This window comes from Equus asinus, chromosome 10 (genome assembly GCF_041296235.1).
Source record: "Equus asinus isolate D_3611 breed Donkey chromosome 10, EquAss-T2T_v2, whole genome shotgun sequence".
NCBI classification, from domain to species: domain Eukaryota; kingdom Metazoa; phylum Chordata; class Mammalia; order Perissodactyla; family Equidae; genus Equus; species Equus asinus.
In genome coordinates this window covers 53,729,492-53,845,031 of record NC_091799.1, presented here as the reverse complement: position 1 = coordinate 53,845,031, position 115,540 = coordinate 53,729,492, and the positions used below count along the sequence as shown (strand labels likewise).

The 115,540-nt window shown below is 56.9% G+C and overlaps 3 protein-coding genes across 21 annotated transcripts; 1 reads left to right on the top strand and 2 right to left on the bottom strand.

The window, feature by feature from the left end:
- The first annotated feature begins 4,539 nt into the window (after nucleotides 1-4,539).
- UNC13A (unc-13 homolog A) lies at nucleotides 4,540-66,549 on the top strand. 9 transcript variants are annotated; one of them, XM_070519414.1, is made up of 42 exons: nucleotides 4,542-4,730; nucleotides 13,878-13,907; nucleotides 14,480-14,579; nucleotides 16,527-16,644; nucleotides 18,328-18,451; nucleotides 19,060-19,133; nucleotides 19,931-19,985; nucleotides 21,822-21,857; nucleotides 24,523-24,730; nucleotides 27,743-28,270; nucleotides 28,760-28,868; nucleotides 30,747-30,793; nucleotides 32,508-32,586; nucleotides 33,232-33,303; nucleotides 33,594-33,813; nucleotides 34,558-34,785; nucleotides 35,457-35,598; nucleotides 35,724-35,893; nucleotides 36,877-36,992; nucleotides 38,271-38,434; nucleotides 38,838-38,988; nucleotides 39,301-39,369; nucleotides 39,678-39,767; nucleotides 39,981-40,115; nucleotides 41,690-41,823; nucleotides 42,848-42,933; nucleotides 43,124-43,250; nucleotides 44,017-44,113; nucleotides 44,489-44,632; nucleotides 45,563-45,643; nucleotides 46,160-46,237; nucleotides 46,749-46,837; nucleotides 47,295-47,447; nucleotides 48,693-48,816; nucleotides 51,330-51,368; nucleotides 52,499-52,528; nucleotides 53,866-53,922; nucleotides 54,308-54,388; nucleotides 55,232-55,379; nucleotides 59,311-59,403; nucleotides 60,132-60,291; nucleotides 61,751-66,549. In XM_070519414.1, the coding sequence occupies exons 1-42, from the start codon at nucleotides 4,709-4,711 to the stop codon at nucleotides 62,049-62,051; spliced, it is 5,109 nt and encodes a 1,702-aa protein (XP_070375515.1). In that variant the 5' UTR covers nucleotides 4,542-4,708; the 3' UTR covers nucleotides 62,052-66,549. The 9 variants fall into 9 exon arrangements, with proteins under 9 accessions (XP_070375511.1, XP_070375512.1, XP_070375510.1 ...); XM_070519413.1 differs by having other exon boundaries at nucleotides 4,543-4,730; nucleotides 45,563-45,646; XM_070519410.1 differs by lacking the exons at nucleotides 51,330-51,368; nucleotides 52,499-52,528 and adding an exon at nucleotides 56,456-56,512 and having other exon boundaries at nucleotides 4,540-4,730.
- Nucleotides 66,550-78,843: 12,294 nt separating this feature from the next.
- On the bottom strand, nucleotides 78,844-97,290 carry COLGALT1 (collagen beta(1-O)galactosyltransferase 1). Its single transcript, XM_070519398.1, has 12 exons — nucleotides 96,946-97,290; nucleotides 95,698-95,808; nucleotides 94,914-95,031; nucleotides 90,868-91,002; nucleotides 89,501-89,705; nucleotides 88,379-88,498; nucleotides 83,703-83,779; nucleotides 83,526-83,632; nucleotides 83,134-83,266; nucleotides 81,757-81,884; nucleotides 80,594-80,800; nucleotides 78,844-80,428 (listed from the first exon to the last, which is right to left on the bottom strand). The coding sequence occupies exons 1-12, from the start codon at nucleotides 97,206-97,208 to the stop codon at nucleotides 80,161-80,163; spliced, it is 1,872 nt and encodes a 623-aa protein (XP_070375499.1). The 5' UTR covers nucleotides 97,209-97,290; the 3' UTR covers nucleotides 78,844-80,160.
- Nucleotides 97,291-97,970: 680 nt separating this feature from the next.
- On the bottom strand, nucleotides 97,971-112,051 carry NIBAN3 (niban apoptosis regulator 3). Of its 11 annotated transcripts, XM_070519404.1 has the most exons (16): nucleotides 111,823-111,898; nucleotides 110,446-110,576; nucleotides 109,083-109,208; nucleotides 108,384-108,498; nucleotides 106,685-106,852; nucleotides 105,961-106,076; nucleotides 105,776-105,880; nucleotides 105,427-105,589; nucleotides 104,639-104,829; nucleotides 103,625-103,783; nucleotides 102,435-102,551; nucleotides 102,255-102,362; nucleotides 101,497-101,608; nucleotides 100,037-100,120; nucleotides 99,648-99,653; nucleotides 97,971-98,333 (listed from the first exon to the last, which is right to left on the bottom strand). In XM_070519404.1, exons 1-16 carry the CDS (start codon nucleotides 111,878-111,880, stop codon nucleotides 98,077-98,079), a joined length of 2,016 nt encoding a protein of 671 aa, XP_070375505.1. In that variant the 5' UTR covers nucleotides 111,881-111,898; the 3' UTR covers nucleotides 97,971-98,076. The 11 variants fall into 11 exon arrangements, 7 of the variants coding, with proteins under 7 accessions (XP_070375505.1, XP_044629854.2, XP_070375502.1 ...); XR_011506401.1 differs by lacking the exons at nucleotides 97,971-98,333; nucleotides 99,648-99,653 and adding an exon at nucleotides 98,530-98,946 and having other exon boundaries at nucleotides 101,918-102,362; nucleotides 111,823-112,012; XM_044773919.2 differs by lacking the exons at nucleotides 97,971-98,333; nucleotides 99,648-99,653 and adding an exon at nucleotides 98,530-98,946 and having other exon boundaries at nucleotides 111,823-112,051.
- Between the last annotated feature and the right edge of the window lie 3,489 nt (nucleotides 112,052-115,540).

Here is a 115,540-nt window from a genome sequence, read left to right as displayed (position 1 = left end):
TGCATTTGCTAAAATTCACCACCCATGTGTGATAAAAGAAAAAAATCTCAGCAAAATAGAGATAGAAATAGACCTCTTCAACTTGATTTTCTATTAAAAACCTCCAGCAGATATCATATTTAATGGCGAAAATTGAAATATTCTCTTTAGGATGGGGAACAGGCAAGGATGCCTGTTATTATGGTGTCTGAGATTGTACTGGGGCCCTGGCCTGTGCAATAAGATGGGAAAAAGAAACGAAAGGTCCAAGGACTGGAAAGGAAGAAATGAAAGTATCTTTATTTACAGGTAATGTCATTATATACAACAAAAACCCCAAAGAATCTGCAGATATAATTATTGGATTTATAAAGGGTGAGTAAAGCTCATTATATGTTAGGACCAATTGCATTCTATGCTCCTACAACTAACAAGTAAAAAAATGGAATCTTAAAAAAGGCCATTTATGTGTAGCATCAAATATACAAAGCATCTAGAAACAAATCTAAAAAAGAAAGATGTGCCACGTTTTTATGGAGAATGTTGTAAACTTTATTGAAAGATAAATAAATGGAAAGATTCATTGTAGTCACACTTTGGAAGAGTCAATGTCACAAAAAGTGCTGATTCTCCCTGTTTGGTTTATAAATTCAACGAAATTCCAATCAAAGTCCCAACCAGGTTTCTCCATGGAACCCAACAAGCTGAGAAAAAGGCGAAGAATAACGCAGATGTTCCTGAAGAAAGTGAACAAGATGGGTGACTGGCATAATGCACAAATCAAGGATTGAATAACGCTTCGGAACAGGGACAAATAGCCCTGGGGCAGGAGAGGGAGCCAGAACAGACCCCCAGGAGGGGCAGACGTCCTGCAGCACTGTGTACATTCTGGTTGGCGTGTGCCCACCGTTAAGTCCATACGTGCACAAAAACTTGCTTTCTAACAATTTCATTAAAGGGTATTGGGACAATTGATTGTCCACACGGAAAAATATGCAATTGGACCGTATCTCACTCCACACTCCCAAGTGAGTTCCAAGAGAGGCCGAGATTTGATTGTAAATGACAAAATTCTAAAACTGTAGCAGATGCTGTGAGAATATCTTTATGATGCTGAGACAGGAAGGAATTCCTTACACAAGACACAGTCTGTGTTCATCACAAGGAAAAAAAATTCTGTAACTATGTGTGATGACAGATGTTACCTAGACTCATGTGGTGATCATTTTGCAATATATACAAATATCAAATCATATGTTGTACACCTGAAACTCATATAATGTATGTCAATTATATCTCAATTTAAAAAAAAGACAGTGTGCATACTGTAAAGGAAAAGATTGGTCAAGGTGAAGAATTTAAAATTAAATCCATAGAGACAGAAAGCAGATTAGTTGTGGCCAAGGGCTGGAGGAGGAGGGATGGGGAGTGACTGCTAACAGGTACCAGCTCTCCTTTTGGAGCGATGGGAATGTTCTGGAACTAGATAGCGGTAGTGGTTGCACAACTTGCAAATGTACTAAATGCCACTGAATTGTCCTTTTTAAATGGTTAAAAAAAGAAAAGAAAAGAAAGAAAATGAATTTAAAATTAAGAGCTTCCTAGACCCTCCCTCCACAGGAGGTGGAGCATAATTCCCTGCCCTTGAAGGTGGGTTGGACTTAGTGATTTGCTTACAAAGAACACAGTAGGGAAAGAGAAAAATAATAATTGACAGTGGATAAACTTGGCAGACAGAGCCAGCCCTAGCAGTTAAGTTCGGCATGCTCCGCTTCAGCAGCCCAGGTCCAGTTCCCGGTCTCGGAACCACACCACTCATCTGTCAGTAGCCAACTAGAATACACAACTATGTACTGGGGCTCCGCGAGGGAAAAGTAAGAAAAAGGAGGAAGATTGGCAACAGATGTTAGCGATATTAGCTTAGGATGAATCTTCCCCTGCAAAAAACAAAAACAAAACAAAACAAAAAACTTGGCAGACAGCACCTTAGCCAGGTGATCAAAGTTAACATCTCTGTGATGTCATGTGGGCATCAGGACCTCTGGTATGATGTGACAAGGAGGGAACCCCATCTCTGTGATCTTCTCCCCCAAACTCTATAACCCCAGTCTAGCAATGAGAAAACATTAAATAAACCAAAATCAAGGGACTTTGTACAAAATACCTGACCAGTACTCTTCAAAAGTTTCAAGGTCACGAAAAATAAGGAAAGACTTTACTCACAGATAAGAGGAAACCAAGGAGATGAGATGACTAAATGCAATGTAGGATCCTGAATTAGATTCTGGACTAGAAAGAGAACATTAGTGGAAAAACTAGTGAAATGTAAAGTCTGCAATTTCACTAATAATGTGTCAGTGTTCATGTTTTCCTACGGACATGTGACCACATGTAAGATGCTATCATTAGGGAAGCTGGGTGAGAGCATACAGGAATGCTCTGTTCCTTTTACAGCTCAGCACCTCTGCAACTTTTCTGTATGTCTAAAATTTTCCCAAAATAAAAAGGTTATATTAAAAAAAAAGCCTCCATTAAGAAAAGGACACCATAAATAGAATGAGAACAAGCCACAAAATTGGAGATTTTTACAACACATGAAACCAACAAAGGATTCATATCTAATATGGACAAAGAAGTACAAATCAAGAGGAAAAGACAGTCAAATTTAAAAAAATGAATAAAAGACTTGAACAGGCATTTCACCCTAAGAAGAAATCAATAATCGCATAACAAGTTCCACCTCATGAACAATCAGAGGGCAAATCAAAACCAAAATGAGGCACCACTTCACCCCCTCCACCTCAGCACAAGTCAAAAAACGTGGACACCTGGACAATCCAAAGCGTTGGCAAGGACGTGGAACAACTGAGTTCTTACGTGATGCTGGTACAATGTAAATTGCTGGAGCCACATGGAAAAACAATTTGATGTTGTCTTGTGCAGCTGAGCGTGTGGCTGTCCTATGATCCAGCTGTCCTGACCTGTGTGCGCCTGCCTACATTTCTGAGAATGGTCATAAAAGCTTTATTTGTAATAAACTCCAAGTGTAAACGATCTTAAGGTCCACCAACTGGAGAATAGATAAATAATCAATGGTGTACGCATCCAGAGGAATACTATATGGCAGTGAAAAATGCTTGCATTACAGCCACCCACAGAAACTCAGATGAGTATCAGCAGGATCCTGTTCAGCAAACAAAACAGGTTAGTAAAGCACGTGAACATTTTATTTTAGTTACATAAAGTTCAAAAATATGCAAAACTAAACCATGTATTGTTTGCTGACAAATAATACGTGGTAAAACTGTAAGGAAAATTAAGGGAATAAAAAACAAAATCTGGGATAGTTCTTCTTTCTGAGGGGAGAGACTAAGAAATAGGGGAGAAGCCCGTGGGTCTTCCGCTGTGATGGCTGTGCTCTTTCCTCGAGCCTGTGGTTGCTGCTCCTTATTCTTTGCACATAGCTAATGGGTATGTAAGAAACATTTAAAAAGCCTGAGAGTTACAGTGATGGCTAACATGCATTACGATTCCAAGGGATTTCAGGTGTCAACTTACATAATATCTCTGCAACTCTGTGAGGCAAGTCCTTTTATCTTCCTCACTCTACACAGAGGGGAAGGGAGGCACAGTGGTCACATGACTTGCCCAAAGGCATGCTGGTGCCTAGCAACAGAGTTGGGTTCTGAACACAGGCCTCACTTGCAACTATTCCATGTGCACTCCCCGTTTATGAACTCCTTCCTGTGTGCTGCGCCCAGGGGGCTCTGTGGGGCTCAGCCTCTGGCGCTGTTCTAGGCACTGGAGATACACAGTCAACAGGTTTGCAGGGCTCTGTGCCACATGGAACTGCCCAGCTGGATACGTGGGGAATGCTGGGGAGCGGAGATGTAGGGGGTCAGGGCCAGACCAGAGGAAGAGTTTGGGAGCTGGGGGAGTCCAGACGGTAGAGCAAAGGCTCAGTATGAGAGAGTCAGGGAACGCTTCCTGGAGCAGAGAATGTTCAAACTGGGCATTGATGAGTGAATAGGAGTTTGCCAGTTACACAAGGGAGTGAAGGACGGGATCCAGTCTGAGTGTGTGCAAAGATCCACAGGCTGAGTGGCTTGGAGAGAGTGAAACAGAGACACAGAGAGCGACCTAGACAGGACGTGGCAGAGACACAGAGAGACTGGGCAGAGAGAGGCTCAGAGGGAGACACATGACCGCGATATGGGGAGACAAAGAGTCAAAGGAACAGAGACACCCAGGGAGAGAAAGACATAGAGAAAGAGAGGCAAAGAGACAGATGCAGACGTAGAGACACAGGAACAGAGATACTCAGGGAGAGCAGAGAGATAGCAAAGGACTGGAGAGCCGGAGGACCCACAGAGAGACTCAAGGAGAGACGAGAACACGCAGAACCGGAAGGGAACCTGCGTAGAGGCTGCTCTCAGTCCCCGCACTCGGGGAGCTCTGGGGGCAGGGAACCCCCGCTCGGCTCAGGCCCTTTAAAGCTCCCCCAGCCTGCGGCGCCCCCGCCCCATCAGGCGTCCCGGGCTCCGCCCACCCGCCGCGCGTCAGCGCCGCGTCAGGAGCTGTCCGCACCCCCGGTGCTGAACCAAGATGGCCGGCGGCGGAGGCCGGGCCCCGGCGTGAGCCGAGCGCGTGCTGCAGCTCCGGCCACGACCCAGCCCAGTGCCCACTGAGCCCGACCCGACAAAGCCGGCCCGCCGGCGACTCCGGAGACATGTCTCTACTTTGCGTTGGAGGTAGGAGGCGAGGTTGCGGGGCGGGGAACCCGTGTGGATCCGGACTGGGCTCGGGGTCCGTGTGTATGCGGCTGGGCTCCTGAGGGGGTGACCCGAGCACACGCGGCTGGACATTTGAGGAGGTAGACCTTGTAGACGCGTCAGAGCGCCTGAGGGGGTGATCCGTGTAGTCGCAGCTGGGCTTTCAGGGGGTCCCGGTGGCCGGTGCTGGGGGTCGTGTGGACATGGCAGAACGCGGAGGCCCATGTGCACGCCAGGAGGCATTTGGGGCTCTATCTGGAAACGATCTAGACTGGGACATATGTGTAGACCGAGTTATTAGGGGGTCCGTGTGGAAGCGGCTGGTCTGGGTAGTTCGAATGAATCCTACAAGGTACTTGGAAGGAGTCCTGTGCTGTGGCTGGGCTGCGGGTCCCCTCGGACGCGGACTGGGCGTAGAATTCAAGGAGGAGTGCAGGCGGAGGGGTCTCCAAACCCCGAGCGTGTCAGATTTGGGTAAGGGGGCCTGGCCATCTGCACAGCGCGAGCTCTGGGAATCCCCCAGACCTGGGCGTGGAGATGACTGCGAAGGGGCTGAGGAGACCCTCCCTACGTCCTGAGCGGGCTGCGACTGGGGGTTTGGGGGCGAACCTCCTGTTAACTCTTTGACTTCCCCAGTGGGGACCGGGGGACCCGCCTGTGGGCCTCCCCCTCCCCTCCCCCTCCAGCGCTCCAGAACGCGATTCCGGCCTTCTCCGCGGGGAGCCGACCCCTTGGCCGTGCAGTGCCCCCCTGCACTCTCCCGGGCCATCCTCACCTCACCCACTTTGCGCTGAAGGGAGGGAGGAAGAGGTGGGGTGGAGCTATTTTGGGGCCAGAACGCCATCTGCACCGAGGCCCACGCCCAGGCCCACGCTCTGCGTTGGGGTTGGAGGAGGGAGAGAGACTCTGGAGGGGCATGACCATTCCTCCCCAACCTCTGAGGCGGGGATGGGTGAGAAGCCAGCGCACCAGGACCCGGGCGTCCCGGGCACTCCTGCCGAGAACGCGGGCGCCGGGAGGCCTTGGGCGGCAGGGGTGGTGGCGAAAAGATATTCAAGGCTTGTAATCATCTCAGCCTTGGGTTTTAAGGACTGAGGTCCGCTCCTCGCACTCCTGCTCCCTCCAAGAAGGCTGGGGTGGGGGAACAGGTGTGTCGGCCAAGCCTGAGATTTCAGGCTTCCGGACGCCTTAGCCAACGGGCAGCGTACTGTGGGTGTGTGGGTGCGTATGAGTGTGTGTGTGAGAGAAAGCTGAACCCCGGCCTCCGCCTGGACCCGGGTGGGCAGGCCCAGCAGCCGGGCACCGCCCCCGCCGCCCCTCCTCCTCCTTCCCCTCCCCCTCTGCCGCTCCATTCACAAACCCAGCCCCGCCCGCCGGCTCCCCGCCGCCGCGGCTTCCCCTGGGCGGATCGCGCCTGGCTGGGCCGGCGTGGACGCGGGTGTTCTTAAAGGGATAGGGGCCTCCTTTCCCTGAGCTCATTCCCCACGGGTGGGGAGAAGGGCCGGAAAAATCAAAAGTCAGTTCATTCAGTCCCTGGCCTCTGGAGTTAGGGGAGGTGGAGGGGCCTCCCATGCTACCCCCACAGACTAGGCCTAAGGGGAGGGGGAGGTGAACGTCCAAGCCCCCTCTTGGCTTCTCCCTCTCCTCTACGCTGCCCAGCACCCTGGGCGGGGGCATGGAACAGGGGGCCAGCGGGGGTGTTCCTGGCTGACAGCTCCACCCCACCCCGCCTCACTCTGCCTCACACCCTCTGAGTTGGGTTCCTCGGGAAGGTTTGCCCAGTGGTGGGGAGGGGGGGAATCTCACCCTTAACTCTGACGCATCAGGAGGCTGGGCTGGGGGGGGTGTGGTGTGAAGGGAGGGCAGGAAGAAGGGTGAGGCTTCCAGAAACAGGCCTAGGGGAAGAATTGTTTTGGATGATTCTGTGGAACTTACAGGCAGGGAGTCCCCAGCAGAGTGGAGGGGTCGCTGGGAGGGGCGAAGCTGAGGGTGAGGGAGAGAGGTACAGGGCTGGGAGAGGCTGAGGGGGAAGCGCTGGGAGGGATGGGGATGATGCCCAGAGTGGAGAACTGGAGGGGAGAGGGGGCAGAGCAGCAGTGGAGCTAGGCTGAGAGGGCTTTCCATGGATCTGAGCCCATCCTTGGGGTTGAAGAAATACCTGCTGCCCCAACTGGGGGCCCACCCACGTTTGCCTGTCCCTGCACACATGTGGGCTGGCACGTTCATACCCAGACTCACCCTCTGTGGACAGAAATGCTTAGGATCCACCGAGGTCTATGAAGACCAGGTGCCTGTGACTGCACACACATGGACACATGTGCACTTTCCCATGCCTGTGGGAACGCACACACATACATGTATACAGGACACAGTCTGCTGCCACAGACATGGCTCCTGCCATACAAGCGTGCCTGTCTGCACGTGCACACACACAGATGTAACCACATGTGTTTGATGTGTGTTCACAATATCCGTGTCACATAAAGATCTGCTCATGCCCTAACTTGCAGGCATGTACCCATATATGCCTGTTAGGACTCCAAATCCCAATAAATACACATGTGTACACATAAGTGCATGCCAAGCCATGTGTATGCACTTGACAACACTTGCCTGGACATTCAAAGTAGCCCCTAACAGGGGCTAGTAACGGGCGAATGATGTTGCATACAGCCACATGTTAATGGATATAGTTTCACATGAGTGTTACATGTATGCAAGTAAACAAATACACATGCTGTACAACTGCAAAACACACACGCACACACACACATCCCAATATGTGTTTCTACTTAACACATCACCTGCAAGCCCACACATACCTAAGCTCACACATGCCAGCATTTGCCACCTACAGTCACAGCCCACTCCCCAGCACACACATGCAGAGCCTCCTCGCACTCAGATGCTACTCATGAGCACATGTCCCTCCACACATGTACACACACACCCATGCACACACCCACGCACACACCCACGCACACACCCCTGCCTGCCCTGGTAAGAGGGACAAATACACATGCAAGCACACACAAATGCAAGCTCTTGCAGGCATGGCCTGCACCAAGACATAGGAGACCACCCTGTACAGGCCTTCTCTCTTCCCCCTCTCATTTCTTCATATCTGTGGAGTCCCATTGCTCCCCCTATCCACTTGCTAGGTCTTGGCAGAGTTCTGAGGCTGCACATGCCAAGCACCACCTGGTTCCTTCATGAATTCAATCATATATTTACTCAGTAAGTATTCATTGAGCATCAACTATGTGCCAGGTTCTGTTCTTGTCTCTGGGAACCCAGCCCCAATCCTGGGCTCATGCTGGTGGGGACAGAGCCAGAGAGACAGGGAAAGGCTGAGGGAGCCAGGGATGGGGGCTTGCAGGCTCTCCTTCTCTGGGAAGCCAGCCCTGTCCTCACCCCTACTTGTCTGAGTCTCAGAAAGTGAGGGGAGCTAAGCAGAAGGGAGATGGTTGTCCAGGTAGAGAGAACAGTATGTGCAAAATCGCGGTGGTGCGGATTCAGTTCTAGACCTTTCTATGTGCCTCACAGCATTTTGCCAGGTCACTCAATGTTTTAAAGGTCCCATAAATATTTGATACATGAATATTGCATACAACTTAGCGAATGCTTGTGAGGGTGAGTTTCTCTCACAACTAATAATAATATCAACAATAAGCCCCATTTATCTATCATTCTACAGGCAGTGTTGAGAACTTTTATGCTCATTGCTCTCTTTAATTCTCACAGCAACCCATTTTACAAATGGAAAAACTGAGGCTCAGAGAGGTTCAACAACTTTCCTGGTGCTGCAGAGCCAGAGATGTAGCAGTCTGACTCCACAACCTACTGGGAGTGGGGAGGGGGAGTGAAAGTTCAACCACCTCTCAGCCTCCAGGACCTGGGAGACACCAAAGTCCCTTCCAGGGGATGAGAATCTGTCCTAGGATCACCTTCCTTTATCCACTCAGTAAACAAACATGTCATGATCTTTCCATTCATCGTGGCTGTTCCCCTGTCCTGACCGCCCCACTCTGATACCGCCCAGTCAGTGGGCTGTACATCCAGGTCTTTGCTCTCACCATCCTCGTAGGATGCCCTCCAGGGTTGGCTATGATTCATTTCAGGGCTGCAATCTTAGCTGCTTCCATAGCATAGATCCCACTTTCCTCCCGCATACAGTGGAGTTCTTCTGTGAGGTGCCAACTGGGACATCCTGAGTCCAGCAGATCTGGATTTGAACCCCTAATTCCACCACTTCCGGGCAAGTCCCATACTCTTCATTCCTCGATGTGCCCATCTGTAGAATGGGCATACTAATAGCGCTCACTGCCTAGGTTTACTGGAACACTCCAGTGAGGTGAGGCACACAGAGCTGTTGGCACAATGCCTGTTCTGTGGAAAAGTTCAATAACTGTGAGCCGAAGACAGGAAAAATCAATGATGATGTTTTTATTAATGGGGACTAAAAGCTTTCTGGAAGGAGGTCCGTGGGTGTAGGACATTTCCTGAGAGCTCACAGCGTTCTCAAGTCTGAGGAGGGCTCGGTAGTACACCGGGGAAGGAGGGGCGGAGGGGGAGCGCAAAAGAGGTGCCAAGTTCGTTGGAGGTACCCAGGCAGGGATGGCGAGTTCAGCACCGCGGAGAGAGCAGGGAGACGGCGAGTTCAGCACCATGGACAGTGCCTTCACCTCGGGGCCGCGTCTCAGGGCAGGGCTGATGCAGGAGGACATGACGTCATTCCTTCATTGAACACTGTTTAATGAGCACTTACTATGAGCTAGGCCTAGTTCTAAGTAGTACTTGGTAAACAACAGAGACAGAAATCCCTGTCAAGATTCTTGATGTGTTTGTTTTTTTCACCAAAGGCTTCAGTCGGGGTCTGGCTCATTCTGTCCATGGATGGTGAGAGTCCTCTCTCAGATGCAAAGCCAGCGGGGCCAATGTCCTTATCACAAACCGCATGTCCACCATCGGCATCACATATGAAACTACCAAACATCCTAGAATCTATGTCTGAATTCCCCATGCTTCCCTTCCCCGCTCCCCCTTCTAGTGTCTTCTGACACCCGGTAAGCATGTCCTGCAGGGGGCTTTCCGACTGCTTCCCTTGTTGTCTGGAATCCTCTACTGCCCCATCGCCCCCCACCCCAGGCCCGGCAGGTCATGGACCAGGTGCTCCCAGACTGGAGCCAACCTCAATTAGAATCCAGGCCCGCCAGGCCAGGGGCACACTTAAAACCCACCAAATAATTAAAATAGTCGTGATACTAGTCGTGTTAATAGTAATAAAAATTGTAGTAATGATAGTATAATAATAGAAGATACTAATAATGAGAAGAAGAAGGGGGAGAGGGAGGAAGAGAAAGGAAGAAGAGGGGAGGAGGAGAAGGAAGTGAGACCGGCCAGCCCCACCTGGCCCCATTGCTCAGATGCAGAAACTGAGGCCCAGAGCTTGGCAGCGCCTGAGTCTCTGCTCCCGCCTCCGCCGGTTCTGCCCTTGCCAGCATCTGCATCTGCCTGTGCAACCCCATTAATCAGTCAGCGCTGACCGGGGGCGGGGGTGGGGGTGCGGGTGGGGGCTGGGGACCGCGGAGGCCGTGCAGGCGGCTGACCGGGCGTGACGCGGCGTCTCCTGTAGCCCGTCAGAGGAGCCGGCGGTGAGCACCTCCTCCCGCCGCCACTCCCCGCTGTCGCGTCGCCCACGCCCTCCGCGCCCGCTTTATAAATAGTCTCGTTATAAATAGCCTCGTGCGTGTGACCAGGAGCTCGCCGGGAGGGGTGGCGCTTCCGCCCCGGTGACCCCGATACTGCAACCGCCGTGAGCAGGGGAAGGTGGCGGGGAGGAGATGTGATGACGAAGGCAGTGAAGGGACAATGACAAGGGTTCCATTTACTGGCGAGGAAGAGGCGGGGAGACTATGTTCCTTCTCTGAGTTCTTTCCCACTGGCCCCTCTCTGACCCCCCTCCTTCCTCCAAGCCCTTCCCTCCCCTGAGCCCACCCGCCTGATGGGGCGCATGACTGGGCGCCTGACTGTGCGTGGCTCCCTTCTTGAGTCCCCCTCTGCCCCGCCCCTGCCCCTGCAGCCCCCTCCACTCTCAGAGCGCCCTTCTCTTAGCCTCACCCCTCCTCTCCGATGCCCATACCCCACGATGAGCCCCCTACCCTTGAGACCTCCTCCCCACTCTGAGCCCCTTTCCCTGATTCCCCACTCCCCTCTGAGCCCTCCTCCCTCTGAGGCCCTGATAATGAACATGCCTTGTTGTCCTCAGCCTGGGCTCCCTGAAGGGGCCTGGGGGCCTGAGCCTGGCCTCAGCTGTCAGAGCTGCTGCCCTCCAGCGATCTCCCACTGCCGGTCGGCCCCAACTGAGCCCATTACCTTCTGTCCCACAGAGGCTTGGAGAGAAGGAAAGGGGGTAGACCGAGGGAGTGGGGACCAGAGAGGCAGAGACAGAGGGAGAAGGAGAGGAGGAGAAGCAGAAAGACAATGACAGAGGAAGAGAGAAAGAACTGCAGGAGGGAGACAGGGAGAGATCCTCCCCCCAGAGGAGAGGATGGAGAACAGACCTTGGTCAACTGGCCTCCCCTCTGAGCCCTGTCCCTTGTCTGTAAAAAGGGGGCACAAAGCAGGAGCTGCAGGGTGGGGCCCACTCCTCGGATCCCCCCTGGGCCTGGCACTCCCTCCCCACTCCCCGGGCTGGTCCCCTAACTGTTCTCTCTCCATTCTGCCTCTCCTCTCCACGGCATCACCCCTGCCTGGCCTCCCTACTGGAATCTATGTGTCTCTCTCCTCTGTCTCTGTGTCTTTGACTTTCATGTCTTGTTATCCACGCCCCTCTTCCTCCCTGCTTTCCTTTCTCCCCACGTTGGTCCCTCTGTGTGTGTGCCTTTCGGCTACTGTCTGTGTCTCTCCCCAGGAGGGAGGCCTGGAGCTCCTGCTGGGCACAGTCCTAAGTGCTCTGAGTCTCCCTCAGGGGTGAGGGGCCGGCGGGTGAGCTCCCTGTGCACTGGGTGGGGCTGAGGGTATGAGAAGAGGCCAGTGGGATGGGGGCTGAGCATCCATCAAGAGAGGGGCTTTTGCACAGGTGGTCATGTACCTGGAGTGGGAAGGTGAAGAAGGTAGCACATGGTGACAGATTTTGGGTGTAGGGGAAAGAAACAGAAGGAGGGGGAGAGAGAGAGAAGGCCAGATCAAGAAAAATGGGGAGAGAGAAGAGACAGACATGGAGTAAAACAGAGATGGAAGCCCAGAGAGGGCGTTTCACTGGCCCAGGGTCACACAGCACAGTAAGCTGAACCCAGCTCCACCTGACTCCATGTTGAACCCGTGCTCACCTCCCCAGTGCCCAGCCAAGGGGTCCATCTGCGATCTACTTCCCAAATCCAAACCCAGGTGTGATGGGTGCGATGCTCAATCAACTCACATTTAAAGCCCGAGTCTTTTTTGTGGGGAGGTTGGTGTTGGCATCAGAAGGTGCTTGTTCCATCTCCCGCTCTGCAACTGTGGGGAGCTCACTCAGTGCTTCTGGGCGTCAACCCCCCAAACACACACACACCCACACACCACCTGTCTGTGCTGGGAACAAACAGTGTTTACTGACAAGTGTTTAGAGTCACTCCACTCCCCTGCCCGTGATGGGAATTCTCTTCATCAGCTCCATTCAGGCAATTTGCAAGACAGGAAGTCTCGAGTGATGGAGACAGGGATACCTAATGAGATGGGAGGCCACAGCATTTGCCCAGAAAAAGGCTAAACTTGACTCTCAAAAGAGAAGAAAGAACAGAAATACAATTCTGTTCCTCGGAATTTATCCTTAAATTTACTGGCACACACTGTGTGAGACGTACTGAGAAACAAATGTTCTACGGAGGGTTCAGGATGCTTCCATTTGTGTAGGAAATGAAACCGTGCACCGCGCACAGGCCTGCCAAGGCGCACTCTGCAGGGCCCCGGGGAGCGGGCCGTGGGGGCTGCCCTGGGGTGGGGGGGTGGGGGAGACTGGGCTCTGGGGTGGAAAGAGCCTCTTCTCATGCATGGTATCATCTTTTGGCTGCTTTGGGTTTTGTAAAATGTGCGTTTATTGCCTTTGCAAATGTAAATATTCTTTTGAAAAGGAAAAAGGGAAAGAAATTCAGAGAGCAGGAGAGAGAGTTGTGTGGGGAGCAGGTTTTGGGGGGCGGAGAGAGAATGGTGGAGACAGATGTTGCGGGCAGCTGCCGGGTGCCAGGGGCGTTGACAGTGAAGGTTGAATGTCCTGTGGGAAGAGCCGGAGGGGAATTTCTTTGACTCACTTGGGACTGTGGGGTCCTGTCAAATCTGAAGAGCCTGGACCGCACGAGGCCCTGACATATGTTCCAGTTGCCCTTCTCACAGGCGCCTGGGCTGGACAAGCTCCAACCACCCCTGGCCGGTTCTGGGATGTCTCTAGGTGTGTTGTGGAGCCAGCTCTGTGGGTTGTTCTGTTCCACCTCACCCAGTCTCCTTTAAATATTGGACCCCAACTCTGGGAGCATTTATTAGGACAGAATGAGCTAGACAGTTCGAGAATTCTCACTGGCTTGACAAGGGAGAAGGACAGTTCTCTTCTCTGCTTTCCTCTCCTCCTCCCCAACTCCCCTCCTCCCTCTGCGCAATCCCGGAGGCCTTCCTGTGAGAGGCCTCTCCTGCCACCTGCCCAGCTCCTTCTTTTGAATCTCGGTCAGTTGCAAGTAAAGGCACAGCTGGGGGTGGGTGGGGGAGCCTGGAGGGGTGTATGGTGGAGAAGGGGGAGGGGCAGGGACTGCTCCCAGGGTCCAAGTTCCCTCCTGCCTCTACGTCTGCCTGCGCTCTGATGCTCCTCTCTCTCCCTCTCACCCCTGCCTCCTTCCTCCTTCCTCTCCTTGTCTCTGTGTCTCTGTGTCTGATTTTCTTGTCTTTCTCTTGCTTTTTTTCCCGTTTGGTCTCTGTCTATCTCTTTTGCTCTCTGTCTTTGCCTCTCTTCTCTCTGCCTCTTTCTTTCTGTGTCTCTCTCCTCTCTGTCTCTCCCATTATGTCTCTTTTTCGGTGCATCTCTCTGTGTCTCTGTCTTTCTCCTCCCTGCCTCTCCCCCCCCCCCCCGTCTCCCTTCCCTGTCCCTGTCTCTCTCCACAGTCAAAAAAGCCAAGTTTGATGGTGCCCAAGGTAAGTGATCTCTATTCCTGCCCTGTCCTGCTGTCTGTCTGTCCGTCTCTTGGAGAGACCGGGGAGGGGCCCTGAGCCAGAGAAGTGGCTCTACACCTGCTGACATCGCAGAGCGTGTCAGACTCGGCCTGGGGTCCCAGCGGAGGTGGGCTCACCCTGAGCCAGTGGCCCTTCCTGGGACCCTGAGGGACAAGGTGGAGACCCTTAGATGAGGCTGTAGGTGGGAAAGCTGAGGCTCAGGGAGATGAAGAGAGGTTCTTATACCCAATTTTGTTCCCCTGTCTGGGGCCTCGCTCTTCCCAGTTGAAAACTAAGGCTACTGGACATGGTCATTTTTAAGCAGCAGGATCAGGCACCCCAAGTTCCAGACCCCTGGCGCCCAGGCCCCTCCCTTGTGCTCTGGGGCGGGGGTGGGGTGTGCGCTGGGGGCTGGCCTGCGGGGGGGCACAGACGCAGCACCGTATGTTGGGCCTGGGGCGGCCCCTAGGGGATCCTAGCGGGTTGTCCAGAGCTCGGGAATGTGCACGGGGGTCCCTGAGCTCCTGTGCTGACCTCTGCTCTCACCACCGCAGAGAAATTCAACACGTATGTGACGCTGAAGGTGCAGAATGTCAAGAGCACGACCATCGCCGTGCGGGGCAGCCAGCCCAGCTGGGAGCAAGACTTCATGTTGTGAGTCTGCAGTGACCACCGGCACAGCCCCGCCCCTGCTGGTCCACAGAGCACAGCCCGACACCCAGTGTCGTCTGGGACTCCCCTCCCTCCTCCCTTGGCCCCATGTCCAGCCATTAGCTTTGCCTCCAAAGCACTTCTCGAGTCCAGCCACTTCCCTTTATCTCAAGGCCACCAGCCAAGCCCCTGCTGCCCGTCAGCCTCCGCCCTGGCCTCCTGCTGCCACCTGCCTCCCACAATCTGTCCTCCTTCAGGCAGCCAGGGGGATATTTTTAAAACTGCAAATCACATCCTGTCACTCTCCAAACTTGCCCATGGCTCGTGGCTTGTCGGCCTCAGAACAAAACCCACACTCCTCCCGCAGCCACCCCTCCCCAGGCCCAGCCTGTGACTTCCCGCCAGCATCTCCCTCCATCTCCCCAGTTCACCTGCCCCAGCCACACCCCGTCTGCACCAGTCCTCCCACAGGTCCAGCTGATTCCTGCCCCAGGGCCTTTGTACTTGTTCCTCTCTCTCCCTCCTTACCCCTCCCAGCTGACTTTTTTTCTACTTTTTTTTTTTGAGGAAGATTAGCCCTGAGCTAACATCTGCCATCAATCCTCCTCTTTTTGCTGAGGAAGATTGTCCAGCTGGCTTGTTTTTGTCCTTCGGGTCTCAGCTGTGTCACCTCCTCAGGAGAGCTCTCCCTGACCAGCCCCTGCAAACTGCAATTGAAGAGTAATTTCAGACCTTGCCACCAACTGTTATTTTAGTCACTTGTGTGATTTTTTGACGCATTTCTGGCTCCTGCCCCCCAGACTGTGAGCTTCAGGAGGGTAGGGCCCAGTTGGTCTCTGTCCCCACTGTGACCTCTATGCCAAGCACGCGGCCTGGCACACAGTCGGTGCTCAATAAATATTTGCCTAATTACTCAATGAATTCATGACCTGGACCCTCCCTTCAACCTGGAGCCACCCCGGGCCTCATGCTCTGTCCCACCTGCTCTGCTGACGGTCACCAGCACGTGCCACACCCTCTTCTGAGGCCAAGATTAAACTGATTTTGCCCGTAGCCCCAGCAGGAGGGAGCTATCGTAACCCTCATCTTACAGATGAGGACGCAGCCAGAGAGGCACAGCCACTGCTCACTGCCACACAGCCTGCATCTGGCAGAGCTAGGGTTTGGACCCAGCCAGCCCTCAGCCCCTATGCAGAGCGTGGCTGGGCACTGTCAGTGGTAGAGGCCATGAGAGGGCCCAGAGTTGGGGTCCTGGAGCAGAGGGGCATTGGGGCAAGGATGGAAGGTGTGGCCCTCTGACTCCAGGGGAGACGTGAAGGGGGAGGCGTCGGGTGGTCCCCAATTCCCTGAGAGCCAGTTCCTGAATGGCCAGGTCACAGTCAACAGATATATTCAGGGAGAACAGTCCTTAAGGTAAATCTTTGGTAAATTGGTGAATTCAGTGAATTGGACATTCACCGAGGTTTTCCCCCAAATCTGCATATTTCTGGGTGGGGCCGCAGGGACAGTGCTTAGAGGTGAGATCGTTCCCATGCTCAGGGGTGTCCCCACGTGATTGGAGAGGGGTGACATGCAAGTGCTCTTGTCCTGCCATCACAGGGGGCCATGGCAGCTGCGGGCGCCGCCTTGCTCAGCCAGCATTCTCGGGTCTGAGGGCTCGAGGAAGGGCCAGGAGAGTCGGGATGCGGGAGATGTGTGCTATCTGTCTCCCTTCTTCCCTCCCAGCTTGGAATCCTGCCTCTGCTGTGATGCCTGAGCATGTAACTTAGTCCTCTGGCCTCAGTTTCCCCTTTGTGAAACAAGAGCCTCTGTATTTCCAGTCTGGGACTCAGCCAGCCCTGGGTTTGATTCCCGTTGGCCGTGTGTCCTCATGTGAGTGAACCGATTTCCTGAGTCTTCCTTCCCTCACTGCTGCCCCTTCGTGCCCGTGCCCGTCCCCTCTCTCCACAGCGAGATCAACCGCCTAGATTTGGGACTGACGGTGGAAGTGTGGAACAAGGGTCTCATCTGGGACACGATGGTGGGCACCGTGTGGATCCCCTTGCGGACGATCCGCCAGTCCAATGAAGTGAGTGGTGGACTGCAGACTGGGGAGGAGTGCCTGGGAGGGGCCCAGAGGCCAGTGCCCTAAACAAGATAGACACTTATCTGCATCCCCTGACAATGTTTGGGTAGATATCTGGGGCTGTGGTGGCGGCTCCAGAGTCAGCAGAGTCTACACACCTTCCATCTTGTTGCTCTGCCTTTCTCTCCTTGTGGCATTCACCTCATGGCCCAGGATGGTTGCTGGGGATCACCACTACATCTGCATTCCCATCAGGGGAGGGAAAGGTGGCAAGGGAGGGGTTTCACCCTCCCAGTTAAGGGCCCAACCTGGAAGCTGCTCATGGTACGTCATTCACATCCCATTGGCCAGAACTTAGTCATGTGGCCCCACCTAGCTGCAAGGGAATGTGGGAAATGTAGTCTTAAGCTGCACAGCCCTGGGCCCAGCTAAAAATGTATTCCTATGAAAGAGAAGGGAGGTTGTGGGCAGTTAGCACTGTGTGTGGGCAGAAGGCTGCCCCGCCCCGAGGGTCCCAGACAGTAACCTCGGCCTCCTCCCTGGCCTCCTTCTCACCTGCTCTGTGCTGATTCCAGCAGGGTCTGACTACCCCAGGGCCCTTTCCTGCCCTCCCTGCCCATCTCCCTTGGGAGGCCTTCTTGATGGCACCTGCCCACGTTGCCAGCCTTATCCCCACCCACACCCACCCTCAACCTCCATCCCTTACAGGCCCCAAAGATGACCTCTGACCCTTCGCATGTGCTGTCCTCTGGGCTACAGGTGTCCCTTTCATCACCCTCTAAGCCAGGTTCCCCTGCCCTCCCCTCCTTCCTCCAGGAAGCCCTTCCTCACCTCCCACTGGCTTCCTCAGCCCCTCTCCCTCCCTCTGGCCATGCCCTGACCCCTCGGGGCTGGGGGTGTCTGTGTCAGGCTCTGTCTCAGGGTCTTGGAGGTCCTGACATTGCCCAGCAGGGACCAGGCAGAGAGGATTTATCCTTGAATGAATGAATGAATGAATGGAGAGGGAGGAAATGGGGGCAATAGTCCAGGCAAGTGAATCCAAAAGGAGGCTTTGAGGATGACCCAGAAGTTCCTTAGTGGCTCCTCCAAGTGGGAGGGAGGCTGAGTCACCCGGGGCAGCAGTGACCCATGCAGGGGACCCTGGACTACTACCCTCACCCCTGCTGGCCTCTCTCTGGGGCCGCAGAAAGCAGATGCTGCAGAACATCATTCTCATCTGAGAGATGAAGAAACTGAGGTTCAGAGTGAGCCCCATCTGCTCAAGGGCTCATATCCCTGAATCAAGGGGGACTGGTCCATTCACTTGGGGGGTTTCCTCCCTGGGTAGTGAGAGCATCAGGGTTTTAGCTGAAGCTAGGGCCACTTAACACCTCATCAGGGATGAGAGTGGCTGTGTAAGGCTGTGACCGCCCCTGCCTGACCCCGCGGGACCCTTTCTCTGGGTCCCTGCCTCTGAGTTCCCTGGACCCACCACGTCGCCCTGGACTGGGGCCTTCCCTCTGAGTCTCAGTTTCCTCATCTGTAAAGTGGGGACGTGGCCCTTGCTCTTGGGGTGGGGGTGAGATGGGGTGAGGGAGGCACCTCGTGTGAGAGTAGGGGGCCTGCTGGCTGGCATGCAGCAGATCCCTGGTCCAGCTCGCCTCACCTAGGACCTGCCCCTGTCACCCCACCCCACACTCACCCCAGGAGGGCCCTGGAGAGTGGCTGACGCTGGACTCTCAGGTCATCATGGCGGACAGTGAGATCTGCGGCACCAAGGACCCCACCTTCCACCGCATCCTCCTTGACACCCGCTTCGAGCTCCCCTTAGGTAAGGGGGGGCGCAGGACGCCCTCCAAGTCCCAGGAGAGTGGCTAGGCTTGAGTGGGTCCAGATGACGCTCCCTGCCCAGGATGAGGTGTCCTCTCCCCAGAGGAGTTTCCAGGAGGCAGCGAGTCAGCAGACACGCGCCTGCCATATGCAGAGCACGCCCGGCTCCTGCGGTGCCAACGGGCAGCAGATGCCGCTCGGCAGGCAGGGCTCAGGTCTGAGCTGTCCTGGCTGGTCCTCGGTGAGGTCTTAGGCTGCGGGGGTGAGCTGGGGACAGGAGGAGAGACAGAGAGACAGAGACAGGCAGAGAAGCCGAGAGAGCCCTGTAGAGACAACAGAGGAGGAGACACGGGAGGCCTCCCTTCCTTCCCGGAAGCAGCTCGCTTCTCTCCACGTCAGCCTTCTGACAACTCATGGCTCCCCGGCCTTGGGACGCCAGGATGCATGCACTTGCCCGTCCTCTGCCGTCCCCAAGGCGGCTCTGGAGTGGGGGCAGTTGGGGCGCCCCTGGTCCTGCCCTGTCCCCCACCACGGCGCCCAGCCTGTGGGCCTGCGGGATGCACTGGGTGGAGGCAGAGGGCAGGCTCCCAGCCGGGGCTGTGCTTCCAGACATTCCTGAGGAGGAGGCGCGCTACTGGGCCAAGAAGTTGGAGCAGCTGAACGCCCTGCGGGACCAGGACGAGGTGGGCGTGGGGGACTTTGCTCCTGTGTCTGTCTCTCCGTGTCTCCCCGTGTCCTCTGCTCTGCTTTTCTCTCTGCCTGTCTTCCCTTCTGTCTGTGTCTCTAACTCTTTGTAACCTGACTACATCAGCAACCCATGTGGTCCAGTCTCAAACCACGATGTCACCAAGGAACAGACAGTCCCTCAACGATGTAATGATTTCAGTCGACTCAAGTCCTGCGTTTGCCAAAATCCCCTCCAGGGGAGGCAGGGCCTGGGCAGGCCTCACACCCCTCCACTCCTCGAGTCACACCTTCAGACCTTTGGGAGAGCTCTCCTCCCCCAGCAGCTCGAGCCCCTCACCTCTGCTTTTGGCTGCCTCCCCCTTCTTCTCGGGTTGGGCTGACACAGTGCAAAGGCCCCGTGTGGCCCAGCAGGCTGTCTGCAGGGGGCCGGGAGGAAACAGCAGGCTAGCCGAGGCGGCTCTGGGGGCAGCACCCACACGATGATGACTGCTGGCCGACCTCACCCGCCATCGTCTTCTCCCTTCAGCCCCCTGCCCTCAGCTGCCTCTCTCCTCTCTGCTTCTTTCCCTCATCTGTGCCTCTTTTTCCTTTTTCTGTCTCTGTTTCTCACTGTTTGCATGTCTGTGTCTCCCTCTGTCTTCCTCTTTCTCTGGGGACGCCTGCATCCTTCTTCTCCAGAGGGAGGGGATTGGGGAGGAGGAGGGACTCAGGAGGGGGCAGAGCAGAGGACCGTGCTGGTCCCCTGGCGTCTGGCCTCCCCTGAGAGGAGCCTCCCTCCCTCCCTCCTCCTCAGTATTCGTTCCAAGACGAACAAGACAAGCCTCTCCCCGTGCCCAGCAACCAGTGCTGTAAGTACCGCTCAATCCTGCCCTGGGCATCGGCTGACCCGCTCCCTTCCCCGACACCATGCCTGTCCTGTCCCACAGGTCACTGCCCTCCAGGCACATGGGGCCCACGAGTGCACAGCATCTGCTCACGGTGGGGTGGAAAGAAGAAGAGATGGGGGACTTGGGGTTGAGTCCTGCCGTGCTGTGTGGCCCCAGGCATGCGGGGGCCCTCTCGGATGCTTAGAGCCCCTCTCTTTGGAATGGGGCGGCTGACAGCCCCTGCTCTCAGGGGCCCGGGCCGTCTGGAGGCTGGGAAAACACTTCACAGAGTCCTCAGCTCCTGTAAGAGGGCCTGCAGGAGACACACTTTCCTGGGGCCGACACAGACCCCCAAGCAGCCCAGAGGCCGATGGCACAGATGACACCGGCAGGCAGTGCCACCGGCTCCCGGGCCATAGGCGCCCGCGCGATGGACGAAGGCTGTTCAGTCCACCGGCTTTCTTAGATGAAGAAACTGAGGCCCAAGAGGAGAAGCGGCTTGCCCAAGGCCACACCCCGGGCAGGAGGCAGAGCCAAGATTTGCACGCAGGTCTGAGGGACTCCGAGCTGGTTTCTCTCCCCACTGCACCACCTCTAGTAATGGCGATGGTGACCATGTTCCTCCGCCTGCCACCCCACCACCCAGCCTGCAGTTTCCCAGAGCACTTCTCCTTGGCCCTGTGGACGCCCAGACGCACCCAGGCCAGGGGAGGCGTCTCTCTTAAAAGCGCCCTCGAGTCCCGCAGAGTGGGGAGGACGTGGCAGGTCACACAGCTCAGGGCCGGACCCCCGCTCAGGACGTGTCGCCCCACCCCAGCCCTTCAGCTCTTTCTCCTCTCCCAGCTGCTGCCCCCTCCTCCTTTCCTCCTCTCGCAGCCTCCCCTGTGCCCGCTGCCCTCCTGCCACATGCCCAGGCCGGTGATGATGGAGCCTGGGTGCAAGCTGGGGGCCGCACTCGGGGACTCAGTTCCTGCACCAACTTGCGATGTGACACTGAGGCAGCCCCCGGCTGCCCCGCCAGGCGAGGGGCCGTCGCTGCCCGGCAGGAGTCACGAGCCCTCCGCAGGGAATGGGGCCGTTGCAGGGCTGCAGTGGGGCAGGGCCAGGCATGTGGGCCAGGAGTGGAAGGCGGAGGACCCGGGCTGGTGGGCTCAGGGCGGGCTGCTCTGATTCGGGAGTGGAGACCCGCCAGCCAGCATTTACCCCAAGTCCTCTAGGGAGATTTCTTCACCCCCCTTTCAAGGAAGAGGCAGCCAAGGGTCAGAGGCATCAGGCTTCTAGTCCACGGTGTTTTTCCAAGATGCCAGTGCTGGGAATGAGAGGCGAAGATGTGGTTCTCTGATGCTCAGAGGCTGTGTGACTTTAGGCTGCTCACTCCACCTCTCTGAGCCCTGTTTCCTCACCTGTAAAATGAACAGAATGATAAAACCCCACCCAACAGGGGTTTCAAAATTTAGAATTTCTGGTTCAGTGTTTCTTTCCTTATCCACGGGTGGGGGAGGGAAGGCGTGGGTAATGCTGACCCCACACTTCAGAACTGGAAAACCCTGCACCTAAATGTCCCATTGTTACTTCCTGGCTGGGCCTGTGGCCTCATGCAAAACAACAGGGCCATTTTGCCTTCCTCCCAAGGTGGCGAAGGCAGACATGACAAATGTCAGCAGTACAGTGACGCCCTGAGAACATGCTCTGGGCACGAGGGGCTTGGGGTCGTGGGGTGGGAGGAGGAGCTGGGGAGAATGAGGGGGATGGGGGAGCCCCCTAGGGTCCCCCCCACTGCCTGCTCTCTTTTATTGTCTCTGCCCCTTCTCTTTTTAGGCAACTGGAATTATTTTGGCTGGGGTGAGCAGCAGAGTAAGTACCCACCCGATGTTCTGGGAGGCCATGGGGAAGTGGGTGCCGTGGTGACCCTGAGGCCCCGCCCCGCCGTGCAGGGGAGCAGGGAGCCTGCGGCTGGCACATGCTGCCCAGAGGACTGGCAGGACCCCTGTCGTGCCTTCCTGCCCCCGGCCACTCACATCCGTCCTGGGGGTTCCGCTCTGTCTGGTGGGGGGTGGGTACCACCACTGGGGGGGGGTCAGCTGGGAGGAGTGGGCACTGAGACAGCCCAGCCTCCTCCGCCGGGCTGGTGACCCCCCCCATGTGTAACCTCATCACCTCTCCTAGGGCTCCGTCCTCTTTTGTCTTCCCACCTTCCTCCTCCCCCTGGAAACGGGCCCCAGTGTCACTCAGAGGTGATAGGGCAAGGGTCTCAGAGCAGCTGGGGAGGGACCCCAGGCAGACGTCATTCCTGAGACCTCAGGCCCCCTCACACACGCCCCTTCCTCCAATCTGCCCCCAGGGGACGGGGACAAGCCGGCCCCCATGTTGGATGCCCCTTTTTCTCTCTAAAGAATAGCTCCCTTTCCCGGATGTCCTGCCCCTTCTGGAGAAATCCAGTCCTCTGGTCTGAGCAGGAATCGGCCCCTCCCCTCCCCTCCTCCACCAGCTGGGGCTCCTCCTGCTCACCGGCTCATGGACCAGCTCCCGCTGCCCTCCCTCCAGGACCGGGGAAACTGCTGACAAATACATTCATTGACCCAAAACCGTTTGTCAAAAACAAGTCAGACAGAAACCGCTTGGGCCTGAATAGGTGTTCGGCAGACAAGAAGACTCGCTAACAACCGGTTTGCCACAAACAAACAATACGGTCAGAAACAAAGAGGCTTTTGGTTAAAACCAATTTGGCAAAAGCTGATAATTGGGTCAAGAAGAGCAAAGACGAGTGGGTCCAAAGCAGACCATTCTGTCAACACGACTGGCTGAGAACGACTTCGCCGGGAGCAGCAGTTTGGTCAAAAATTATCTGATAACAAGTAGAGTCTGGAAAAAAGCAAAAAGAATCCAATAGAAAGCAGTTTGTCCCCAAAACAGACAATGTGTCAGAAAATCATGAATTTGGTGAAGGCGCACACAGCCCCGTGCGATTTCATTGGCGACATCGTAGCCCAGTTGAGGGCAGTTTGGTAGAAAGAAGGCCGATTTGGCTAAAGACGATAAAAAGACCGCCACGTGGAAAACGAGTCAGTCAGAGACGCAGTTTGGTGACATTGACCAATAGTCGCGAGTTTCGTGGGGGACGGCCCAGGTGTCAGAGCCGCCGCTTCAGGCCTTCACAGCACCGCAGTGTCGCCCGTTGCCACAAATCTGAGTCGTGGAAATTCGCATCTGCCTGTGACGCCAGCGCCGCCGAGGCGCCCAGGGTATCAGACTGCCGTCGTGCGGGGCAGGGGCCGGCAAAGCTTGTGGTCACAGTGGCCCAAGTCAAACGAGGTGGCGGGAAGCCAGGGCGCCTGGCGGGGCCAGCGCTGCAGGTTGGAGTGAGTCGAACATTGTCCTGAAGGCAAGATGACTGAAGAAATGCATCAAATAGCTTTCTACGTGAAGTGTGAAATTAATTTTTAACAGTTTACCACATTAGAAAAATTTGGACTTATTTTTTGAATAGATAGAAACAGACTCTATTAGCTGAAAAAGGAGAAGGTTAAAACAGTAGAGCAAAAAGAATATGCAAACACCAGAGAAATGAGCAAACATACTTTAAAGGCATAAAAAGGTATAAGCCACCCCCTTGAGGTTTAAAATCACAGCAAGTTAAGCCCGCGGCCGGGCACACCAGGGGCCGGGCACACCAGGGGCCGCCCAACCAGCAGTTAATTTTGTTTAGTTTTGTTTGCAGCCCAAGTGTTGCTTTCTAGATAAAGGGCGTCTCTCCCGTCCCACCACATTAGCATCCTTCAACGCTGTTCTCTTTTTATTAAGAAGGGAAACCTGTTTTCTATTTACTAAGGAAACCAAACCAAGCTAAAACATCTTCTAATTCTTAGTAAACGTTTGGAATTCGGCAAGCCCACTCCATTCCATTTAGCAATAGATTCTGGGTGTGTGGTGGCCTCGTCAGTCTTAGAATCTAATCCTTTGTGAGGGAGATGGCCCCTTGTCACAGCCCCTTCTTCATTCCTGCACTTTGAGTTCAGTTCCGGGGTCTCCATCCTTGGACGTAAGAAATCTCTGAGGGCCAAAGGGTGTTTATACTCCAACTTGTCCTCCCGATCTCCCTCCAGCTTCCCCCAGAGTGTTTGCCTGACTTCTGTTATGGGAAGTTCACTGCCTGATGGAAAAACTCATTTTGTTTTCAGAGAGCCTGAAATTTAGCAAAGTCTGTTGTCACAGTTGAGCTGAAGGACACCCTCCAATTTGTCCCTGTCCACCTCACATTGTAGGACCTACCCTGGACTCCAGACTCTAGATCTAATATGACCCACATGAGGCAAAGCCGGATTATCACCTCCCCTATTCTAAAGCCTATACCTCTCTTAACATGACCCAAGATCCTTCATTCATTCTGGTAAAGATTCCTCTTCTTGGGTTAGCAGCCAGTGAAGACCCCCTAAGTCTGAGAGACTGCATTGGCCTTCATTGTGTGCTCTCTCTCTCTCTTCCCTCCTCATTGTCTCCCCTCACCTCCTCTCTCTTCCAGATGATGACCCTGACAGTGCTGTGGATGATCGGGACAGTGACTACCGCAGCGAGACAAGCAACAGCATCCCGCCACCCTATTACACGACATCCCAGCCCAATGCCTCGGTCCACCAGTATTCTGTCCGCCCACCGCCCCTGGGGTCCCGGGAATCCTACAGTGACTCCATGCACAGTTACGAGGAGTTCTCTGAGCCGCGGGCCCTCAGGTAGCCACCACAGGGCGAGGGATGCTTGTGTGTGCGTGTGCGCGCGTGTGTGTGCCCGTGTCCTGCTCTGGCTCCTGGAGTGAGGGAGGGGGAGTGGAGGGAAGTGGGGCTCAGAAGGCAGCGCCTACGCTTCTTGTAGAAACAGGGCCCTGTCTTTACCCAAATCTTGTGTGAGGACGCCATGAGCTTGACACAAGGGGGTCCGCTTTGGCTGAAGAAAGAGGGGAGTCTGGAGGCCCCTGAGAGGTTCCCCTGAAGTACGGGGGCACCTTGCATTCCCTTTAAGAGCCGCTGGTCCCTGTGTCCTCTCCAATGGGGGCGGGGTGGGGGGGGTGGAGATGAGCGTCAGTGGGGGCTGGGTGTGGGAAGAAAGACTGCCAGCGAGGATGGCCGGCGGTCCCAGGGCGGTCCTGCGCAGCCCTCCTGGTGGCCCTGCCCCTGAGTCCTGACCACAGGCATGGGCTCCATGACTGGGGAGCTGCCCCGCTCGGTCCAGCCACTGTCACCACTCCTCTGAAAGTGGGCCGTCCCTAGACCTGCCCGGGAGCGGGGCCCCTGGCTGGCGTGGGCCATGGCCCTGCCCCGTGCAGCGTGCTGGTCCCTGAGCCCGTGAGGCTGAAACTTGCACCTGCCACCCATCCTCACTGCCTGGACCTCCCCAGTCCTGGTTTCTAAACAGAACAGTGACAAACACGGCACTAAACCGGGTGGGGATTTGTAAAGCGCTTTGAGTGGGGCCTGGAGAGGCCACGTAGTGACTGTTAGGCCAACAGCACAGGTAACAGGACTCAAGCTAACTGGGTGTCCGGCACTGGTCCAGCCCCTTCCCTTCATCATCTCACTTCATCCTCTGGGTGGGAAGGTTAGTGGACCCATTTGACAGATGGGGAATCAAAGCACAGACAGGGCAAGTCACTTGCCTGCTGTCACCCACCTGGTAAATCATTGTAAAGACTGGTGTTTATGGTGAACCAACTGGGTACCGACGAGTGGCTTGGTGATTTTTGTCATCGGTCTTCTTCCAAAATGTTTGTTCCCCAAAGAATACATTTCCTCCATTAAGCGGTGGGGAGGGGCAGGAAGGCTTCCGGGAGGCATGTGCCTGGGGGTGGCCCTTGAAGGATTAGTGTGGCAGCTGGCGGAGCAGGGGGAGTTCAGGCAGAGGAAACAGCTCAGCTAAAGCCTGGAGGGGGGCACCGACCGCGCAGGAGGGCCCTGGCGGCTGCCTTGAGGGCACGGTGACCAGGGGCAGCGTCTGAGCTGGACCCCAAATGTCAGAGCCAGCGTGGGAGGAGTCTCATGACCGCCAGGTCCACCCCGCGCGGCCCTGGGCAATTCACGTGGCACCTGAGGACACGGGGCGGGGCGTGTCCAGGCCTGCGTGGGGTCTCGGTCCTGGGTTCCCCTCGCTCCCGAGGCCCCGGAATGTGCTGGGGTGGACGTCAGGGTATTTGCCCGCGGACGGAGCTTGGAGTCCTTTACAGCCAAATAGCACCTGCTGCCGCCCCACCGCTGCTCTCTGTGAGGGTCAGGGCCGGCCCTACAAGCCATTAGCCATGTGCAAACTAGCAAACAGGACTAGAGGGAGGAGCCCCCACTGTGATTCCTGTGGCATCGCTGGGGCCAGCCAGGGAAGAGAGTCTCAGTCCCTGAGAGTGGAGGAAGTATGTAAGACAAGGAATGCTGTTTGTTGACTGACTAAATGATTAGAAGGGAGATGAGTGGTGGCCCATGGGTCATGCTGCCTGCCCTCCTTCCTCGAGGGGATTTGGCAAACGCAGAACTTGGGTGGAATGAAATCATTATGTCGTTGGTGGACCGTATGCTCCTTGGTGCCATCATGGCTTCGAGACTGCACCACACGGGTCTCTGACTGGGTCGGATCGCAAAGCATTAGAGATACAGAGGGAAAACGGCGGGCAGAAAGAGAAACTGAGCCATCTTTCTTCCTGGTCATGTCGGGTGTGATCCAGGGCACATATAAGGAGCAGATAACAGGGAGGGAGAGGGCTTGACCTGGCCGGACAGTGGAGGAGAGCCCTTCAAAGAAGTGACGTTTCAATGGGCACTGAAGGATTTTGCTGGATGAAGCAGATGAGGAAGGGTGTTCCTGGCCAAGGGCACTGCAAGTGCAAAGGCCCAGAGGCGGTGGGTAGGTGGGCACAGGTGTAGGTGTTGGAGGAACAGCAAGGAGGCCGAGGTGGCTGGAGCAGGGGGACAGGAGTCGGGGGTGGGGTTGGAGGGTTTGGGCCACACTGGGGAGCAGGGCACGCCTCCGGTTTTGTTCCAAGGGCTCTGGGAGCCATGGTAGAGCTTGAAACGGGAGGAATATGATTGGGTTTACGATTCAAAGAAGCCCCTCTGCTGCTTCCACAGGAAACAGGGCCTGTCCGGGACGGGGGCGGACATGGACAGCATCTAGTGCAGATGGAGGCCTGGACTCGGGTGGGACCCAGGGTGCAAGGAAGTGGGTGCGTTTTGCATCTGTCTGTGAGGTGGAGCCAAGGGCGCCCCCCACAGCTGGGCTGTGAATGAGGCTGAGGTGAGGAGTGGAGGCGAGGAGGCTCGGCTCCCTGGTGAAGGCGGGACTCAGCAGTGGGAGGAGCAGGTCCATGTGGGGGGACATCAAGAGCCAGGCGCAGCTATGTTCAAGTTTCAGGAGCACTAGGTCTCCAAGGGGGCCATGGCAAGGACACTGATTCGAGTTCCCCGTCATGTGGGCGGAGCCTCCACAGTGCCTGGACAGGAGTGGCACACAGTAGGTCATCGATGATCACTAATGTCATCCATCTAGTTTTACTGCCTGCCCTCTCAGGGTAAATGCCACGAGGGCGGGGATTTTTGTCTCTTTTGTTCATGGCTGTGTTTCCCTGGTGCCTAGAGCGGGAGCTGGTGCACAGTAGTGCTCAACCAGTGCTGAGCGAATGGCTGGGTGATGGAACCTGTGTGGCAGGGGCTCGGGTGGGCAGCATCTCTGAACCCTGGCCCCTGAGGCCTGACCTGTCCTCACAGCCCCACGGGCAGCAGCCACTACGCCTCCTCCGGGGAGCTGAGCCAGGGCAGCTCGCAGCTGAGCGAGGACTTCGAGCCGGATGAGCAGAGCCTGCAGGGCTCCGAGCTGGAGGACGAGCGGGACCGCGACTCCTACCACTCCTGCCACAGCTCGGTCAGCTACCACAAGGACTCGCCGCGCTGGGACCAGGACGAGGAGGAGCTGGAGGAGGAGCTGGAGGAGGAGCTGGAGGACTTCCTGGAGGAGGAGGAGGAGCTGCCTGAGGATGAGGAGGAGCTGGAGGAGGAGGAGGAGGTGCCCGACGACATCGGTGGCTATGCCCAGCGTGAGGAGGTGGCTGTGGCTGAGCCCAAAGACTTCAAGCGTGTCAGCCTCCCACCGGCCGCCCCCAAGAAGGAGGACAAGGCCCTGGCTGTTCCTGCTGAGGGCCCTGACATGGCCAAGGCAGCCCCTGAGTCAGCTGTGTCCAAGGAGGGGCCCACAGCTGAGCGGGCGCCAGAACCTGAGCCCCCCAAGGCTGAGGAGAGGTAACGGGAGGGGCTGAGGGCTGTCATAAGGTCATGGAGTCACTGGGGTGGCAACAGGGCCAGCGTGGGCCTGGGGGGTGGGGGAGGCTGTCCCAGGGTCACGGGTTTATTGAAAGGATCAGAGGTGTTGGGAAGGTGGGAAAAGTCAAAAGGGGTTCAGTGGGGTCCGAGGGGCTCAGGTGGGGTCATGAAGGGATCTTAGGGGTGTGAGGAGCCGAGGCCACAAGAGCATGGGAAAGACCCTGGGCAAATAGGATTATAAAGGGACAGAGGGGCCAGGAGGGTGGAAAGGGGAGCCGGGGACCCAAAGGTGTCACAGAGGTGATGGGCACGTGGGAAGGGGGCAGTGGCACCAAGGCCACTCAGAGCGGGCACAGGCGGGGCATCCTGACTCTGAAGGGACAGGGAGCCCACGGAGGGCCAGGCATCGCTCGCAGGGTGCTCCTCAAGGAGAGCCTGCCCTGGAGCCTCATGAAACCCTTGCCTCAGTTTCAGGCCACGAGAGGATGAGGAAGGCCAGGAAGGTCAGGACTCCATGTCCAGGGCCAAGGCCAACTGGCTGCGAGCCTTCAACAAAGTGCGGCTGCAGCTGCAGGAGGTGAGCGAAAGCAGCGCCAGCCCACCCCACCCTGGCTGTGCCCAATGCCCCACCACGCCCACGGCAGCCGAGCCACGCCCACGACAGCCGGGCCACGCCCACCGCAGCCTGGCCACGCCCACAGCAGCCGGGCCACGCCCACCTCTCCTTTCCGCCCACGCCCCACCTACTCTGGCTTTTCACTAGCCTCGCCCATGCCAGCCTGACCATGCCCACTTCCCCACCCTACCCATCTTGCCTATGCCCCCATACATTTGGTCCTTCCTTGGCGCCCCCCACACCAGCCTCCCTACACACCCCCGGCCTGGCCCTTCCTTAGCCCCAACCATGCCTGCCCTGGTCGCCTGCCCTACCATTCCTGGCCCAGCCCCTGTCCCATCTGACCCCTCCTTGGCCCCACCAGCACCCTGACCCCACCGTGCCCAAAGAAGCCCTTCCTCGGCCTCTCTCGTGCCTGCTTGCTCTACCCGCAACTAGCTGGCCCACCAAGGCCCCGCCCAACCTCCCCTGCCCAGCCTGGGGTTTCTTCCTGGGGAAGGAGGAGAGGTGAGCTGGAACCTGGAGTGGAAGTCAAGCTGAGGTCATGGCTATACCCATGTCAGGGGTCAAGTTCATGAACAGAGATAGAGATTAGGGATAGGGATGTAGGTCAGGGTCAGGGCAGCAGTCAGAGATCAGAGGTCAGGGTTAAAACTGGTGTTGGGGAAGAGGTCAGTGCTTGGGGTCGCAGTGTGGTCAGCGTCAGGGCTGAGAAGGGTCTGAGGTCTGGTCAGTATCGGAAAAGGAATTAGGTGAAAGAGAGACTTGGCCTCAGGGTCAGAGTGACTGTCCAGATGGGCAGTAGGAGTGAGGCCGTTCACTTCTTCCTCCATTCAGCCTGCTCTGAGCTGGGGACAAAGCCGTGTCACCATCCAGGATGACCTTCCAAACTGGGGTGAGGCCAGCAGGAGGAGATCCTAAACAGACGCCCAGAGTCTTAGGCCATCAACCATCAGAGCCACAGAGTTTTCCAATCAAATTTCTTCTTAGTTGTAAAATAGCATTTTTTTGACTAAGCAATACAATCTCGTGGTTCTCAATTTGAAAGGCAGAAAAGGGTGTACAGCAGAGTCAACTGAATAACTCTCAGTGTCAGCAAATTAAATGAAAAAATAGGAGCTACCCTTGTAATGCAACCAGTGACACGACAAGAAAAAGAAACATGAGCAGGAGCTCTGGGTTTCACAGAAGGGGCATAAAACTGTTCCAAGCAATCAGGAAAACTTCCTGGAGGAGGTGACACTTAAGGAGAAGGGATATCCAACATACTTTAACAATATTTCAGAAGCGAGTCCTGGCCCTCCTCACCCCACCCCCACCATGCCGCCCTTTAGCTGCAAGGGAGGTGGGGGGTGTTGACCCTGGGTCTACACTGAGACCTGAATGATAAGTGGAGGCTGGTCAGGTGCAGGTTGGAGGGCATACAAACAGGTGGCACAGCTCTGTCAAAGGCCCTGGGGCACAAGATCAGATGAGCCAGGGAAGCTGAAGGGAGTTTAGAGAATGACGGAATCGTGAGAGTGTTTGACCAGCTCTGGAGAATCCTAGGGCTGTGGAGCATGAGCTGCTGTGGGAGATGACACTAACGAATCCCCAGGTGTGACAGACAGGAGGCCAAGCCCGCTGAGGTTGGTGGCAGAGAGCATCTCCTCTCTCCCCATCTTACAGATGGACAGATGGAGGCCCAGAGAAAGCCAGTGAGCTCCCTAAGGACACACAGTGAGGACTAGGCCCTGGGCCTTCTGACTCCCAGGCCAAGGGGAGACAGAAGTGGGTTTGGTGCCTGCCCCACCCTGGGAAGGGGCCGCCACACTGACCATGTCTGTGTGTGTCCTGCAGGCCCGGGGAGAAGGAGAGATGTCCAAATCGCTGTGGTTCAAGGGCGGGTGAGTAACAGAGCTGCGGGGCGGGAGGAAGGTGTGAACCCAGAGCCCGGTGGCGGGTGCGCACAGAGCCTCAGGCCGGGGAGGGCTGGGAGAGGCTCCATTTAGACAGGGCCCGGGCTGACAGCATGGGTGACATCAGGTGGGCGCCGTCACAGGGCACTCAGGCGGGGCAGGAGCCCGAGATAGTAACATGTAGGATGCTCCCACAAACTCTTAGGGTCACTGCCCCTAGTTTACAGATCGGGAAACTGAGTCCGGAGAGGTCCTTGCCTTTTCCCAGTCACTCACGTGTTTCAAAGCCACTTCCCCCTGGAAATCAGTGTGAGCTAGAGGAGAAACCCATTCCTGCATGCGCACCTGTGTCCCTGGAGGGCGCTTCCTCCTTCCATGCTGCTCGTAACTCTCGGATTGTCGCCAGGTTGCTGCCTCTTTCATTGACACCAGTCCTTTGGTCTTAAATGGGGCGTTTTGTCTTATCTAACTTCTTTAGTTACTCATTTTCAGGTTTGTTTTTTTTTTCAGAATTTGGGTGGTGAGTTTAGAAGATGCAAAAGATATTTTTCAGTGACACTACTGTTTTAAAATAGCAGCAGAAGAGTGACCTCTTTCTGTTGTTCGTCCTCTGCAAACGGGCAGGGAGATGGAGCCCTGACCCCGGAGGAGCAGGGGTCCTGGGAGGGGAGCCTTGAGGCGAGGCCGCCCTGGGCCTTCCTGTGACACGCTTTCTGGAGGAGGCGCTCAGGCATCCCTTCCAGCATCCCTTGCTGCCAGGCATCTCTCTCTCTCCCTCTCCCCCTCTCTCTCCCTCCCTCTCTCCCCTTCCCCCTCCCCCCCCCCCTCAGTGGCCAGTGGAGCCTTCTGGTGAGGAGGCACACCAGAAGACTCTGGATGAGTGCAGCTCTCAGGAAAGGGGGCTTGGACAGGCCCCCGTGGCATCGCCCCGGTGCTCATTTTCACATTCACCAGTTACGGCAAAGCTGCCAAGTGGCGGCAGCAGAAACGATTTCCAGTTATCTCCTTCCCACGGGCTCTGAAGTCGCTCCTTCCAGAATAGATTTTAAACACACACATGTATTTGCAATCTTGAGCATAAAAAAAGCTTTCATTGATATGTTAGGACATTATTTAGATTTGCCTTAACTCAAATTTTCATTAAACGTGAGCAACGGCATCATCTCCCATTTCCCAGATGAGGAAGTTGAGGCCCAGGGTCTTGGTTTCCTAGGGCTCCTGTCACAAACTACCACAAACAGGGGGCTTCAAACGACAGGAACTTCTCTCACTGTTCTGGGGGCCAGAAGTCCAAAGCCCGGCGTGGGCGGCGCCGCCTCTGACGCCTGAGGGCGAATCCTTCCTTGCCTTCCTAGCCTCCGGGAGTTGCCTGCGACCCTGGGTACTCCTTGGCTTGTAGACGCGGCACTCCAGTCCCTGCCCTGTCACATGCCCGTCTTTCTTCTATAAAGGCACCAGTCCTGTTGGATTGGGCCCATCCCACTAGGACCTCATCTTAGCTAATTACATCTGCAACCCTCCGATTTTCAAACAAGGTTGCTTTCTGAGGTAATGAGGGTTAGGACTTCAGTGTATCTTTTTGGGGGACACAACTCAACTCTTAACACCCTGGGAGATCAATTGTCCTGCCCAGGCCTCAGATGGTGTCTGTTGGAGGAAGGGGACTTTCCTGGGCCCTTGATGCCCTGTGTGTGTCTTGCAGCCCTGGCGGTGGTCTCATCATCATTGACAGCATGCCAGACATCCGCAAGAGGAAGCCCATCCCCCTCGTGAGTGATCTGGTGAGTGCCTGTGCCCTCCTCTCCCCCAGCAGAGCAGGCCTGCCACAAGCAGTGCTCAACCTGTACAACTGCCCATGGCGGACCTTGGGCTGGGGGCTGGCAAGGCATTCTCTGGGACTAACGTAATCTAATTTCTACCCTGCGTGCTGCATGGACACTTCAGGCCATGGTGAGTGATGGTGACCTGGCCCCAGAGCCTCCTCCCCAGACTCCTGCACTGAGCTCTTCCAACTGGCCCCAACCCATGGGTTCTCGGGAGTGAACCTTTCCACATCCTACAGTTCATGGGTGGGGAAGAGAGCAGGTGACTCCCCACTTTGGTTTATGGTGTGGCTGGTGGTTCTGCTCTGTAGCTGGTGACCGCAGCCAAGCGTGGCTCCAGAGTCTGGTCCATGATGGTGGGGGAGGGGTGAGTCAGGGGTGTGGGGCTGCTCACACCTTCCAGGGTCCCTTCTAACCTGGAGCCTCTGTCACTTCCCAATTCTTCACTGGTTCTCCCGCTGCTGTGACTTGTTTCCTATTCGTGGCTGTGGCTTGATTCTGTGGCTGGTGGCCCCAAACCCTGGCTGTGGATTCTGCTCTCGGTGACAACCCCATGGCTGTCAATCAACTTCTGTGACTCCCTCGGTGACTCGCCTGCCCTAGTCCCTGGTCCAGTCCAGAAAAGCAGGCATCACCTCCGCCTTGGCCTCCAGCACTTTGAACAACGAGGAGCTGGTGCGTCGGGCCCTCCTCCTCCCCCCGTTGGGGGGTGGGCTGGGGGCTGGGGGCTCCTGGAGGAAGAGGAGGAGGGTATGGCAGAGACAGGTATTCCTGGCTCTCCACAATTGGATGACGCAGCACCCAGCAAGCACAGACCGTGCGCAGAACCCAGGGATTCCGACAGACAGCGTGGGGCTGGGGAAGGACTGGGCCTTTACTGTACTCAGACCTGGGTGAGGGTCGGCAGGACAGTGTCCGCGGGTTAGGGCCCCGCGCCCCATGCCGCACGCCCTCCCTCCCCGCAGAAAAACCACGTTTACAAGAAGACCCTGCAAGCCTTAATCTACCCCATCTCGTGCACGACGCCGCACAACTTCGAGGTGTGGACGGCCACCACGCCCACCTACTGCTACGAGTGTGAGGGGCTGCTGTGGGGCATCGCGCGGCAGGGCATGCGCTGCACCGAGTGCGGCGTCAAGTGCCACGAGAAGTGCCAGGACCTGCTCAACGCAGACTGCTTGCAGCGTGAGCAAGCGCGGGGCGCGGGGAGCGGGACTGGAGCCTGCTGGGTGTGGGTAGGGGGCGGGGCATCGGAGATAGGCGAGGCTTTGTGGAGTGGGCGGGGCTGGACGTGGGTGAGGGGCGGGGCCCCGCGGAGACGGGGCGGAGGGGCGGGGCATCGGAAATAGGCGAGGCTTTGTGGAATGGGCGGGGCGGAGGGCGGGGAGGGGAGGGGCAAGCAAAGGGGTGGGGCTACGGGGCGAGACTCGGTGGGGCGAGGATTAGGGGGCCAGAGGAGGGGAAAGGAGACGTGAGACGGTCAGAGACGGGTGGGGAGGGGCTCAGAGACGAGCTACACTGTGCAAAGGGCGGGGTTAATGAGAGGCAGCAAAATGGGTTAGGGTTAGCTCAAAGAAAGGAGGGGGCTCAGAATGGGAAAGGGCTCAGTGTGGGGGAGAGGCGTCAGAGAAGGGAAGGGGTCTTGGAGGGAGGTGGGTGGGGGGACTCACGAGGACGGGTGGACTGGAGGATAGGGAATGAGGGGCTCAGGGAGGGGACGGGGATTGAAGGGTGAAAGGCCTGGTGGGAGGGGGATTGAGAGAGCAAGTAGGAAGCTGTCGCAGCTGTAGCTTTTGCGGGTGATTCACCTGAACCCCCACGGCTTAAAGTGCCCGTGGCCGCAGCCGAGGAAGCTGTGGAGTGGGAGCGGGAGTTCTCACTTGGGTGAGGGAGTGCGCTCTGGACAGTGAGGGGCGTCTGCGTCCGTAGGGGCGGCGGAGAAGAGCTCCAAGCACGGGGCGGAGGACCGGACGCAGAACATCATCATGGTGCTCAAGGACCGCATGAAGATCCGGGAGCGCAACAAGCCCGAGATCTTCGAGCTCATCCAGGAGATCTTCGCGGTGACCAAGACCACGCACACGCAGCAGATGAAGGCGGTCAAGCAGAGCGTGCTGGACGGCACGTCCAAGTGGTCGGCCAAAATCAGCATCACCGGTGAGGCCGCGGGGCGCCGGGGTGGCCACGGAGTCCCTTCTCCTTAGCCCCCTGTGCCCCCTCCCGCGCCCCTTCTTCCCTTTTGCTGCGTGTACTTGAGCATGTCTATGTCTTCCTCACGTCCATGTGTGTGTGCATTTGTGCTCACGGGATGTGCAAGTATGCCTCCAAACGTGTGTGCCTGACACTCTCTCTGGGTGCGTCTTGGTGGGTGCCCCCCAGAACCAGACCCCAAGAAGAGGATTTGAGGGCAGCACAGCGTGGCAGGGAGGTGGTCCCAGGAAGCCCCAGTAGGGGGTGGAGACATGAGGCTGGGAGCAGGGAGGGAAGGAGCCCTGCAGGGGGCGCCAATGAGCAGGCGACAGCTGTTGCAGGCTGGATCCTGCTGGAGACCTTAGGGGGGCAGTGTGGAGCACACACTTGAGAATGTCCCACCCAAGGGTGGTCCTGGGGCATCTTTCCATCCTTCAGTGGCTGAGGGTTCCCTGGGTGTTAACTCTTCCTCAAGCCCAATGTGCCCAGTGGGTGTGCCCTCTGGCACCTGTGGCCAGAACCAAGCCCTTGGTCCGTCCTGGGCATCCCTAGCAGCAGCCTGGAGCCTGTGCCAGTGACCGTTCTTGGCATGGCTTGCTCCTTGAGCCCACACTGTATCTGTCCTGTGTGTCTCCCAGTGGTCTGTGCCCAGGGCTTGCAGGCAAAGGACAAGACGGGATCCAGTGACCCCTATGTCACCGTCCAGGTGGGGAAGACCAAGAAACGGACAAAGACCATCTATGGGAACCTGAACCCCGTGTGGGAGGAGAACTTCCACTTGTAAGTGCCCAGTGGGGCCCCCGGCCCTCCGTGTGGAGCTCCCTGCTGTGGTAGCTGAAGGGGGCTCCTCGAGCAGCCCGTGCTGGCCGCCTGACCCCTGCCCTTGCCTCCCCTCCCCCCTGCAGTGAATGTCACAACTCCTCTGACCGAATCAAGGTGCGCGTTTGGGATGAGGATGATGACATCAAATCCCGAGTGAAGCAGCGGTTCAAGAGGGAATCTGACGACTTCCTGGGGCAGACCATCATCGAGGTGCGGACACTCAGCGGCGAGATGGACGTGTGGTACAACCTGGGTGAGTGAGGGTGGGGTTCTGCAGGGGGGTTGGCCCCAGGGAGCCAGCCAAAGTGGGGAACAAGGCTGGAGGGGAGAGACTCAGTGTCAGGAGTGGTCTAGGAGCCCAATCTGATGGAGGAGGCAGGGTCTTTGGGCTCAGTCTGATGGCGGCAGGAAGCACCCAGCAGGAGAGAGTGAGCAGAGCCCAGGAACCTCTTAGTTCAGTTTGGGACGGTGAGGGAGGGACAGAATCTGCACATCCCAGTCTTATGGCAGAGACAGGAAGCAAGACCTGGGGATCCTAGTCTGAGGAGAGAGGCACTGCCCCAGGGATCCAATCTAAGAAGGAAGATTGAACTTGGAGAATCCAGTCTGAAGGAGGAGGTATAGTTTGGGAATCCTAATCTGAGAGGGGAGCTACAGAGCCAAGAACCCTATCTAAGAAGCTGAGCAGCATCTTCTGTGAGCCCAATCTGATGGGGGAGGCAGGGTCTATAAGCCCAATCTGAGGGCGTAGGAGGAACCCAGTCTTTGAGGGGTGAGCAGAGCCCAGGAACTTCTTAGTTTGGTTGAGGAAATCTAGATATCCCATTCCGATGGGGGAGGCAGGAAGCAAGACCTGGAGATCCTAGCCTGAGGACAGAGGCACAGACTCAGGAACCCTGTCTAAGAAGATGAGTAGACTCTGGGGAGCTTGATCTGCTGGGAGAGACAGAGCCTGGAGGAGAAGCAGGCCTGGGGCTCCTAGTCTAACGAGAGAGACACTGACCTGGGAATTTCATCTGCCTGAGGAAGCAAGGTCTGGGGTCCTAGTGTGAAGGGAGAGACACGGCTGAGCATTCTAGTCTAGCAGGAGAGACACCAGCCTTGGGAGCCAACTGGCAGAGAGACAGCCAGGCCTGAATTTCAGGGGGTCCAGGAGGGCTGCAGTCATGCATGCGTTGAAACAGCCCAGGGCTGTATTGAGAAGCTCTGATGCAGCCATCCCTTTCTGCCCTGCAGACAAGCGGACTGACAAATCCGCTGTGTCGGGTGCCATCCGGCTACACATCAGTGTGGAGATCAAAGGCGAGGAGAAGGTGGCCCCCTACCATGTCCAGTACACCTGTCTGCATGAGGTGAGACCCCCTGCCCCACCCTGCCTTCAGAGCTCAGCGTGACCTCCCACATTGCCTCCACTCGCCATTCCTGCCTGCCCCAGCTTCACCTTCCTCTTTCCAGCCACGCCATCCACACTCCCCTGGACCCCTGAGACTGTCCCACATGCTATCCTCTCTTCCTGGAAAACTCTCCGTCCATCAAGGTCCAGCTTCAGGGCCCCCTCCTTGGAAAGCCTTCTCTGACCTCCAGACAGACTCTCACTACCCAGCTCCAGGTCCTTCCATCTGTCCCAGCCCCGAACACTCAGGGTTGGGCTGTTTGTGTTTTGGTCTGTCTCTTCCAGCTGCTTGCGGGCTCCTGGAAAGAATTCAGTCTGTTGAATAAATAAATGATTGAATGGCTGAATGAGTGATGAATAGAAAGATGGACAGATTGGCAGGTGGATGTGTGGTTGAACTACTGGAAGTATAGATGAGTGGATGGGTGAATTTGGGGGTAGTTGGATAGACGGATGGGTGAGTAGATGGGTATAAAGATGGATGATGGATGATGGATGGATGGATGGATAAATTGATGGGTAGATAGATATATGAGTGGTGGATGGTTGAACCAGTGGGTGGATGAATTGTTGGATGGACAGTTAGGTTGTGGGTAGCTGCATGGGATAGATGGATGTGTGGTTGAGTTATTAGATGAAAGGAGGAGTAGATAGATGAATTTTGGGGTAGTTGGGTGGGTGGGTGGGTGGATTTATGGATGGGTGGGCAGACAGGCAGTTGGACAGATGGATGGATGGATGGATGTGTGGAAGGACAGAAGGAAGGATGGGTGGATGGATGTGTGGTCGAGCTGTTGGAAGTATGGATGTGTGCATGGGTGAAATTTTTAGTAGTCAGGTAGATGGATGGATGAATTGTTGGGTGGACAGATTAATTTGTGGGTAAATGGATAGGATGGATGGATGTGTGGTTGAATTGCTAGAAGGGAGGATTACTGGATGGGTGAATTTTTGCCTAGTTGAATGGATGGGTGGCTGGGCAAGTGGATATATGGACAGACAGACAGATGGATGGGTGGGTGGGTGGGTGGATGGATGTGTGGTTGAATTAGCAGAAGGATGGATGAGTGGATAGGTGAAATTTTGGGTAGCCGGATGGATGGGTGGGTGAAAGAGTGGGTGAATGAACTAATGCACAGACAGATGAATAGATGATGTAAGCCGCGCCAGACCTGGGATCTCTGGCCCCTCCTGCCCTCTTGCAGTCTCTGTGACACCTTTTCCCTTGTGGTGGCAGAACCTGTTCCACTTCGTGACGGACGTGCAGAACAATGGAGTTGTGAAGATCCCAGATGCCAAGGGCGACGACGCCTGGAAGGTTTACTACGATGAGACAGCCCAGGAGATTGTGGATGAGTTTGCCATGCGCTATGGCGTCGAGTCCATCTATCAAGCCATGACGTGAGGCTGCAGGCCGGGGTGGACATGAGGGCGAGGTGCAGGAAGCTGGGGGTGGGGGTGGGGCACCAAGTGGACACCGGCAGATCTTGGGTGGACAGAGTTCTTGGGGGGAGGAGGCAGAGGGGCAGTAGGTGTGGTGGGGGTTATGTAATTCCCCTGAAGGTTAGGAAAGTGCCATTGCTGGGGGCTGGAGTGACAGGGACAAGAGGCAGAGTTAGAGGCAGAAATAGGGCGACCCAAAGAGGAGAGAGGTGAGCAGGGAGGGTGGAATCAGGCAGAGGGAAAGCGGGCAGTTCGGGGGTCAGGGGAGCCACTAATGGATGCTGTCTCGGAGGCATTCTGGGGGGATGTGGCCCACCCTGCCTGGACACCAGGCCCAGCGCCTCCTGCTCCCTCCCACCAGCCACTTTGCCTGCCTCTCCTCCAAGTACATGTGCCCCGGGGTGCCTGCCGTCATGAGCACCCTGCTCGCCAACATCAATGCCTACTACGCGCACACCACCGCCTCCACCAATGTGTCTGCCTCAGACCGCTTCGCTGCCTCCAACTTCGGGGTCAGTCCCAGGGGTCAGGGCTAGGGGATGAGGGAGAGCCCAACCCTGTGCGGGTCAGACTCTGTGTGATTCCTCGGTCCCCAGTCTGGATCTGACTTGCTGTGTGACTTTGCACCAGCCACTTACCCTCTCTGAGCCTCAGTTTACTCCTCTGTAGAATGGAAACAGATGTTTTGAGGGTTCAGTTCAATGGTGGATGGGGTACCCTTAGTGTATAGTAAGTGCTCAGCCAACATGGCAGCCCCTTTAGCTGCTACATTTGACCCCCAAGTGCCCGCTTCCATCCATCTTCCTCCTCCTCTGCCTCCTCAGAAAGAGCGCTTTGTCAAACTCCTGGACCAGCTGCATAACTCCCTGCGGATCGACCTCTCCATGTACCGGGTGAGAAGTGCATGCATGACGACTTGCTCACCCCCCCGCACAAGTGTGTCCCGAGGAGACCCCTCCCAGTGGGCGTGCATGTGGGAGGACCCATCTTAACGTGTGGAATGTGTTCCTTTGACACGTGTCCACATATGTGGGCAGCACCTGCCCAACGTGCTTGGTGCATCCAGCAGATCCCCCAGTTGCCTCAAGGTGTTCTCAGTGACCCCCGCCACCTCCTGAAACTTGGGGACTCTCGTGTCTTCCCTCAGACACTGTCTCCCAGCCTTCTTCCGTAACCCCGCCTCTCTTCTCCCTTCCAACAGAATAACTTCCCAGCCAGCAGCCCGGAGAGACTCCAGGACCTCAAATCCACTGTGGACCTCCTCACCAGCATCACCTTCTTTCGGATGAAGGTGGGGAAGGGGACCCAGCCCCGTTAGCTCTGCAGGGAGCCTCTCCAGGACTCTTAGCTCCTAGACGCGGAACATTTCGCCTGGAGGGCTGTGCCCTTCTCAGCGACCCTCTGCTTTCCTACTGCTCCAGCAGAGCCCAGAACCACTTGTAGCCGCTTCTTGGGCACCTCCTGTCCTGGCTGTGCCCACCCATGCCCGTCTCCCTCTCTCCAGGTGCAAGAGCTCCAGAGCCCTCCCCGCGCCAGCCAGGTGGTGAAGGACTGCGTGAAAGCCTGCCTCAACTCCACTTACGAGTACATCTTCAACAACTGTCACGAGCTGTACAGTCGGGAGTACCAGACAGACCCGGTGAGGACCCCAGGATAGGGAATGGCAACCAGACCCTGGCCCAAGCCCCAGATCTGCCCCCTCCCAAGTGACAGACTGTTCTGAGCCTCAGTATCTCCATCTGTGAAGTGGGGTCATAAACCCACATCTCAGGATTGAGAAGAAGATTTAATGAGACACAAGCTTTAGATAAACTATAGTTAAGTGCTTAGCACCCGATACACAATGGCTGCTCCATAGGCTTGGTTTTGGTAAAACTTCATTGAGTTTGGCATAACACAGCATGCCTGGAATAAAGTCAGCGTTCAACAGATGTTGCGTTACATTGAATGGCTGGAGTAGAGTTCGGTTTTGATCATTTCAACTCAATTTATCTGAGATCTTTCAGCACGTTTTTATCTACACGTACAATGTCCCAAGATTGTCAGAAAGGGTTCGAAGACCTTAGACTCTAGTAGGAGGGAAAGATGTAGAAATCAGAGCTTTACGGCCCAGGGTGATTAGCACTGGGAGGGGGGAATCTCGGGGGCTGCGGGAGCTAGAGTGGCCCTCTCTCAGCTCCGGCTGATGGGAGAGAACACAGAAGCTGAGCTCTGTTCAACTTTATTTCCTCTTGTTCACTTGCATTCAGTTGACTTGAGTTGAAATCCAGTTGCTCTTAATTGAATCGGGTGGAGGCGAAGTGGATTAAGTTGGGCTGAGTTTAGTTCAACTACAGTCAGTTTATTTCCATTTATTTCTATTTGGTTGACTTAAGTTAAAATTGTTCTCGGCTAATTAGTGAGCTGAACTGAGTTGGATTGCGTTGAGTTTAATTGAGTACAAAATCATTTATTTCCATTCAGTTGACTTGAGTTGAAGTTGTTCTTGACTCAGTTGAGTTGGCTTGAGTTAGGATGAGGTGGGTCATTTGGTTAGGTACAGCTGAGTTCAACTGAGTTGAGTTGGGCTCATTTCCACTGTATTTAGGTACATTTATTTCCTTGATTGACTAAAGTTGGATAGAGTTGGCCTGAATATGTTAGGTTGAGTTGAGTAGGTAGGGTTGGGTTGGGTTGACTTGGACTGAGTTGAATTAGATTAAATTGGGTTGGGTGAGTTTCAAGTCAATTTATCTCCATTATTTTGAATTAGGCTGATGTTGATCTTGGACAAGTTGATTAGGTTCAATCCAATTGAGTTTATTTGAGTTCATTTCAATCCAGTTAAATTTAATTCCACTCCATTCAGTGTAGCTGACCCAAGTTCAGTCCCACTGAATTAACTCTGAGAACTGCCATCTGTTAAGCTAAGTGGGTCTGATTTGCATTCATTTCTGTTCCATTTGGTTTAGTGGGTCTGAGTTTGTTCAACTAAATTCAGTTCCATTCAGTTTTATTGAGTTGAGTCTAATTAAGCTTCTTGGAGCTGTGTGGACCTGACCTCTGTTTGGGCTAGTTTACACGAGTTCAGTTCCTTTTCATGCAGACCTCCCAGCTAGACCACACATGTTAATGGGGCCCCTTCCTCACCAACCTCCTACCCCTCCATAATGGACTGAGTGAGGCCCCCACTCCTAGACCCCTTGTGGCCAACGTGTCCACTGCCTCTTCCAGGCCAAGAAAGGGGAAGTTCCCCCAGAGGAGCAGGGCCCCAGCATCAAGAACCTCGACTTCTGGTCCAAGCTGATCACTCTCATAGTGTCCATCATCGAGGAAGACAAGAATTCCTACACTCCCTGCCTCAACCAGTGAGTTGTGTGTCTGCGTAGTTAGTTATCTGGAGGTCATTGTGTATGTGTGAGCACAACTTTGTGTCTTATATGCAAAGGTGGTCATGTCTAATTACACACAAAATGTTGTGGATGTGGGTGCGCCTGGATGAGATGTGACATAATTTGCAAAGAGAAACAAAAAATTGTGTGTATGTACACAATCCTGGTGTGATTAGGTATGTATTTTGCACATGTTGATTTGTGTAAATAACAGTATTTATATGAATGTATATAATTTTGTCTGCGTGTGTAGGTTTATGAATAACAATAGACAGTGTTTGAGTATTTACTGTGTGCTAGATAGTGCCCCACTAAACGCTTTACATTTAAATCACATTATATCTTACATGCGTGGATGTAATTTTGTGTACAGTTGTGGTCTATGGGTTTAATTGTGTATCTGTGTTCACTTGTGGAATGCACTTCAATATACAATGTGGTATGTTGTGTAATTGTGTGTGAGTGTGTACCAGTTTTGGTTTGTGGATTTATATGTCTAGAAAAGTTTCATCTGTGTTAGCTGAATGAGCTGTTGTGTTTTGTTTCTCCCTGAGGTGAGCACTAAAGGGGCCCGTAACTCTGGGGTGCCAACAGCTCTTGGTTACTTAGATGTGGAGTTCAGATCAGGGATTTTGGGTGGATGGACAGATGGATGGAGATGGGTGGATTACTAGGTGGATGGATAAAGAGATTGATGGGAAGATGGCTGGGTGGATAAAGGAATGGATGGGTGGATGGATAGACAGGTGGGCGAATGAATGGGTAGACAGATGGATGACGGGGTGAATGAATGGGTGAAGGGAGGAGGGGTGAGTGGGTGGAGCCTCGGGGAGAAGCAGGGCCCTAGTGCGGAGTCACTCAGCAAGTCAGCGGCTCTGAGGGAGCTTGACTCCAGCTCTCTCGCCTGTCCCACACAGCCCTCTGGGCTGGGAAGGCCCAAGCAGCCTGTGCCGTCTGGCTTCTGTCTGCCAAGGTTTCACGATTCTGTGGCCTTCGTCAGGTTTCCCCAGGAGTTGAACGTGGGTAAAATCAGTGCGGAAGTGATGTGGAACCTGTTTGCCCAGGACATGAAGTACGCCATGGAGGGTGAGTGCCCTGCCTCCGTGTGTCCCAGCCTGGCTACAGCGGCTAGCTATGCCTCAGTGTCCCCTCCAAGGCTGTGAGTGTCCTGGACCCTCATGCCTGAGGTCGAACACCAGTGATGGCCAGAGCTGGTACTGCTGAGACGGGGGGTGGCGGGCGCTCCTGACTGAGCCGCCCCTGCTCCCCCGCACAGAGCACGACAAGCATCGTCTGTGCAAGAGCGCCGACTACATGAACCTCCACTTCAAGGTCAAGTGGCTCTACAATGAGTACGTGGCGGAGCTTCCTGCCTTCAAGGACCGCGTGCCTGAGTACCCCGCGTGAGTCCCCTGCCCCAAGCCCAAACCAGAACCACAGCGCTCACTGCCAGACTGAGCTCGGAGGGGAGGGCTGGCCTACACAGGCTTCTGTGGGCGGCTGGGACCAGGTGGGGCTCAAACTCACTGTTCTCCATTCTCAGCCATTGAACTAAGGATTCCAGTAACAGCCCAGACAATAATCATAAGTGTCAGGAACTGCACTGAGCAACCCCACGTGCCTTTTCTCGTTTAATCCTTTCGACAATTCTGTGAGACGGGAGCCCTGTGATTCCCGTTTTGTGGATGAGGAAATGGAGGGTTGAATGCCCGAGGTGATGTCTGATAAGTGTCAGAGCCGGGGTTTGGACTCCAGCTGTCTGACTCAAGGGCTGTTTTGCAGAGTGGGAGGTGGCCACCATTTACCGAGGACCTACTATGTGCTGTGTCGTTCATACCCGCAGCTGCTCTGTGGGGTAGAGACTCCTCTGTGGTCCAGGAAATGGGATCCCAGAGAGTAAATCCACTTGTCCACGGACAGTTTATCTGAACCAGGATTCCCGCGAGTATAAGGCTGCACTCTCACAGTGGTCACTTGGTCCATTTTCTGGATGAGGTAACTGAGGCCTGGTGGGGGAAGGGAGCAGAGGGGCAGCCACTCAAGGCCACAGGGTGAGTTCCAGGCAGAGCAGGACCTGCCCCAGCACCATCCAGCAGTCGGTCAGAACCGGGCAGAGCAGAGAGTCAGGGGACAAGAGGTGGCGGGACCCACCCTGGCTCTCCGTTCCAGGTGGTTTGAGCCCTTCGTCATCCAATGGCTGGATGAGAATGAGGAGGTGTCCCGGGATTTCCTGCACGGGGCTCTGGAGCGAGACAAGAAGGATGGGGTGAGAAGGCTGACCCAAGACCAAGCTCCCAGTCTACTCCCAGTGGCCTTATTTCCTCTGGGGTTCATTGGGATCCAGCCCGGGGGTAAAACGTGCCCTTGGGATGAGGCCAGTCTCTGAAAGCTGCCCGTCATCATTGTCTTGTTCGCAGCGTTGAAAGTCTTTTGTTCATTCAACCAATGAATGCAAGTCCATCAAGCCTGACCCTCCACCCACCCCGCAGCCTCTGTGCCCCCCAGAGCCTTGGCTCTAAGCCAGCCTCGCACACTACCCATCTCACTTGATCCGTCTCCCTGGGGACGGCGGGAGGGTTGGGCTCTGGGAACTGTGTGGCTCTGACCCCTCCCCGGCCTCCTGGCCTCCCTCCCGCGGCAGTTCCAGCAGACCTCGGAGCACGCCCTGTTCTCCTGCTCTGTGGTGGACGTCTTCTCCCAGCTCAACCAGAGCTTTGAGATCATCAAGAAGCTCGAGTGCCCTGACCCCCAGATCGTGGGGCACTACATGAGGCGCTTTGCCAAGGTGCAGGAGTGTGGGTGGGGCCGGAGATGGGGTCCAGGTGGGGGATGGGGTGGGATAGGGTCAAGGTTGGGGTTGGAGTTGAGTTTGGGATTGGGGTCAAGGTGAGGATTGGGGTTGAGGTTGGGACTGAGGTCAAAGTTGGAATTGGTGAGGTCATTGGTATTGAGATTGGGGTTGAGGTCATGCCACAGAGGTTAGAGTTGTGCTTGGGGCCAGGGTTTGGGTTGAGGCTGGGGCTGAGGTCAGGGTTGGATTTGGCAATGTCATTGAGGCTGGGGCTGAGGTTGGAGTTGGAGCTGGCAATGTCACTGAGGCTGGGGTTGACATTGGGACTGATGTTTGGGTTGAGGTTGAGTTTGAGGCTGAGGTTGAGGTCGGGGTTGTGGTTAAAGTTCGAGTTTAAGTTGGTGCTGGGGTCCAAATGGGGCTGGAGTCGGGGGTGGGGTTGAGCTTGGGGTTGGGTTTAGGGTCACTCTTCAGATTGGAATTCTGCTTGGGGCTGAATTCTGGAGTGTGGCAGTTCGTGCAGAGTTTGAGCAGGCATTGGGGTGAGTTTGGAAGCCGGGACCGTTGGGCTGCAGTTGAGGCTCAGCTGGAGTGGCTTTAGGCCGGGTTGAAGTTGAGGATTGAAAGTAGGAACTGGGATTCCATTCATGCTTGTGGCTGGGACTGGGTTAATATAACGGTTAGCTGCTCTTAAAAAGAGCTGGGTCTATGTGAAATAATCACCTTCATCTGGTACCATCTCCCCTCGGCCGTGACGACCATCTTGGGCAGGGAATTTGCCCGGGCCCAGTGGTTCATCTCAGGTGCTAACAGGGGTTCGGGTTCATCCCTAGTCTCACCAGTGGCTCTTGATGGCACCTGGTAGCCAAGGGCCCATCCCACCCCGGCCCCACCTCGTCCTCACGCCCTCTGTGTCCTCCCCAGACCATCAGCAACGTGCTCCTCCAGTATGCAGACATCATCTCCAAGGACTTCGCCTCCTACTGCTCCAAGGAGAAAGAGAAAGTGGTGACCAGCGGGGGCCCCTGTCCTGTCCTCTCCCAGTCCCGTTCTGCACCCCCGGGACTCCATCTTTCCCTGGGCTCTGATACCTGTGTCTGTGTCTGTGGGTGTGTCCAGCTCTGTGTGTCTGCCTGTGTGTGTCTGAGGGGATCTGGAGGTGAGGGGACCTCAGTGTGTCATTGTGTGGTTGTTGTGAATGACGACTGCAGGGTGTATATATGTGAATGTGCAAAGCTTTGAGCCCCATGTGGGAGAATAAAGGTGTGTGACAAGAATTCCCCTTTCTGCCTCTCCCAGAGTCCTAGCCCTCTCACCAGGCCCGCCCACCCCAGAGACCCCCATCTCCAGCACTCCTGGGAGTCTGCTCCCTAATGCTGTCTTCCATTCTCAGATGACCCTATGGGACCTCAGCTTCCTCCAGACCCAGACCCTGAAATGATCCCGGGGTCCCTGGCAGGCGGGGGGGAGGCGCAGGGGAGGGGTCCTGAGCCCTGACTCCCCGCTCTGTCCCCTCCTCAGCCCTGCATCCTCATGAACAACACTCAGCAGCTGCGAGTTCAGCTGGAGAAGATGTTCGAAGCCATGGGAGGGAAGGAGGTGAGGTGGGCCAGGTGGGGTCACCACCATCCCCATGTCCCTGTCGGCCCTAGAGCTCCTACCCAGTGAATTCCAGCTCAGCCACTCGCTCAGCGCAAGCAAGCAGCTTTACCATCTGTGCCTCAGTTTCCTGTCCGGCCCTTTGGGGTCCCTTTACCTGGGTTGGATGGGAAAATTCCCTGTACATGTTGATGCCCTATAAACTTGACCTGCTGGGGGCCGGCCTCGTGGCCTAGTGGTTAAATTCATGTGCTCCGCTTCAGCAGCCCAGGGTTTCACTGGTTCGGATCCTGGGCGTGGACATGGCACCACTCATCAGGCCACGCTGAGGCGGTGTCCCACATGCCACAACTAGAAGGACCCACAACTAGAATATACAACTATGTACTGGGGGGATTTGGGGAGAAAAAAGCAAAAAAAAAAAAAAAAAGATTGGCAACAGTTGTTAGCTCAGGTGCCAATCTTTAAAAAAAAAATAAAACCTGACCTGCTGTCCCTTCTCTCTCCTCAGCTGGATGCCGAGGCCAGTGACATCTTGAAGGAGCTCCAGGTGAAACTCAACAACGTCTTGGATGAGCTCAGCCGGGTGTTTGCTACCAGGTGGGGGCACCTCCACGGCTGGGAGCAGAGGGAAGAGGGCAGCCCCGAGACCTCTGCACCTGGGCATCCAGAGACTCAGGAGGTGTAGGGGCCAAGACCTCAGGCTAGGAGTTAGACGTAGCTGAGTTTAATCCTGACTTCGCCGCTCACTAGCTGTGTGGCCTTGGGTGAGTCGTTGAACATCTCTGAGCCTTAGTTTATTCATCTGTAAAGTGGGGATGCTGATAATGATGGTACCCAAGTAGGACTGTGCGATGAAATGAACAACGCAGGTAAACGTCTCAGCCTGGTGCCCGATTCTGCTATTATACAGCACCCTTGCTCAGTCGTGTGCCATGGCTCCCTGACCCGGGTGACAACAGATCAAGGTTCACAGATCAGCTTCTGTGGCCTTGTCCAGTCCTTCCTGCAGAGGCCAGGAGAGTCTGATCTGAGCTGCTCCCCTCTGTTTCCCCAGCTTCCAGCCACACATCGAGGAGTGTGTCAAGCAGATGGGCGACATCCTTAGCCAGGTGAAGGGCACAGGCAATGTGCCAGCCAGTGCCTGCAGCAGCGTGGCCCAGGACGCCGACAACGTGCTGCAACCCATCATGGACCTGCTGGACAGCAAGTGAGCCAGGCCAGGTGGACTGGGTCCGCCAGGGAGGGTTCAGGGGTGGGGCCTCAGAGACCCGGGGCCGGCCTGGAGAGGACACTGGGGGCATGTTTGCTTGGTGGCGTTTGAATGGTTTGGACAGGTGGGTGGGTGGAGGCATGAAGGGATGGAAAGATGGGTGGGTAAATAACCGGAAGGATTGGTGGATAAATAAATGTGTGGATGAATGGATAGTGGTTGGAGGGATAGGTGACATGAGGGATGGGCAGGTGGGTAGAGGGGTGGATTGAAGGATACATGCTTAGAAGGCTGGAGGGAGGGCAGATGGAGAAAAGGGTGGATGGACGGATAGGCAGGTAGTTGGGTAAGTCTTTGGATGGATGAATAACTGGATGGATCGATGGATAGATGGATGGACAGATGGAAGGGAATAAGGATAAATGGATGGAAGGGTAGATGAGAGGATGGATGGATGGATGGAAGGAAATAAAGACAAATGGATGGAAGGGTAGATGAGAGGATGGATGGAAGGAAAAAAGGAACTAAGGATAAGTGGATGAAAGTATAGATATGAGTATGAATGGAAGGAAGGAAAGAAAGGAGATAGGAAGACAGATGGATAAATGGATGGGAAGATAGAAGGAAGAAGGGAAGGGAGAGAAGGAGGGAGGAAGGAAAGAAAGAGATGGAGGGAGCATTAAAGGAAGTTGGAGGAGGGATTGTTCAGTGATTGGGTGGGTCAGTTGCTAGATGGACCGTGGTGGATTGCCCTCTCTCCTTCAACCCGCGTACATCCAATCATGAATTCTTTGTCATTTTCCCTCTCAAGTCTGTCCTCTTCCTACCATTCCCTTCCCCTTCTTGCTGAGTACGGCCCAGCCCCCTCATAGTCCATGGTCTCCAGCCTTCCTGTTCTAGTTCATCCCCCAACTCCATTCTTTCTGACAAGAAGTCTGGCTGTGTCTCTCTCTTGAACACTCCATGGCTCCCCAGTGCCCTCATGCTAAGACCCAGGTCCTCCTCCTGGACATTGAGGCCCTTTCCAGTCTGGCCCCTGATGACCTGTCCTGCCACCATTTTCTCTTCTGCACATGCAGCATGCATCATAGCCCCATCAGACCACCTAGGGGTCCCGGTACAGGCTCTGCTCCCTCTTGTGTGTCCATGGAATGCCTTCCCACCTTGCCCGTGTGTTGGGGGGAAGGGCTCTGTGGGGTAGGGCCGGGTGGGCACTCTCTCAGACCTGCCCCTTGCCCCCAGCCTGACTCTCTTTGCCAAAATCTGTGAGAAGACGGTGCTGAAGCGGGTGCTGAAGGAGTTATGGAAGCTGGTCATGAACACCATGGAGAAGACCATCGTCCTGCCGCCCCTCACTGATCAGACGGTGAGCCCACGGGGCCAGAGGGGGCACCTGGGCCACCTCCCCTGCGGGAGCCCAGGAAATTTGGTGCTAAAGGCATTGGGGCTCAGGTCATTCAGGCACAAAGGCCATCTGAGGGTCATAGAAGCCACCAGAGGTCAGCGGGGCCATTCAAAGATGAGAGAGGTCACTTACGGGTCAAAAGTCATCAAAGGGTCAAAGAGGTCATTCAGGAATCAGTTATTCAAAGGTCAGAGAGGCCAAGTAGAGTCAAGTGACATCCAAGGGACATAAAGGTCACATGGGGGTCAAGGGGTCACTCAAAGGTCAGAGGTCATCCAGAAAACAGAGAAGTCAGCTTGGGGATCAAAGCCACCCACGGGTCACAGAGGTCGTAGGGGTCAGTAGGTTCATAAAGGGCTTAGGGAGTCAATCAAGAAACAAGGAAGGGAGACACCATGGCCTTCAAAGATCAGAGACGGATAGACCAGAGGGCTCCTGGAGGTCAACCAGAGGTCATGGAGAGCATCCACGGTCAGAGAGGTTAAGCAGAGGTCAGCGGTCATCCAGAGACCAGGACCATGCCTCTGGGACCCTTCTGGAAACCAGAACAGAGGCAGTGATACCCAGGGATCAGGCTGCAGGGCGGGAGTGGAGCGACCGGTGACATTTGTGGAGGGGTGTGGCTGAGTGTGGGTCCCTCCAGGGAGGCGTTGGGGGCCTGAGGACAACGGTGGCACAGCACAGAGTGGGAGGACCATCCTTGGCGGATGGGAGAGGCCTGGGGAAGGTGGGCAGGGGGCTGCCAAGAGGCGACGATGGTGGGGGAGGCTCCGGCCTCCTGCAGGCTGGGCTGGGGCACGGGGTCCGCCCCTCGGTGCCGTCTCTGCCCCCTCGGGGCCTTCCCAGGAGACTCATGGTGACTTATTCCCCCCTCCCACCGCCCTGTCCCCATCACGGCTGACAGATGATCGTAAGTAGAGGCCCCTCTGTCCGTCTGTCTGTCCCTCTGCTCTGTGTATGGACTCGGCCCTCTGCGTGGCTGCACCCCCTCCCCAGTGCCCCTCCTCACCCAGTGGCCCCCCACCCACCGTTCCACCTCACGCCTAGATGTGCCTGTGTCTGTCTGGGGGGGCATGGGGAGGGGGCGGGGCTGGGAGGGAGGGAGGCCGCGCCACCCACCCCGCCCCATTATAAGTCCTGAGGAGCGCCCCCGGCTCCACATCCCTGGCCAGCGCCTGCCCACGTGCCCTGTCCTTTAGGTGGAATTCGCCCTTGCTCCCATGGTCAGATGCCACCAGGCTGGCTGGGTCTTCTCTCGGAGCTGGAAGGAGGTTCAGGGTCAATGCAGCCCCTCTGACCTCCCCTTTGGGCTCTGAACTGTAGCAGCCCCTGCAAAACACAGGCCATCCCCACCGGGCTCGGCAGCTGCTCAGTGCAGGCCCCTAGAGCACACGCTCTCTCCCTCCGTCCCTCGCCAGCCCCGTCTGCCCCAGTCCCGCTGCACATACAGACACACACACAGGCACCCAAGTGGGAGACGGCGTTGACTTTGGTGTCAGGCAGACTTGGGGTCAAATCCCAGCCCAGCCATTCTCTTCTCTGTGACCTTGGGAAGTCACTTCACCTCCCAACCTCCGTTTCCTTGTCTGGAAAAGGGGTTAATTGTAGCAACTCTCTGAGGGTTGTAAGGACGAAATGGAATAATGCATTAACGTGCTCATCTCCAGTGACTAGCTGAGGCAGCGCTCACTAAATTAGAGCTAGTGTGATGGTTGTTCTTGGTGATAGTACACAGACCCACAAGGGCAGAGATCAGTAACACCACTTCAGAGTCCCCCTTTGTGGGCAAGGCAACGCTGTTACAAGATTTCACCTTGTCAAAAGTTTACAAGTGCTCATCTCACTTCTTGGTGGCTGCAGTCTGGGTCTTTGGCTGTAACCACCTGGTGGCAGCGTACCCAACCACAGACAGTGCATGTGTGGCCAGGGAGGTTAGGGAATTCACATTTATTGATGCTTCCCTATATGCCAGACCTTCTCAGAGCTGCTCACCTTCATGACAGCCCTTTGAGTGAGGTGGATATTATCATTCCCATCTTGCAGGTGAGGAAAGCTGAGGCTCAGAGAGGAAGAGTCACTTGCTGAAGGCCACATAGTAAATATATTTCAGAGTCAGGATTCAACTTCAGGTCTATCTGAAGGTGGAGCCCCTTTGCTTTTGAGAACCAAGAGCCTCACGTATACAGTAAATGTAAATGGACTATATTTTGGCAGTGACTTCTCTCCGTTCTCTCAGGGCCTGTATTTCTATTTCTCCTTCTCTCTCTCTTTCTCTTTCCTGTCTCTCTGGGTCTCTAACACCTTCTAAAAGTCGGTCATCAAGGCACACACACTGCTCCATGCAGCCCCATCACCAGCCCCCAGTGCAGTGCAGGTGCCTTTTCCTCCCATCCCTGTGAGTTCGTGTGTGGTCACCCCAGGTGTACACCCACATGGCTTGCCAGGCTGATCACCCTGTGACATTGTCTCTGCAGGGCACCCTCTTGAGAAAACATGGCAAGGGATTAGAAAAGGTAATGAGGGCCTCATCTGTGCTGAGGTCCCGAGCTCTGGTGTCTGGGTGTGTGTGTGCCTGTGTGTGTCCATGGGCATGGGCAGGAAGGTCGGCTGGGGGTGACGGGTAGGAGGTGGGGTTTCCAACCAAGTTCCACAAGACCAGAAGTCAGAGACGAGGTGACTCCCCAAGGATGTGGCTTGGAGCGTGTGTGAGCAAATGTGTGCACAAATGGCTGTCATCCTCTTACATAATACGCATGGGCTTATCCCATCCCTGGGCTCAGCTGAAATTCCGGGCCTTCCAGAAGGGCCCAGACATTGGACTGCTGCCTTGGATTGAGACATGTTGTTTTTTATGTAGATTTTTTTTTTTTTGTTCTAATGGGTGTTTATTGTAAGCAGATGGCTGCTATGGCAACACATGGACAGTTGCCCTTGCTGTGCACTCATACGGGCGCTATTATAGTTGTTTACTCACAAGTAGGGTCTCTGCTTCATGAATGGGGGTTGTGGGGCCTCACTACTCACTAATCCAGCCCTTCAGGGGCACGTTCAATGTGCCAGGCACCGTGTACACGTATGTGCATCCACGTAGGGGCGAGAGCGTGTGGGTTTATGCGTGTGATTGCGCATGTGTGCAAATGTTTTGGAGTGCACATGCGTGTTTCAGCATGAGTTCTGCATGTGTGTATGTGGATCCAGGTGTGTGCGCACATAAACTTTCTGCACACACGGACGTACCTGGGTGTGTCTGTGTGTCGAGTGACCTCGTGATGCCTGTTAGTACGTTTCTTTTAGTTGGGCCTGGGGATGAGGTCTTGAGAGCTGGGGAGGAGAGATACCAAGGCCCTCTCTTCTCTGCCCTCCCCAGGTGCCCCATCCAGGCAGGCTGGCTGTGGGTGGGCACCCATCCCTAGGCCAAAGGCTGGATTAGGCCTCCCAGCAGTCTGGAGTCTGGCCCCAGCCGCCCTCCCCGCCCCAGGAACAAGGGAAGGCGCCCCCCTGGGGAGGGGGCCGGGCATTAGACCCGGGACTGGGAGGGGCTCGTGAGCGGGCACTGGGGCTGTGCTCTGAGGGCAGGGAAGTCGCAGCGAGTGCCCTCCCAGCAGCCTCCGGAACTCTGACCTCCGCCTGGTTCTCTCCACAGGGCAGGGTGAGACTGCCAAGCCACTCAGATGTAAGCCCGGCCCCTCTGTGTGTCTGGCGCCCCCACCCCCCCCACCCCGCGCCTCCGTCCGCCTCTGTGGTCCGTGCGTCCGGGGCGTACTGTGAACCCGTCTGTCGGTCTCTTCTTCCTTTGTCTGTCTAACTTGCTCGTGAAGGGTGGAGGGCAGGGGGAGGTAGGTGGGGAGGAGGGTGTGGCAGGGAAACTGAGGCCCAGACAGCTGGCTCCTGAGTGTGCCTCGTGAAGTCACAGAAAAGGCATATGAAGAGCAGTGGCAGCCAGGATGACAATAATGATCTGAGCAGCGGCAGGATGCCCAGCTCGCACCGGCAGCTGGCAGACCATCAAGGTGGTTCCAATACTCCCTACCGTAAAAGGCCCCTTCAGGGGACCCCAGACCCCCCGGGGCCGAGGCATGCTGGACTCCTGACCTCATTGATACTCAGCCCACCCCAGCCCCCCAGCTAGCGCTGCTGCCTCTGTTAGCCAGGGGAGGAAACTGAGGCCCAGAAAGGGCCAGGGAAGTGCCTCAGGTCCCCCAGCACAGTGACGAAAGAGGCAGGACGTGTGGCTTCCAGTCCGGCTCCGTCTCCCCCCAGCACCGCCCGTGACCTTGAGACCAAGTCATAATAACAGTGAACACTGAATAAAGACACATTTAGTCCCAGCTGAACCACAAAGTAGATATGATTTCCCCCATCTAGTTGGGAAAACTGAGGCTCAGCGAGGTTAAGTGACTTGCCCAGGGCCACACAGCAGAGCTGAGATTTGAACCCGGGCTCACCTGGCTTGAGGGAACCGTGGCGAGGACGCCACGCTGCTGGGGTCTGCTTTGGGGGCGGTGAGGGATTGGCACTGACGTGTGTTTTCCGGGGAGGATTCTTCCCTTAAAAGGTCAGACTGACAGCCCTCCAGAGTACTGGGGAAATCCTCCCACAGACAGAATGGCCCATGGGGGCTCGGGGGGCCCCCAGAGCCCATCTCAGGGTTTCCTCCAGACGCAGCTGGCAGGCCCGCCCAGACCCACAAACACCCTCTCCGGCTGCCCCACGCACTGCCGCCGGCTGCCGCTCTCTGTTTCTCTTCTCTGTCCCACAAACCTGAAGTCGTAGTGAAGGGGGGCAGGGGTCCCCACGGGACTGGGGTTTCTGGGGACAAGGTCACCACCTCCTCCCCAGCACTTCCTTAGGGGCTCCAGACCTCTGTCCCCGAGACGCAACCATCGCCCTGCCCAGAGCCTTTGGACAAGAACCAAGAAGGCCTTCGGGGCTGGCGTATCATCAGGGGCTTGGGGGCTGGGCTGGAAGACCCCCCCCCCCTCATTCTGCTGCGTCTGTTGTCGCCCACAGGGAACCCAGATGATCTTCAATGCGGCCAAGGAGCTGGGCCAGCTGTCTAAACTCAAGGTGAGGCAGGGATGGAGCAGGAGGCCGAGGTGGGCAGGCTCCCTGGGGAGAGGGCCCGGAATGGGGACACGCTCTGCAAGCTCACGGGACAGAAACCCTTCTCAGAGTGGCTTACACACAATTTATTTGCTCCAGTCTGTTGGAAAGATGTGCATGGTTCAACTTCAAATGCAGCTTGATCAAGGGTACAAATCATTTATTCAACAAACATTTATTGAGCACCGGTTGTGTGCCAGTCACATGCTGGGCAGTGGGGACACGACGATGAAAAGACAGACCTGCTATCCAGCGCCTCAGAATTTTACAGGGTGGAGACCCAGAGACAAGCAGATCCCCAAGGCGGGGCCTGCTCTGCCCACCCGGGCCCCTCTCTCCATCCATCCAGGACCACATGGTACGAGAAGAAGCCAAGAGCTTGACCCCGAAGCAGTGTGCAGTTGTTGAGCTGGCCCTAGACACCATCAAGGTGAGGGGCCCCACCCGGGCACCATCCCAAGTGGGGCGGGCAGAGGGGTGGCTAGTGGGACATGGACCTGGGCTCCCACCCGCCTTCATTCTCCCATTTAGAAACACTCCCAGATGGCCCTCTATGTCAGTGCCGGGCTGGCTGATGGCAGGGCCCGAGGAGCCCCAGTCTTGTGGGGAGAGCTGGATGCAGGTCTCCGCGGCCCTGTGGGGTTAGGGTCGCTAGAGGGAGGGATGGGAGCTGGGGGAGCCCAGGGAGGGAGCAGCAAGGACTTCTGGGAAGAAGGCACGTGGGAGGTGGGTTCTGAGGAATGCACCGGCGCTCACAAGGCCGCCCAGACAGAGCATCCTAGGCAGGGGACCAGTGCACGCAAGAGCAAGGAGGTGTGAGAGGGGCTGTCGTCTCCGTGAAAAGAAAAGCGGGAAGACTGCTGGGAAGGAAGCGTTTTGCTGAAATGGACAATTGCGGTGAACTAGGGTTGGCACTGTAGTGAGCAGGGGCAGTCAAAGGAAGGCGAAAGCTTCAGCAAAGGCGCCTGGAGCGGGCCGGGCCCGACGAGGGTGACCTTCCTACCAGGGGGCTGCGGGCGGGCAAAGGCCCTGAGACAGCGATGTTCTAGGGAAGACAGCTGGGGTTGCAGGGTTGGAGCCACAAAGGGTCTAGGGAGGGGCTGAGGCATGGGTGGGGCACGAGGCGGGGGAGTAGCAGGATCTGACGTTTCAAAGACCCCCGGGTCATCGGGGGAATCACCTTGGAGGGCAGCGGCGGAGGGGAGGGGGCGACGGAGCCCAAAGAGCGGGTAGGGGTCCCTCCAGCCCCACCTCTCCCACCCTGTCCCCACAGCAATACTTCCACGCGGGCGGTGTGGGCCTCAAGAAGACCTTCCTGGAGAAGAGCCCGGACCTTCAGTCGCTGCGCTACGCCCTGTCCCTCTACACGCAGGCCACCGACCTGCTCATCAAGACCTTCGTGCAGACGCAGGCGGCCCAGGGTAAGGGGCGGCCGGCTGGCGCGCTGCACACCCCGCCCCCGGGGGCAGCCCAGCCCCCGCGCCGGACCGCTGCCGTCGACTCACCTCCGGTGTGATATCATAGGCAGGGCCTGAATCGGCACTCCAGGGCGCCTGAGAGCTCCGTGATGTCATGGGGCCAATGCGTGATCCCCAGCTCAGGGGGGCGGGGCCTCTGACGTCATCGGGCCAGGAGGTGGTGTCATCTCCTGGGAAAATCTATGACGTCATGGGCCAGGAGGTGATTGGAAGCTCTGGGGCGGGACCTCGACGTCATGGGTCCCGGGAGTAGTTGACAGAGAGTGATTGACAGCTTTGGGATGGGCGGGACCTTGACGGCTGGGGTCAAAGAATGATTGGCAGCTCCAGAAGAGGGGCCTCTGGAGGAAAGGTTGAAGGCCCCTGGGGCGGGACCTCTGTAATGTCTGGGGCTAAGGAATGACTGACAGCCCCAGGGGTGGGAGGGACCCCGCCCTGGAAGGGGTGAACCGAGAGGGAGTTCCCGTTTCTCTAAGTCTCTCTTTCTCTTTCTTCGCTGGTCTGTCTCCCTTCCCTGTCTGAGCTCACACACAGCAGCTGGAGCTGGGGGGCGGGACTCCAGGTCCCAGTTCCCCTCCCTGGGGATCCCCTTTTCAAAACTGGCCCTAAGAGTGCAGGCGAGGGAGAGAAGTTTTGCCTCTGACCCAGGCGTAGTTCTGGCAGTGGAGCGGCTGGGGCGAGGGGAGAAAAGCCCTGGGGCCACCGCGGCCCCTCCCGCCTGTCAGCCCAGGGCCGAGGACCCTCCCTGGGCGTCGCGTCTCTGCGCTCAGCTTCGTGCCCAGTCCACGCTGCTGCTTTTAGTGTCCCTGGTGTCCCCCCGGAGCGGGAGGCCGTCCGTCCGTCCGTCTGCAGCTGACGTTTCTCTCTCTCTTGTTTCTCCTCCCTCTCACTCGCCGCCCCCTCTCCGCGCTCCCCCTGCTCCCCGCCACGCACACTTGCCCTCCATCCTCGCCTCTCGCTCGCTCGTCTCTCCCTCCACCCCACCCTCCCCTCCTTTCTCCACCGCCCCCGGTGATTAGTCCATGGTGGAAAAGGGACTAGGTTTACCCTTAGTGAAGACATTTATCCTGAGAAGGGTACGTGCCTCCGCCGCCCGCCCGCCCGCCCGCCCGCGCCCGGTGCCCGGTGCCTGCGCCCCTCCCGGCCCCGGCTAGTAAAAGGCCCGTCCTTCCGCCTCCCCGGCCTGCAGGGCCCCGCCCAGACCCGACTGGTTGCGGGGACCCAGGCGGACGAGGGCGAAGGACGGCTTGCTGGTTCCACGCTGGGAAGGAGGAGCGATTCCAGTGTGAATCCGTTTCTCCCTGGGGACATCTGTTAAGCCAGATCCCGGGTCCCCCGGACGGGCATCCGCGCGGTTGGGAGCGGGCTCAGATCCCAGCTCCGCCGCTCCGCCCTGGGCGCCCCCGGCAACCGTCTACCTCCCTGAGCCTCGGCTTTCTCATCTGTAAAATGGAAATAGTCAAGGACCCTAATTCATAGGGCTATTTTTAGGATTAGATGAATTAAATTGGGGCAGTTCCTGACAGGTAATCGCTCACAGCTATTTAGTTGTTACTGCTGTGGCTACTATTATTATTCTTGATGTCACTTTTCCCAACTTAGAAAACCAGCATTTTTCAGGCTCCAACTCTGAGTCAGCCCTTGTGCCAAGCATTTCTTGGGGATTCTGGCAAACTTTCCGTCCAATTGCCCCACAGGGCGGTCCATCATTCCGCAGATGAGGAAGCTGGGTCTCACAGGAGCTTAAGCCACCCGCCCAAGGACTCCTCCCCTTCGGGGGCCGGGATTTGGGGAATGGGGGGTGGAGTTGGGGCTAGCACAGAGAGGCCCCGGGAAAGACGCTTCCCCTTGGAGCCAGCAAACTACGGGATGGGGGCGCCCAGCACTGCCCCCCTCCCCCTTCTTACTAGCTTTGGCCATGGTCTGAGCCCTCACCCCCACCACCACCCCCTCGGTACCCTCAGTCTGGCCCGGATTGAGCTTGCTGTGAAGCATCGGCCTGGGGGGTGGTGAGGCTGAGCATGTGACTGGTTGCGGGGGAGGGGGTCGGAGCCTGAGATGACAAGGAAGGCAGCCTGGGGTGGGCAGCAAAGAGAGGGTGTGCACGCCCCACTACCGGGGTGATGGAGGTCTCCAGGCCCCTCTGCCCCATGAGCCTCAGTCACTTCCCACCCAGCACCGGGCAACCGGTTTCAACCTTGGACTGACCTGTTCTCCTTCCCCACCCGCACCCACCCCCGACTTTCCCCCTCTTCCTTCCCCCATGCATGGGGTGCTCCAGGCGTGGGGAGCTTTCTGAGGGGCAGGGGAGGGGCCTGGTGGGAGTGCTGGCGGTCACAGGTCGCTAGGCCCCACAGGATGCCCTTCCCAGGGTCACAGAGGGAGGGACAGCGATGGAAGTTTTTAAGCTGCCCCTTCAATCATCCCCATCAGAACTGCACAGTCAGGACGCTGTGGTGGCCGGAAACAAGTGCACTGCACCCTGACTCAAGCAGACAAGGGAATTTGTTGGCTCGGGAACTGGAAGATTAGGGGTTGTGTTGGCATCAGGAATAGCTAGATCCAGTCTCCAACAGTGCCTTTGGTTGTTGGTCTCTATTGGGACCTCTCTGGGTTGAGCTGTCCCCTCCTTGGGCAGAGACAGACTTGCCAGCTCAGCGCCAGAGCTGAGATTCTTTCCTAGCAGTTACCACTGAAGTCCCAGGGCCAACTCCTATTGGCCCAGGTTGAGTCACATGACCCTCCTCGAACCAATCCCTGCAGCCAGGGGCAGCAAACGCTCTGATTGGGCAGCTGTGGTTCACTTAGCCAGACTGACGTGAGAGCCACGAGGGCCGGGGGCGGGGTGGGGGGCGTTTCTCACTGGAAAGGAGATTGTCTATTGAAAGAGGCTGGTGTGGAGGCGGGGAAAATAAAAGATGTCCCTAGAAGCTGTCCCTTCCGGAGAAGCGAGGACTGGGTTAGGTTATCAAGTGTGTTGGAGGAGCAGTGAGGAGGCCGTGTGGCTGGAGCAGAGTCAGCCAGGGTGAGAGTGGAAGGAGGCGAGGCAGGAGAAGTGGTAGTGAAGACACGTGGGGAGTGACATTGCCGGTCACAAAACAGACTGAGCACTTCAGAGTGAGATGGGAGCCGTGGGAGGGTTGCGGGCACAGGAGGCATGTGATCTGCCGTAATACGATTTCTCAGGCTAGTGTGTCGAGAGAAGCTGACCAGAGGCTGCAGGGAGACCTGGAGGAGCCCACTGCAGTGGTCCAGGCATCCAGCGATGGGGCTGGACCAGGGTGGAGGGCTAGGAGGTGGCAGATTCTGGAGGTATTTTGAAGGTAGAGCAGGCAGGATTTTCCACTGTAGCCGTACTTGGGGAGGGAGTGAAGACAAAGAAGGCATCAAGGATGAGGTGTGGGGAGCCCCAGCAGATGGAGGATCGACAGAGGAGGAGGAAGCAACAAAAGAGGGTGAGGAGCAGCTAGAGTGTAGGATGAGAAGCTGGAGAGTGTGGCATTGTTGCAACCAAGAGGAGAAACTGAGGCACAGGAAGCCAGGGTGTCAGATGCTGCTGAGGTGGTATATAAGATAAAGACTGAGTTTTGACAACATGGTGATCAGCTGAATGAGAAAAACAGGGGGCAGATGCATTAGGCTCAGAGAAGTTAAGATATCTGCCTGAGATCACACAGCAAGGCAGTGAAAAGCCAAAACCCAGATTCTTGGCCTCTCCAAGAGCACCTGCCATCCCAGCCCCCCCTTCAGGGCCACCCTGTCAGGACTGATGACCTGGTGCCGCCAGCACGTGGTGGGTGGGAGGGGTCCAGGTCCCTTCTGCTGGGTGGGAAGGAATGAAGCTCACACCCGGCATCCTCCCTGCCCTGCCCAGGCTCAGGTGTGGAAGACCCTGTGGGTGAAGTGTCCGTCCACGTTGAGCTCTTCACTCACCCAGGAACTGGGGAACACAAGGTGACAGTGAAAGGTGAGCAGCCTGAGGCGGGAGGGGGAGTGCCTTGTCAGGATGCACTAGGTTCGAAGAGAGAAACCAAACTCCAACCAGCTAAAGCAAGAACAAATTTTTCATTAAAAAAAACTCTTTTTTTCCATAAAACTGAAAATTGCAGAAGAAGACCACGGTGTTCAGGCATGTCTGGATCCAGGAGTACAAACAGTGTTATAGGATTCAATCGCACTTTCTCTCTCAGCTCTGCTTTCCTTTTGTTGGCTTTTGTTTTGTTATTTAGAATATAGATTGGGCCGTTTTATCCAAGGCCCAAGATAGGATCTTAAACAAGATAGAATTAATTTCTCACCTAGGTAACTGCGAGCACAGTCAGGCCGGAGCTGACACGGAGGCCTCACAGTCTTGCGGATCCTGGATCCTGCCATCTTTTGTTGCACTTTCACTCCTAATGTGTTTTCCTCCTCTATAGGGTCCCAAAGAACTCAGCCCCCAGCAGCATTCGAGCCCTGCAGCCAGGGGAAGGAGGTAGTTTAGGGCACTCTCCTTGCCTTTTAAGTCACAACCAGCAAGTTGTACCCATCACTTCCTCTCACATCTCATTGGCTGGGACTTAGTCACACGGCCACACAGCAACAAGAGCATGTTGGGAAATGTAGTCTTTCAGACAGGCTTTCAAAACCACAAACACATACTGGGGAAGCCTGAACTTTTACCTCCACTAGCCTACCCTCTACTTTCCCCAACAGTGGTGGCTGCCAATGACCTCAAGTGGCAGACTTCCGGCATTTTCCGGCCATTCATCGAGGTCAACATCATTGGGCCCCAGCTCAGTGACAAGAAACGCAAGTTTGCGACCAAATCCAAGAACAACAGCTGGGCCCCCAAGTACAATGAGAGCTTCCAGTTGTGAGTCTGGGATGCTTCGGGGAGCACGGGGAGGGGACATCGGCGGGGCGGAGCTCAGGGCCCTCTAGGCAGAAGGAAGGTCTAATGGACCGGTGGCACCTGGGTGCAGGAGTGACGTCAGTGAGGGACGCTGGGATGGAGGTGACCACCTTGGGGGACAGGCAGGTTCCAGGGAGGCAGTGAACGTGACGTAGAGCGATGATGACGGCTTGTGCAGAAGGAGTCTGGGCAGAAGAGGTGTGCCAGGCGGGGCCATTTCTGAGGCTGGAGACTGGTCTGGTGAAGGGTGTGGGTGGTCATGATGGGGCAGAAGGCTCCTGGGCCAGGGGCTGAGGGGTGTAGGCACAGGGACTCCTGAAGCCAGTAGCGAGCCCGGTCAGGGCCGTTGGGGCAGGTCATCTGGAGGAGTTGGCCCTCAGGGACAGGAGTGGGGCGTGGCTTGGTCTAGGGGATGGGGTCCCGTCCAGATGGGGCCTCCTGGTGAGCAGGAGTGAGCCTGGTCAGGGGCTTTAGGGGTCTAGAGGGGCAGGCAACCTGGGGGCGTAAATAAGTCCCCTCAGGGTGTAGAGAAGGCTCCCTAGGGCGGGCAGATCTCTGGTCAGTGAGCCTCACTGGGGCAGCAGTATATGCCTCCCTGGGGCTATTCTTGGGGGACAGAAGTGCAGAGGGGTAAGAGGGCATCAGAGCTGGGGGAGGGAGGCCCTTGAGGGACAAGAGCCTGGCCGGTTGTGTCAGGAGGGCTCTTGGTCAGAGGACTCTGGAGTGGCAGGTCACCTGATGCAACGCTTGGGAGCAGTAGCAGGGCCTAGTGGGGGCGGATGTCTCCTGGGGTGGGCAGGTGTGCAGCCTGGGAGGAGGACGCGAGGGATCCGTGTGGGTGTGGCCCCAAAAGTGGGCGCTTTTGGTCAGCCAGCGTCAAGGCAGGTGACCTGGGTGCAGGAACCCAGTGTCCCTGGGGGGAGGTGGAGGCATGCTGGAAGGGGCGGTCAGGGTAGGGTTGTGTAGAGGGCATCTTGGGGTAAGAGGGGTGGGCTAGGGAGCCTGGGGGAGAGACTGCGTCAGAGGGAGAACTTGTGCTCTGGTGGGAGCCTGGTCAAGGTGCTTCTGGGAGGGCCATCTGGGGCAGGGTGCTGGGGGCGGCAGCTCTGCTGGCCAAGGGCGTGGCCGCAGGTACCTCAGGGTGGGAGCACGGCGTAGCCAGGGGGGCCTGGGGGAAGGATTACTTGGGGTGAAGATGTGATTTGGCCGGGGGCTGGGCATAGTCTGTGGCCGGGGGCTGGGCATAGTCTGGTGGGGGCGTCGTTGGGTGGGAAGGAGGCAAGACATCGCAGGGACAGCATTTGGGGCGGAGGTAGGGGCATCAGCTGGTGTGGGCGTGGCCCAGCGTGGAGGCGAGTCGCCGGCCCGGGCGGGGCCTGCCCTCACGCCCCGCCCCCTCACGCCCCGCCCCCTCCCGCAGCACGCTGAGCGCCGACGCGGGCCCCGAGTGCTACGAGCTGCAGGTGTGCGTCAAGGACTACTGCTTCGCGCGCGAGGACCGCACCGTGGGGCTGGCCGTGCTGCAGCTGCGCGAGCTGGCCCAGCGCGGGAGCGCCGCCTGCTGGCTGCCGCTCGGCCGCCGCATCCACATGGACGACACCGGCCTCACAGTGCTGCGCATCCTGTCGCAGCGCAGTAATGACGAGGTGGCCAAAGAGTTCGTCAAGCTCAAGTCAGACACGCGCTCCGCCGAGGAGGGCGGTGCTGCGCCTGCGCCCTAGCGCGGGGCGTGCGGGGCGGGCAGTACTGCGCCTGCGTGTAGCGCGCGGGGCGGGGCGGCGCCTGCGCGCTGGGATCTCCCGGAGGCGGAGTCTCCGGGCTCTGTGCCGGGGGCGGGCTGCGCCTGCGCCCTTGACTTAGCTCCCCGCTCTGGGAAATAGTGACCGGACGACGCCCCGCCCCCTCGGGAGGCCACGCCCCAGGACGGGAGGAAGGAAGATGCCACATCCCCTACTTGAGGCCGCGCCCCCGCCCCCTAGGGGGCTGTTCAAGTGGGATGGGCGGAAGCCCCGCCCCCTATGGAGGAGGCCGGGTCCCAGGGCTCTGGTGCCGGGAGGCCCCGCCTCCTGTCGCCCGGAAAAGCCATAAGACGGGTCCCCAACCTCTGGGGCCCAAGACCAATTGCCAAGTATGGAACTCTTAGCTCCCTCGAGGGGCGGGCCCTGGGTCAGGGGCAGGGCTTCCTGGGGCGGTCTGGAGGCTGGAGACTCTAGCATGCTGGGTGGACTGGAGTCACTTTTGATGTTTGTGCAAAAAATAAACGGGGAGAGTGGGGAGGATGGGATTTCAAAAGCACATGCGCCCTTGGGCGCCCAAACCCTGGGGGCTGGGGGACGGCTCTTGAGCACCCGGCGCTGCCCCCACTTCCCTGTGGGGGTTTGCCTCCTCTTTTCCCCCCACATACCCAGTTCTCTTATCATAGAGTTCAACCCACCCATTTGACAGATGGCAAAACTGAGGCCCGGAGAGCTGCTTGAGACTCGGCCGAGAGTTCCAGCGCCACGCCCTCTCCCTACTCTCTTTGGCCTGTGGGCCTGTGTTACCCATGGAAGGGTGGGCTGAGATCGGATGACCCGACACAGCTCCCCATTGCTGCTAACCTCCCTCCAGGGGACCTCCCCCAATCGTTATAAGGGATGGGGGTCCTGGGCCAAGGCCCCCTCTGCCCCCTCCCACCTCTGGCTGCCAAGCAAAACTCCTGCCTTCAGCCCTTCCCACTGGGAGGGGCCCCGGGGGGGACACCCTAAGAACTCTTGACCTCTCGCCAACAAAGAGTGAGGCTTTGGGATTCCCTGGACCCAGGCTCCCCCAACCCCTTCTTCCTCTCCCAGAATTCCCCAGACAGAAAAGGGCAGAAAGAGACCAGAATCTCTAAGGGTGTGTGTGTGTGTGTGTGTCTGTGTGTGTGTGTGTGTAATTTGCTCGGAGCTTGGTCTCTAAAACCTCATTCATTCATTCAAACTCGCAGGCCACAGGGTGCCTCCAGCTGGGGCCCCGAGCTGCCCAAAGTGCTTCCCGCAGCGGGCGTTGGGGCATCTGCCCGGGGTCCGGCTTCCCCGCTTTACTCAGGCGGGGAGAACCTTTTGGGAAAGGTTGGCAGCGCTCGTCTTTGCCCAGGATCTGCTTTTCGGCGTTGGACTCGTGTGCGTTTGCCGTGGATTTTTCTGCCAGATTGCTAAGTACAGGCTGGTGCTGGGCTAGGGAGAAGTTACAACAGAGGGAGGAGATGCGTAGCGAGACTCCTGGAGTGCTGAAGGCGACATCAGACAGGGAAGGTGAGGGAGGGCTCTCCGTGGAGGTGGAAAATGAGGGGGAACCACCCACTGAAGAGAAATGAGCTCCAGGCAGAGGGAACAGCAGGTGCAAAGACCAGGAGGTGGGCAGGTTTGAAGCTTGGCAAGAAGGTCCGCACGGCTGGAGCTGAGCCATTAAGGGGAGGGTGGGGGCGGTGAGGATGGGGAGACCTGCAGAGATATCGACCTCGTGGGGCCTCCTATGCTGCCCTGAGGAGTTTTGATTTTACCTAAGAAGCATGGGGAGCCCCAGGAGGTTTTAAAGCTGGGGAGAGCCTGCATTTCAGGTTTCCAAAGCTTCCCCCAGCTACCTCATCGGGATTGGCCCAATGCAGTGTAGGGGAAGGACAGAGTGCTCTCAGGACACCGAAATTAATTCTTGGAAGGATTTTTGGAGGATATATTAAAAACAAACAACAAACCCTGCCCTTAGATGAGCCTGAGGACTGCTGGGTACAGTTGTCCCAGTTGTGCACTGCCCAAGGATTCGGTGTCTCTACAGAAGCCATGTGCAAATTCCAGGCATTGAGAGTTGTATGTTTATGGTGATGGTTTCCTGGCATGGAGACATGAAGGTTCTGGAAGAAGTGGCACTGTTTTCTCATTTACCTGGAGCGCTAGGTGTACCCTAAATTCAGGCAGGTTCAGGTGACTGGAGGTTCTGAACCAGAGATTAGGACGCAAATTCTCACACAGGACGGTAGGAGAGGGGGGTTCCAGCCAGGGGGAAGGGGCAGGCTAGGCAGTGGCGAGGGGGGCTTGGAGTTTGTCACCAAGGGGACCAAGAGGCAGATTTGAAATTTGAACCATCTAAGAGGTGGGAGTGGGAGTGACGGAGGTGGATGACTTGGGGTGGAGAACACCAAGAACACCCAGAGGGAGGTGACCTGTGATCTGGGGTGGGCCCTCACAGATTTCTGAATGACTCGCAGGAAAAAGGGGCGCTGAGCTGCCAGGTATTTCCCAAAAGCTTCCTTGGCAATGTCTCTGGTCAAGGCCTGTGTGCGCACACGTGTGTGTGTGTGCGTGTGTGTGTGTGTGTGTGTAGTGTTCCCCAGCACTGGTCCAGGCACATAGAGGGAGCCTCAGGGAGTATTTTTTGAATGACTTTTTCTGACTCCCAGGCTAGAACTGTTTTGGAAATTTCTTCCCTCTTCTTTCCCCAGAGAACTCCTACTCATCCCTCAAAACTCATCCACAAATATCCCTTCCAGTAGGAAACCCTCTCTGCTCCCCCTCAGGACTTCCCCAGCCTCTATCCATCTTCCTATGTCTGTCTGTTCCCAAGCCTCTGTCCTCACCTTCTGTCCCTGATGCCATGGGGCCAGGGGGGTCTGTGACAAGCTGTTTCCCCCCAGATGGGAGTCTGAGGCCTCTCAAGAGCCCCAAGTTCACCCAGCTCAGGCTGGGCACAGGGAGATGGGAGGCTTGGATTATGTCTTGGGTGGGGGTCTGTGTGTGTCCACATCCACATGTGTGTCTGTCCCTGTCTGTCTGTGCCCACCTTCCCTTCCCACACAGACATGGACACACAGGAGGTGTTCAAGCCAGACTGTGGCTCAGCCACAGGACACAGAGTAAGAGAGGATGAGAGAGGACGGGAGGAGCCAGGAGAGGAATCCCGGGGGCTGGAAGCATTTGAAATCAGGAAGTTCCTGTCCTGGAACTGAGCCCAGAGGAGCAGGCTTTCCCTCAGGCCACCCAGCAAGCGGACGCCTCGGACGACACCTCCGGGCTTTCACCACGTCACCTGCAGTGCGTGGGGTTCTCCGGTGGGGCCTCAGGGTTGCACACGAGGAGCTGGCCCCAGATTTCCTTGGGTCAGGGGAGGGGTGAAGTTGGGTCAGCCCCCGGACGAGGTGGATGAGGTGACGTTAGGGACGTCTTGGACAGAGACACAGAGGAAGGACACAGAGAGAAGGCGAGAAATCGAGAGGGGGAGCTCACACCCTGCTGGGGGCAGAGAGCAGAGGAGAAGCAGCGCTGAGGAGGAGGCAGAGGGACTGCTGCTCTCTGGCTCTCACCAGGCCCGCCTCGGAGGGTTTACCTAAAAAGATGAGTGTCCACCGTGCCCGCAGCCCTCGGACCATCGGGCCCCAGAGCCTGGAACCTCACCGTGCCCCCATCAGAGATGCAAAAAACTTCACACCCAACGAGAAATCCTTGGGACCTCTCTCTGCTGGGACCTCAGAGCCTTTCTGTCCCCATCCCATGCTGTCCATTTAGCAGATGGGGACACTGAGGGGCGGAGCAGAGTGGGGACAGCCCGGAGGCACCTCCAACTCTGCTGCCCGGGTGGAGAGGGAGGGAGCCCCCGGGGCTTGGTCCACATCACGACCCCATCTGCCCCCTGCACCCCCTTTCCCAGGAATTGTCAAGGACCAAAGTCGTCTTCGCTGACACGTGTTGCTTTTCTCTTTGCCTTTTATTTTCTTAAAGAGAGAAATCAAGTTGACGGTGTCAAGTAAGACCTCCCATCTCCCGCCCCCGCCCAGCCACAGTGGCTCTCTCGAGGCACAGGCCACAGGTGGAGGGTCCCCTGTGCATCCCCGGCCACACCGCCAGGGGGACGCGGACCCCACCCCTGGCCCTAGACCCGTCCCCCCCCCCCCCAGACCCCCAAAGCCGGCGCACAGTCCAGGGAGGTGCTTCCCCACACACCTCTTAGCATGTGATTGCAACTGTGAACTCCAACGCTGTTCGTTTTAATTCCATCCCGTCGGTCCGGCGTCTGCACAGATGCCCCATTTCTCTGTAAATATGTGACTTGGAACAAATGTTTAAAACCAACGAGAAGTGGTCATGAATGCATGGTGTTGAGATGTTTTGCACTATTCTGACTTTTTGGTCTCTGTAAAAATATTTTATTAACAGCAAACATTAAAAAAAGACAAGCACACAACCTCGGACGCGTGGTAGTGTTCTCTTTGCACGCTCATATTGGCAAAAGACACACGCGGCACCTGCTGCGTGCAGACACTGTCGGACGCGCCTCCCGCCCACGAGCTCGTCCACGACCAGCGGTGCCCGAATTTTCCAGAGCGGGGAACAGGCCCGCGGAGGTGCGGTCTGCGGAAGGGGTGGAGCCGGGTTTGAGCTGCTCTTGGCTCAAGCTAATTAGGACGCAGATGCCAGGGCACACCCTCCAAATTGAGCCGACACCCCGATGTTTGCTGGGTTTTTTCCATCTAGCAGATGAGCATCTCATTTCATAAACTCGGATGCGCCAAGAATGAAGCTTCATTTTTCTACAGCTGACCTTAATTTCTGTTTTGAGCCCCGTCCCACCAGAGAGCAGAAATGGAATCTGACTCGGCCCAGGGCTTCCTCGGTGCATTCGGGGACTCCTCCCCCACGGCCCGCGGTGGTTTCTAGACTGCAGCGGCGAGGGCGGGAGCGCCGGGAGCCACCCCGGGAGTGCGTTCAGCGAGTGCTTTTGGCTGCAAAGAACAGCCAAAAGGGCTGAAAGCGGAACAAAAAGTGGCGGACGCACAAAGATACCCTACGCCTCAGCGCCTGTGCTCTGAAGACTCTCGCGTGTGGCCGAAGGGACTGGAACAGCCTCTGTGTGCGGGGTCTTCACCCTGGGGAGCAGTATGCGGCCGCGGAAATGGGGGAGCCACAGCTGTCTGCACGACGTCAGAGGAGGCAGCCCGCCGGGGTCCCGGCGCCGCTGCGCGGCTCGCGGACTGCGCCAGGCTGCAGGCCTCGTCCTCCTCCCGAGGCCGAGCAGGTCCCCAAGCTGGAGACGCGGGCTGCGGCGTGACTGCCCGTAACAGCTCGCTCTCTGACGGAGGGCAGCTGGACCGGGCGCTCCTTGCCACAAATGGTGCTCAGCTCCTGGCCCTGTGTGCTCAGTATGGGGGCTCCATCTGTCACCATGGGGCCTGGGGACCGAGGCTCGGGCTGCCTGCTGTGCGGCATATGCCATCTTGCTGTGCTGCGCTGAGGCTCACAGGCGACTCTGGCTCCTGTGGGTCAGGACAGGCTTCCTTCCGCCATCCTGTGTGAGTCGGGTGCTTCTCTGACGGATGACACCAATAATCTTAGAATTGTGATGTTGAATGAAAAAGACAAGTCCCAGACGGCTTCAGAGAGCATGACTCCGAGTTTATAAAGCTCAAAAACTAGCTGTATATATTTACGCACAGAAGATGCATCCACAAAGATGTAGTTTAGGGAGACGTAAGTATGATTAATGAAAACAATAAGCATGAAACTAGCATTAAAAAGTTGGGGATTCTGCCTCACACCCACCAGGATGACTACTATTGCAAACAAACTAAGTAAAAGGTGTTGGTGGAGACTTGAAAAGTCGGAACCCTTCGGCGCTGTTGGTGGGAATGTGAAATTGTGCAGCCGCTGTGAAAAACCGAATGGAGAGTCCTCAAAAAATTAAACCTAACATGACCGTATGACCCAGCAGTCCCACTTCTGCATATAAACCCAAAAGAACTGACAGCAGCATTACTCACAAGAGCTAAAACAGGGAAACAACCCCAGCACCCATCAAGACATGAATAGACAAGCAAAATGTGGTCCATCCACACAGTGGAATATTATTCAGCCATAAAAAGGAAGGAAATTCTGACACATGCTACAGCATGGACGAACCTTGAGGGCATTATGCTGAGTGAAATAAGGCAGTTACAAAAAGACAAATTCTGTATGATTCCACTTATATGAGGTCACTAGAATAGTCAAGATCACAGAGACAGAAAGGAGGATGGAGGGCGCCAGGGGCTGGGCAGGGGGACAAGGAATTAGTGTCTAATGGGGCAGAGTTTCAGTTTCACAACATGAAAAGAGTTCTGGGGACTGATGGTGGTGGGGGCTACACACCAATGTGAATGCATTTGATACCACTGAACTGTGCAGTTAAAAATGGTCAAGAGGGGGAGTGCCGTCGGCACGATGGTGGAGTGAATTTTCCCGGGACTCTCGCCCTCCAACATACAATAAAAAGGGGCATCCACACTCCAACGGAGGACACCCTAACAGAGCACAAAAATGTTGGAGAGACACGCAGGCACATGACGGAGGGCAGAGAGGCTGGAGCCCCCTCGGAGGAGCTGGAACAGGGTAAGAGAGAACTTTGTTGTCATGGCTGCGCACGAGGATCTGTGAGGAAGGAATGGGGGAGGGGTCATTTGTTCACAGGAACATCAAGGACTCCCTAGAGCCCTTGCAGCCTAGAAGGAAGCCCTTTAATGGGGCAAGAGCTTTCACGAGGGGTGACCTCATCAAGCCAAGACCCCAGGACAGCAAGAGTGAGAAATCCCAGAGTGCATGCAGGAGAAAGCGCCCCTCTCCCCACCGGCCCCAGGCTGCTCCAGCCCCTTAGGTCTTGGCTGAAGGCAGTGGGCTCAGAATATGTGGCTCTCGACCCCCACCCAGTGGCGATAGGCAGTAACTGCAACCAAATAATATCAGAATGCGTAAGACTCGACCTACCTTTAGCAACATCAGACACCACATCTAATCTCCAGACCAGAGAGAAAACGACAAGCATCCAGAATTCAGTCCTGAGGACAGAGAATATGTAAGCTAAATGACAATGAATTCAAAATAACTATCATCAAAAGCTCAACGAGGTAAAAGAGAATGTAGAGAAACAATTCAATGAGTTCAGGAGCTACTTCACAAAAGAAAGTGAGTCTATAAAGAAGAATCAACCAGAAATATTAGAGATGAAAGACACAATGGAAGAGATAAAACAAAATACGGATTCCCTGAGTGCTCGAGTGGACACCATAGAGGAGCGTATCAGCATAACTGAGGATAGACAGGTTGAAATGCTCCAGACAGAGGAGGAGAAAGAATGAAGATAAAAAGAAATGAAGAAAATCTCTGAGAAATATCCTACTCAATGAGACAATGCAATATAAGAATTATAGGTATTCAAGAAGGAGAAGAGAAGGAGAAGGGAGCAGAAAGCATGTTCAAAGAAATAATAGCAGAGAGCTTCCCAAACCTAGGGAAAGAGAGGGAAATCTGTGAGAAAGAGGCTTCCAGATCTCCTACATATGTCAATGTAAAAAGACCTACTGCAAGGTGTATAGTAGTAAAACTGGCAAAGATGAATGACAAAGAAAGAATACCAAGGGCAGCGAGGCCAAAGAAGAAAATAACCTAAAAAGGAACCCCCATCAGGCTTTCAGCAGATTTCTCTGCAGAAACCTTACAAGCTAGGTGAGATTGGAATGACATACTCAAATCTTTAAAAGACAAAAATTTCAGCCAAGAATACTCTATCCAGCAAAAACATCCTTCAGATATGAGGCAGAAATTAAAACTTTCCCAGACAAACAAATGCTAAGGGATTTCATAGCCACGAGACCCCCCGCCCCCCACACACACACACTAGAAATCCTCAAGAAGACTCTCATACCTGAAAAAAGAGAAGGGAGAAAGGGGTCACAAAACACAGAGTAAGGAGATAAATAGTTAGAATCAGAATAGGATAGCAAATATTCAACTATAGCATTAAGCTAAAGGGAAGGAAATCACCAAAAACAAAGATAATCCTGTCATCTTAACCACAAACTCACAACACAAGTTGGAATAAGATATGAAAAAAACAACTTAGGAGGGAAGGAGGGAAGGAGGAAAGGGACTGAATCAGTTTAGACTAAGGAAATAAGAGGCTGTCTGAAAATGGACTATCTTATACACGAGATTCTGAATAAAAACCTCAGGGTAACCACTAAACAAAAAAGCAGAACAGAAACACAAAGAATAAATAAGAAGAAAACAAAGAAGCATATCATAAAAAACTACACAATTCAATGGGTAGACCAAAACACACAGGACGAGAAACAAAGGAAATGCAAAAAAAAACAGAAAACGAATGCTAAAATGACAGCATTAAGCCCTCATACATCAATAATCACCCTGAAAGTAAATGGATTGAGCTCTCCAATAAAAAGACACAGAGTGGTGAGATGGATTAAAGAACAAGACCCAACAATATGCTGCCTCCAGGAAACACACCTCAGCTCCAACGACAAACACAGGCTCAGAGTGAAGGGGTGGAAGACAATACTTCAAGCTAATGGCAAACAAAAGAAAGCAGGTGTCGCAATACTTATATCAGACAAAGTAGCCTTCAAGATAAGGCAGGGAAAGTGAGACAAAGAGGGGCAGTATATAATGATCAAAGGGACACTCCACCAAGAGGAAATAATGCTTATAAATATCTATGCACCCAACACAGGAGCAGCGAAGTACATAAAGCAACTATTAACAAACCTAAAAGAAGATATTAATAATAACACAATAATAGGAGGGGACCTCAACACTCCACTCACATCAATGGACAGATCATCCGGACAGAAAATCAACAAGGAAACAGTGGAGCTAAATGAAAAGCTAAAACAGTTGGACTTAATAGACATATATAGAACACTCCATCCCAAAACAGCAGAATACACATTCTTCTCAAGTGCGCATGGAACATTCTAAAGGGTAGACCATATGTTGGGAAACAAGCAACGCCTCAATAAACTTAAGAAAATTGAAATCATAACAAGCATGTTTTCTGACCACAATGCTATAAAGCTAGAAACTACTTACAAGAAAGAAGCTGAGAAAGGGGCAAAGATGTGGAGACTAAACAACATGCTGTTAACAATCAATGGATCATTGAAGAAATTAAAGGAGAAATCAAAAAACATCTGGAGACAAATGAAAATGATAGCATGCCATACCAACTCATATGGGGTACAGCAAAAGCTGTATTAAGAGGGAAATTTATCACAATACAGGCCCACCTTAACAAATAAGAAAAATCCCAAATAAGCAATCTCAAATTACACCTAACTGAATTAGAAAAAGAAGAACAAACAAAGCCCAAAGTCAGCAGAAGGAGAGAAATAAAAATCAGAGAAGAAATAAATGCTATCGAAACAAAAAAGGCAGAAGAAAGGCTCAATGAAACAAAGAGCTGGTTCTTTGAGAAGATAAACAAAATTGACAAATCTCTAGCCAGACTTACAAAGAAACAGAGAGAAAGCTCAGATAAACAAAATCAGAAATGAAAGAGGAGGAATAACAACAGACTCCACAGAAACACAACAGATTATAAGAGAATACTACGAAAAACTATATACCAGCAAAATGAGTAAGCTAGAGGAAATGGACAAATTCTTGGACTCCTACAACTTCCCAAAGCTGAATCAAAAAGAAATAGAGAATCTGAACAGACCAAGCACGTGGACAAAGAAAACAGTTCAGTGGTTACCAGGGGAAGGGGGTGGGGGCGGGCACGGGGGGGGGGGGAAGGGAGCACTTATGTGGTGACAGACAGGAAATAACGTACAACCAAAATCTCACATTGATGCAAACTATTATGAACTCAATAGAAAAAAAATTTTTAAACGATAGAGAGGGTAAACTTTATGTTACATGTAGTTTAACACAATAAGAAAGTTGAGGATTAAAAAAAAAAAAGAAAGGAAGTTGAGGATTAAAAAAATGAGAAACACAAAACTCAAGGCAGTGGTTGTCTGGGGGCCGAGAGGCAGGAAGAGCGCGTGATGACGTGAGGAAGGTCTGCGGCTGCAGGGGCAATGGCTTTGCAGGAGCTTGTTTTGCAGTTTGCAATGTGTGTTCTTGTGGTGGAGGTGGCTGGTTACCACTCAGCAGCCCCTAACACTTTCCCTTCCTTTCTTCCCTAAAATAATGGAAGCTTCATTTGTGGGCGCAGCTGGGCAACCAAAGACATTTCCCAGCCTCCTTTGCAGCTACCTCTGGTCATGTGACTAGTTCTGGCCAATGGGATGTGAGCAGAGGCCACACGGACAATACCAGGTCAGACCCCTAAAGGGAGGGCTAGGCAGGTCCGAGGTTGGACAAAGCTCGCTGTCTTTTCTCTGATTCTAGTGGCATTTCTTGCAACCCCAGAATGGCTGTCAAAGCTCCAAAAGTCACCCACACACGTCTTTTTTTATCAGGAAGTTAAAGTTTTCCACAAGTTCCCTTTTGCACCCTTGGCCAGAACCAGGTCATGGACAAGGCCACTGGGTCCCCGTGGTCGGTGAAGAGCAATCAGGGCCAGCCCTCGAGTCCTGTGCCTTCTCCTACCAGGCCACCCCACCCACAGAGCAAACAGGGCTCCTGGGTAAGCTGCCCCAGGGCCAGCCATTTTCCTTAACCTTCCTCCACACTGTGACAGCCACTGTATTAGTTATCTACTGCTGTGTAACAAATTGTCCCCAAACGTAGGCACTTCTAACAACAAAGTTGTTACAAGTTTTCTGCAGGTCGGGAATCTGCCTCAGCCTCCAGACCTCACACAGGCTGCAATCAAGGTGTTGGCAGAGCTGTGGTCTCATGTGAAGGCTCGACTGTGGCAGGAGCCACCTCCCAGTTCACTCGTGTGGCTGTTGGCAGGATTCAGCTCCTTGCTGGACGTGCTGCTCAGCTCCGTGTCACGTGGGCCTCTCCATAGGACACCTCACAACATGGCAGCTGGCTTCATCAGAGTGGGAGAGAGAGAGAAGTCCTTTGCAGCCTAACTTTGGAAGTGACATCCCATTGCTTGTCTCATGTTGCATTGGTTAGAAGCCAGTCGCCATGTCCAGCCACATCGGGAGGAGGAGGTTACACAAGGGCCTGGACACCAGGCAGAGAGCATCGAGGGCAGTCCTGGGGACTCCCTAACTTTGGTGACATTCCCTTTAGTTTCAAATTGCTGCCCGAGCTCTGAGGCGTACAGGCCTTTGGTTTGTGAGCCTGTGTCATTTTTGCCTGCCTTGTCCACTGGAACAAATGCATTGGAACTGAGTGACAACAGAGCGCAATTCGGCATCAGAAATAAGGTGAAAAGATGATCCAGCTACAGCTTTCCGAGGACTCCACCAATGATTTTTATCAAAAGGAAATGGGGGTTTTGTGTCGAAAATGAAAAGTCAAGCATTTGAGAAATCCTGGCCTACACCACATGACACTATACACAAAACCCAATTCTGAGTGTATTAAAGGTTTAAGTATGGAAAGCAAAACTATGAAGATTTTAGAAGTTAATGTGGCAGAATAGCTTCATGACCTTGGCACCAGGAAACAATTCTAAACAAGACACAAAAAGCATGAAAGGAAGCTATAGGAAACGATGATCAACTCCATCAAAATGAAGACCCTCAGTCCATTGAAAGACACTGTAAAGGGAGTGAAATGACAAGCCAATATTGGGAGAAGAGATTTGCAACACACAGCCAAGACAGGACTAGTATCTGTAAAGAACTCTGAATCAATAGGAGAGAACCACACAGATACTTCCTGACCGAAAACTTGATGGCTCATAAACACATGAAAAGATGTTCACCCCTCTGGGTAATCAGAGAATTGAAAAGGAGAGCCACTGCGAGATCATACGCCTGGGAGCCCGGCAGCCATGTGGGACCCCGTCTTTCCACCTCGCATCTTCCACCTCAGGGTCCAAGATGCTGCTCCAGTTGGCAGTAAGGGGAAGAGGCCAGAGGAGGGCAAATTCCTTCCCTCCAGGCGAGACCGAGAGGCTGCGACCATTGCTCTCTCCCACTAGGGGTCCTTAGACCAGAACCTACTGACTGCAGGCGCCTAGCTGCAAAGGGTGCTGGGAAATGCACCCTTCCTTTTGCCATTTTCCCAACTACAGTTACAGTTCCTAAAGAAGGAGGAGAATGGTTACTGGGGCAAAACTAGAAGTTTCTGTAACCCAATCTCTCTCCCAAACCCATCCATCTAGCAGTCAATGAACTTTTTCTGTAAAGAGCCAAATAGTCAACATCTTAGGCTTTGCAGGCCATACAGTTTCTGACACAAATTATTCAACTCTGCCCCGGGAGCATGAGAGCAGCCACACGCCAGCGAGTGGCGGGCTGTGTGCCAAGAGAACTGTACTTGGAAACACAAGCAGGTATAGTCAAATCAATCCTCGTACGCCCGTGTTCACAGCAGCACTATTCACCACAGCCGAGGGTTGGAAACACCAAGGTGTCCATCGGTGGATGATGGATGAACGCAACGTGGTCCCTCCCGACTGTGGACTGTTACTCAGCCTCACAAAGGAATGAACCTCTGATACACGCTACAACATGGATGAACCTTGCAAGCATGCTGAGTGAGAGAAGCCAGACACATAAGACCACATAGTGTGTGATTCCATCTATATAAAATGTCCACAGTGGGAGACAGATGGCAGATTAGTGGTGGCCAGGGGCTGGGGGAGGGGGACAGGGAGCGACTGCTCAGGGAGGACGGGGTTTCCTTTTAGAGTGATGGAATGTTCTGGCACTAGATAGACATGATAATTGCACAATGTAATGAATGTATTAAATGTCACTGAGTTGAACAATTTAGTTGGTTAGTTTGATGTTATGTGAATTTCACTTCAATAAACAATTTAATTGAAAAAGAATCGAAGCCACTAGGAAAACAGTATGGGAGTTCCTCAAGAACTTAAACACAGAACAACCATATGATCCAGCAATATATTTCTGGGTATAGACCCAAAAGAAATGAAAGCACATATGGAACAGATTTTTGCCTACCCGTGTTGAAGAGCCAAAAGGTGGAAGGAGCCCAGGCGTCCACGGAAGGATGCTGGATAAACACAATGTGGTGCAGACACCCAATGGGATACTATTCAGCCTTAAGAAGGAAGGACATTCTGACACGAGCTACGGCTGTGAGGAACTGTGAGGACATTATGCTCAGTGACGTAAGCCAGACACAAAAGGACAAACACTGTGTGATCCCGCTTATACGAGGCCCATAGAGGAGTCACACTCGCAGAGACAGAAGGGAGGACTGAGGGCGCCAGGGGCTGAAGGAGGGGAGTGAGTGTTTTAATGGGACAGAGTCTCAGTTTGGGACGATGAGCAAGTTCTGGAGACGGATGGTGGGGACGGCTGCGCAACCACGTGAATGGCCCTAATGCCCCAGGATCGCACACTTTAATACGGCTAATTTATGTTGTCTGAATTCACCTCAATTACAAAAAACCAGACCAGGTGGCTGCTCAGATTTGGCCCGTGGGCTGCAGTTTGACACCTCTGACCTCATCCACTCTCTTTGGCCTCCCCTCCTGCGTCTCCTTACTTCTCTCAGCCTCAGGCTGAACTCCAGTACCATCCTCAAGCTCGCCCCACCCTCCGCTCTTGCCGCCAGCCCCAAGTCGAGCCTAATCCCCCCCATGTCCCCTTGCCTCCTCATCATGCCACCTGCCAATGTGGCTGGATCACCCGGGGACATCACCAAGTGCACGGTAGTTTCCTGGAGAGTGTAACACAATTACGTGATTGGCGATCTATGTGAGATTACATTTCAATTACACGACTTCTTATATTGCATTATAATTACTCTGCTCCTAATCCTGCAATTACATATAGTGGTTTCCGTGATTATGCATCCTACAATTACACGCTTGTTCTGAGCATTACCATAATGTGCAGTAATAAACAAGGGACAAGTGGTGGGTTGACATCAGCGCCCTCTCCAAGCCAACTCCTTTCCAGGCAGAGGCTGGAAAGCTGCAGCTGTGCCCTCAGACTTCCCCGAGGCTGGGCGCTCGCGGTCCCCCAGCCAGAGGCACCTGTGGGAGGTCGGGAGGCGGAGGGACCGGGTTTGCTTCCCTTTCGCTCTGCCAGCAGCCAGGTGTGGAAACACCTGGCGTTTTGGAATTCACGTCCCCGTGCCCAGCGGCCAGCTTGGTGGGCAATGAGAAGCAGTCATGGAGGCGGAGGCAGCGTCCTGTCCCTGGACCGCAGATCCAGGGTGTGGGCCCGAAGTGAGAAGCTTTCGAGGACTCCTGACTGCCCGCCTTCCTCGACTGGCTGGCGGGAGCCTCAGTTCCCTGGTGAGGTAGTTCGGTCCCGCTCCTCTGCACCGGGGGTTGGCAAACTACAGCCCTGGGCCAAATCTGGCCCACTGCCTGTTTCTGTAAATAAAGTCTCATTGGCACACAGCCAGGCTCATTCTCCCATTCGACTCAGTCCGCGGCTGCTTTCACACTGCGACAGCAGAGCTGGGTCCTTGTGAATTTCCTGTATGGAACCCCTTTCTGTCAAAGGACTTCGGGTGGCTTCTGTTTCCTGCCTTGATCCTGACTGATACACTACGTCATGATACATAATAAATTATGATACCTCCATAGAGCCAGACACAATTGCAGTCAGGACGAACGTTGTGGACTGAATAAATGTCCCCACCAAAGGTGCCCACCTACTGTTGCCCAGAACCTGTGAGTATTACTTCAAATGGCAAAAGGAACATTCCAGGTGGAATAAGGATCTTGAGATGATGGGAGATTACTCTGGATTATTCTAGTGGGTTCTTACTGTGATCAGTCACAAGGGTCCTTGTAAGTGGGGTGAAAAGGTCAGATGAAGCAGTAGATGAGACGATGGAAGCAAGAGTTGGAGTGTCGCAGGAAGGGCCCGTGAGCCCAGGAGCGCCAGCAGCCTCCAGAAGCTGGGAAAGGCAGGGACACGGAGTCCCCCTCGATCCTGCAGAAGGACCCGGCCCGCACGCCAGGACCGTAGCCCAGCGGGACTGATTTCAGACTCCAGCCTCCAGAAACACACGGGAGTAAACCTGCGTCGTTCTAAACTTCCAAGTGTGTGGAAACTGGTTCCTGCAGCCATAGACGATGAACCGATGGACCCGCTGAAGGGTTTTCCCATCAACACCAATCACTTTCCAATGACAAACAACAGATTAACCACATGAAGGCAAGAAACACACGCACTGTGTGTGTGTGTGTGTGTGTGTGTGTGTGTGTGTGTGTGGAATGTTCTAGAGGGAAGGACTCGGCTCTCCGCGGTTCGGAGAGCGAAGGAAAGACGGTTGTTAGCTGACCGGCGGGACAAGCGGAGCGGCACTCAGGTCCCGGGCCCCCAGCTCCTGACTCCCAGGCCGTTCGCAGCAGAGGTCCCTTCACTTCCTTCCACGAGGACGGCCCTCTGGGGACCGCTGTCCCGGGCGCCGCGCGGAGCTGGGGCGGGGTCCCCGACGTCGTCTTCCGGGGCGCGGGCCGGTCTGCCACCGCCCGGGCCGAGCGCCCCCCGGCTTCTGCGCCCGCGACGCCGGCGGCACCCGCCCGTCCGCACAGCCAGGAGCGCGGACACCGCCGCACGGCCCGAGGGACGGAGCCGCGCGCTGAGCTCGGCGGGGCCGACGTCGGGTGCGGACCAGCGCGCGGCGCCCGCGAGCCTCCGGGGCCCGGCCGGGACTGGCGAGAACGCCGCCGGGGCCTCCGCGGACGCGCGGGCGCCGCCCCCCCAGCGTCCCGGCCGCGGCCGGAGCCCCCACGGCCCGCCCGAGCGCGAGCCGCCCAGAGCCGGGCGCTGCCTCGCTGCCCCGCGCGTCCGCCGCGCGTTAAGTTTAGAAGAAAATTGCAGCAGGAGCGGGTGCGACCTGACCCCAGGTCACGCATGGAAAATGCGCTGGGGGAACCGTTTCCAGCGGCTCGTGTGACACGATCCTCTTTTTGAACATGTGTGTATGTTTGCACCATGCAAACGGTAAGACCGGAAGGTTTGTCACCAAAACGGTAGTTGCTGTCCCTGAGGACGCGACCCCACTCCGCTCTCCGTTTGCTGGGCTGGGTGCTCTGTTCGCCCACGAGCACCGCGCACGGGCGGCGGGATGGTGGAAATGTGCGCGCAATGCCGGCCGGAGGACCGCGACAAGCCTCGAGTGTCCGCCAGAGATCCGACCGCGCCCGGGCGCGGACAGACGGACTCCTCACCCCGCCCCTGCGGGGACAGACCCCCCCCCCAACACAGGCCCGGGGCGCGGACACACGCCCTCCTCCCCCCCAGCCCGGCCCGGGTGCGACCCAGTGAGGCGCCCGCTCCGCTCAGTCCCCTGGTCCCCGCGCCAGCTGCTTGCGGGCGCCCCCCGCAGGGCTCCTTCGCTCCAGGTCTCGGGTCCCCACCCCGCCCGGGGCTTCCTGGGTCGCCTCCTGGAGGACTCCCGCGCCCTCGAATCCTCATCTTGGGGTGTTTTCTGGAGACTCCAAACCCTGGCAGCCCCTCCTCGTTGTCCTCTCAGTCAGTCCTGCAGGGACCCCGCAGGCGGAGGGAGGGGGCCGTCTGACGGGGCGGCCGGGAACGCGGGGCTCCCACTAGCGGCTTCTCTCCAGCCCCGTTCCCGCTGGCCTCGGCCGGCAGCAGGGGTGGGAGTGGGAGGCACGTGGGGGCGCGCAGACCACTGGACCGAGAAGACAACCCAGACTGACGTCAAAATTAACCAGGAACATTTAATAAAAAAATAGGCGAGTCATCTAGGACCCGGCCCGACGAGCAGTGACCCCTAAGAGAGTGAAGCCCGGCCTGCCGGCTCCGACATTCATCCTGCTGAAGGCACAGCAAGTCCTGCGGCCTGTGCTGGGGACACTGCCGAGGCCATGGGCGGCCCGGACACGTGAGCCCGCCACAGGCTCGGACAGAGGAGCCCCTGAGCAGCCCCAGAGCACAGCTGAGACGCAGGCTGGGAGGTCAAGCCCACAGCCGGAGTGGGCACGGGAGCCCCAGCCGCCATCTGCATCCCTCGCCCCCTCCAGGGGGGCTGGGTCCAGGGGGCTCGCATGAGGCCGTGTGGTCGCTGGGACCCACCACTGCCCCTGGCGAGGGAAGTCACCCCCCTCCTGGGTGATGGCAAGATGTTGTCTGCACTCAGCTCAGGTGACTGGGGAACGAGGGAGAACAGAACTCAGTCAGCTTTTCTCCAACCCCACTGGGGGTCCATGAGGTCTGGTACACAGTAGGCCTTCAATCAATGCCTGCTGCATGAAGAAATGAAAGGACTCGTCATGTTCATCTCTGCGGCCCAGCACGTGGGTGAGGAACGCTGAGTGAGCACTGGCAGTGTTTTGTGTCACTAACGCCTGGTGCACACTCAGTGTTCTTCAGACGTGTGGGGCAGAAACCAATGAGACCAAGAAGCACCTTGTTTCCTTCCATCCCCAACTCTGAGCTCAGCTCCCAGCACACAGCAGGCACTCAGTAAGTGCAGAGTCAATAAGAACTTTTTGCATCACAGGTACCAGGTACATGGCAGGTGCTCAACGGGTTTGAATAAATGTTAAAATGTCTTGTTTATCTCAATATTCCCCAAGCCTGGAGTGGTGCTCCATATACAGTAGGCACTCAATAAATACCTGAATTAATTTAAAAAATGAATGCATACACTAGTGCCTGACTCTTGGGAGAAGCAATAAATGCCTGATGACTGAATCAATCAGTGACTGAGGGGATAAGAACGCGTCATTTGCTGCCATAGCACAGGAAACCGGTACACAGTAAATGCTTGAAAAGTTTCGAGCGCACGAAGAGCTGAACGATGGATTGCTCCCACCCAATGCCCCGGTGCCGAGCCCTGTTCCTGGCATACAGTAGGCACTCCATTAATGCTGCCTGCGTGCATGTGATTGCTGAGCGAAAACGGGCAGGCTGCTGCCCTGCCTGGAGAGCCCTTGTGGTCTGCCAGGGCTCCACAGGGTCCCCGCTGTCCCTGGTGAGCAGGCAGAGGCCAGGCCTGGGGCGGCCGCCCCTCAGAGCTCATCACGGGCCGCGCTGTCCAGCGGCGACTGCAGCACATCTGAGTTCTTGGCCTCGCGGCTCAGGGCCTGCTGCTCCCGCATCTTCTGGGATTTGGCACGGTCCCAGTCGGTCTTGACGTGCTCGTTGTCCCACACGACCGAGGTCTCTGTGTCACTCACGTACCCATCGTCCCCCGTGTAGTGTGTGGGGTAGACAAGCAGGGGCTCCACGGAGAAGGCGCGCAGGTTGCGGGGGGAGAAGTGGCTCTTGTACTCGGACCTGGGGGGAGGGGACTGTGAGGGGTGGCAGTGCCTCCCCCTGGGGAAGGGACAGATGGAAGGACAAGTGGCCAGAGGAAAAGACCCCTCCCCGGGGTCTGGGAGCCCCGCCCCACCCAGGACAGCCACTCAGCGAGACCCCAGCCCGCCTGCCCGCGGCCCTCACACTGGATGCTTGTCGAACATGACAGGCAGGAACTCGTCGACGGGCAGCATCTTGGCGAGCGGCTGGGCAGCCAGCAGCTTGCGGGCGCCTTGCTGGGAGAGCACGTAAGCCAGTGTCCAGTAGGAGTAGTCGGCCTCCACCAGGTTCCTCACTCGGGGCACGGCCTTCTCGGGGCGCTCCACTTGCATGCGCTTCCGGCCCACATAGCTGGGGTGCAGAATGGGGGCGCTGTCACCCTCCTCCTGCTCGCCAGAGAACACTAATCCAGAAAGCCAGGGATCCAGGGAGCCGCTGGCCCTGGGGTGGGAGTGGGTGGGGCGGGTTTGGAGAGCAATGAGGAGGCTGGCGTGGCTGGACCGGGAGGATGACAGGGTCTGGGGCCCACAGGGAAGAGAGTAGGTTTTAACCATGGGCACTAGGGAGCCATGGGAGGATTTGGAGCTGGGGAGGGTGGGATATCTATAACATTTTCTGAGGCTGTGCCACAAGGCAAGAGAGTGGGGCTGAGGGGGACGCTGCTCTGGGTTCAGGGGGCTGTGGGGCAGTAGGGCAAGGGGGATGGATATGGTGAGCAGTCAAGAAGGAAAGGGTACAGCTACTATTCATATTACTAGCATGGTCCAGAGTCTGGGGCCTAGAACCTGGATCGCAGTCCTGCACACAGGAGGGGGAGAAAGAGGGCGGGAGGAAAGGGGAGAAGGACAGAGGGAGAGAGAGGGAGAGAACAAACCAACCCCCCTATAAGGAGATTCTAAAGTACTCTTGCAGAAATATGCTGGCCACACCCCACCTGGTGCTGGTCTAAGACTCAAGCTTCTTGACTACGCCCCACACTCAGCCACCCCCAGCTTCTGACCACGCTCCCAAGCGCTGACTACAGCTACCCAAGCTCCCCAGCCATGCCCCACTCCCTACAGAACCCCTCAAGTCTCCAGGCCCTGACAAACCCGCCCCCCACAGCTGGGTCCATAAACTGACCTACCCCACAGGCCTTAGGCCAAGCCCCATGCACTGACTGCTCTCAGGTCCAGGACCACGGAGCGCCTCACACAGGTCACATGCCAGTCCTCCTAGCATACCCCCAAGAGCTGGCCCAACCCATTAACCTGCAGACGCCCTCAGACCTATAGGGTCTCGGCCACACCCCCAGGCCCCATACGCACATGAGGTCCCAGTCCAGACCCTCCCGGTCCACATCCCGCATGAGGTTCATCAGGCGCCTCTTGAAGAAGATCTCAAAGCGCAGGTCGTCCTCAAACACCAGCGACTTCTGCAGCCCCCGGTCAACGACCTGAGGGAGGACACCCGCCCAGGCCCGGGGAGATCAAGGCTCGGCCCTGAAGCCAGCTCTGCCTAAAGGCTCTGGGGCAGCAGGACAGAAGCAAAGGCACCCCTCCACCACCACTTTCTGGATCCACCTCCTCCACACTTGGCTAGACGCCCCAACCTGGCCTGGCTGCTTCCCCACCCCGGGGCCGGGGCCTGGGCTGTGTCTTTGACACAGAACGCCCTCCTTCAAGTAGCAGCAGGCAGGCTCCCTCTCACCCTTCAGGCCTCAGCTCAAATGTCATCCACCCAAGAGATCCTCCCTGACCACCATCCAAATATGCCAGCTGAGGACAATTCACAGCCCTGGGGCCTCTCCTGTAGACACAGCTCACTTACTTCATTGTAGTTTATTTCTTTGTGGTTTATCATCACTCTCCCCACCTCGCGGGGCTGTGAGCCCCCTATTGGGGGTGGGGGGGGTCTCTCTTGGTGGCTGTTGTCCCCAGCACCAGCCCTGGTGCACAGTAGGTGCTTGGCAAATGTTCCCTGAATGAATGAACTTGAGAATCTTCATGACTGCCCCCCTGAGACTGTGACTCTGTCATCTGGGGAAACTGAGGTTCAGACTGGGAAGTGCCTTCCTTGCTCACAGAGCTCACCCCTCTAAGAGGCAGGGCCAGACCTGAACCAGGGTTCCCGCAGCTCCAGGGCCACCTGGACACCACAACCTCTGCCCCATGCTATCCACCATGAATCTCAGGAAAGGAGGGCAGGGGAGCCCCTCCCCACGCACCCTCCCACCCCGCAGCCAGATGCCGCATCTGGCCTCACACCTGACAGCCCCAAGTTCAAATCCCAGCCTGGTGTCTTCACTCATCACAGCCTCTCCCTCCAAGGGTGGCTCACGAGCCCCCAGGCTGACGGGTACCAATGAGTGGGGTCCATGATGGCTAGCGTCACCAAGGCTGTTACTTCTATTAGCAAGCACTGAGCACAGAGCCCAGGCTCCAAGGACACTGGACAACAGCTGGGCATGAGGAGGCCTCAGACCCCACCTATTCCAGGAACTGGGCTCCCCGCCCCGTCCCCAGGCTGCTTGCACAACGGCACAGTGGGGGACAGCAGCTCCCCTGCCCAGGGGTCCGGGCACGGGCCGGGGAAGGATGCGCTGAAGAGGCCGTCCCTCTGCGAGTCTGGAAGCCTGCGTGGGGCGCAGGCAACTCCCTCCCTGAGCCGTAAGGAGGCTGAGGGCCCCACCCCGCCAGACCCACCTCCTTCCAGATGTTATAGTGGCTGAGGAAGCAGCCCAGCTCCCCCTTGGTGAGGGGCCGCCCGTGGTAGGGGTCCCGGTAGCCAGGCAGCATCTGGATGCCCAGCGCCTCCACCTGGCTGGTGTTCATGGCCCTGGAAGGGCAAAGGAGGGGTCGGCGGGAGACCACCCTCAAGTCCACCATCAGCGTTCCCCTCTGGCTGAGCCGCCAACTCCGTCTCCCGCTGTTAGCACCCCTGCTGGACCCCACGAAGCCAGGTCTGCCAGAGCGGGGTCCACCTGAGCGCACGTCGGCCAGCCCCTCTAGGGTCGGACTCCCCTCCCCTCCACGGTGCCACCAGCACAGTCCACGCCCAGGTGTGGAGCCACCCCTCCCGCCGAGGCGGGACTCACTTGCCGTCCACAGCCTCCACCAGCCGGCACTCGATCTCCTGCGCCCTAAGCGCCTGCAGCATGCGTGTCCGCCGGTCCTGCCGCCGCTTCAGGTTGATCATGAAGACCTGCGGCCCAGAGACTCCGTCGGACCCACCAGCCAGCCCACCGCCCCACCCCCCGGAAGGCCTGGCCCACCTCATCAAAGCCCATCTTGTCAGGCATCTTGGTGGGCACTGAGATGAACCGGGAGGGCTCCACTGGTGGGTGTTTCACTGCGGGGCAGAGAGAAGCCAAGGGGTCAGTGGGGTTACAGGGGGGCTCCAGCCTCTTTCCAGTGCCCCGTCCACAGCCCCTCCTTGGCTCCATAGCACCCCAAGCTCCTCAGCCTGTGTTGGAGACCCTGCCTGACCTGGCCGCACCTACAACGCCCGTGCTAGTCTCCCCCCACGCCTACTCATTCTGGCTGCTGGCACCCCAAACTCACCCATTCCAACCTCAGGACCTTTGCACAGGCTGGGCCTCTGCCAGGAACACCCTTCCTTCCTCCCCCTGAATTCTCAGCTAAGAAGCCTCTTGATGAGGGCAGGGGAGCCTCCTAATGTCCCCAGGCTGAGCCGGGTACCTCCTCCATCAAACCCCTCGCCTTGCTGTCCCAACTCCCTGGCTCCCTGTCCATCTCCCCTCAGCCTCCCAGGACAGATGCTAGGTCTGCCCACTCACACTGGGTCCCCAGTACCCAACACAGTGCCCAGCCACAGCAGGTGCTCAATAATTACTCAGCATGAACACAGGAATGATGGTGAGCTATGTGGCTTGGAATGACGACCTTGGCTTTCCTCCTCTATAAATGAGCTAATAAACCTCTCAGAAGTTTCACAAAAAGATGCCGTGAAATCACACGTTGTTATGGGTTGAACCGTGTCCCCTAAAAAGGTATGTTGGTGTCCCAACCCACACAACCTCAGAACACAACCTTATCTGGAAACAGGGTCTTTACAAAGGTGGTCAAAAGGAGCTCATCAGGGTGGGCCCGAATCCAACAGGGCTGGGGTCCTTAGAAAAATGGGGAATTTGGATGCAGAGACACACACAGAGGGAAGACGGCATGAAGACATGTCATGGCCGTGGGACCGCAGTGACGTGTCTACAAGCCAAGGGACACCAAGATTTCAGAGTGCTCATGGTGTGTCGCCCTTGTAGCTGCCGTGAGCAATGCTCAGGCCACAGCCCGGGGCCTGGCTTGGCACGTCTCTGATGGTTTGCTGAGAAGGACTGGATCCACACGTGAACATGGCCTGGCAAGGTCCCTGCCTGCCCACCAGGGTGGCCCCGAGAAGCCCAGCACGATGGTGAGTGTGGCAGCCGCCTCGCCAAGGATGAAGGCTCAGGTGAGCTCGAGGGACAGACTCCAGCCCTCTGTCTGGGAGAGGCCTGGGCAGCCCTGGCCTTCCCCAGGGACACCACAGCCTGGGGCCTCCTCCCACCCAGAACCCTTCCCAGCTCCCGACCCCCCGGGCTCTCTTTGGAGGAGCCGGAGAACCCAGGACAAGGCTTTGGGATCCGAAGACTCGAGTTCAAATGCCAGGTGCCCTTTCCCTCCTCTGTCTGAGCCTCTGCCCACACTGGTGGGGGGTGTGGACAGCCACAGTACCAGGCTGTGGGGTGGAGGGTCCCTTCTCCCTTCGTCAGTTCTGGGAGAATGGGGCACATCAGGCATCCTGAAGGAGCAGAGCAATGCTGCCTTCCCAGAGGGCCAGGTCACAGCGACAACCCTCAGACCCATCACGGGGTGAAAAACTGAACGTGCCCAAAGAGAGGCCTGGCCGGGGCCCCCGGCTCCTGGCGGTGGGAGCCCTCAGAACGTCCTGCCTGATAAGAGCGTCTGTTTGAAACCAATGCACAGACAGAGACCAGACCAGTGGTTATGGGATGGCGAGGGGGTGGTGGGGGTGAAGGGATAACGGGGCACGTGTACGGTGACAGCAACTAGATTTGGAGAAGAACACGATCCAGTCTACACATCAGTCGAAATGTAATGATGTACACTTGACACTTACAGAACGCTATAAACTAATGAGACCTCAATTTCTTAAAAAAGACTATCTTTGTTTGCCTGGGGCCTTGGGTCACACTGGGTGGTCTATGTCAACAGTGTGATTTCGGGTGGGGGTCTTGGGCCATGTCTTTTCAGCTCCCCTCTGTAGGGGCTGGAGACGAAGGTCAGCCATGCAGGCAGTCAGCCGGGTCCACCTCTGTGAGCCCCCATAAAAACCCTGGACACCGAGGCCTGGGGAGCGTCCCTGGTGGCAGTACACCATGCGTGCGGTCACACATTGGTGCTGGGGGAAGTAAGCGCTGTCCCCATGACTCCATGGGGAGGGGACAACCAGAAGCTCCGTGCATGGAGCTCTCCTGGATGCTGCCCCATGCACCTCGTCCCTTTGCTGACTGCAATCTGGCCCTTCCGCTGTAACAAATCGTAACTGTGTGCACAACAGCTTCAGTGAGTTCTGAGAGCTTTCAGCAAATTATCAAACCTGAGCTGGGGCTCAGAGACCCTGAGCCTGCGACGGGGGTGAGAAGTAAGGGTGACCTCACGGACGTTCCTAACCTCGCGTCCACTAATGCATGTGCAGAACCTTCTCACACGCAGGTATGGAACTCATTGCAACTCTGGGAAAAATGAGAAACGCGCTCTATGTCCCTCAGGAGGAGAGAGAAAGCAACATAGTAAAGTGACGTGGGACACAGCCAAGAGGGGATAAATCTGCCGTTGAACGTCCCCATGGACTACTACGCGGCAGGCAAGGGAGCAAGCCACAGCCGCACACGGCAGCCGGTGACGGCACAGACAGGATGCTGAGCAGAAGATGCCGCACACGAGTGGCACAAGGTGCAAGTCCTCTGAACGAAGCACCAGAAGGGCAGAACCCATCCGCCAACGCAATTGGGACAGCACGAGCCCAGGGGAAGCCAGGGCCTGGCCTGGAGCTGACGAGGAGGTTGTAAACAACCATGCCGCCCATTACCCATCCCCACTGTGTGCCCTAACACTCGACACACAGGATTCACAGTGAGCTGGGTTTATGGGGCCATTGGCAAAGATGCCCATCGTCCGTGAGCAGGTGGGGCGGGATGCAGCTACAGGTCCCTGGACGCAGGGCGCATCACTCCGAGCTTTGCTGCAAGTCTGAAATTTCACTGCGAGAAACGTTTCTGCAGACATGAAAAATCACGAGCACAGCCCAGTCCAGGGACCCACACGTGCATGGGAGAGAAAAGGCGGTTTTCACACAGACCGCGAGGCAGTCTCTGCACAAGCGCCTGAAACCCCCGAGCCTGCTGTCCACCTGTGTGCTCTGCCCCGGCCCCGAGACAGGAGAACATCCCCGCCTCCGTTGTGCCTGAGCTGTGACAGGGGCGTGAACGGCAGCCCCACGGGACATAACAGAAGCACACGTGAAGATGCGAGCTAGGAAACTGGCAGCTGCAGCCGCACTCCTCAGGGCCTGGCCGCTGGGTCTGGGGGCCACAGGCAGGGACCCGCCCTCGTGACTGCGGCCCAGGGCTGCAGCTGGGCTGGGGCCTACGTGTAACAAGTGCTCAGGGGATGCCCCGAGACAGAGGGCAGGGTGCCATTCCATACTCAGCCACCAGAGGGAAACACACACACACACACATACACACCCCCCCCCCAGAGGGAAACACACACACACACACACACACACACACACACACACAGAACCTTCTAGAAGCAGTTAAGAGTGGGAAACAGCCCCAGCAGAGGCCACACACACACACACACACCCCCCCCCAGAGGGAAACACACACACACACACAGAACCTTCTAGAAGCAGTTAAGAGTGGGAAACAGCCCCAGCAGAGGCCACACACACACACACACACACCCCAGAGGGAAACACACACACACACACACACACACACACACACACACACACAGAACCTTCTAGAAGCAGTTAAGAGTGGGAAACAGCCCCAGCAGAGGCCACACACACACACACACACACCCCAGAGGGAAACACACACACACACACACACACACACACACACACACACACACAGAACCTTCTAGAAGCAGTTAAGAGTGGGAAACAGCCCCAGCAGAGGCCTGGCCCTCCCGGCCCCTCCCCATGGGCGCTGCCTCACAGCTCGGCCAGGACTGAGTGTCTGTTGCTCCCCAGCCAGCCGGGGGGCGGGGGGCAGCCCTCCTCCCACAACCCGGGCGCGCTGCCCAGGGGCCCACCAGAGGGACAGCTGCCAGTTTAATAGTTTATGGATCTATTTACACGGTATCAGAAGAACAGAGATTGCACTTGTGGTAAAAATACATAGTTTCCTTTTTAAAATAAATATATTCAAGCGGAAAAAAAAGGCGTCTGCTCAAGATAAATATTAAATAAACAGTGGGCCTGAGGGTTGGAAACGGCAGTTGAGGATTCCTCAGTGAGGACCGCCCTCCCGCCCTGCTCCCCAGCCTCCAGGCCCCCCCGGACTGCCCTGGGGAAAAGGCCTGCCCACCCAGCTCAGCCCCCTGCTGCCACACCCACCTCGCCCGTTTCCAGAGCCCACGGCCACCAGCCTCCCGGCCTGTGCACGAGCTGCTCCCTCGGGCTGCAGGCCTCTTTCTGGCTAACACCTACTCACCCTGCACCTTAATGCCACCTCCCCCAGGAAACCCACCCTGACTGCCCCAAGCACACCATGCATAGGTACTTGCAAAGCCAGTGCTCCATGAGAGCAGGATAATGGTCCACCCTATTCCCGCCAGATCCCCAGTGCCCAGCCAAGGGATGGGCAGCCAGTTGACAGCTGTGAGGGGGCCCAGCGAGGGGGTGGCGCGGCGGACTCACCCATGACCTCCAGCTGCACGTGCAGGAAGCTCTCGGCCTCGTCCTGGAGGGTGCTGTGCGCCCGCAGTGGCACGGGCAGGAAGCCGTACACCTCCCTGTTGCACGCGTACATCTGCACCTCTGCACGGGAGAGCGTGGTCAGAGCCGGCGCGCACGCGAGGCCCACGGGGCCAGGGGCGCAGAGGGGCCGCCAGACACCCGGCCAACGGCGGGACTGGTGCGCTCTGGGCCCATAGGGCTCGTGACGGCGGACAGCCCGACCCTCGAAGAGGCGCCCTTACGTGGGGCAGGGGACACAGTGCCCGTGAGGTCGGTAGCGCCACCTCCGCCTGCGTTTGTCCTTCTCCAGACGGCTTACATCCTTACAACGAGGACGCATCATTTTTTAAAGTGAAAAACCCAACGGAAATGATTTTCATGTTAATTGGCTAACTTCTCCTGGAAAGAGCCGGATGGGGACCATCTTCAGCCTGCGGGCACCAGTGTCGGTCTCAGCAGCCAGGTCTGCCGCTGGGACGCAGCAGCCCTGGACCACGCTTACGTGGTGGGCCTGGCTATGTGTGACGAAACTTCACCTATAGGCACTGAAATTTGAATTTCAGATAATTTTCAGATGTCGTAAGATACTATTCTTCATTTTTTTCTAACTATTTAAAAACGTAAAAACCATTCTGAGCTTGTAGTCATACAAAAACAGATGGTAGGCTAGACTTTGCCCCAGGCCATAGTTTGCCAACCTCTGGTTTAAAATAATGACAGGTCAGCATATGGCTGTGTTCTCCTTCTTTTTAAAACTTTCTTTCCCCTAATTATCTGATTAAAATATACTCAACTACAGAAAACAGGGAGAGTATAGAAAAATGTTGAGATGGAAATAACCTTTAAGAAATAGGTCTTAAAGATCTGGGGAGTAAGGCAACCAGCAAAGCCAGGGCTGCAGAGAGACTAGGTTCTGGAGATGGCATCCCAACACCTGGATACAGCCACACCTGAAGCCATCCCTGCACCCTGAAGTTTTGGTTCTGTGAACCTTCTGTGGGTTCTGTTTGAACATGCTCAGCACAGGTCCCAACAAACCAGCCAGACGATGCCCCCATGATGGCAAACCCCCTGTGGGCTCACCTGCCTGCTTGCAGGAGAAGGCAAAAACGATGATGTCGTCGAAGGACCAGGTGTAGTCCGGGTGGGGAGGGTAGAATGCCAAGTTCCTGGAGGCCGCCTTCCGCAGGTCGATGAGGAATGTCGAGTGCACCATGGGCACTGCGAAGCAGCCGCGGCGCTCGCGCTTGCGAATGGGGATGTATGCAGGCGTGCGCCTGTAGTAGCCCTGTGCGGAGGGAGTGGAGTTCTGCACGCGCCCGGACGGCGAGGCTGGAGGCCCGGACGGCAGGCGCTGGGAACACGGGAGAGAAGCCCGGGCGCCAGCCTCTGGCTGCGGCGGCACTTCCCGAGCCCCGGGCTCTGGCGTGGCCAGTCGTCTGCCCCAGAGCCGCCGCGACGGGCCGTGGCAGGTCGGCAAAGGGAGACGGTCCCCCCTGCAGACCCAGCCAGAACTGTGGGCCAGACGGGCAGCGTCTGAGGGAGGAAATCAGACAGCTGCAACAGGGCCTGACACTCGCCACCCTGCAATTTACACGGACAGTGAACACCAGAGTGGCTTCAAGGAAGCAGCGGGTCTTGCAGAAGAGAAGTTTTGAAAGCTTCTGGAACAATCTAGCATTGGCCTCTCTTCCTTGTTCCTTTACAAATTGGCACTGTCAGCGCATAACATTTAGATTTATGCAACATATTTTAAGACATAGAAAACACTGAACTGCTCACTTTAAAATGGTGAATCTTATGCTATGTGAATCACACGTCAAGTTACAACAAAGACAGGAGGAGACAGGCTGGGGCAGCGTCCTGGCTCCAACCACTGACCCCGTCCTCTAGCATGGCCCCTGCTCCAGCACCCACCCATTCCCTCCCCCTGGCTTTGCCTGCAACCCCACCCCCAACCCTGGAGACGGACTTGTGGCCCAGGCCTGGTCAATCAGAGCCCGGCATGTTCCTGGCGTCAATAATTGGTTCAGGGGTAAGAGGAGACGCCAAGGTCAAATCAGAGAGGATTCTGGCTGCATGCTGCTGGGATCGTTCCCCAGGAGTCTGAAAATGAAGCCACCCAAGGGATGGAGGAAGACAACACTGCTGTTTGAATACCTGGATCAAGCCTTGCTTGAAGTCCTACCACTTCCTAACTGTGTGGGCTTAAGCAAGTCACTTCCTCTCTCTGTGTTTCTGTTCCTGCCTCAGTAATGGGGTTGGGGTCGGGGGAGATAACACAATCATGGACCCTCCCTCAAGGAGCTGCTGAAGGATTATCACGATGGTGGTGTAACATGTTCACCATGAGGCACTGTGAGGCTAAGTTAGACTCCAGCCACCGCCCCTACTTGCTCGGCCCAGTCCCCCCACTCCCGGACCCCACCCGATGCCGGCAGCCCCCTGACCTGGGAAGTCATCCCACACCAGAAGTTGGAGTAGGCGGCCCGGGAATCCAGCATGGGGGCCACCACCGTCTTGTTCTCAGCGATGAGCAGGGACAGCGTGTCGGGGTTGAGGATCAGGTTGTCTGCATCCACGAACTGCAAAACATGCGACACGGCATCAGCGCCAGCCGCCGGAGGGATGTGGGGGGCGGAGGTCAGCATCTTGGGGGTCCGGGCACCCTGAGCAGTGCCGGGGGCCCCAGGGAGATGCCTGGCCCCTCCACCAACGGCACTGCCCTCAGCAATGAGCCAACCGTGGTGTACACAGGAAACACACTCGAGGAAGAGGAGGGAAGGGCCACACGGACCCAAGTGGGCCGCAGACACGGCGCTGGCGACAGCCTGCACGGGGTGTTGGGCGCGCCACGTGGCTCTGTCCATGGGAGCTTCTAAAACGGCGGCGCTGCTAGAGGAGGCAGGGCGGGGCAGGGCCGCCTCTGTGGGGTGGCTGGAGGAACACACTGCTTTTCCACGTGAGTCAGATGCCAATAAAGTTCGTAAAAATAGGATCTTTACATGAGGCTCTTTTCTTTTTCTTTAACACCTTGAATGTTGGGGTAAACAGATGATAGCTTGTTTACTGCCACCTCGAAGGAAATTCACCAACCCATTAACAGCCTCCCCGGGAGGGGGTGCCTGCTGGGTTCCCCACAACCGTGTCACCAATCCCATCCAGAAAGGCCAACCGGGATGTTTGTGGCCATGCTGTTTGTCACACGACCTTGGGGATGACCTGGAGTCTCGCAGCAGCGGCTCAGCTAGAGAAAGCCTGGCCCGCCCCGCTGAGGAATGGCGGCCTGGCGCACGGTCCCATCTCCACGAGACATCCAGGACAGGCACCCGGGAATCATGCACAGAAAGCGGCTAGGTAAGGACACGCCTGTTGACCGGGACGTGAGCACCAGCCAGCCTGGCACAGAACCGCTGGGAAGGCGCGCTTTGCTGCATCTGGTCCACAGACAGGCTTCCTGTTACCCACGTGGTATTTTCAGAACACCTGAATCACTTGTCACACACAACACCAAAAACGAGAAGTCCGGCCTCCTCCAGCAAGACAGGACGGCGCTCCCCGTGGCAGCCACAGCGGGAGACGGGAGGCAGCCGCCCCAGGCCAAGCCACGCGCTGCGGAGTGTCCCTGCCCGGCCCCTGTGGCCCTCTGGACATACGTGCAGTGAAAACAGCACAACAGTCTGGCGGCTCCTCAAAGAGTTAAACACGGAGATCCCGGACCCAGCGCCTCCACCCGAGGGAGAGACACGAGAGAACCGGCAACAGCGACTCCAACAGATGTCTGGCCACCACGGCCACACAGGGGCAGCGAGCCAGGCATCCACTGACACATGACGGACGCACGAAACGTGGGCCATCCACACAACGGAACAACACTCAGCCACAAAAGGATGAGGCCTGACCCGTGCCGCCGCGTGGATGGCCCTCGAAAGCCTGGAGCTGGGGGAGAAGCCGGCCCACAGGCGACGGCGGGAGAACCCGTCCCTCCGAAGCGTCCAGCACAGGCACGCCTGCAGCAAGAGGCAGCACATCGGTGGTCTGTGGGCTCGGGGAGGGGCTGGGGGGCCGGGGCTCCTTTCAGTGTGATGGAAACTAGTTCTGGAACTAGCAGAGGGGGTGGTGGCCCAACGTGACAAACGCGCCAAATGCCGCGAACGTCCACCGGAAAACGGTTACTGTCACGTTACACAAACTGCACCTCAAGTAAAACACACAAAGAACACCCAGAAAGTGAGTCTCTCTGGGAGATAAGACTGCAAAGTTTGGGCTTGTTTTCCTTTCCTAAGCTCCTTATTTTTTCTTGTATATTTTCTTACAAGTAACACCCGTAGTGTTTATAAAGAGAGGCCCTTTTAATAAGAATTTGAAAACATTAGGCAAACGATTTCACACCCCCCTGTGGATTTCCAGAGTCCCGGTCCCCACACTGCAGCGTGTGTCAAAGCTGCTTTGAGTCTGGAGCCAACACCTTGAGCTGCACCCACATTTGCTGAGGGAAGGAGGTGGGGACCAGGCACCGTCAGTCCATGGAGCACATCCCACGGAGGCGGATCGGCAACCCGGCCGGCTGGGTCTGGGAGGGGCCAGCCCGCCTCCGTGCCTCCCTGGTTCCCAGGCCCCAGCCCACCCTCCCCAAGCCTCCACTTTCCCATCTGCAAAATTCAGAGGCGGCGGCAGCCCACAGGCCCCAGGGAGAGCGTGTTCCCTCCTCCCTCCTTCCGGGAGGTGGCTCCATCCACCCACTGGCTCTGGCAGGACGTGGGGACCTCCCAGCACCCTCCCAGCTGGTCCCCAAGCAGGGCCTACCCACTTGGCCTCAGAACACATCCTGAGCCCACAAGCCGTTCCCACAGCCCCCGCCCAGGCCTGCACCCTGGCTTCCTGCTGCCCCACTCCGGCCCCAACCAGCCTGCTCCCCACGGCAGGTACAGGGCCTTCGGAAACTCACAGATCAGAATACGGGCCTCCCGGCTCACACTCACTGTGGCCCCCACTACCCTCACAGTGGAAGCCAAACCCCTCCCTCAGCCTGTGTCGTCTGCCCCCACCCACCGCTTAGGCATCATCCTCTCCGTCACCCACTCAATCACTCCATTCCAGCCAACTGGCCTCCTCGCCAGGCCCTGAACGCCCCGAGTCGCTCCCTGCTCGTCCCTCTACCCCAGACACTGTCCCCCAGCACCCCCAAGGCTCTTTTGCTCCTTCAGGTCTCTGCCAGGGTCCCCTGCTAATGGAGGCACCCCCAGTCTGCTCACTCAACACCCCGGCCTGGTTATGCCAGCTGTCGTGGGCTGAATGGTGGTCCCCCAAGAAGATACGCTGAAGTGCTGACCCCGGGAGCCTATGGCTGTGACCTCATTTGGAAATAAGTCTTTGCAAACGTCACGAAGACCTAAGTTAAGATGTGGTCACGCTGGACTAGGGTGGGCCTTGAACCCAATGACTGGTGACCTCAGAAGAGCAGAAGAGACACAGAGAGGAGCCGTGTGACCAGAGCAGAGCCTGGGTGACGTGCCCACAAGCCAAGGGCGCCTGAGTCCCTAGAATCTGGAGGAGGCCAGGAAGGACCCCGCAGAGCCTCTGGAGGGAGCCCTGCGACATGTGTGCTTCACACGTCCAGCCTCCAGAATGAACTGCCCGTGTTTCAAGCCCCCGTGTGTGGTACTTGTCACGGCGGCCCCAGGACACTGATAAGCCATCAGTGATAAGCCACTGATAAGCCTTTCTATAGTCTCCTCCTGGCACCAGCTGCCTTCCGCTACTTCCTCACTCAGTTCTGCTGGCTTTCTGGTCACACCACCTTCCCTGGGGCGCTCGGAGGTGGGGCTCAGCCTGTGCTGGCCCTCACCGTGTCCCCAGGTCCCACAGCAGGAGGGCCCCGGGAAGGGCCTGCAGATGTATGCTGACTGACAGATAAAGAAGGCGCAGACCTGAGTTCGGGGCCTGGCGCTGCCAGGCTGGCGTTATTGCGTTCAACCTCCACGGGAGCAGCCGCGACACTGCCCTCCCCACCTGCACGAGGGAGACGTCCACGGTGGGTGGGGGGTCACGGGCTGAGGGGCTCACAGAAGGCCCGCGGGCACGCGGCCCAACACTACTGCGCTCAAGCCTCGACGTCCCCTCCTCCCAGAGGCAGCGCCAGCCCGGGGAGGAAGCGAAAGTCAGGCCTCAGCAGTTCGTCTCCGATGCCCTCACCCGACCCCTCCTCCAACGTCTCCGAGTGACCCAAGGGGCGACATCGTGGGACAGGCAGGGACAGCGACAAAGGTGGAGACGACACAAGTGTCCGACCCCCAGGTGACTGGGGACACAAGCTGATGACCGAGAACCCAGGCAGCCCAGCAGCCCTCCAGCAGGCAGCTGTGTCACCTCCGACAGCTCCCTCCCCTCTCAGAGCCTCAGTCTACCCCTCTGTAAAATGGGGTCAAGGATGCTCCCTATGTCCTGCTGCCCGGCCTTCCCTCGGACACCGCAGGCCTCCAGCCCCGGAACTCACCAGAATGTAATCAGCCCACATGTCCCGGGCCGACTTCAGGGCCGCCTGGCGCAGCTTCATGACATGCTCGTAGCGGGAGTCGGACCAGTGCTTGGGGCCCTCCTCGTCTGGGTAGGACCTGCGGAGAGGCAGCCGTGATGGGGGGGTGTCAGAGGGGGCTTCCTGGAGGAGGGGATCTGTAAGCTGGATCTGAAGGCTGGGAAGGAGCAAGAGGAGACAACAGGAGGAGGGGGTGTCCCGGCAGGGGTACGAAGGTACAGAGGTCCCCAGTGCTTCCTGCCCAAAGGTAGGAGAGCCCGAGGCAATCTGTAGGGTGGAGAGAAGGCTCAGCAATCAGAACGAGGGGGAGCAAGGGGCCGCAAAGGCCACTCCAGGCCACCTGAGGGGCACGGGGAGCCAGGGGAGAGGAGAAACTCTGGGGCCTGTCTTCCCGGACTCAGCAGCTGGTCGGGGTAGCGAGGGGGACAGGAATAAACCCAGACAGAGTGAAAGGAGCCCGGTGGGCACTGCCTGGGGTCTCCCGGGGAAGCTGGCGGCAGAGCTGGTGCGGAGGAAGCACTGGGCGGCCACCAGAAAGACCAGGAGAGGGAACTCCAGGTGGAGGGCAGGCCCAGGCCAACAGTCTGGAAGGGGATCACGGCTGCTGGTGAAGCTGAGGGAGGTGACAGGAGCCAGTTGGCAACAAGGACTGCAGAGCCCTGGGCTGCGAGCTGGGGTTCTGCCCAGAACCACAGGCAGTCGTGGCGGGGGAGGTGGGGTGTAGCCAGTCCCACTGGGCACTCACCTGGGCTCCTCTGCCGGCCGCCACTCCACAGAATGGTACAGACTCTTCACGGCCACGAGCCACTCCCGCAGCACAGCTGACGTGTTGTCTGAGTTGTGGTCTGTGGCCACCCTGTCGGTGGAGGGGGACAGTGAGCGAGGTTGGGGAGACTGAGGCCAGAAGGGGCAGCCGCCATGCAACCTGGGCTCTGAACCCGGCTCGGCCGCCGAGGCCAGAAGGGGCAGCCGCCATGCAACCTGGGCTCCGAACCCGGCTCAGCCGCCATCAGCTACACAACCCTGGGCAAGATGCTTCCCCTCCCCGTGCCTGTTCCCTCATCTGTTCCCTGGGGTGAGAGCAGGGCCCACTTCACTCCATCGGCACAGGCAGAGGGAATTAAACAAGCTAATTTCGGAAAAACACATTAGACACTATTAGTACCACTAAGCATCTAGGCTCTTACAACCAAGTTCGGCACCAAGTACATGCGATTTAATAAAAATACATAAATATCATACACCCCTGCCCCACCTTTCTCAATTCTCTTCTATGAGCAACACCACCTTATAGTAGGCTGTGATCATTCATTCATTCAACAAACATTTCTTAAGCACCAACTGTGTGCTTAGATTATCCAAGCTGAGGAATCTCAGGAAGAGGGAAGAGGGACATTTGGGAGTCTAGTTTGACCATGGAGCCGAAAGCTATTCTCCCAAATGAATTGTTACTAAGTCGACAAGGACAGCAGTGATGACAGTAATAATAACCACGGCACCAAGTCCGTGATGCCAGACACAAGGGCTTCACACCCGTTAACTGGTTAATCTTCAGAGACAAACCAACTGGAGTTACATTAATACCCCCATTTTCCAGATGAGGAAACTGAGGCAGGAGGTGGGAAGTCATCCATCGGACATGTTCATGGCTCTGCCCCATCCTCCTTCTAGGAAGGACCCAGTTACCCACTCGGATCCAGGCCCACTGGGGTCACGGGGCAGGGGACCAAGGCGGCAGCAAGGGCAGAAAGACTTTTAGTTAGGGGAAACGGACAGCGCCCGAGGCAAGGCCCCAGGGCGCTCCAGGCGCCCCTTCTTTGGAGCTGTGTGTGCTCCGCAGGGGGCAGGCGCCAGCCAGCAGGGCAGCGGCCGACACAGCCGAAAGGGCCGGGGCGGCGGGCAGGGCGCGGCCGAGGGGCGGCGGCGGGCAGGGCGCGGGCCGGGGGGCGGCGGCGGGCGGCGGGCAGGGCGCGGGCCGGGGCGGCGGGCTCACCACAGCGCCGTGCGCTCCCGCGGGTGCCGCAGCCGCTCGATGGCGCCCAGGGTGGCGGGCAGCGCGTGGGCCGCGTTGCGCGCCAGCAGCGCGATGAGCACGCGCGGCGCCTGCAGCGGCGACTCGGGGCTCCAGCGCTCCTCGGGGAAGTAGGCGGCGGCGCCCGGCGGGCCCCCCGGCGGCGGCAGCGCCAGAAGCAGCAGCAGCAGCGACGCCGGGAGCGGCCGCCAGCGTCGCCGGCACGCGCGTAGGGACGCCGCCATCGCGCCACGCGTCGCCTTTAAGCAGCTTTTCTGCCGGCTGGCGCGGACCGCGCCTTAAAGGGGCTGTCGGGGCCCCGCCCTTGCCATGAGCCTTAAAGGGGAGGAGAACGCCTGGCAGGAACCAGCCGTCAGGGCCCGCCTCCAGACGGCCTTAAAGGCACAGAGCGCTCGGAACCCTTCAACGGAACGCGGCTCCGTGCCTTAAAGGTGTCAGGGCTCAGAATGTGCCCTGCCTCCGGGCGACTGCTCTCGCAGGGACCCCCCCCCCCCCGATTCGCCGCCAAACTTCCATGTGTATAAGACCTGGGCTGTGTCCAGCAGGCGGACCTGGGTAGTTAAGACCTGGTTTGGGGCTTGAAAGATCTGAGCCTCAGTTTCCTTGGCTGCAACATGGGTTTTAGTGTCCTGGTTCCCGACCCCGCTGAGATGTCCTCGGGGATGGCTGGGTGTTAAGCACGCGGGCCCCGGAGTCTCCAGACCTGGCTTCAGATCCAGCCCCCGCCTGGGCTCGCTGTTTGAGCCTCAATTCCTCTGTCTGTAGAATGCGGTCATAACCCGCCGAGCAGGGCTGGTGTGAAGGTGGAGCCGGATGAAGCTTGTAGTGCGGAGCACGCCCTCCAGAGACAGGGTGGGCGTTGCCATAGAAATGCTACCAGGGGATTGTTTCCCAGTACTTCCGTGTAGTTTCTGATTGATAGTTTTTCTGTCATTCTTAAAAACTAAGTTTTAAGAATGATGCTCAGATGTATATTGCTAACATGAGTGGTGGGAGGAGGCTCGATATTGAGTAGAATTCAGGGCACAGGTAGCGTGTCCTCAATGTGTACATGGAACAGTAGGATGAAAGTCAGGAAAGGTGAGGAAAATCTCATTCTCTTGGGGGAGGCTGACCACTCCAGGGCAGAATGGGAGGAAACCATCTCCGTGGGCTGTGCATGTCCCCTCTGAAAGCCGATCGAGAAGAACATTGGGGAACTCCCCCCCGGAACCTACTCCGGAAGCAGCTGGAAGGCTTGTGACGTGGAGAAACTGCCAACCTCCAGTGGAAAGATGAGCTTTCTGGCAAGCAGAGGCAGTCAGTGAAAGCTCTACTCTCAGCTGGGAAACTTGATGCCAAGTTAAGATCTGGAGCAAGTAAACAAACCCGAAAGGCCCACAGAAAGCTGAAAAAAATATCTAGAGCCTGCATAATGAAGCGTTAATATCCTTATACAAAGAGCTATTAGAGATCAATAAGAAACAGATAAAATCTCCTGAAGAGAAAAGCAGGTAAAACCTATGAAGAGGCAATATGAGAACTAAAACAAAACCCACAAACATATAAATGGCCAATAAACATGTTTTTAGGTTCAATTTAGTCATCAAAGAAATTAAAAATAAAACAGTGAAATTTGTGTGTGTGTCTATCAAATTGACAGCTTTTCTTTGATGAAAATTGCTAGTTTGGACAGGACATGGAGACGATGCACCAGTGCTGTTGGTGGCAGTGAGGAAAGGCCTGGCTTTTTTGGAGAGCAGTGAGGGGGAGGCGTGGGGGTTACAAAAGCCTTGCAATGGGGCGCATGGTTCAACTCAGAAACTCTACTAGTAGGCGTTTCTCCCCTGGGAACGAGGACGAATGTGGCAAAGATTCAGCTCCGGAATGTCTCTGGAGCAGGTGGCAGGCAGAGTGGCTGGACCTCAGCTCCGGGGCCTGGCTGCCTGGAGCAAGTCCCTCTCTGACCCTCGGTTTCCTCATCTGTAAAATGGAAAGTGTCATAAGGAGATCAAAACCTCGGATATGTCAAATGCCTGGCCCATAACAAATGCTCAGAAAATGGAAGCTTAGCAACAAAAACTTGATAGAAGTTTATAGGCACCCAGAAGATCAGTGGGCCAAGGAGAGGGAGAGGTCCACAGAGAAGCTTCCAAGCTCACAGAAAGACTCTCAACCATCCCCACTAAGACACGCTCATTAAAATGATGCCAAGACACCATCTTCACCCAGAAGACACGAGAAATCCCCAGTCAGCCGACAGCCTGTGCAGCCTGTGGGGAAATGGGCCACCTGCAATCGGCTGGGGAGGGTATCAGTTAGCTCCTGCTGCATAACAAATAACCCCCAAGTTAGCTGCTGAAAACAACACACATTTTATCTCAGAGTTTCTGTGGGTGAAGAATGTGGGTGCTGCTTAGCTGGGTGGATTCACAAGGCTCTCACAGCAGCGATACCCAAAGGGGCTGAGCTGGCAGCTGTTCCAGGATCCCAGCATCTGCCCTGGGTTCTGAGCACCTAGATGAGAGACATCCTGCACACTCGTCTGCTTCTACTGGACCAGGTGCCTTCTGCCCCATTTCAGGGAAGCCCCCATAAAACATGCCCATCTCAGGGCTGGAGCGGAGGGTCCCTGTACCACCAGCAGTGTCGGCCTCAGCCCTACACGCATTTACTTTTCCGACAAGGAGCTTGCTTTAGGGTCCTACAGTAGGAGTCCCCGCTGCCCCTGCCCCAGGCCCCGCTCACAGGGAACCCAAGCTTCCCGTCACCAAAATCTTCCCTTCAAGTGTTGGGAACCAGTAGCCGCTGGGAGAAGCCCTACTGAGTCCTGGCCAGAGAAGATGGGCCGCCAATTCATGTGCATGTCAGAGGTTCCCTTTGTGGCTCAGGCACACTCCGTGGCTCCCCATTGCCCTCGTTCACCATGAGCATGGCCAGCCAAGCCGCATCAGGAGACCAGGTGCATGCTGTTCCATCCAGGAACCCACACTCTCGACCATCCTGGAGACCCTGTGCAGGCTCCCAGCCCCAGCACTCACTGGCATGCTCCAACAACCTGTGACGTCCTCACCTGCTCCCACCTGGTCCCATGGGGCCTCAGAGCAGCCATCCAGAGTAGAGGACACATCGCTGGCACCGAGGGCCTTTTTCAACTCTGAAACAAGAGACGAAGCCAACTTGGAGAAGCCCCGGCACCCACGGCTCCTGCACATTCTCCCCGAGAGGCCACAGGAGGGCAAAGGAGGGAGGAAAGGTCTCAGCCAGGAACCCTCGGCAAGTGCTCCACTTGCCAGGCAGTCCCCACACCTTCACTGAGCCTGGACACTGCCAGCCCTCCCTCCCTCCACTGTGCTCCACGGAGACGCCACAAATCAATTGAGGATGGCACCCCCTAAGGACGTGTAAAACCTCTAGGAACGGGTACTGTCTGAGCTTACCTGTTTCTGGATTTTTCTCTTCAATCAGAAAACAGCCTTTTCCCATTTAAAATGTCCCCTTTCCTAAGGGAGCTTGGTTGTTTTTATTTGAATGCCCACAAACCAAGGAGGCATCCTCATCCTTGCTTCCTGGCTCCCACCTCCGCCTCTGGGTTCCTCCCACCTCTCTAAGCGCTCCTTCCACAGCCCTTCTTACTCTCGGTGTCCTTCAGATAGAGGCTCTTTGTGGAGTGTCTCCTCTCTCTGCACAGCATCCCCGGTTGTGGCCCACTCCTGTGCATGCACTGACATCCAGCTCAACACCTCCCAGTACCTCCAGCTCCTGCCTCACCCTCCCGCCTGGCTCTGTCCTCTTGGCACCTGCCCCTGCTGGAACTCATCCTTGCCCCCAGGACCGTGCTCTCAGCCTCCTCCATCACTTCCAGTTTGGCCACGGTTGTCCTCTGCTCACACACCTTCCATGGCTCCCTATCGCCTACCCAATAAAGTCTAAACTCCTCTGCCTGTCATCCACAGCCCTGCACGTCTGCCCCACCAGCCTCCAGCCTCCTCTCCTGTTCCCCTCATACCCTCTGTGTTGGCCCCAAGGATGCCCTGACGCCCGCTGAGTCTCCATCCCACACTGCTCACCCCGTTAGTGCATGTGTCTCAGCAGGCACAGGCACTGGGTCATGAGTGAACTGACAAGGTAGGAGCAAGAAGAGAGAGTCACTTCTCAGCCCAGGAGATCCTGAGAGGCCTAGCCCAATTCCAAAAACTCTCAGGACCTTAATGCCAGCCCAGAGAAAAACAGGGAGTGGTTGTTGAATGAATAAATGTGAATGTCTATCCCCAGTTTTTGCGTTTTGTCTCCTTCGTTGCATCCTGAGAACTCCTACACATCCCTCACAGCCTTGCTGCAAGGCCCCTCCTTCGGGTAGCTCCCCCTCACTGCACCTCCAGGCTGCCCCAGGCAGTGGCTATCTGTCCCAGTCCTGACCCTCAGGCCAGGGGGGCTAGTGTTCGCAGGAAGTGAGAGGGGACAGAGACCCCAGCAGGGTTCACTACTCAGCCAGGGACCACCTGGCTTCCTTGAGGGGGGTGTTGGGTGCACCTCCATCAATCCTCTGCGACAGGACCCCCCGGATGACGTCTTCATAGATGCCTTCGATGGTCAGGGCTGGGCTGCCCATGGCAAGGACGTCCGCTTCGAACGCAGGCAGCTCCTGTCACAGAGGTGGGGAGGGCCTGGCCTGGGTGGGCTGCGACCGGGCTTGAGCCCCAGCCCTGACCCTGATTAGCTGAGGGCCTCGGGCCCTAGTCTTTTAGATGGACTCCTTGACCCGTACTCCCTGGGGCTGTTGCGAGGGGTGCAGCGACAAGCATGTCGCACCTCAGCAGGAGCAGTGCTGCGTCGAGAGAGTCTCTAGTGCCTGGGCAGACCCCTGCCTGGTGCCCCTCGCCCGCGTGGGCAGGGCCCTGGCTCAGCCCCGCTGCCCCGGCACTCCGCCTCCAGGTCACCAGGCCCGACCTACCGGGGCGCCCTTCCAGCACGGCTCGGCCTGCAGCCGCCGCTTCTCCAGGGTCGTCTTCCCAGGAGGGCCTCCCAGCCCTCTGTCCGCCTGGCACGCGCGACACACACACGGATGCGCACACACGCACGCGCGGGCACACCCCCAGCCCCTGTCTCTGAGGCTGCGGCGCCTGCTGACATGTGGCGCCCCGGACCCCACCCTAGATGGCCGAGCGCCGTCCTGGGAGAAGAGAGGGCGCTGGGGCAGCCCGGGAAAGCCAGCCGGCCCACCCAGGGCTCAACTGTCGCAGTAGCTCTGGGCGGGAGAGCGCGCCCCGCCCGCCCGTCCCCCGGCTCACCGCTCGGCGGCGCTGCTCCAGCTGGCTCAGCACGAAGGGCAGGAAGATGCCAAGCAGCCACCCGCGGACGCGCCTCCTCCGCGCCGAGCCGCTGTCCGACCGGAACTTCTGCAGGACACACGGGGCGGTCCAGCGGCCGGCGGGGCGCGGGCCCACGGCCGCGGCCTCCCCCGACCTCACCTTCAGCACGCGCGCCCGGACTTTCTCCAGCTGCCGGGAGGCCTGGTCGCAGTCCAACGCCGTGGTCAGACACTGGTCGGCCAGCTGCAGGAAGGTGGCCACAGCGTCGGCCATGAGCTGCGGGAGGAGGAGTTGGGATGACCTCGCGAATCCGTGCTCTGACATTCTGGGCCTTGCACCTGCCTGCTGACCCCTTCTCAGCATCCAGCCTGTCCCCAACCTGCCACTTCCCCCAACCTCCTCCTTATCTCAAGAAACAGCACCCCTCTCCTCTCAGGACCTGGGGGTCATCCAGTCAGTAGGGACCTATATGCAAACAGGCAGAAAGTGCCCTCCGCTTTGGAGGATGGTGCCAGGGTGCCCAGCCTGGGAAATAGACAGTCCGCCAGAGTTTAGCCTCCGCAGCTGAGTGATCTTGTGCAGTGTACAAATTGAACAACTGTGCCAGGCAGTAGCGGGTCATCTCAATCTCTGTCTCCTTCACTCGCCATGTCCATCAGCAGGTCCAGAAGGGACCTTCAAAACACACCCTGCTTCTCTCCACTAACAGCACCCATCCTGGTTCAGGTCTCCTCCCTGCCTCCCCCACTCCTGCCCCCACAGCCCCTGCTCCCCACGCAGACGGGGCTTCCCAAACCTCGAGTCTGGTCATGCTTCTCCCCTGCTCACACACCTGCTGTGGATCCCCACTGCCCTTGGGACAGAGCCCGGCTCCTTAGCCCCACACTCAAGGCCCTGACCCACCTCACTGGCGTGTCTCCCACCTTTCTGCCCTCCCTTGAAACCTACAACCCGATGTCTCTAAATCGCTTCATTTTCCCCAAATGCAGACAAGCTCTCTCACCTCCCAGTGCTTACCCACACTCTTCTCTCCACCCAGGACATGTCCCACCCCCATTCCTCCCACTGCTGCCCCAGCTTGGAAGGCCCCTCCTCCTGGAAGCCTTTCCAACCCTGGAGATGGGCCAGGGCCTCCTCGGGGCTCCCACAGCACTTGTGCATCCCAAGCACAGCCCTGTACCCCCGGTGTGGTCACTGCCTGGCCATGGGTTCCTGTCCGCATGACGCTGGTGGCCTGGCAAGGCCAGGCCGTCTGGGCCATCATGGTCTCCCTGGCACACACCTGGCCCCTACTCAGTACAGGCTGCTGTTCTGGCCTGGCCTCCTGCCAGCCTCCCATTGCCCCTCACCTGCTGTGCGAGATCCTGGGCCCCAAACACCAGGCTTTGAGTCCCCAAGAAGCCAAATGGCGTCACCAGCCGCCCCAGGCGCCCCCGACTCTGCTCGGCCTCTTGGTAGCAGATCTGCATCAGCTCTGGGTCCCACGGCATCTCACCAAATGCGTAAACCTGGGCTCAAATAGCAGCCAGGTGAGAAAAACACCATCAGCTGATGGAAATGCAGGGCCAAGGTTTCCCCAGCCAATTCATCAAAGGAGAAGCAGCAATGGAAACACATTCCACCTCGGTTGTCACCAAAACATGCATAGAAAGTAACAGTGAGGTACAACGTGAGGGACCTAAAATGGTAAAACGTGAAAAAAAATGATAACACGCAGTGCTGGTGTGACTGAAGGGAAATGGGCACACTCAGCCCTTGTTGCACCTACACCCACTGCCTGCTGCCCTCCCTGTGCTGGGCCCCGGGGCTGCAGAAACAGAGTAGTCCAGGCTTCAAGGAGCTCACAGAAAAGTTGGGGGAGGTAGACTAGACAAACAACCATGGGGCTTCTGGTTCTTTCTGTGAGGAGGGAAGCACAGGCAGCTGTGGATGCAGAGGGACCAGGGAAAGTTCCCGGAGGAGGTGATTATGAAACGGAGGCTTAGTGAATTGAAAGTTTCCTGGCACGTAGTAGGCGCTCATTTAACATCAGAAGACCTAAGCTGAACTGCATGGAGTAGAATTCTCTGGCTCAGGGGATGAGGCTGAGCTCTGGACAAACATGGGAGGAGGAGGGGTTTGGGGAGAAGTTGACTCCGGACTGATGTTCCTAAAATGCTACTCTTGCCATCTTACTCCTTCCCCTCATGTTTTGAACTGTGACCCAATGACCAAACAGCACGGTGGTCCACAACAAGTAAAAAGCAGCCTAGAACAAAGTTCAGAGAAGGTTTTCAAACAAGAAAGAGGCAAGGTTCACGGAACCCTTCTGCAAAGTTTACACATTGCCCATTGCCGACGACGCCCCACCCACTGGTACTCACCTCCTTGCGCAGCTGCGCGCCCGAGGAGCTCCCACGCAGGTGGCGGGACAGGCGGTCCATGCCCCGGGCTAGGAGGGTCTGCACTGCCACCAGTGCGGCTTCCACGGTGCTCACCAGCGTCCGCGTGATCCGGGGCAGCTGCACGGCCACCTTCCCACGCAGGCACGACTCCAGGGGGCCCTGGACTTCGGCTGGGAGTGGAAGACACGGGCCTGGGTCTCCTCGGCGAGGGGCTCCGCACACGGTGGTGGGGGGGGCACCATGGGCTCAGCAGGGTGACGTGGACGGGAGCGCAGACTCTGGCCACCCTCTTCTGCCTCGTTTTACACATGAGGAAACTGAGGCTTGGAGCGCACTTGGGACTGGCTCGAAGGCGCAGGCCGGAGAGGCAGAGGCCGGATTCCAATCCGGTTCTCTTTGTTACTGAGCTGAGTGGGAGCCACTGCTGCCGTCTGACCCGGACAATTCTGACCACCCAGGTCACGGCTGTCACTGCAGTGGCTGCGCCCCTCTCCCGCGGCGGGCTCTCGGCTCCGTCTCTGGGCCGCCCCTGCTCCGGCCCCGCCCCCCGTCTTGACCCCGCCCTGGCCTCGCCCCCTCGAACCTCAGCCTCAAGGCCACGCCCATTCTCCGCTTAGGCCCCGCCCTCGTGCCCGGCCGGGTCTTCAGGTCTCTGACTCTCGGCCCCGCCCCTGAACCGCCTTGTGCCCCTTCTTCCTCTCAGGCTCCCGGCCCCGCCCCTCCGGCCAGGCCCCGCCCCCGGGCCTCGCCCCGCCCCCGGGCCTCACCCCGCAGCCTCCCCGCCACGCGCGCCCGCAGCCGCAGCATCTGGTCCACGTCGGGACGGATCGTCCTCTCCAGGGCCGCGAGCAGCTCGTCCTTTTCGGGCTGGAAGGCACGGAGCCCCGCGGAGGCCCTGGCCAGGACGGCGGCGTGGATGGCGTCCAGGAGCTGCCCGGACCCGCCGAGGGGACCCCACACGGGCCAGGGGGCAGGGGTGGAGGGACAGAGAGACAGAGACGCCGACAGATTTCAGGCGACAGTCGCAGGGAGGGGGAACCTGGGCGCCCGGATCCTGCCCCCACCCCACGCAGCCCCCCGCGTGTCCCTGTCCCCCCTCCGTGACCCCGCGCGCACCTCGGTCCAGGCCCAGGCCCGGGTTCGGCCGGCCCCCCGCAGGCCCGGCAGGGTCTGGGCCCGCAGCGCGGGCAGCAGCTCCCGCATCAGCACTGCGGTCAGCACCTGCGGGAGACGGGGCGTGGGCGCCGTAGCCGGCGGGAGGCGTCTTGGGGCTCCCTGGTGCGGCCTCGCGAAGCACTGACCTCGGCATCTGAGCCCAGGGTCACGTCGTCATCGCCAAAGTGGCCTTGGTGCTGCCGGTAGAGCCGGACGGCCTCCAGGAAGGCCCAGGCGGCAGGGGCCTGGCTTCTCTGTAGGACTGAGCAGCAACATTTCAGTGCCCGCGCACACCTGCCCTGCTCCCAAGACTGCCTAACTCCCCATCACCTGAGGAGGAAGCCGTCCGACTCCTCCCATGTCCCAGAACACCCAAGTCTCACCCACCTCCAGACCTTTGCACAGGCAGTGCTCTCCGCAGGGAACACGCTCCCCCAAGACCATCACTAGCCCATAAGTTGCCTTTACACTATTTAGGAAAAGGCATCCTCTGCAGGCAGTCACAGCCCAGGAAGCTCTGCAGTCCCCAGCTGCCCCTCTTGTTAGGTACATTTGTGCAGTCAACAACCTACCCAAGGTGTATGTGTTGGTCCTGTTCCCCTTCCTCACCTGGCTGGCCCTTTATCTTTTTCAGACCCCAGCCTTGCCGTCCCCTCCTCTGAGAAGCCCTCCCTGATCCCCAAGGCTAAACTCCCACTGGGTCTTGTGTGTCCCCATCACAGCCTTGGCCACTCATAACTGCCTGTTGTCCCCTTTGTCTCCCCCAACTATCCATTTTATAAATAAAGAAACTGAGGCTTGGAAAGGGTCCCCCAGCCAGCAGGGGCAGAGCCATCAGACCTCAGACCTGGAGCCCTCCCAGGGCCCCACCTGTTCCGCGAAGCCGGATGCCACCCTGCAGGGCTAGCCTCCAGGCACACTGTGCCTCCCTTGTGGCCGCAGAGAAGCAGAGGTGCCGGCGGAAGGGGTGCTGCAGGAACAGAGGGCAGCCAACGGGCATTTCCAGAAGGGGGTCAGCCTCCTCCTGTGTGTGGGCTCCTGAAAGCAGACAGAGGAGGTCACATCTTCATTCATTCATTCATTCATTCACTCTATAATCACTCATTCACTAGGAGAAAATAAACAAAACGCTTCGAGGAGCCCCTAGCATGGACGTCACTCCATCAGTGTGAGCCACGCTATTGCAGTTGCATTATCCTTGTTCCAGCTCGGCCCAGGGAGGTGTGCCCGGGGCAGACATCAGCACTCCACCCCCGAGTTGTTCACAGCCTCAGCATGCCGCCTGGGCCACCCCCAGCAATCTATCTGAGTTGGCATATGACCTGAGCCCTGCTTGCCATGGGAGCTGGAGTCAGCCAGGCCCGGGTCCAAACTCGGCCAAACCATTTCCTCCCTCTTTGCCTAGGGCACAGGTTCCTCTCCCTGACCCCTGCTTTTCCTGCCTGTCATCTGGGCTTCAAAGTGATTCCAACGACCTAGACCTGTTAGGAGGACAGAATGGGGGCATTTACGTTTGGTTAATTTATTTGGGGTCTCCTAAATCCTGTCTTTTGTTCTGATTTCCAGCGTGATACACACAGCCTGTAGGAAGATGCCGTGATCCAGGAGTCCCTGGTAATCCCAGCCCTTCAGCTGCAGCCCCAGAGACAGGAACAGCTGCTCCCATTCTGGGGGCATCACTCCAGGTCTTAGATCTGCACAGAGCTGCACGGGCGCCTTTTGTAACAGGCTGGGTTTTCTGGCCTATAACAGGCCCTTCGCGGCTGCGGACGTCTGGGACACCTCCAGTGCCTGCACTCCCCTTTCCAAGGCCTGGGCCATCATTTACTTAATCAGTCCCCCGGGATGGGTATTTAGGTGGATTCTGACGTTTTCAACATGATCGACAGTTCTGCAGACTGTCCTTGTCACTACACCTTTGTGTCATTTGGCAACAAGATGGCTCCACAGCGAAGCAGAGGGTGCACTTCTGGCTTCTGTCCCTTCCTATGTGACAATCCTCAGCCTCAGTGTCCCCGTCTGTGAAATGGGGCGGTTAGCGGCGGGGCTGCCTGCTGGCAGACTCGATGAGATAACCCGGGCCTGGCACTGGCCCAGTAACGCTGCTCCGGACCCTGTTCCTGGGCGCCGCTGTGGTAATGAGGGGGGAGCCCTCCTGGAAACGCTGGGCAGAACACGACCCCCTGCAGCAGACCTGCGCCGCCATCCTAGCACCGGTGCCCCCAGATGCTTGCTCACACCGGGTTTCACTGTTTTGCTCTTTGCTCCTCTGACTCTGGCCCAGTGACCTAGCTTCTCTCTTTCTGGCGAGAGCAGCTGTCTCCCTTCCTAGAGCCGGGGTGCTCACCCAGAGGCCACTCTGCCCTGCGTGGGACGCTTGGCCACGTCTGGGGACACTTTTGGTCGTCATACTTGGGCGGGGGGAGCTCCTGACATCAAGTGGATGGAGGCCAGGGATGCTGCTCACATCCCGCAATGCACAGGGGCCCCCACTGAGAAGAATGGTCCAGCCCCAACTGCCGGCAGTGCTGAAGTCGACGGACCTGCTCAAGGTCCCTGGGAGCCTTACCTGAGGCATCTGGGCAGAGAGTGTCCAACAGGCGGAGGTACTCGCGCTGACAAGTCAGGACTGTGTACCCGGTCAGGGCTGTGGAGCCCAGAGGACGACCCCCGTCCTCATATTCCTACAGAAGGCATTCAAAGAAGCAGCTTGGGACAGGCCCGAACTGTGGCTTCCATGTCCCAACCGTGGGACGAGGGGGAGGCCTGGGGTTAGCTGCACCCGCCCACCGCTGCCATCCTCCCTCCCTCTTCTTGTCCCCCGTCCTGCTGGGGGGGGGGGGCATCTGCTGTGCTGTGCGCTGCATGAAGATTCTCTCACCGAATCCTCACAGCCCCATGTTGTGTGGACTGTCATCCCCCCATTTCACAGAGGTGGAAACTGAGTCCCAGGGAGACAAATGGCCTGCAGGAGTCCCCCAGTCTGGAAGCAGGGCACAGGCGTGACTCGCAACGGCCTCGTGTAGTTTCAGCCTCAGCTCCACTGCTGACCACCAGTGAGTCCCTACTCCTGGCCTGGGCCTCAGTTTACCCACCCAGCACAGCAGGAGGTGGTCCCCAGCCCTGGGCCAAGTACACAGGGGCGCTTGATTCATCCTGGATGACTGAAGAGCAGAGGGGGCTATGCTTGGAGCTGGACCCCAAACTCAAGATGGAGAGGGCAGGATGCAGAGGCTGGAGGCCAAAGGAACACAGGCCACTCACTCACCTCTCTATGGCTGAACCACTCCAGGCGGCCGTCCCCACGCAGGACACAGAAGACCGGCTGCCACTGGGGTGGGTGGCCCCGCAGATGGACCAGGGGCCCTCGGTGCTCTCGGACTCGGGGCAGCTTCTGCGGGAGTGGGGGCCGGCAGATGTCGGGGCACGGGCCAGTGTCCCCATGTCTTGAGGACCCAGGTGTCTGGGGCACCACTGCATGCAGGGTACTCAGGCGCTGCTGCTGTGGGGCTGCCATCCTGTCTCAAGCCCATGCAGGGCACGCTCTTGTCTGTGGCACTTCCAAATATGACCTGATTGATCCTCCCACAGCCCCGGGAGGCACACACTCTTGTCATCCTCACTCCCCACCCCAGCCTCAGATGAGCCCCCAGCCCTAGCCAATATCCTAACTGCAGCCCATGCGGGACCCTAAGAGAAAGGCCTGAGAAAAGCCACACCCAGATTTGGGAGCCTCGGCGCCCCATCCATGCGTGTTGTTGAAGCCCGATTGTGTGGCTGCTGTCACACACGTCTGCTAACTGACACGAGCCGGCTCGCTGGCGCGGGCAGGCAGGCCTAGCTCTGCCTCTGTGCACACAGCCCTCCCTCAGCAGGGCAGGACGTCACCTGGCCTCCACTCTTTGTCCCTCTCCTTACCACCTGGCCGCCTGAGACCTGTGGTTTTTGTTTTGTCGCTGGGCCGGGCACAGGGCCCGGGACACAGGGTGCGCACAATCAATACTTGATGGACAAACCCACTGCTTCTCTGACGGCCTGATGCTCGGGCGGGGCAGCGGGAGCCTGGTGGTGTTACTCAAGTCTCTGGACCGTTTCCATTTCCTGGCTCTGAGACTCTTAGTAATTGTATTGTTAAAGCCTCACGACAGAGTACACACGCAGCGCAAACTATCCACGAAGTCTCAAACAGAAGCTCCCCCCAGAGAGAGGGGAAGCCTCTCCACGCTGCTCCAGCCCCAGAGGCAGCGGGCCCCGTCCAGGTGGTCGCCCTGGCAGGTGGCAAAGGTGCAGGTGGGGGAGATGCCCCGTCCATGATGCCCTGAGTGGCCGGGGGACAGTCCCAGCCAGGAGGGGGCTCTGTCCACAGCGACCAGCCTATGAATGCTTGTCCAAAGAATGACTTTTTCACGATGAACCCAGGTCTGGGCACCAGTGCGAGCAAAGGTAAAAGGAGGCCCCAAACCCACCCCCCAGCCCCCAGCCCCCACCATCCCCAGCCCACCCCCTGCAATGGCCCCCTCCACCCCCCACGGCACCCCCTCCCCAACCCTCCCACCCCCGTGGCACCCCCCTCCCCAGGGCCCCGGCACTTCCTCCCACCCCCGGCCCCCCTGCCCGCCCCTGGCACCTACTTTGCTGCGCAGCAGCTGGCATCCGGCTGGCTCTTGGGGGCTGAGCTCACAGGCGACCTGCCGCAGGACAGAGGCCGCCAGCTGCCCGCGGTAGCAGGGCAGGAAGCTCCTCAGCAGGGCGTCCACCCGGTCTGCAGGGACAGGGGCCGGCGAGAGGGCTGGTCAGGCCCCGCAGACCTGCCTGCGGAGGGCCAAGAGGGGAGAAGCCATCGGTGGGCTCCCACCCTCACCCCAAAGCTGCCAACGAGACCTGCTCCGAATTCCCTTTGCCCTTCTCCCTCCATCGCCTGTTCGCATCCACATGGGGGCGGGCAGTTAGGCGACCCAGTCTTCTCTGATAACTGGCATGCAGTAAATTTAAATCATATAAAGCACACAATTTGATGAGATTTGACACATGCACACATCCATGAAACCATCACCGCCAGCAAGATAATGAACAGATCCGTCCCACCTGAAGTTTCCTCTCGCCCCTTACCTGGGAAGGTTTTCAAAATCTTTTAAAAGCCCCACCCTGGTGCAAGGGAACTTTTTGAGGGGATGGAAGTGTTCTGTATCCTGATCTAGGAGGTGATCACACAGGTGTTAGATTTCCTCAAGCTCTTCCCCTAAGATGTGTTCACTTGACTGCATGTTAAAACATATATCCATCCTGCTGCCTAGAATGTGGACCCAGATAGCTGGAGCTTCAGCAGCCATTTTGTGCCATGCGATAACCTCAGACACAGAAGCCATGGATGTAGAAGCACGAGATGGAAGAAGTTTCATCAGCCTGCCTGCCTCCATACCCCTCTACAGGAGAGAGGAAATAAATCTTTACCTTGTTTAGTCCACACTTCATAAAGTAACTCGTTGAACACATTTGCATAATGATAACTTGACCTTCTTTCCTGGTCTAGATTGTGAGCCCACAAGGGTGGCGCCATTCCCAACCCCACTGTGTCCCAAGTGCCCAGCACACAGTAGGTTCTCAACCATGTGTATGGAGGATGGAAGGCACCAGCCCCTCTTAGTCACAAATCAGAAACTGACACACAGAGAGGGACCTGCTGGTCCCTGCACAGCTGAGAGGATCATCCTGCAAGATCTGGCTGGGCCTGGGGCACTGCCCACCTGGCTCCAGGACCCCACCCAAAATTCACACCCTGAATAAGGTTACCAGATTTAGCAAATAAAAATATGGGACACCAGTTAAATTTAAATTTCAGGTAAATAAGGAATAATTTTTTAGCATGTGTTTACCCTCATGCAAAATTTGGGACATACTTATACTAAAAACATTATTCACTGCTTCCCGAGACCTCACACTGACACGGCTCGCAGTGCATCTCACAACCGTGGCCCAGACCCCCACTCCTGCCTCCCCGTGCCGCTCACCCGTCACGTGCTGCTGCTGCCGCTTGTCCAGGGGGCTTGAGGGCCGCCCACCCATCATGCGGCCTCCTCCTGGGGCTCCCCTGAGAGCAAAGCAGACGCTCGCCTCCCCACGGCCCCCAGGTTCCTGAGCTCAGGGGCACTCTGGGAGCGAGGTGGCCTGTGAGGGGCCTGGGTGCTGCGGAGACCAGCTACCTCAGGTCAGAAGCCAGAGCACGGTCCTCACGTCTCCGGGGAGATGCCCGCCCCGCCCCCTGTCCCGCCCCCCAGCACCTGCTTCTCCTGGTTCCCCCCGGGGCCAAGGTCCCCAGAGCTGGCAGTTTCTGTAAGGGCCCTGGGGCAGCCCCGGGGGTGGGGGAGCCATGTGGAAGACAAAAGTCCTAACTGGCCTTGGAGGAGGGATGCAGGGCAGACATCTGGCAGAACCAGCCAGCAGTTGTTGGTGTGTAGAGAAGGCGGTCGAAATCCTGGCGCCCTCCCATACTGGGCCCATGTCGTGCCCACCTATGCTGGGCAATGCTGGGTCCTGAGAGGATCCAGCCCTGGCCCAGCCTCAGGAGCCCCCAGGCTGGGGAGACAGAGCTAAACAGACACCCCAGTCCCTGAGGACAAGGCTGGGGCAGGGGGAGTGGGTGGGGAGCAGTTGCTGTGTCCTGGACCGGCAGGGCCTGTCCCGTGCGTTCCTACTTTGCCGGTCCGTCCTCCATCAGCACATGTAGCACTGGACTGGGGGTCTCCCCACCCCTTCACCTTTTTTTCCAGTGCCTGGACCAGAGCAGCCCTCAGTGTTTGGCTACGAAGGAAGGAAGGAGAAAAGAAGGGAAGAAGCAAAAAGGGAGGGAGGGAGGGAGAAAGAGAAGGAAGGAAGGAAGGAATGGGGCAGAGTCTGCACATCAGGCTGAAATGTGATCTAACGGGGGATCTCAGAGGCTTTCAGATGAAGTGAGTGTCAAGTTCCCATGGCTGGCACATGGGACATGATGGCTGGAGCATAAGCAGTCACTTTGGACCATGAGGTAAAACCCACATGATGACAACAGCAAAACTATGGTGTAGTTTGGAGAACCAGGGTCCCCAAAGAGTTCATGACATTGCTCTAGCAGCCCTGGGTAGCCTCCTTTCAGAGAAACAGCTACACCTTCATTTTACTTAAGCCACCAGGAACATCTGCTTATAACACTCACCAATGCCCCAGGATTCATTTCTTCTTTCAACAAACATCAGTCCATGCCAGCCCCTGAGCAGAGCACTGGGGATACAGAAACGAGCAAAACAGACCACAGTCCGCCCCCCACAGACCATGGTAGGCATGCTCACAAAGCTGTCAGATAATGTTAAGGGTAAGGGAGAAAAACGGAACAGGAGCGGGTAGAAATGCTAGGCATGGGAAGGGGTCAGGGAGGTGGTGTTGCATCAAGACCTGAAGGAAGTGAGCGCCCAAGCCATGCAAAAAGCTGGAGGAAAGAGAGCACTGGAAGGTGGCAGGCCCAGGCCATGGCGGGACGGCCCCTGGCCGGCTCCAGGAACAGCACAAGGTGGGCGGGTGGGAGGAGGGTGAGTGAGGGGCAGCAGTCGGGGAGGAGGGTGGAGCGTCTCAGAGGCCAGAGCTGGGCTCGTGGGCCAGCAAGGGGCCGGTTCACTCTGCAGCCAAAAGGGAGCCACAGGCAGGTCTGGCACAGAGAGAGCTGGTACAGTGGGGACAGGGGGACAGGAGAGGTGACATGAGAAGTGACACGCCTCAGGCAGGGCCCCTCACGCGGGTCCCCATGCCCATCTCCTCACTTTCCCGTCCCTTCTCAGCCCCTGCCCTGGCCTCTGCCGGCAGCTGTGGGGGTCACGGCCACCTGCTGTCCCCGAGCCCCCGCAGGCTGCTTTCCTCCCAGCTCCCTCCTCTGCTTTCTCCACCTGTTTCCGCTCGCCTGTCCCACTTCCTCACTCTCACCCCAGTGACCCCTGCACAAGGCCTTCAAGGGGACGCCCCTTCCTGTGGTTTCAATTCCCACGTGTCCCTCAGCAGGCTCTGCGGGGCGCTCCCGGCCCCCAAACCTGGCAAAGCTCCAGCATGGCTGACTGCCCAGGCGCCCCCAGCTGCCCTCCCCTGAGGGCCGGAGTGGGTCAGAACGGGCACACAAAGACGCTGCAACCCCACACATCACCCCTCGTCACCCCTTGGCACATTCAAGGCTCTGATCAGGTCTGCAGTGGGCGCTAGCAAAGGTCGCTACTGGCCCCATGTGTGCAGGGGAGCTCGGCCAAGAGGGCAGTGGGCTAAGTGGTGTGCCCCAAAAGCATGTGCCCACGGGCTACTGTTAAAAAAAACAGAAGACCGGGAGCCTGGCAGTGTAGCAGTTAAGTTCAGGGTTCGTGGGTTTGGATCCCAGGCCCGGACCTTCACATTGCTCGTCAAGCCATGCTGTGACGGCGTCCCACACACAAAATAGAGGAAGATGGGCACGGATCTTAGCTCAGGGCCAGTCTTCCTCAGCAATAAATAAACAAACAGAAAACAACAAGTGTTGGTGAGGATGTGGAGAAATTGCAACACTTGTGCACTGTTGGTGGGAATGTGAAATGGTGCCGCCGCTCTGGAAAATGGCCTAACGGTTCCTCAAAAAATCAAACAGAGAATTATCCTAAAGACCCAGCGGCCCCACCTCGCGGCATATGCCCAAAAGAGCTGGAAGCAGGGTCTCAAGGAGGTGTGTGCACACAAGGTTCGCTGTAACACTGCTCACAGCAGACACAGCGGGCAAGCCAGCCAGGGCCCCGCGGCGGAGGGCAGACACACGACGCAGGGACAGACAGCGGAATCTTACTTGACGCGAAAAAGGAAGGTTAGTTCTGACATCTCCTACAACATGGATGAGCCCTGCAGACATTATGCCCAGTGAACTAATCCAGGCACAAAAAGACAAGCGCTGGACGACCCCACTTCTACGAGGCCCCTAGAGTCACACTCACAGATGCAGAAACAAGGACGGAGGGCGCCAGGGGCGGGGGGAGGGGGAGTGAGCATTTAATGGGACAGAGGCTCAGTCTGGGACGAGGAGAGAGTCCTGGAGATGGATGGTGGGGACAGCTGCACGACGGTGTGAATGCACTTAACACTGCTGAACTGTGCACCTAAAAATGGTCAAGATGGTAAATTTTATGTTGTGTGTATTTTAACACACACACACAAAACTATGTCGACGTCTTAACCCCTGGAACCTCAGAACATGACCTTATTTGGAATAAGGGTCTTAGCTGATGTAATTGGTTAAGGATCTTGAGATGAGGTCATCCTGATTGAAGGTGGCCCTCCATCCAATCACAGGTGTCATTAGAAGAGGACACAGGGGCCAGCCCGGTGATGCAGCAGTTAAGTTCGCACGTTCTGCTCCAGCGGCCCAGGGTTCGCCTGTTTGGATCCCGGGTGTGGACACGGCACCGCTTGGCACGCCATGCTGTCGTAGGCGTCCCACATATAAAATAGAGGGAGATGGGCACAGATGTTAGCTCAGGGCCAGTCTTCCTCAGCAAAAAGAGGAGGGTTGGCAGCAGATGCTAGCTCAGGGCTAATCTTCCTCAAAAAAAAAAAGAGGACACAGAGGCACAGGCAGGGAGGAGGCCATCTGAGGATGGAGGCAGAGATGGGGGTGACCAGTCTACAAGCCAAGGAACCCTGCAGACTGCCGGCAGCCAGGAGCGGCCTGGGACCGACCCCCATCGGCGCCTCCAG

Excerpts from the sequence above, each read along its gene's own strand:
- NIBAN3 (XM_070519404.1), bottom strand. The coding sequence starts at position 111,880 with ATGATGGGTGGGCGGCCCTCAAGCCCCCTGGACAAGCGGCAGCAGCAG. Across the intron at positions 109,209-110,445 it reads GCCAGCTGCTGCGCAGCAAA|AAGCTGCCCCGAGTCCGAGA; the intron begins GTAGGTGCCAGG and ends CCACTCCCGCAG. Across the intron at positions 105,881-105,960 it reads CCCTGGGCTCAGATGCCGAG|GTGCTGACCGCAGTGCTGAT; the intron begins GTCAGTGCTTCG and ends CGTCTCCCGCAG.
- COLGALT1 (XM_070519398.1), bottom strand. The coding sequence starts at position 97,208 with ATGGCGGCGTCCCTACGCGCGTGCCGGCGACGCTGGCGGCCGCTCCCG. Across the intron at positions 91,003-94,913 it reads TGTGGGCTGATTACATTCTG|TTCGTGGATGCAGACAACCT; the intron begins GTGAGTTCCGGG and ends CATGTTTTGCAG. Across the intron at positions 89,706-90,867 it reads GGTGTGGGATGACTTCCCAG|GGCTACTACAGGCGCACGCC; the intron begins GTCAGGGGGCTG and ends CCCTCCGCACAG.
- UNC13A (XM_070519406.1), top strand. The coding sequence starts at position 13,098 with ATGTTCCAGTTGCCCTTCTCACAGGCGCCTGGGCTGGACAAGCTCCAA. Across the intron at positions 16,645-18,327 it reads CGATCCGCCAGTCCAATGAA|GAGGGCCCTGGAGAGTGGCT; the intron begins GTGAGTGGTGGA and ends CACTCACCCCAG. Across the intron at positions 44,114-44,488 it reads AGCGAGACAAGAAGGATGGG|TTCCAGCAGACCTCGGAGCA; the intron begins GTGAGAAGGCTG and ends CTCCCGCGGCAG.